The sequence below is a fragment of the Lagopus muta genome, chromosome 2 (genome assembly GCF_023343835.1).
Source record: "Lagopus muta isolate bLagMut1 chromosome 2, bLagMut1 primary, whole genome shotgun sequence".
Lineage (NCBI taxonomy): Eukaryota > Metazoa > Chordata > Aves > Galliformes > Phasianidae > Lagopus > Lagopus muta.
Window position 1 is genome coordinate 15,305,322 of NC_064434.1, and position 144,179 is coordinate 15,449,500.

Genomic DNA, 144,179 nt, shown 5'->3' on the forward strand with positions numbered 1-144,179 from the left:
CTGCAGGTGGGTATTAACCGAAGGTGCCCGGAGCAGACATTATATGATGTTATAATATTAAACAATTGATAGGCAATTCTCTCTGCTAGAGCAACCAGCTGAAGAGGTAACACAGCCTCTTATAATAAGGACAAATGATGACTGAGGTGTTTCTATCTGAATAAATTGTACAACACACACTCTGATATCCTTGGGTTTGATCCTGCACTTCTTGAACATTCTTATGGGCCAGTAATACTGAGAAGTGTTTTGGGCATGTGGGGAATGCATTTGAAGTTCAATGTGGAAAAGATATTAGCAAATTATTACATGAAGCACAAAGACCAACTGGACCTGTGTTCACAAAGGTAACCAAATTAGGTTTTGTTGGGTTGCTCTGAATAGGAAGGACAATTTTGCTTTGCTGAAAGAAACAGTAGAATTAATGAAGCTGAATGTTAATGAGACCATTCAAAACTAAAATAAGAGTAGACTGTCTCTGCCAGTTGGTTTGAATAATATCATAATTAAATATAAAATAAAAACAAATAAAAGGCCCAAACCAAAGAAAAGTGCATTACATTGATTTTCGGTTTGTTGATGTTGATAGAATGTCACATGCTTTCTGCATCTCTCTCAGCCACAAATAAATGGCTGAGATCCATCACTCAGTTACCTGTACTAGGTTCTCCTTTGTCATTTCAACATGACCATGCTTCAAATATATGCATTTAGACACTGATACTAAAATTTCTAATGAGAGCAATTTTCAGTATAGGGGATTATTTTATTTACATTATCCATTGCTGAGCTTAAAAATTCAGTTTCTTTTTACTAGTCTCTGGGTGGTTGCATGAAGCAGTTCTAGAGGAAAGGTGCACAAGAGGGGGGAGGATTCAAGAGCAAGGGGTTTTTTTTGCTGCCAGTGAGATTTAACTATTTGCTGTGAGCCCAGAGAATGACAGTTGACTATGACAAATGTATCAGCCAGAGTTAAACACAAGGCAGTTTATTAACGTGGGTGGCATGATTGGCATGAAATAGAAATTGTACTTTGCATTTATAAAGTGTCATTATTAGGATGAAATTAAACTATTCTAATATAATGGTTGAAACAGACAACATCCTTTTTAAAGAGAGGAAACTGAGGCTTATTAGAGCTTAATGACACACACGGGGTCACACAGTTAGTTTGAGGGATAAACAGCTGAATTAGAAGACCTGACTTCCATTACAATGCTCTACATTAGATGACAATCCACAGCAGAAAGAATGAATTGCAAAAAAAAAGGCAGGTGGATAATGAAAGGAAATGTACCTTAAGTGTTTGAAATATATATAGTGGACCAGAATGAAACCAATGATGGAAACTTTTGCTCGATTTTAAAGAGGACTAAATGTATTTGCTCACAGAGCATTTGAAATAACAGGTTACTGAAAGGGATGATGGGACCTGAGAGAAAAAGTGAAAGCATTTATTGAAGATAGTGCTAAAAGTTGTATTTTTGCCTCCGTTTTCAGGAAGGAATAGAGGACAGATGGTAGAAATTTCCCAAGGGAGAAAAGTGAATTACTAGAGAAGATCAGGATCAGACCTGAACAGGTGATCATGCAATCGAAATGCCTGAAAACTCAATTTCTCAAGGTCGATATAACTTATGACTAAATAACCAGCTTTTCTGAATTCTGAGCAAGGGGGACAAACTGGGAAAACGAGGAGATGCTGGAGGACGGGTAAGACTATAATGTCAGTGATGACCTAGTTTGGAATCAGACTACATCAGAGTATTATCAGCTAAGGGTTTCTATTTTATGCGTGTTTCCGTACCACATGCATTACTAAAGTATCCAAGGACCTTCACTAACATCTGCTGTGTGGTCCTAGTTCATTCAGCCTTAACTCTTGGGAGAACAAACCTGTATTGGTGGGCCTTGTAGCTTTTAAAATTATTGTTAACTTTTTAACTTATTATCTACAATAATAATAAAAATATAACATGTTATAGTTGTTGCATTTATGATAATATGTTAGTATTATTATATTGTTATTATTGTTATTGTAGAATGTTTGTTGCAAGAAGATAGGTTAAGAAATGTGTCCTTTTTCTGAAGTGGAAGGTTGTAGGTTAGGGAGAGAATAGTGCATTTCCCAGTATTGTTGTTCCTGGATGAGGTTTGGTCTGGGAATTTCTGGAGATTTGGCAAAGTAAGGATGAGAGATCCTTCTCCCTCACCATAGCTGAAATGTGCCTGCTTTCTCTCTGCTTACAGGATAAAGACCCTTCTCACTTCAGTTATAACCATCAGACTCCAGTTGTATTGAGGAATGCAGTTCTGTTCCAGTTTCAGTCTAGCAACCAGATTTTGTGACATGCCTTGTTCCTAATGCTAAGGAGTTAAATGCCTAAACATCTTTAAAATCTGTGTTGACTTTATTCCAATTTCATCCATCTCGGAATTGTGCAAGTGTGCGCAGTGTCCCTGTGCTTTCACATCATTTAGGTAAATACCATAGTATGAAAAGAGACAATAGCCATGGGGCGGATGCTGGAAAGCTGAAGTGGAATGTAGTGAGACATTAGTGAGCTTAAGTACTGTGATCTGATTATTTGTAGTCAGTGTGATTGCGTGAGAAATACCATGTCTAACAAAGAAATTCTATTCAGTTTTGTCTTTTCTGAGGAAATGTAAAGAATTGCAGTGGACTGACATTATGATTAGAATGTAGTTTATGGGCCTTATGGAGTAACTGGATATTCTAAAGGTGACACAGGATAATCGATCTTGTTTAGTGTTGAGAGTGAGTGTTGAGTGTTTTTCTCTTCTTAGTGGATGTCACAGGGAGGCATGAGCTCTAGTAGATGCCCAGAAAGGGCTTGACTTCCCATTTTGTCAGTTATGACTGTTTATCTTACATCAAATCCTTCTGTCTGGTCACAAGTGAACAGATGATGGCCTTGACAGAATCATCCTGCTGGATCCTGGTTGGGCTCCTCTGAAAGAATTAATGTTCAAAGTCAGAACAATTTTTTTTTTTGACAGCTAAGAAAAAGCCAGAGGATATTTTTTATCTAGAACTAACAAATTATTAGCATTGACCATGAAATATGACGCATTCCTAGATTTCGCGTAGCCATACTTTTATCTCTCTAAATTTGCAGTTTTTCAGAAGAAAGAGCATTTTTCTTCTGACATTAAGAAGCCAATTAGAATGTCTGTTGTCCAACACTCTTGAGTTATTACTAAGCCTAATTTATAACTGTAAAGGGCATTGTGTATAGCTTGTTACCTCATGTAAAATGTGCAGGCACTGAGGCAAGAAGTCACTTGCCCACCAAGTATGCCTGGTGTTACTCACAATGAATGTCACGTTGAGGGGAAGAATAGGTAGAAAAGAGGTCATGTGCGGCTGACGTTGACTGAAGGTATGTTTGTGCCCAATATTGTTCAATACTTATCTTCCTTGTGAAAATATTGCTACTGCAATAGTACCAACGTTTCTGTGTGTGTTGATACAAGCACCAACTGGGGAAGTTTGTTCAGCCTCTTCACATATGGAAGTGGTGTCGAAAATCATCCTCATGTATTTTGCATGAATGTCAGCTGTCCCTGTGAATTTCTGTATTTCCTTAGCATACTGCACCAGGCGGTGCTTCTGGATGAAGCTTTGCCCAAAGGCACTCCCCTGCTCATTGCTGGGCTGAGTCTCTGGGCTGTGTGTGACACAAGGAATTGCCCCTGCAAGTTTTACTCACGCTTACAGGGTTCAACTCCTTCCTGTCTCCCCCATGCTCACAGCACTTGTGGGTTAGAGTCGCCATCCGCAGAGGCCTTTCTTGTCCACTTCCCAGCAGCACAGGGGGAGGCTGTACTCACACAGAGTCTAAATCCAGATCAAGAGGTGCAGCGCGCTCTGGTAGGATGCAGGTGGCGGGAGTGGGAGTGTGCATGCTCACAGTGCTGCTGGCTGACAGCTAACCAAGGCGACTTCCTCCTCCTACGCACGGGGCCCAGCTGAGATGCACTGCGAACCTCACGCCGCTGGGATTGCTTCTCTGTTCTCACTTGGTGCTGAGATGTGCGGCGAGGTGTCAGTCGGAGTGGGTGGAGTGGGGTCACATCCTCTCTGCCGTGTCAGGATGGGGTGACAGGCATGATGACAACCACTGCTAGCTGGGTGAGGGATTGTTCTGCTCTGCTCCACAGTGATGCGGCCTCACCTTGAGCCCTGGGTACAGATTTGGGTTCTACTGCATGAGAAGGGCATAAAACCAGCTTGGAGAGAGCTGTGAAGATGGTGAAGGGTCTGAAGGCAAAATGTGTGAGAAGCAGCTGAGGTCCCGTTTGTTCAGCCCAGAGAAGAGCTCCTCACAGGAAGCAGAGAGGCATCACTTTTTAGTTTTTCAGTTATTTGAACCATACACCTATGAATGATCAGTGTGAAGTGGGCTGTAAAGAACAAAGTTAATTCTATCTCTGTTCTGTGTAAGGTATCCTGTGTACTTTAAACCAGCTGTATACAAAATGGCCAGGCTCTTTCTTATCCCATGGCAGAACTTTGAGGTAATTCAAACCAGTTGGTATCAGTCACTGCTCTGTCAAATACCCGGGTACACTGGGCTGAGGAACAAGATTCAGACTGACACTGCACTCTTCAGATTGCTCATGTATCTACAGTTTCTTCTTGATGAGAGATGTGTGCTGGGGTGGGTGAGCAGACCTGGTTAATGTATTTGCTATTGTAATTAGGATTGATACCCTTAAATCTCAGCAAGAGCTGAATGAAATTTAGTTCCACTGCACTGAAAAGTGCTGCTCTGTACAGTGCCCAGCGTTCTGTCACTGGGACTCCTTAGTGCACTGCTAATAAAAATAGTAATACAGCAACAAGGGATAGTAGTTTAGTGAGGATATGTTGCTTGAATTGGGTTTTACAGCTGGTACTCAACTCATCTCTCACTGATCTTTTCAAGGAAATCTTGAAGAACTATTTTTTTTTGATTCTGAGTTCTGTATTTGTCTGTGTACATTGTGTATTAGGAAGATCTAGTATGCACCCTCTTTCCTCACTGCAAACTTCTACTATGGAGAAAGCATTGGTAGGGATTTAATAAATAGGAACTAAATTTGCATTCTTTTTTTTTTCCTCCTTTTTTTTTTTTTTTTTTTTTTTTTTTGGAAGCAATTTACATGTTGTGCTTCTGGATCCTAAAGCAAAAGGAAATGTGCCTGATGCTAAAATTGGCTTAGTGGCTCCAGTTCTCTTAGCTTTGCACCACCTGCCTCTAATCAAACTGTCCAATTACAGGAAACAATTGTTTTCTTGCTTTCTGTTAAGTGCAGAAATTCATCCACTAAAGGACTTTTTACCAAATGTTGCTTTTAACAAAACCACTTTCACAATTTGGAAAAAAAAAAAAGAAAAAAAAAAAGTGATGTTTACGTCCATGTAAACAGGGTGCATGTTAGAATTCAAACATATGGTCACAAAGATTCACACACGGTCATTCACAAAGCAGTAATATTTATCTTAGCTGATTGTAGGGTTTGGAAATCTCTATTATATTGGGAACAACTTAGTGGACATTAATAGATTTTCTCTGTTGTGGTGTTAAGCTGAGAATCAGGCTGTGACCTATAATTAGCACGTACATGAAAAGCACTGATAATACAGAAGGGAAATTGGTCTCTCTAGATATGCTTCCTTAATGTGAGACAATGACTTCAGGCTGTTTCTGATCTGCGAATCTCCCATGTGAAGACTTGCTGAAGGAGAATAAAATAGAATAAAAGGCATACAAGAATAATGATCCAGCATTGGTTAACAATGCTTTCTTTGCAAAACTAGATCCCAAACCAAATTATAGCCCTTAACACAGTCAGCCCTACAGAAATACACAAGATCACTTAGATAAAGTGAATATACAACCTGTCCTGTGTCATCTTAATGAGGGTATTTACATCTGGACCTAACAACTGCTGTTTATCTGCAAAGGAACAGATTAATAAGGAAGGTGTTAACAACATCATCTGCTATGAAGGAGCTTATCAATTATACTGAAGGTATTTGATTCCTTGTCAAACTTTGCGTGAAATAAAATAGACCAAATAAGGGTGTAACAATCCCAGTTAAGAGGCCTGGATGAAAAGAGATTTAGAACACTAAAATTTCCTTGAGAAGCATAAGACAGTTATTGGAAACTACTGAGTGGAGGAAACATGAGGAACTACTATTTGCTGTCTCATAACATGGGAAGGTGGGGGGTATTCTATGAAATTGACAGTTGATAAATGTAAAACAGATAGATGAGTAACTTGTAAGCATTAACTAGTAAGCCCTCAGCACGTGGAATTAATTTCCAAAGGAAATCTATATTAAACTGCAGCACAATTGGCAGCATTACTACAGCCATGTTGAGAGGGATGATGAACTAGAAACAACTTTTGTTTCCAAAATGTGTTTAATGTGTGTCTATGTACTTGCATACAGCTTGCAACTACGCTAATTTTTCCTGTAATTTCCTCTGTCAGTTGAATCAATATGGAGATGTTTGGTATAAACTGGGAAAAGCTTTAAAAATTAGATAGAATGCTGTATATGAGAATTTCTCTTTGTCCTCATAACTGTACTTTTCTGTCTTTTTCTTTTTCACTCCCACGTTTTCCAATTTTTTTTTTTCTGCCTTTTAAATCAAGATCAAGAAGGAAACAATACTGGAGATTTCTATGTTGGCTGACACGTACTGTTTAGCAACTTTTTTGTTTGTGTGCTGAAGCGGGGGGTTGGGGAATATATCACTTTATCCCTGTTATTTCCTAGATTGCTTTAGTCACACTCGAATGGCTAATCTTGTTGCATTTATATGGATGGCGCAGTGGTATATATGATAAGAATAAAAATTCAGTAACTATAGAACAAATCTCCATTGCTTTTTAAAGAGAATAAAAGGGAAGAGTAACCTAACACAAAGCAAATGTTGCTTGCAGTGCAGTAAAACCCAGACAAAATCTGAAATGCTCCATAAAAAGGAAGCCAGCATATTTGCCAATTGTTATTCCTGTGGCATGGAAGATTATTTCATTTTATTGCATAACCTGTTAGTTATTACCTTGCCCATCAACATGGTAAGATCCATTCTTCATATGGTGAATGCAAATATATTCTATACATGAACCTTACTGTGTGAACAAAGGCAGCCTGACTTCCCCCTGCTCAGCTCCAGAGACCTGAGAAGGCAAGCTGATACCCTGCATGACAAGTGCTCAGGTCTAGCAAAAAGTAGATATGAAGAAATACAGTTCATGATGCTCATAATATTGCATTTTGTGCCTATTTCTAGAAGGAAATGTGAGGTTTGGTCCTTAATCTTGGGTGGTACAGAGAAGAAGATTTGGAGAGCAAAAAAGGCTCAGAGCAGTGAACAGTGATGCTGAAATTCTTCACCTGGGTCGAAATAACAACAGATATGTGTTCTGTGTGTTTCATATGTGTGTGTGTGTGTGTGTGTGTGTGTTTAGCTTTTAGAGTTATAGGAAGCTGGAATGGTGGATATAAAAGAACTGCATAACTGTAAGGTTAATGGGTTACAGAGCAGGGATAAGGTGCATGGGTGTAAAAAGTGTGCCAGTATAGACAAGAAATGTGGGGAATTGGCAGAAAAAAACCATCATACAGATATAAGTATTAAGATATTTTGTTTCTTGTTACAATTGACCTTTTATCCCAGCTCAAACAGGGAAAGGCTGTCCTCTGATTTCCAAGGTTACATTCACATATGCCACTTGAATGGTTATCTGCTGATGCTGTCCTACTTTCCAAGCTGAAACTAGGTTATTCTTCAAGGTGTGTGTGTAGAGATATGGGCATGCATAGGTTGATCACCAGCCTGGCAGTGCCTCTGGTGACCTGGCAGTCACTGTATTCGAGTGTATGGTCGGGATTAAGGAACAAAAAGTTTTAAGCTGAAAGAACAAAATCTGGCCATGGCTGCCACAGTGAAAAGCTCTGTGTCTTTGTCATGAAAAATACCCTGGTATTTTATACATGGCTTTAAAACTAATGAGAACTTTGGCTATAGAATATAGCATGGTACAGCAAAGACCATCAGATGATGTTGCCAGCTGCAAGGATGGATTTTAATGGCTGGTGAGGCTAAAAAGCAGAATTTCAAAGCATAGAGGACTCTTCATGTCCCATAGTGACACTTCCCCCTGGAAACACATGGTGGAAACCCTGTGTATGTGGTGGTGCAGCCTTCCCCACTGTGTGATGTGCAGCAGCAACAAGCAATATGAGAGCTTGGACAGGGAGCACTGAAAGCCTCAGCCTGCTGTGAAGCTTCCTCTAGGGGGAAGGAAGTCTCTGCAATTCAGAAAAAGCTTTTCTCTAGAATCTCTACTATTTCCAGTTGCTTCAGGTGCGGGTGCAAAAATCTTCCAGCGTGCTACACAAATGTATGTAAACGACTTAAGTCTATCTACCTGTGCAGGAAGATTATTATGGTTTCCCATCCTCCAACCCAACGTGGGATTATTTCTGGACAATTATTATTATTTTTTGCATAGAAGAAAGAGTTACACATAATGGCCTAGACACAACTTTTGTTTCCTGCTGTTCGTGCCTCATCTTACTGCATTATTCCCATGTTTGTTACCAATTAGGAGTGTGTTTTGGTGTGGAGCTTGCAACTGAGTTTAGCCTTAAAGGATTTAAAAGCCCTGAGTTTAAATGTGCATATGTAACTTTCCCTTTTGGGAAAAAAAGTGTAGGTGGAAGACATTTAACATGTATTTGTCACATCAGTTGCGTAGGAACAGCCAGCGTCCTACAAGAGAGCTCAGCAAGTTGAACAGCTGGCAGGTGCCTCCAGATGGCTTCAGAAGATGCAAGCAACGTGACCTGATGCAGTGCAGAAGAGCTGAAGTATCCCCACGTTAGCCAAGACCTGCTGTGTGATTTTCGTCGGGTGGTTGCTGCTCTACCACTGCCAATGACACAACCTTGTATGAAGCTGTCATAGAAACCAGTGACCCTCCTCTGAACTAAAAGCGAGAACTGCTGGTCAGCCATCCCTGTGGGAATTCCCTTGTGGGTTAGAATGGTATTTGCTTTTGTGCTTAACTGAATTAGTCAAAACTGTAATGAGCAAATACAGCCTTTGTATTCTGGTCACAGTGTAAGTAGTTTCTAGAAAGAGACGTAGTCTGCAAGATTATGATACTGGTCACGTGGCTTTCTGAGTGGGTAGCTGAAACATTTTAAGTCACCAAAAATAATAGTAGGGAACATACGATAGCTTTTTGTTATGATTTTTATTTCATAGGACAGCCTTTAGCTAGTTATTCATGCTGAAATTCATTACTTGCAGGACTCACAAATATATTTTATGACTATCTAACAGCTTGTCTGCATATTGGAACACAACCTCACAAATAGCAGCACAGAAGCATTCGCAAAATTAATTTAATTAGTATTTTACCAGCTCTGGAGCTTAACTACTGTGAATAGGTGTTGCTTAGACAGTGTAATGGTTCCTGGGATATTTTAACTCAGGACTCCACAATCTAGTTTTCCAGCCTCTGTGCTTATGGAAAGAGGTTCACAAAATCTCTCAGTCTTTCCAGCTGTAAAATGGTATGTGTGTTTTCAGGTAGCTTAACTAACATTGGTAATATGCATTGAAATACTTGGATGAAAGCTGCTTTACCGTGTAAGTGCAAAGTATTATTATTAGAAACATCGTTATACTATCAGCAGCACGGCTTACAATGAAAAACCATGAATTTCTGGCTTCAGGAGAAAATTTTTCTTTGTGTCAAGATAAGTATTCAAGAAATCAAAAATAGACAAAATAAGAACATAGATGTAAAACAAATAACGGTAATGTTAACTTTATTAAAAAGCTTCTTTGTGGTATCAGGCAGGAAGTGAAACTGCTTTCAAACTGCAAATATTTCTCAATCATTTCATGCACCAACAATCTTTGTAATAGGTTTTCTGTTGGTTTTTGCAAAATGTTCAGATGAGCAGATAAAAGTTCAGACACAAGGGGAAAGGCAGTCATTTTTCTTGGATTTCACTAACCACATATTTCATTCTACGATTCAAAGCGACTTTAGGGTCTGTTTCCACAAGCAGATGTGCATACTGAAAGTTTGAGCCCCAACTATTTTTATGGGGTCATTTTTAATTTTTTTTTTTTTTTTAATAAGCCAGCAGCACTGTGTGCGAGCAGCCAGCCAACTGGCTTTGTGTATTGACTCGTGATTGGTGACAGAGTTCAAACAGAGATCGCTGAAGTAAAAACAGCTCCAGCTACCTTCCCCAGCCCTCTGCCAGGGATGCTGCCTTGCCACAGGGCTGCCTGGATGTGATGTGTGCGTGCACCCGAGCCAGGGGAGCTTCCAGCCTGCTGTACTTGTATAAGCTGCTGCTGATTTCAGGCTGTAAACCCTGCTGACTTGAGAGGGGATGCTTGTTCTGCTGTACTGTCCCTGGGATGGTAGTGTCCAACAGAGGGACAGCGGCGACAGCTGGCAATGGTAAATGCTTCATCCCTCCAGTTAAAGCTGCCAGTGAATGTGAATCAACACTTTTAGGTTCTGTGCTGCTTGGAACTACTTTTCTGGCTCTAAGTATCATGTTATGTTGATCCCAGAGGGTCAAGTATAAAAGTACTGAGCACTTAAAGAGATACTAAATGCCTGTACACAGAGAATTAATAGGGCTTGAGAGCACTTGGCAATGGGGCTGAACAAAAAAAAAACCAACTTCAACTACAACTGTTGTTTGATAGAAAAGTAGTTTTTTCATTAAAAACTGAAAGCTAGAAAACTGAAACTTCAGCTTGCATATTCACTGCTGCACCTGGGTCAGATTCGAAAAACACAAGGAGTAAGTGTTAATTAGGTATCTCTTGACTCAGTAATTCTTGCTAAAAATGCTGCATGTGGGGCATCTAGAAGAGCAGCAGGTGTTGTGGTAGATTTTACTTGCCTAATCTTGTAGTTTCTAGATACCACCGCCTGAATGGCTGCATTTATTCAGCCACTAAAGGCTTCTTTTTTTCTTCACAGAAATGGAAAAAAAAAAAAAAAAAAAGGAAAAGGTAGAAAAAGTAGAAAAAAAAAGTAGAAAAATTCAAAAGTTCCAAAGTAATTCCGTTTCACAGTGTTCAAGAGAGATTTGTTCTGAACAGATATTTGCTTAGTATTTTCACTCAAATTCTAGTCTAAATTTTCACAAATTAATCTTTTGTTAAATAGAAAGTGAAGCTTTTGAAGACTTTTGCAAACCTTTCCTGAGGACGAAGGCCCTTTATTTTTGTGTGAAAAGGTGTATGAATGGTGCTTACTGGGTCTAGACACAGGCCTGGGACTTGGGAAACCTGAATTTGATTCTCTCTTCATGGTGTGATTTTCAACATAATCACTTAGTTTTCTGGTGCCTCTGTAAAACAGGGGTGTTGGGTTTACCTTCCAGAGGTGTTGCAGAAATCGATATGCTTAAAATTATCATGGCCTTAATTACCATGGTTGCATAGGACAGCAAGAAGTCTGAAAGCTGTACATTTCTTGTTCCCTGGGTTCCCATCCATGACATTCTGCACTGGCAAACAGGGAAAACCACAAAGTTCTCTAAAATCATAGCAATCTGTTGTTCCTGCTCTGTTTGCGTGCTCCAAAGCCTGTAAAGTTTTATTAGAATCTTTGCTGAGACTTTGTATACTTTGTGTTGTATTTTCATGGCTGTTCTGAGGTCTGTATGGACCAATATACTTCTTCCTGTATGCTGAGCATCATCACATTTCAGAAGTTGATCTGAAGGCTTCTAAGAGCTTTTCTAAGTCTACATTTCATTAGATATTATGCACTTGTTTGATTTCCACACATTTTTCAAGCATGACATGAACAGGAAGGAAATAATTTAGTGTCTAAAAAGGATTGTTTCGTTGGCTCTGCTTGTTCCTCAGAACTTTTATTTGGCTACAATAGCCAGGTAGACTGCAAGCAATAGTATGGTAAAGTCTACCACTGTTACAGAATCCTCAGTACCACGGGTGGTATTATTCATAGGACAAAGGAAATAAGAGGGTTGAAGCCTTTCCAAGCTTTCAGGGGAGTGAGTGCCTGCAGGCTATACTCTAGATGTCTGAGGAACCTTGATTCATTATCATTAGTGAACTGTTTGTGCAGCACAGAGATGAATGCTGCAGAAATGTATATAAACAAGTGGCAGATAATAGAGAAAGTACTCGATAACCTCTCTGGTCATGCAGATTAAGTGGTACTGATGAGGAGAAGCTGAATGACTTTTAAAACTATTTGCAGGAGATGGCAGGGGATGGTGTGTTTTGCATGCGAGTGAGTTCATCTGCTCTCAGTGGTTTAGTTCACAGAATCACAGAATCACAGAAGTTCTTAGTTCTTAGATCTGTGTTTGCTGGAGCTGGCTGAGACCATTCAGGTTAGAAGCGACCTCTAGTTGGTCTCTAGTTGGACCAGGTACTTCACAGCTTTATCCAGTCAGGTCATGAAAACCCCTAAAACAGATTACACAGCCTCTTTGAGCAGCCTGTTCCACTGTGTGATTTCTACCGTTTCACATTGAAAAAGCTTTTTCTTCAGAAATGGTCTGAACTCTTCTAGTTACAACTTAATGCTTCTTGTCTCACATCCTCCCAGTATGTACAGCTGTGAAGAACCTGCCTTCATCTCCTTGGTAACCCCCTCACAGGCACTACGGGGCTGCTGTTAGCTCCCCCAAAGCCATCTCCTCTCCAGGCCCAACTCCCTCAGCTTCTCTTCACAAGGCAAGTGCTCCAACCATCTTGGGGACATCTGCTGAGCTCACTCCAATTTGTAGACATACTTCTCTGTCATAGAGAGTATCAGGAAGAAATTAAAAAAAGAAATCCACAGGAAATTTCAGTTTTTCCCCATAGAAAACTGTTTTCAGTGCAGTATTGGTCCACACAGTTTGGCAATGGGATGCCAGGGTTCTGAGCATGCTGGCTCTGCAGTGTTGCAGCCACAGCTGGGGCACAATGTCAGCTGGCACTGCTGAGAATTGCACTCAGATCCAGGGCTGCTGAAACATTACTCTGGAGTTTCCAAAATGAGGTACTGTGCAATTTCACGGAAGAGAATTTCCAAAAATGCAACATTTTCTCCTCTGTGTGGACATCAGTTCCCATTTTTCCCTCTCCAGTGTAATTTTCTTCAGAAGAGACTTTGCATAAAGTGAAACCTGAACCTACATATCATGTTATTGTAATTTAGCTAGAGGATTGTGACAAACGGGCAGGAGACTGTTGTTACTAAGGTATTTGTTTAGCAGAACTAGACTGTTTTCCTCTTTACTGTAAACTTCAGAATGTGAACAATTATTAACGTGTAGCCTTTCCTCTTCCCTTCTTCCTTTTCTCTTTATAGTTGGACCTAAGGTTTTGCATTTCTATCTTATCTAGTGTTTTCAACATGTTAATAGTGAATTTTTGTGGGCTTGAAGAGGCAGAAAGCAGGGTATGTTTCAGAGTGGACATTAAAGTAACAATATTATAATTAAATATTTGTTTGTATTAATAAATATTCCATTATAGAAAACAATCCTCATTTTTCCCCTGCAGACAAGCTCATAGTGCCCTTTTAAAAACTTGGAGCCTCCTCTTTTTTTCTTTTTTCTTTTTTTAACCGCTGTCTTGCTGAAAGGGTGGAAATGATCTTCCATTTGTAGCAATATTAATCTCACTTCAACATTTTCATTTGCGAAGAAAGTTATTGTGTGTGTTAGGCACAGGCAAATGTAAGATGGAGGCTTCTTTGACAAAGAGGAATAGCCACCACACCTGGAGCCTTGTCTCTGTGAGGTATTAATAGGAATGAAGGTGCTATTTGGCTGCCATTTCATCACATTTCTTTTGGCATTGATTATTTACATACTGACTGACTCGTGCTACTATGACCATGCAATGTAGCCAGAAATTCAGCCCACAACATCATTTTTCCTTTAAGAAGACTTTCAGTATAAGCTTCGTTAACAGATGAGAGGATAAGAAAAATGTAAATAGGGGGAAAGACAGTACCAAGATAAAAGTTCATGTTGTTGGTTTTTGTGTCAACTTGTATCTGCACCAAGGTCCTGTCCCATTCTATCACCAGGCCAACAGTCACGTGGACCTGGAGGTGATTGTCTAAGGTATGTGATATCATCAGAAAAAACATACATTTCTGGCTGGTACGGCCTTGTATAAAGAAAATGAAACAAAAGGGCCTATAAATTTCATTCATCTGCAGAAGGTGCCTCACAGCATGAGGTTGAGCCAGTGGACTTCTGTGCCATGGGAGGTTGTAAATGTGAATGCCATGCTGAATTGAAAAGGGCCTAGAAAATGTTATGAGTAGTTGTAACATTTGAAGTAGTAAGACAGGCTTAATTAAATCTCATATTTCAGGACACTGGCTAGTCTCTGTAGGGATCAGGAAGGATTTTCCCTTATCCATATGCAGCATTTCATAATTGGCCAGGTGCATTATGGGGTTATTGTCTTTAAATTGGAGGCAGTGATTAAATGCCTCTGCTGGGAGTGAGATATTGACTTGAGTGGTTGGTCTGATCTGGCAAAGCAGATTCTGGGTTCCTGTAGGCTGTCGTTTACCTTCTCTTGTGCTTTTTATTGCAATTCTCACAATATTTGACATTTTTTCTAGCTCCTGAATGGAGGTGCTGGTATTGAAAATCTCAGCTCTCACTGGGTTACATTTTTTTAGCTGTCCTGTCTGTATAGTAAGGTTTGTTAACATGGCCAAACCCTCTGAAATAAAAGAAAATCCAGGCTATACTTTATTGTATTGTATATTGCGGTGGCCACTAATACCATCTTTGCAGACCTCAACTCAGAGCAACTACATAATCTCTAACTTGTCCTTTAATGACAATGAATTAAGAAGGTGTGATAAAGCTCCTGACCTTTGAAGTACTCTGAGAGGTGGATAAAGAAGTGATTTTTCATGCCTGCATATTCTTAGTAGCCGCACTAGTTGTGACTGCAAAACTCGTTGTACTGTAACATTCTGTGGATGGATACCTGGAAAACTTTACACTATGAGGATGCTGGAGGGGACAATCTAGACCCAAAGCTTAATGTTTATGTGTGCCTGCTTAACTCCTACTTGCTATATGACCCAGCTTCCTTGCTGCACAGAACTCTTAAACTCCTGTTGTAGTCATGCAAATGTCTGAAATGGTGGTTCACTCGATGCAGGGCAGACAGTGATGTTGAGTCTTGACTAGAAGGTGCCTTCAGTTGTGTTATGTTATGGTGGGAAATGCCAGAGGCACCAGTCAAATGTTTATCTACCACTGGGTATAAAATCTTCTAACAGGCATGCCATGCATCTCTGCTGTATACAGATACACAACATTTTTGAGTTTTGTACTGGGAGAATCTGCCAGTTATGTCCATCAGCCAGCTGCTTATGGTGCTGCAAAACGGGAAAGGTCATCTTACTGGGAGTTGGGAGAATATGGAAGAGGTCACAGAAAGCTTGACCACCCTTCTGTATCTTGCCTGCTTGAAAGAGGCACATTAAAAGCAATCCAATTCCTCTGTTGTGTTTCTACAGTAAGGCCAAGTTTGCTTTAATTAAAAGATCTTTTGCTAAAAAGACCTCCCTCTAAAATACTTCCTAAAAGAGCATATACAGATTGTTAGGATTACCACTGATGTTCACTGATCACTGTTCTTAGTGAACTATGAGAAAATATATACCATCCATTTCTTAAATAGTGAAGAGCCAGTCTCTATCCTGAAGGGCTGACAGTGGTTGCCCAGCATACATATCAGGGAATATTAAAATGGTACCCAATTAGTGTAGTGTGAAAGCTTCTGATAATATTTTAATAATATAGACTTTAAACAAAAATTTAGCCTTATTCTGGATAATTAATGCTTGTGAAAGGTTTAATGTGTATTCATTGAGTATGTTGTGATTCTGGCATGTGAGCAGAATATTAAGAGGATGTGTATGCATGAAAGGATTTTCACTTGCATGTTGACTTTTGATTTTTTTTTTTTTTAATGCAGAACAATAAGATTTATTTTAAATTAAAATATGAAGATGGTTTGTTTCTCCAGAGTGATGGTGGTAAAGAATTTAGTGTGTTCTATTAAATTTCCTCTGCACTATTTGTGAGACAGTGTTGTGATGAAACATCCAGGTTCTGTGGAGAAGTCAAACTGTACTACTCACAGATAGTGTAAGGTAAATTTGAAAAAAATATTTGCAGAATTTGCAGAGGCTTGTCTGATGTACGTATGCATCCCTGTATCAAACAAATTATTTGCTTTTAAGTGAAAGTAAGCAAATAATAATAAAAAAAACTAATGACATCCAGAGCCAGTGCAAGTGGTTTCATTTCTTGTAGAGGGCACTTAGAAGCAAGTCATCATATTTTCACCCTTAGTAAAACCTGAGTGCTTTCTGTCAGGGTAACAAAGGTGCATGTTACCTGTCTGAATGGGAAAACTCAGTGAAGGCAACTATGCTACTAACACCCTACCATGAGGTCAACTCCCGCAGGTCCAGCCAGGCAGGGGCAAAACACTCATCTTGTTAAGTCATCTCACGATAAAATTTGTAGTACCTCGTCTTTGCTGTTTTTTCACTTTAGGGCAGCTGATGTGCATGCTGGGTACCTTGAGGTAGAAATGCCACTTCTTTATCAGCAAGTACTTGCTTAACACCATGCTCCTTGACCATCCCCAGATGTGACATAAAGCCCATACCGTGGCCTACCTCATTCTTCATTCTTCTACCCATACCATGGCCTCTACAGCACTCTTTATTACACAGAGTAAATCCAGTGTCCCTAACAGATTCATTTCAATACAAGTTTTTCAACAAACCTGGCTCATAAAAAGTTCAAAGGTTGTCAGAGGGGCTGTTTCTGTTGCTTTCAGAAAGATGTAATATTGGAAATCATCACTGTTTGCCTTCTGTAACCATGAACATACAATAGACATCAAGAGTTCTTTTCATCAAGCTTTTCTCCCCCATGGGCTTTCTTCAGCCTACTTTCCCATCTACTGTTTCTTCAGGCACTCCTTCTCATTACAGTTTTGCCCCCTTATATTCAAGGTGCTCCCATTTCAATCTCTACCAGAAGGTTGCTTCCCTGCTGAAAAGGACTTGGGGGCTGTATGGGAACTGTTGAGTCATGGCCTGAACCCCCTGGTTAAGTACCTAGGGAAAAGACCTTGATCTGCCCCAGGGGCAGAGGTGAAGGCAATTCACCTGTGAGACCAGAAGGGATGGAGCCTGGCTGCACCTCTCTGAGATCTCATTTAAGGGCTGACCCCCACTGGGAAGGTTCTCTTTCTGGACATCACTCTTTGGTGAAGGTTTGCCCTGTAAATTTCGGATCTTCTGATACAGATGAGCAATCTTCTTTCCTTCCTTCCTTTATATCCCCTTTTTATTGTGCCAGTCCTTTCATCGTTGTGCTTCTGCTGTAACACCTTTCACTCTGTATTGATCTGCCCTGCTGCTGTAGGGGTACTGGTGGATGGCAAGGTGGTCGTGAGCCAATAGCGTGCCTTCACATGCCAGAAAGCCAGCTGTATCCTGGGCTGCATCAAAAGATGTGTGACCAGCAGGATGAGGGAGGTGATCCTGCCTCTCTGCTCTTCACTGGAGAGGCCTCACTTGGAGTACTGGTAAAGGACTTTTATAGAGAGGGTGGCACAGGTTGTCTAGAGATGTAGTGGAAACCTCATCCTTGGGGATATTTAAGGTCAAGCTAGATGGGGCTCTGGTATTGCTTAGCTGTCCCTGTTTGTTGTAGGGGAGCTGAACTAGATGACCTTTAAAGGTCCTTTCCAACTCTAAGAATGCTATGATTCTATGAAATAGGTGGCTCTTTCTCCCTCATCTCCTTCTCAATTGCTGAAGATTCCTTATTTGTTCCTGTGTTAGGATCTGGGAATATGTTTTTCCTTCCCAACAGTCTTATCTTTGTAGGCAGAGGGAAAGAAATAAATTATTCAGTTGCCCACATTTTAACTATAATGGGATGAGAAGCAGATGGTTAATAGCAACTGTTATTTTTCTTTTCAGAGTATAGGAAATGGTAGGGAGAAATAAAGTTATTGGTTTGGCTAGAAAGAGGTGAGGGATTGCAAGCATCCTGCACTTTTTTCTTTGGGTGAGTAACTTATCATCAAAATCATATGATCTGTGCTTTGATTTGTAGAACTTGTTCTGAACATTAGTCTTGCCTGGATGTGACGTTCGAAAGTTTCCATATTATAGGCAAACAGACAAATGCCCTTGAGCTGAAAGGAAGACCTTGCTTGACTCAGAAAACTAATGTCATTTTTCTGATGTTGTTATTGAAAGTAATGTTATGCTTCTGTGTGTCTGAACATGACAGCAGTTACAGCATGGGTAAGTGCTTATAATCAGCTGTGATAGTGTTTATTTTAGAAATTGAGTGAATCACTAGAAAGCTTCTTGTTGAATGATTTTATCAGGAAAAATTGTTGCCTTGCAGCTATGTAAACTTACAGAGTACCAGAAAATGATGTGGTACTATGGCATCACTACACCTTAACTATATTCTGTCTTCTAGGTATTGAGAAAGTCTCAAATTAACTGGTTTTATTTGATTGTTCCCTTTGCTTATCAACGTCTCTTTTTTCACTTATTTCCTAGTTTTCCTGCCCCTAGCAAGTAATTGTTTTCACATTTTCTCTTTACCTACAAATCAAAATGTCCAGTGTTCCTATGTACTTCTGCAACCAGGCTGTGCTCCCATTATTGTTTTTTAATTATTCTACAGTATTGATCATTGTCTTCTTCTACTGTAAAGCTTTGGCAGCAAAGTGCCAGTGTTGCAATTACTTCTGCTTGATTCACTGGACGTGACTCTGAGCTCTGCTAAACCTGTCCAAGATCAAACTCTTGATTTGTTTGTGAGTTCAGACTCCTTATCCCAGGTCCTGTGAGTGATCTCTTCATGTGGGTGGCCTGTGTGCTAAAAGGTTGGGCCTTGCATTTTTCTAGCCAAGTCATGTGTGCCTCTGGAATCTCAGAAATTTTCCACTTGATAGAAGAAGGGGACTTCAGAAGCACTGGTACAAGTACTTAGAAATAGAGGGTGAGAAAATGCTTCAGTGTGCCGATATCCTTCTTTCCTGCCCACTTTTAGTAAATGGTGGTGTATTTCTTTGAAATTGCAGTTAGACATACTGTCAGGTACAGCCTTATTCTAACCAGAGATTACTCTTCTGTCAGTAGAAATAGCACAAGGGTTTGGAAACCTGGATGATATAACTTCAGAGTTGCATCGGTTACACTTTAATGCTTTGTTCAATTTTGAACTGGCTCTTATAATAATGAGGAATGCTTCCAAAGTTCCATGCTTCTGTGAAGAGAGATCTGCCCCTAGAAACCTGCCTGCTGAGGGGTCAGTAGATGTATGGGAGTCCTGAGTTTAAGATCTAAGGCTCCGTCTTTTACGTAAGTACAGAGAATCACCTCAACAAAGGCAAAATACCATTACAGGTGAGAGAAATACCAGCTCATTTGCCTTTAAGAACATTTTCAGATTTTTCACAAGTTTCCCATGAGTTTACAGTTCTTCAACACAAATGACTTAAGTGAAGTCTTCTGCAAGTAATATGGTAGGTCAATAAAGGTCCATGTAGGAGGTTATAAGTGGTGAAAAGTATCTGCAGGTGAAAGCCAAGTAGATAAATATAAGATACTTTGGCACCTGTTTTCTTATCTAACCTTTTAAGGTTGTCATTAACAGTTTCCTGTTTGTCCTTCAGTTAAAATCTCTGCTCACCTTGAAGAAGCCGATTGTTCTGTGGAAAGACTTATTGAGAGTCGTGTCTCGCTTCATCTCAGCTGCTGGGCGCTCAGCCCTGGGGTTTTATTTCCAGTTCTGGGTTGAATGACTGCTTCATGCCACAAAATGTAGCCGAAGCCTGGTATCTGTGATCACTGGGACTTATTTACTTCCTTAAAGCTAAATGTTGTGTGGTTTTCTTTTTAATTTTTTGTTCTTCTTTAGCTCTATGTCATTTTTGGGGTCCATTTTAAGACTAAAATCAAGAGATATCTCAGAAGGGTTTACGGTTAGTTAGCATTATACAAAATTACACACAGTAAGAAATCTGGGAACTTCTCTCTCTTGCTTCAGTGACTCCAGCATCTTGACTAGCAAGCCTTCAATGACACGCTGATAAGGGTCATGGCTCTGGAGCAGATCCAGCATTGGTGTATGGAAGCAAAGTTCCTTATGACTCCTGTCTATTTTCTTGACTTTTGCCCAGTGCAGGTAGCAGAAGCAGCGTGTCTGAACCAGTTTCCTCATCTGTTCTCTTGGCTGCCCACTTTCTTCTCCAGCAGTTCAGGGAAAGTGAAGAAAGGTTTGCCTGTGCCCAGCAGCACTGCAGGTGTCTGTCCCTCAGAAAGAGTCCCACTGGTGTGGGCGTGCTGGAAACAAAAATCCCCAGTGACTTCACCCAGCTTGGCTTGTGGTGGTTACTCACAATGAGGTCATATTTTTTTCTTTTTTTTTTCTTTTTTTTTTTTTTTTTTTTTTTTTTTTAGCTCTGCATGCATAATGCTACATCTGGATTTTTGCATATGAGTGAAACTGCAGCTCTGGGACTGATTCAGGGAGTTTTCTCTGCAGAGTAGTTTTGGTGAGTAAACAGAGATAAGAGGAAGCTGGGTAAATCCAATAACTCCTCCCTTACGGGCAGGTGCAGCGATGTGGCTCAAGGTACAGAACAGAGGAAATGCCTTGTTGACACAGGTGATCAGAGCAAAGTGGCCAAAATTGATATAAAGATATTAGTATGCCATGTGAAGCCCTGCTTTCTCAAGGCTGCTATTTTTCAGCCCTCCATAAGATCTCTGTTCCTTAAACTCCATTTAACCTGGTGACTTGTGGGTAAGTTTTCAGCTCTTCACAATCTCTCAGTAGCTGCAATGCAGCTTGGACCATGCTGCGTTAACCTATATGGATTATTAAAACAAACTCTGAGTCATATTTGAACTGTATGTGGGATAAGATGGTTATCAAGGTTTATTTTTTCTTATAATTAGGTCTCTTAAACATTGTCTCATTAGATGTATTTTGTGACTGTTGGAAAAGTCCTTGGGGATCTCGTGGTTGTTTATTTTCAGGGGAAGTTCAGATGATATATAGCATACAGAAACTTGCCACTCTGTGAAGAGGTTTTTATAAATGATAGTTAACCAGGCATTTTTCTTAAATTCTTGGTTCTTGCTCTGAATTCTCTCCAGCCTCTGCACTGTTATTACAGCTCTGGTATTTTATAGCAAGTAGGAACATAACATTACAACTGCCTATTCACACATGGGAGACAGGAGAACTGCGTTAAGAGCCCATCAGATAGGAGGGTAAGAGGATGCTTAGGTTTGAATGAAGCCACTTCCAAATTTGGCAAGCTACAGTGCATTGGCCTGGCCTGCACTCCTTTTCCTACCAGCATTACTGGATTTTCAGTGGCTGCAAGCAACTCCTTTCCATCGTGCCCTTGAATGTTATGCAGCCAGCGTTTCAGGCATGGCTCATTCCTGTCCCCTTTCTTCAAGCTTAAGGGGGAGCATGGGAAATAGGCACTGTATATTTCCCACTGCTGTACAGCAGCTTGAGCTTTTGGTGTTGCCTATCCCGTTTCCTCCTTTGCTCACATGACAGGGCCCTGGCTCACTTCCATTTCTCAGCACCTCTATCTGATTAGATTAGTGGAGTTTAGATAATTTTGAAGGTGTAAATATCCTAGGAGACATGTTAGTTTTTTCAGTCATATTTTCTTTTAACCTCAATCAGATCTTGTTCTTCATATTCTGCTTCTCCATTGGTCACCATTGTCCTTGCATCCTCCTCTGCCCCCACTTCTGCTTCAAAACCAGGAATAACTGGCTTGCAGCTTTGTTCAGAGCTTGTGGGACACCACACGCAAAGCAGGAACTGCTCTGAAAGGAAAAAAGGGATGTTGCTGGTCCTCTGAGGCCCACCTCTGCCTTTCTGCTTGCCACGGTCAAATTATCTCTAACTAACAAAAGTTTCAGGTGAGGTGGTTAGATAGAGCTAGGTGCATGATGTGATCTCTCCAGTGACTGTTTTTACAATCAGATGTTGCAAAGTTCTTCTGTTTGTTTCTTCTAGTATTTTGCTGGATAATATCCTGGGAGATATTTTCAGACAGATTGGTGAAACCAGAATGCTTACAAACTTAATACTCACAAAAAAAATGCTCACAAATATTTGTTTTTCTGCAAAGCTGTGCCAAAGGTATACACGTTCTTGAATTGATATGAATAGTGACAAATATTAAATAGTTTCAGTCACTGAGACAGGGCAAGGAGGGAAGAACGTGATATTACGGATCACTGTTGTATCAGGAGCAACAAGTACTGAACAGAAACTATGAGACTTGTTTCTGTGCACGGTTTGATGGATTGAATCATGATTAATCTGCAAACAGGAGGAAAAAGGGGATAATTAACAACAAACATGAAATTTGGAATGAATAATTTTGCTAGCTGGAGCCACAGATTAGCTGTATTTTCAGATTTGGAGAATATTTGGAAAGGTTAAAGCTAGGAGGAGTTCTGGAATAGACTGCATCAGCAAACTGGTACATTATTTACTCTGGCAAGGTTTTCAGCGGTAGGGAAAGCTATTCCAGGAGGTGTTAGTCTGGGCATGGTCAGCACTGGCTCAGAGTTTGTGTAAAATGCAGATTCAGGAGATTATTGGGCATAGAAGCAGACTTGAAGAATTTTAAGACACCTCAGAATGTCAGTGCTTTTGATTATTCGATCTACTGAGACGTTCTGTTCTCCTCTCTGGAAAAGAGAAATTGGCCTGTACTGTGGAATGACTAACAAATTATCCCTGAGGAGTGGCCAGTTAGGTAGGAAAATATTATTTACCTTAAAACAAAAATACAACAAAAAACCCACTTTTTAACGCGTATTCAAGATACTAATAATAAACCGTCAGTGGAGCTCTGCTGTCTGCCCATAGTTGCGGTCATTTCTTCTCCGCAATATGACTTAGTGTTAACATTTGTCATTTCACCCAAGCTACTCATACACTAAAACTAACAATTTGGCCATCACATCTCTCTTGGGAGGTTTGGATGTGAATCATGGAAGAGGTTTTGGGCCCATGCCACAAGCCATGGGAATTGTGGAAGGAAATTATTATATGCTAGATTTGTTTTATAGTAAACCACATACTGTCCTAGAATTAGGCCCCTACTTTACATGCTCAGGAGCTAAATGAAGGAGTCCTAACTTGGATTAAATTCCTAACCTGCAGTTGGAAAGCTTGGCTGTCCCAAATGTAATCTTAGGCTTTCAAGTCTTGTTTCGTTTCTTTTCTTACATATTCTTTCTCTTCAGATTCAAGCTTGCTCTTTTACTTGAAAAAGCTGCCATGATTTCTTGAGTGGCTGGCCAGTATTTTCCTTTGAGAACTTCTCTCTTTCATATAGCTGAATATACTTTGTTGAGCATCCTTGTATCAGATTCTGGCCTGTACATTTTTCTCCTGCTGCTCCTGCCCTGTGATTAAAGCAGGAGGTTCCTGAAGCCTCAAGGAAGAGGGTTTTGAACGTGTTTCTGGAGATAGCAGATACTTGAGTTTGGCCCCAAACTATATTTGGTTGTTCTTGCTTTGCTGTAGGTTCTGTCTATCCATGCCCTTACCTACTGACACAGATTCCAAGAGTTAAGGATATTTCTGAAAGAAATGGAAACTGGAGTCTGTGATCACCAAGATGGTAGTGGCAAACAGTAAATCTTATTGATATACAGCCTGAAATGGGAAGATGATTTCAATTTTCTGATTAAAAAATAAATTAGAAATAAAAATTAGTGTTGCTTCCTTACTACACATGTGAACAAAGCAATGGGATGGTCCTTTATAATAATGCAACCAGCCTCATTTGTGTTTTGCAACAGCATATTTATTTTCTTGATCTTAGAACATGACAACATTCATTTAAGGCTAGGCTTTCATATGTGCTCCCCCAGGAGTTGAGGTCATTTATTCACAGAGATAAACCAGCTGAACAGCCAGTGAACTCAGCTGCAGCAGAACCCATTTGCAATATGATTGTCCACTCTGAGTAGCTCACTGGTGGGGAAAAAAAGTAGGTGGATAAACGCTCTGTATTTGTTTTTAAACTGCAGTAATTTCACTAGCATGCCTCAAAAATCAAACAGTCACCCCTAAACCCCCCGTAAAAAAAGAAAATAACAACAAACCAAACCCCAACCCTTTCCACACAGCCTCTGCAGAAAGGAGATCAAAAATTTTAGGGAGATAAAAAAAATAAAAGTATTATCTGTAATATCTCAGGTATAATCTTCAGTAGGAAATTAAAATAGTTTGTGGGAAGAACTCTTAAGCCAGCCTTGTAGAACCAACATGGCATTTTATTTCTTTGTAAAAATTGCTTTTATAGATGGAAAAAAAAAATAATTAAAAGGAAAATACAATTAAGCTGAAATTATCTAGGGCTGCGTATATTCACCATAGGAAGTGATATCTCAGGCTTAACAAAAGAAAGCCTGTTGTGCTCATCCAAAAGGTATTTTGAGATATGTACTGAGCTTAGAAGAGCTAATACTCTATTTGAAAGGAATAAAAGATTCTATTTTGGATTTTATTCTTTGCAGAGACACAGCTGAATGGTGAAACCAAGCTTTTCCACGCAGATATATTAGTTAGAATTCATTCTCCACCAAATGAGACCTTTATGCTTCCACCTGCATATTATGGCTCTAATAAACACGTTATCAGCTCATGAAAATGATGGCAAACAGGTGACTCGAGGATTTGATAAGTCAGCAGCAAAGATTAACAGATTTTTCTCAGGGAAAAGCTCCGAAAGATTCCCTTATTTAAAACAATTGCAGCATGTGAATTTACTGCACTTAAATCATTACTGGCAATTAGTATGTGTCAGAAAGGTTGCAGCTGGCTCCAATTACAGGTAGGGCTTTTAGAAACTGAACTTAATTGTATGTGTGATAGTGAGAGGCTGAGCAATGCACACCAACATAATGGTGCACTCGGTGCAGAAAGGAGGGCAAGATATTATGATCTGGGACATAATTATTTTAACTAGGCCTGGTTCCTGTCTCCTGGGAAATAGATGCTGTAGGGGAAAGCTGCTGGGAATGCAGCAATTCACCTTACTGAGCTCCTCTGGGTGAGGAAGAGCTTAGAATCTATGTAATGCTTACCCTTTGTCTCTCTGCAGTGAATTTGCCCAGCTTAAGGTCTTACAAGTTATATCTAGCCCTGGTTGAATAATTCATCTATCCCAAGGCTTGCTTCCTCAGTCCCTGGAGGTGTGGGTAGCAAAAGATTTGCAGGCTGCCAAGGTGTTTTGATGGGGTATTCCTTGTGCAAGTGTTGCATGTGGAAGGCTCTTGTATGCTGCAAGCATGTTAGGCTCACTGACGATGCTCTCCTTAGGATGCTTTTGCTCTGGTCGCCTCATGGGATTGCTCTCAGTTGCACCTCCAGCCTAATCATGGACTGAGGTGACTTCTTGTCATTCCAGTTCCCTCTCTGTTTGCATGAGTGTTTCTTGTCAAGTGGCAAAAAAGCAACGTTTTGAATAAAAGAGTAGGATGTATCTGATCATACAGTATGAATGGGGATCACAGTACGTGGGCTACCTTTCTGTGCTTCTGTAAAAAGTAATGTGCTCTGTCTTGGCAGACAAATTTATCTTTGGTGCTTTTGAAGTTCCAGTCGTATTAGACCTTAGTATTTCCTTGTGAGCCGTGTTGATCAGGCTAACTCCTGTGCCCTGCTAACAGTAATCTTGAAGTATGAAGGATAAGTATTAATGCTCCCTTTTAGGATTTCAGTGCTGCATGTGATCTTTGTTACGCGTCCTTGTGTCAAGATGATGCCCTCAGGTGGAGCCTAAGCTTACTGCTGGCCTTGTCTGCTTTCGATGGAAGAAAGGAGAGCAAAGTAAGCACCCAACTTCTTTTTCCTTCTTCTCCAGTATCTCCACTGGGGGAAAGAGACTAAATCTGCATCACTGTTTCTTAGTTTACTTTTTAACAGAAAATTTTATCCAACCTCTTGTTTTTTGAAGTATTTTATTAGGCAGTTTTGATTGTATATTACTACTTCAGCTGAGCTTATTCATGAGCTGTGGTATGACTGTATTTGTGTCGTCTTGTTCATTTGCCAGCAAATAACACTTGTGTGGGCAGGAGGCAGGCATTTTACAGTGTGCTTGTGCTTGGGCTGATGCATGGAGTGCAAGCATCCTATTGATTCTTTGTATTGCTCATAAACCCGTGTTCGATCAGCAGGACATCTACCATGAAACTCATTAGAGCTGCTATTTTTGGAAAGCAGGGTGAAGTTTCACATACCATGTGCTAATGTGAAAAGGATGCCATGCTTATAAAACCAAACCGAAAACTTAGTTGGAGAAGCAATAAGCATTCCAGAAGTGCACACAGACCAACTTTCCAGTAATTCCTCCCAAGTCTTCCCTCTTACAACTTTTCAACTTGTGTCCAAGTTCCACAAATGTTGGTATAATGTTGGTAATCTCTTTTAAATCCCTAGCTCTTTCTCTGGGATTTAATGATGATGGTGATAATAAAGTAACAATTGGGATGTAGAAAAAGAGAATCTGTGATTTGCAAAATATTTCTATGTTAAAGCACTGTTTTTCATATTGGTATCAACAGAGGTACTTGCTGCTGTGCGGTCACCTACGGTAGTTATTTGGAAATTGTGTTAGCTGTGTGAGGCTTTTGAAAGCAGAAACGCTGCTGTCTTCTGTGTGATTTGTTCAAACGTAGTAGAGCCATTTTTGACACGAATGTATGCAGCCTCTGCAAGAGATGATCTGTTGTAAGTTTGGCAGCTAAGGATCTGTTCTGCCCCATTTATTGCAGTTCACAGAGTGTCCTCAGTGCTTTGAGGTCTGCGATCAGAGTTCCTGTACAGCACCATGTTGCAAATTCATTATTTTCATACTGCAGTAGAATCATTTAGGCTGGAAAATACCTTTAAGATCAAGTCCATCCACTGTCCTGCTTACTGTCACCTGACCTGGAGTGTTCATATTTGTCTCTGTGAGCTCCTGAGCACAGAAGTGCTGGCACAGGAGATAGGGGTCCAAGAAAACCTTTGAATATGCTAAAGCAACACATACCACACCTAGATCTTTCACTGATATTTTATTTCTCTACAACTATCTGAAAGGAATCATAGAATGGTTTGGGTTGGAAGGGACCTTTAAGATCATCTAGATTGTAAGATCTTAAGCTTCAAGCTGAGGCTGGATCAGGCCCTGGGCGACCTGATCTATCTGTGGATGTCCCTGTTCATTGCAGGGGAGTTGGACTAGTTGGCTTTTAAAGGTCACTTCCAACTCCAAGGATTCTATGATCTAGTTCCAACTCCCCTGCTGTAGGTAGGGACACTTCCCACTGTACAATCAATAGGTGTACAAAGGTTAAGCTTAGTGAGATTATCACGATGGAAAAATAATCAAGATAAATGGAAATGATCACCAGTGTTGTAGGCTCATAGTAAACGCCACAAGGAGTGATCTCCAGATAGAGATCTTTCTTTGGTGGTAGTCAGCACTTAAACACTTAAATGGGATCTAGGAGAGATGGAGCCAGGTTCTACCCCTTCCTCCAGCACAGGTGAGTTGTCTTCACCTGTGCTCCCATGGCTGACTCATTGCTTGCTTCAGGTGGTTAATCAGAGGTTCAGGCTGTGATCAACAGCTCCCATGCACCCATCCAGCCTGGCCTTGTTGCAGTGAGGTGGGGGTTGGCCTCTTCTCTCAGGTAATAGCAATAGAATGAGAGGTAATGGCCTTAAAAATTACCCTGGGAAGGTTCCAGCTGGATATTAGGAAACATTTCTTCTTAGAAGGAGTGGTGAGGTACAGGCTGCCCAGGGAGGTGGTGGAGTCAACCGTTGGTAGAAGTGTCTGAGAAGAGGGCAGATATGATACTGAGGGAGGTGGTTAGTGGGCATGGTGAAGATAAGTTGGTGGTTGGACTAGATGATCTTAATGGTCTTTCCAACCGTAATGATTCTATGATTCTATCTTTGTGCCTCAAGATAGAATTTCGTTGTATGTGCTTGGGGCATGTCACGTTTGGGGTGTTTAGACCTGTGCAGAAAATGACAAGGCATGGGAGCACTTGAAGATAAGTTGCATTAGCAATTATTGAAGTTAAGCCCAAATTTTTTATCAGTATGCACAGAGAGGTGAACTTAAGCATTACTGGGCCCAGACAAGACTGGCATAAAGTGAGAAAGATAATTTGCAGTGCTCATCAGGCCTGGAGGCTACCAGAAGCTCAGGGAAGGGCTGGCTGGCATCCTGCAAGACCATACGGGTGTCCTGTTGACATCTTCCTGCAAGTGCCCTGTGTTAGCATTGAAGCTGGAGGGCTGTGATCTTCATCAGAACTCCCAGAGATGGGTTCAGCATGGCCAACTCTGTGTAGTTTCTGAAGGTCTCTGCGAGCACCAGATCTAGACAGTTCCTTTTATTATTTTTTTTTAAATGAAAATAGAGATGCTTGTCTTGTAATGTAATTGCTGAGATGGTTTTGCCTTCTAAGAAACAAAGCATTGCTGTTCTTAATGCAAATTTAAACAAATGCAACACTGCTCTTAATGGAAACTGCCCTGGGGTATGCATGAAAGTTCATGTCATGAGAAAATCAAGCTGCTAATGGGCTCTCCCAGGTCTTGCTAGCCACATCTTCCCTTTAAGGGCTTCAAGAACTGTACAGATGTATTTTAATTATATTTCCACAGCTGAATACCCTGCTTACTTTGTAGAAACTACCTTTATCATAGGCAATTTACTGTGAAGGATGGATGCTGCGAATAGATTCCTCCTCCCTGAGTGGATTTATTTCATGGAAAAATTTTCTGGGGAAATAAAGTTCTGGGGAAGTAAATCTAACCTCACACATGGGAAATACTCTTTCATGTGGAGGACTCCAGCAATTTGTTCTGCTCTCCTGCAGCTCGTGTATTAGCAAAAGTAGGAGCAGTATACAAGCGACTTAGAGAATTAGTGCCAAATAAGGAAACTTCTTGACTTCCTTTAATGTTAAATCTCTGTAAAATGTTTTCTTCTTTGTTGTTGAACTAGTGTCATTTAACAGCATTAAATATTCAGATCAGTTTGATGAGAGGTCTGGAAAGAGAGTTCTATTATCTCTTCTGAGTGTGTGTGCTGGGGCATAGCATTTTAGCTTTCAGGGCACCAATACAGTATGCCATGAAACAGCTATAGGAGCAACAATATGGTTTGAGGTGTAATGGCATAGAAGAATTGAAGGTATGTAAAACTACCTGTAAGTTTCTCAAAGAAAAGCACTCTCTATGTGTAAATTATTGTGATTACTGCCTCCAATGTAAATCCTTTTATGACTCTGGATAATGTGTAACAACGATAGGGCTTTTCTTCTCTGCAGCATTTCTTGATTCTCAGCCTTAGAATCAAGGCTGCTCACGTGACCCCTCTTCCTTTCCCTCTCTCACTCCCAGCTGAGACTAAAATTTATTTCTAACAGTTTACAGCACATTTGTGGTTGTAGTTTGTGTGTGAAAAGAAGAGGCTTTAAAACATTACTTGGTTGGACTTCAATCCTTTTTGGAAAGCATGAAGTTTGGTAACAAGGCCCTGGGATCCTGAGACTCTGGGAACAGCCCTGGCTATTCCAAAACTTGTGATGAAAATGGGACGTTAGCAATACTTGAGGTTGCTTAACTTCTTTTTTTTTTTTGTCTCCATCAAAAACTGCAGCAATTGAAATTATTCTTTCTTGCAAAGAAGCCTCCTGTTTTATTTTTAATAGCCCACGTCCTCCTCCATGCTTCAAGCGGTGGTAGCGTGGTGTCCCTAATTACCCAGGTGGTGCTTTCAACACCATGGGATGTCTTTCTTCCTGAAAATTCTGCCTAGTGAAAAGTAGTTTCTTATTTTCATAGGTTTGTTGTCCCCATGTGTGGGAGGCAGCCCCTATTTTGTTTCTTCCACTACCATTTTCATCCCCCATGTTTCCTTTACAATGTCTTCTCTGTGTTTGGGCATCAATAGCTGGGCTTCACCCTCCTCGGGGCTCCGACTCGTGGGGATTTGCTTTAACAGCCAGTCCTTTCGTAGCAGGGCTTTTTCTAAGACCTCTCACTCCCTTGGGATCAGCTGTCAGCCCACACAGCTTGTCCTGAACAAGGGAATATTTGAAGGTTTTACTTAACTCACTTTCACATTTTTTCACAGATTAGTATTTTTTTTAAAACTCTGTTATGTTGTTTTAATTGAGTCTTGCCACCAAAACAAATGAACATTGTGTCACCACATCTCAACTCCTTTCATACAACCACAGCTAAGAGAGTTTGGAGACCGTGCTACCTGTAGAAATGTTGAAACCAATGCTGTGTATAATCTTGATGGATTACATTCAAGTCACTCTGTACATAAATCTGGTCACACCAGAACAAGAACTGTGGAAAGTATATAACATTAATGTATACTCATTACATTCCTCCTTTCATAGACTCCAAGCCTGACAGGCTAGTGGGAGGGGATGGGATAGGATGGAGTGGGGAACTTCATGTAATGAGTTAGATTTAAACCTTTTACTTGAAATCATTGTAGTTCTTCATCAAATGAGGAGTGCTCTTTAAATAACAGTGCTTCAGTCATGTAAAATTGTTGCTAAGAGGTAATGAGTTCTACATTTTTTGTCTATTTATCAGCTGTGAAGAAGCTGCTCTTGTTTTGAAAGTTTCTTGAAAAAGGCAGGTTTAGACAAAAAATACCTTGCAAACTTCATTTAACATTTACAGTACAACTTCTACTCCCTTGAAACCAAAGACAAATTTCCTGCAGATTTTATCAGGAGCAATATAAAATCCTAGAATGTTAAGTGTTATTCTTACTACCTCAGGTAGAAGTGTGTCACCGAGCTCCTTCCAGGACAGGATTGGCTGTATCTCCACAAGTGTGCAGCAAGACTAAATTTTGTTCATTCCTTTTCCAAGACCTCTACTCAAAAGGCCTAAATGGCCCAGAAAACAGTGAGGAAGAACACAGTGTGGGCAGCTACGCAAATTAAGGTATCTTAAGTTATCTCTATGTCTAAACGGTGGCCTAACCAGGAGGTCAGAATATGCAGTGATTCTTTCAAATGGCAGAAGGTTGTGTTGCTACTTCCTCATAGTTCTCCCCTTTCGAAGCCCCTCAGCAGCCTTTTTCATGGGGGCAAATGTGGATTTAGTCATCTAAATCTGAAACTTTTGCTGAGGAATCTGGCTGATTTGGGAGGACAATGCCATCTTTTTCAGAGAAGAGTGGCATGTTAACAGCCAGCTCAAAAGGAGGGCTTCCAGGCAGACTGAGTGGGCAGGTCTGTTGCTGATCACCAAGACTGTGGTTTCTTTAACTATTTTTTTTTTTTTTCCTGCATCTTCTGGCCCTTGCTGGTGATGGAGTTACCAGGCTTCATTGCCATCAGTGTACCAATGGCATGAGAGTTTATATCTTATTTCCTACAGCTGCAAACACTGCCAGCACTAAGATTTCACAATGGTTGGGACAAAAGCACTGGGATGAAGGAGAGTGGCTTCCAAGTGAACATGGGTGGTATGAGAGGCTGCAAGGCAGGTGGATTTCTGAAGAAGGGGAAGCCACTCATCAGATATCTTCCCCCCTGCTTTTCCTTTCCACTGATCTTGCTGGGTTTATTGTTGTCTTCATATTGCCTGAAATGCTTCATTTCCAACTCTAGATTTTACTTGGTGTCTTTCACTTGGGTGTGATTTGCATGGAGATTTGTGCACCTGTTACCTAAAGGCTGAACTTCTACAATGGAGGATGAAGGTGAAAGCAAATTGGAGATTCAGCTTGTGCAAATGTAATGCTTTTGTATCCCTGTAAAGGTGAGCCATTATCACCCCCAGCCTTGACCTTCATCTTGGTTACAGGCCTGTTGTTTGTGGCTTGACTCTTTAGAGCCGTGTGTTGGCCACTACCTTTGTTGGTTTGCCATGGCCAAGCTTCAAGGCCAGATTGTGCTCATGAAAGCTCTGCTTAGTCACAATTGTCCTGTGATTTACATGCCTGTATTGGCATGCAGTTATGGTCTTGCTTCTGAGCTTGGCCACGGTTTGCCATTTGGCATGCTGTTACGCTAATAGTAGACACGCAGTCCCTTTGTGCTCTTCATTCCACTGCTGAGGTTGGGTTTGAAGGAACGCTGACCACCTGTCGCTTTAGTTAAGAGAAGGGGCACTGTTGTATGGAAAGTAAGAGAATTTCAGAGTCCCTAGCAGGCCTTCACATATACAAATAAAGAATACTTGCAGTTATAAACAGTCATGGAAAATTGTAGCATATTTACAAGCTTCAACTTCAAAAAGTTATATTCCTTGACATTTAAGTTTTGACTTTGATCAAAAAGAGATGTTTTCTGTGCTGAGATATCCAGAGTCTGTGCTTCCTGGTGTGAGCTCTCTCTGATTCAATTCTGTGGATTCCTAAGAAGTCTTTTTGTTCAAGATATTGTTGCTGTTGTTATCTTTGAGAGTAGTGCACAGGTCATGGCTGATACAGATAACAAAACAGACACAACAGAAAAACATACAACCTCTGTTCTGAGAGCTGATGTTTATTAACATCCTTGATCTTCACTGAATGCTTGTGAACTTGACAACGTGCTTCAAGGGTAGACGATTTGTAACTGAAGTTTTAGCTAACAGGCGTCCATGCTGTAGGATGTGTGTTGGGATAGCATTAGGATCAGAATTACTGAACTGTTATACAGTGTGAACTAGTTTCATATCTGAGATTTCCCAGGCTCCCTCAGATCAAGTAGTTGTTGAAACTCAAGTTGACAGACATAGAAAACAGGAAGTGTTTGAAATTGGGATCAGAGTTGGTGACATGACTCTGTCTGGAATGATCATAGATATCAGTGATTTGCTGCCTTTTTATATTTTTAAAAAATGGGCCTGTAAGTAAACACTATTTCTGAGTTTTTCTGATTACTGATTTGATTCTGCAAGGCTAAATGGGGGTGGGTTAGGCCAGAAATAACAGAAACATAATTAGGACCAAGCGAACATGTCCTGTTATGAGACCACGTGGACAGATCAAGCCCATCCTAAATGTGGGGGTTGCACTCCTGTAGAGCCTCTGCCACATCCCATCAAGTGAACACTGCTGTGTCCAATGATGGGGAGAAAAATGTCCTCTTGATGTGCACCCTGGTGAAACTACATCAATAGAATGGAAGAATGATGTAAAGAAAGGGGGAGAGGTTCTAAACCTAGAGAAATGTGTACGTTTGTTTTCAACACAGCATGCTACATATAACACTGTCAGGCTAATTGGTACTGGACTGCATGACTCCATACTCAACTTAAATCCTGAAATTCCAAGACAGAAAAGTTTCTTTTGAACTTGCTGAGTGAGAGAGACTGAATTTTGGATGCATTTGGAATGGTAGCTGGTCTCAGACCTGACCCTTGCAATTAAAGCATGTATGGTATGATGAACATCTGATTTGTGATACGCCTCTGTGTACCTCATTTTGTGACATAGACTGATATTAGGCCCACCAGGCATACATAATGCTTCTTGTGCAAAAATCAGAACAGATATACAACGATGGGAATGGTTCTGAACTGTGGAATAATTGAACACAGCCTCAGGCTTTTGTCCGCAGACAGAAACAAACTCCTTGAAGCCCCTCTCCTAATTTTAGTCTTAAAGACAGTGCTTCTGGAGCAATTTATAATTGCTATTGATTTCTTTACTTATAGCATGCATGATTTGTTTTGGGGTTGACCTGTTGGAGAGAAGCTCTGCGGAGAAGGACCTGGGTGTCCTGGTAGACAGCAGGTTGACCATGAGCCAGCAGTGTGTCCTTGTGGCCAAGAAGGCCAATGATATCCTGGGGTGTGTTAAAAAGAGCGTGGCCAGCAGGGTGAGGGGGGTGATCCTCCCACTCTGCTCTGCCCTGGTGGGGCCACATTTAGAATACTGTGTCCAATTCTGGACTTCCAAGTTCAAAAAAAGACAGGAGTCCAACGGAGGGCCACAAAGATGAAGGGTCTGGAGCATCTCCTGTATAAGGAAAGGCTGAGTAATAACCTGGATCTGTTCAGCCTGGGAAAAGAAGACTGACAGGGTATCTGTTTAGTGTTTATAAATATCTAAAGGGAGGTGGGAATCAAATGGATGATAGCGGAAAGAATTTTACTTCTTCTGGAAGTGGAACATCTATATGCTTCCCTTGCCACGTAATAGGTTAAAGATAATATGATGTTAATTGCCTGTTGCTGTAATATGCTCTGTAATATCCTTGTGGTAAAGCCCATGTTTTTCTGGAATAGGAGCAAATAGCAGAAACTCAGAGCAAACATAATTCCCTGGACTGCCATAGACTCTGTGTGCCCTTGAGCAAGTTGTTTGGTCTCTGTGTGTCTCAATTTCTTATGAGTACAATTGAAATAAGGGCACCTCCCTATTGTTTTGGTATGCTGGGGTGAGAAGTGCATGAAGGGCTGTAGACTTGCAGTCTACAATGGTCAAGCCGTATTAAGGTAGGTTTTCATCTTGAAAAACTGAATAAATAAACTGGTCAGAGGAGACCGGGATCTCCATAAGGTATTTCAGCTGTCACGGAGCCTGCCTGTGCCAGCATGCTGCACTGCCTCTGTGTCAGTGCTAATCAGCATTTCTCTCCAGGAAGGGATTTGTTGAAGGAGCCCCATTCACTCCACCTCAGACAATGCAGGTTGGCTAACATCGCTGGTAATGCTCAGCGCTGTGAGCTTTGAGGTGATGCTAATTCCTCATCAGGGCTGGCAGCTAGAGGATTCTGCTGGTGCCGTGACATTAATGAAGGATGGTCAGGGCTTCTCTTCTGTCCTAGATCAGCCCACATCCGTGTAGTTCTCTGTGTACAGCATCTTGCATCAGATCTGTCCCATTAAATCAGTGGAATTATTTAAATAAATTACTTTTATTAATTTATTATATGAAAAATTTTAGAGCAAATTCCTTTGATGTGTGATATCCTAATCACACCCGCAGGGCATTAGCAGGCACAAGGCACATCTGAGTGTCTCTAATTCCCTAGTGGTGTGATTATATCTCATAATATTCACAACCCCCTGGAGCTTCTTTACTGGTATAAATAAATCAATTATTTAAGTCAAATACTTTGATCATTAGAAGCTGCCAGTGAGCGCTCAAATGCCTGAGCTGCGCGAGTCACCAGGAACGATCTTGCCTCTCAAAATGCTGAGCAGCCGCGCCGAGTGCTACCAGCACTTCATTTCAATCTGCTTTATAAATTAGATTAGAAGTCAGTTTCCAATACTTCATCCTGGATAGCAAGGAAGGGAGAACTTTGCAGAGGTGGAATTATGAGATACCGCTGCCAGCGGATCCTTTTATCATTTAACACTGCTGTCATAGGTTAAATATGAGCTACTGTTCATATTAACTAATAGCTATTATACAGAAAACTGACACAGGGATTCCAGCTAATGCACCATGAACCTGATTCACACGCACTGCGTCGTATTATTTGCACATATGGATGGAAAGGAGTTTTGAGTCACTTGGGATATGTGGCAAATTAGCATTTTATATCATATTAATGAAGTGCTAATTGCTCCTTGCAACCTTTTTTTGTGCAAATTGAATGGGTCCTATTTGCATTGTCATGTAACTGCCGTATTACCTTTCAGCACTTTCATAATGAAGAGGCAGCACAGAGTTCATCAAGGAAAAATATTAGTAATTGTGAGATAATTAGTTATGAAACTAATAATGTTTAGAGTTGAGCAGAAATATTGCAGTTGATTTTGGTTTAGCTTGGGAATAATTTTTTATTAACAGGTTTCATAGAGTATCTTTCATGTTGCATACATTAAACTGAGAAGAGCTTTACAAACACAGCTCCCTGCTCAAGTATTTTTTTCTTTTTCTCCTGAAAAAAAAAAAAAAAAGTGGTTAATTGCTGGCAACTTATTTATTTCTAAAATGAATCACTTCTAAGAGACTGCAAAAGTGCGGAACAGGAAAATACACTGAATGTACAGGTGTCCGTGAGTCAAACCAAACAGCAGCAAAGTCTGTAAAACAATGCAATAAATGTCAAAGATGTTACAGGCTTAAAAATTATTCGTGGAATCTTGTTAACTGTCACAGATAAAACTCTCCATCAGATTAAAATATAGCACGTGATATCATTTCAGTCAGGACAGGTATTTCTGGGGAGAGGGAAGAGGTAGAAAAAGTGAGGCAAGAAATTGAAAAATGATTTCATCCTAACTCAGGGATGTTTCCATGATTGCAGAGGAAGAATGATTAATTTCTGAAACCTCTGCGGGGAAGGCACTCAGACAACATGGCATAAATCTACATTAGAGGATTTAAGTGCCTTTGTCAAGCATGTAGCAAGCTGAAGTTTGGGTGGCACAGCCCCTTGCCAGTCAGTACAGCCACTGCATGTTCCAGCTGAAGGTGGTCTGACAGCTTTATTGCTGGTGGATGAGAGCGCTGCCATCGACTGGGAAATGGGCTGTAGGCTCACAGAAAGGTCTGTAAAATAAACGCCTTCTGATGTTTGTTTTTATTGAAAAAAACAGCTCTTAATACAGATGACTTGTATTTTCGTTCTCTCTTTTCGCTATTTATGCCTACACATTTATGTAATCATAGACCTATGCATTTATCAAACACATAGCCTCAGCTTCAGAGACAACTGAATCAAGAAACTGCATATAATACAGTCTGTCAGAGAATATATTCTCAAGTGACCGCAGAGGACGGGAATTATGGCTTGCATCTCAAACAGACATCCTGAATGCTCCCTCCAGCTGTACAAACAATTGCACAGGACCTTGTCCCAGGTAGGGATGAAGCAATGCAGCAAGTAGAGGCCTTCTTGCTGGCTTAAGAGTGTTTCCAAACAAGCACGAGCAGCTCAGCATATTTTTTCAGACCCACAGTCTAGATAGGAGCATTTGTAAATAGCTTTGTTTTGCACTGTGTGTGATCCTGGTTACCTGATGTAAAAAATGTGGATCATCTGGATTTCAGCTATATTCTGTCCACACAGGGACCAAACCAGAAAAACTTGATTATGATGTGACTTGCATCTGATCCATTCTGAACCAAAGGGATCTTACAGGTGAGTTGGACACAACCGACTTTGTGACAGTGTCTGCTTTTTTCCTTTGCAAAATGTTTTTCACTCCATCTATATCAAATTTGCTGAAGTCTCTGTGGGGAAAATAATATATTTTTTTCTCCTTAAAAATGTTCATAGCTCTTGCTGTGGCATTCTGGGAGATTTCAGTAGATAGCTGTGAGAACACAAATATTATTTTACTGGTAAGTCCTGAATGCGTTCAAGTCTTACCTGGCAGCAGAGCACTGAAGACTGCTGTACAAAGTGTGTATCAGACTGAAACTTTAGTGGGCTTGTTAGTTATCACAGTAAATGTGGCCCCTGCAGGGAACTGTTTGCTGGATGTAAGATGATGAGGAGTTCCTGGGTGTGGACAGGAGAAAAGGCTGATGTGGCAACCTCAGGAATTTTATGGGTTTATGTTAAGCACACAGCTGTGGTAACATCAGGAGGTTATCAGGAGCCTGAGGAGATTCAAAAGCCAAGTAGAGAGACAGGGCGATCAGCCGTACAAACATGCTTCCCTGCTGGCAGGTAGGCTGCACTGTTTTGTCCCTCAGCTCACATGAACCCGCCCGGGAGAGGAGCTGAGCAGAAAAGGGAACTGTTGGGAAATGAGGAAGGCTGCTGCTTGCTTCACAACCACTTCCTGTGTTACAGGCTCAGCTCTTCTCCAGGCATTGCTGACAGGAATCCTTGCTGGGCTTTTGAGCTCTTTAGTTAAGAGTGTAGCTCAAGCTAGACAAAAGTCTTTAATGTGCAACACGGCGTTTGGTGGCCTATGAGAAATCAACTTGGCTTCACAGTGATTCCTTGCATGAAAAGCTGCCCCAGATTTCCTTGTCTGGCACAGCTGTTTGCTATTTCTACAGGAAAATGGGTCTCTGAGTATATTCTTGGAGGGGGGGGGGAACAGCAAGTGGGGCCTGGAGATACCTTGGGATGGCATGAAGGAGGCTTAATTGCTGCTGCTGAGATACAACTCTCTTTGTCTTAAAAAAGAGCCAAAATAGGAACACTTCCTTCTTCAGGCTGATGAGCAAGAGGCTTTTCAGACACCTAAAATTAGTAATGAGAAAAATTAATAGTTTGGAGTCCAAAGCAAAGTTTGTGTGACCTCGGAAAGGGAGGGAGAATGTGAGAGAGAGTCTTTAAGGGAATGAGAAGAATCCAAAAATATTGATTTCAATTTGTCATGGGAGAGAGCAGGAGAAACAAGCCATTGGAACAAGTTCTTGAAACTTCCCACTAGCTGGAATGTCTCACAGCAGAATGAAAACAAACAATCCTATAAGGTTTGCCTTCCCAGAAAAGATTAAGTCCAGTCCCTCTAGCCTTGCTCGCTGTCTCCGGGAGCATCTGGTCCTGTTTGAAACAGCAAAGAATGTGGAATTTGGGGTATATTAGTCTGCTAGTGGTGGTTTGTGGGGGAAAAAGAAAAGGGAAAAACTGTAGAGGACATCTTGCTGCTCCAGTAGAAGTGAGTAGAAGGAAAAAAAGGGAGAGAAGTGAGGAGTGCCACACTTTGCTCAGAAGGCAGCAGCAGCACTCTGCCTTTGCTGGGGTGCTGTGAGGGTCCCTGCCTTGGGCAGCCCTCTGCCTCTCCCTCAACGTGGATTCCTCACTGCAGGTTTCCCACCGTGTCCTGAACCTGGGAGCATGCTGGAGGTGAAGAAGCTGCATTTTGAGCTGTTGTGAGCTTTGGGTAATTTGTGTGTCAGATCAATGGGCAAGAAGCCCATGCAATTGGGCTCCTGGATTAGGGGCTCAAATAAATCCTGCCTCATATGACTGAGCTCTCTGCTGACAAGGAAGGGTGCAGCCTCTGTCTTAGTTTTCTGCCCTCAATAGGCCAGGCAAGAAAGAACTTCAGTGTTTAACTTGACTTTTTCATATTTAATACGAAGTCCAAGCAACATCACTGTTTTGACAACTTGACGTCTTCAAGAATAACGGAGGGCTGAAATAAGATGAGAAATTGATATTTGAAAATGAAGATGAGTTAAAATCAATGCATCTTAAGGTGACCAGACCATTAACGTGAGATGAACTTTCTTGTGACCTATAGGCATGCAAAGATTGACACCTATGCAGGATCAAAGGAGCTTATGAAAGGCTAAGGAGTACATGAGAGGAAATTGCAAATGTGTAGGTTGTCTATCTTGAGAGTGGCTTTTATTAGTTATTGTACATAATAACTATTGTGTCAGAAATGAAAGGGATTAACTCTCACCCAAGGTACTGCACCTGAGCAAATATTGTCTTGCCTGGGTGAAATGTGTGCCAACACAAAGAGGACCTGGTACGAAGCTACGTACTGCTTAAGTCTCACTTAAGTCTTCAAAATGAGGATTAAGCAGGATTTTAATGGTGAATATACGGGCTAATTTAAACTCATATTTACTGTAGTGTGTGTCTCCAGGGCTTTTGGAGAAATGTAGAGTCTCACCAGAACACATCAAAGCAACTGGAAAGTACTTTCTCTGCAGGCTGACCACTTCCCAGATTTGGGAGTTTCTCATGTCACTGAACTGAAGCTCCAAAGGGCTTAGAGAGAAACACAGAGAATCTAGCTGGATAAGTGGGCTTTAACAGCTAAATGTTTTGTCCTTTGCTGTGTTTCCTAATGGCTCAAATGCTTTGGTCTATGTGAGCAAGCAGGGGAATATTTTTGCTGGGGTCAGAAGGTTTTTCAGAAAAGTACTGTAAATATAGTACTGCAGTTTACAGTTTGTTATTGGAAGTGTGAATAGAAAACATTTGAAATTTCAGGATTGGAGTAGCAAGCACTTTCTCGCCGGAGGAAGAAAATCCTCAGGACAGAGGAAATATTTTTCATGCTGAAACCTTAAGTCTAGATCTGCTTCCAGCAGATGACAGCCACCTTTCAATCATACTCTTGCATCTGTACCCAGTTTGCACACCTCTTGCTAAATATTTTCCTGTTTGTGGAAGAATGGTGAAATGGTTTCACAAGAACACAGACCATTTGCTTGACAACCGTTCCCTTCTTTAATTGTCTGTCTTCAGCGATAAGGTGTGCCTCTGTAATGTGGACTCTAACCACCAGAGGGGAAAGAAATGGAATATAATCTTATGCATGGCCTGTCTTAGTTTTCTGGGGAATCCTGTATTTGTTATGTCTGCCCTTCCTCTTCCGTGACATAGCAGGGAGGAAGAAATGAGGAACGTCATGGGGGTATATCTGTAAAGCCCCTCCTGTCTGCTAGCCCTTTCCCAGTTGCTGTGAGGATACCTTATAGAGATGCCCTTGTTTTTTCCATGCATGTTCTGAAACATTAAGATCACCAGAAGGATGTGAGAAGCTTGGGGACACTCTATAAAACTTTTCTTTCTGAGAGGATGTTTGAAACTGCTTTAAAAATGTTTCTGAAGAGTTTGTAGCACCTGCTACCCTTCCTCTAGTTTCCACATGATAAACATGCTTCCCTTGGGTACAAAGCCAGCACTGAGTACTAAGCCCTTGTCTATGGCTGGTTTACTACAGTTATTGGTTAGTTTGAGGGATCGTTTTACTTTTTTTTTTTTTCCCCTAGATTATTTCTGAAATGCTTTGTAACCCAAATGTGTTCTGATGTGATTTTATTTCATTTGTCCTGCATTCCCTTCCTCCCTGTCTCATACTTAATTTGGTCTTGCACATATAACTGTAAGCACTATATTTTTATGCTTTGCATTGATACTCTGGCTGTGTTCTGATCTGAAGCATTAGTGATCGGAAGCTGATTAGAGATTGGAAATAGCTATATCAGTGCTGTCTTGGATTAAAGGAAAAAGTAAGATAAAATCACAGATCTTTCCCCACTAGCTTGTATGGTTCCCTACCTTCCTGGCAATCTGAGTGGAGCACAACAAAAATTGTTCCTCCTGGTGAAGGGACATATAATTTACTCGGTATAAATAGTATTACAATCAGCTTGTTTATGAAGTTGCTGGCTTCATATAATTGCTACTAGGCAGTGAAATGGAATGGATCCCATCCTAGTCCTGTGTATCTTTGAACTCTGTATTTCATGAGTTACCTGTCCAATATCTAGCGATCACAGTATCGATCGCTTTTTCTCCATGGCCTTTGCTGGCAAAGCCTTGGTCTTGTGTTCTGGAATAGTTGATGAACAGTCATAACAGTAGTTAGGAATGAGAATGATTTGCATGCCAGGACCCATATATACTTCTCTGACACTGACATATGAGGAGGCCATCAGGTGGTAATGGGCTGCCCTGTCCTTCATTTAATATTTGCCCCGTGTAGGAACACTGTGAATCAGTTCACTGTCCCCACAGGATTCCTTTGAGGATGTCAGTGCTACTGTTGCCATTTTATAGACGAGGACATTTTTTGGCAGAACAGAGCCAAATAACACAACCAGCGTTCCTCTAATATCTATCAGATGGCAATACATAGAATATAGGAATTCTGCGTTGCAGAACCTTGTAGCTACATGCTTCCCAAATTTTGCTATGGACCGCATTCTTCTTGATTTACACACTAATTGGAAGGACCCCTGTCGCTCCAGCTTAATTTCTGATTCCCTAATTTTCCAAATAAAAACAGTGCAACAACTTTTGTATAATATTTAAGAAGTTGAGGTGAGGGGAAGTCTCAGAGGAATCAGATCACAGGTGTTAAAACTTGCACCTGTGTGGCTGCGACTAAGCTGTGTGTATATACAGGGCAAGGCAAGAACCTTCCCTTGCTGGAGTACTGCATCCAGATGTGGAGTCAGCAGTACAGGCCAGACATGTCCTGTTGGAGTGTGTCCAGAGGATGGCCACAAAAATGATCCAGGGGATGGAACATCTCTCCTATGAAGACAGGCTGAGAGAGCTGGGGCTGTTCAGCCTGGAGAAGAGAAGGCTCTGAGGTGACTTGAGAGTGGCCTTTCATATGTAAACAGGAGCTGCAGGAAAGAAGAGGACAGACTTTTTTTAGCAGTCTGTGGTAACAGAACAAGGGGAAATAGCTTCAAGCTTAAAGAGGATAGATTTAGGTTGGTTGTACAGAAAAAGTCTTTTGCAGTGAGGGTGGTAAGGCGCTGGCACAGGTTGCCCAGAGGTGTGGTGGATTCCCCATCCCTGGAGACACTCAAAGTCAGGCTGGATGGGGCTTTGTGCAACCTGATGTAGCTGTAGATAACCCTGTTGATTACAAGGGAGTTAGTCTAGATGGCCTTTGAAGGTCCCTTCCATGTGTAAGGATTCCCTGATTCTATGCTGGGTAAGTTTATAGGGAGTCTTTCAGCAGTCAACAACAAGTTGTGTGTTCTTTAAACATAAAGGTAGAAGTAAAGGAATGTCTGTTTCTTTATTATCGGTATGAAAAAGTGTATTTAATTTTTTGTTCTGACCAACTTGCTCACATTTTGACAAAGAGCAGGAGAAAAGGGGGAGGAGAAAGGAGAGATGGAAAGAGAGAGGGTCAAAAGTCCTCTGTTGTATTATTTCTAGAAAAGCCATCGCTGGTGAGCTTATTAGTAAGGCATTTTCAGTGGAAATACAGTATTTCTGCTGGACAAAATGCAAGAATGTTTTATCTCATGGAATTTCCCACTCAGAAATGGAACAGTTCTTACTGCTGCAGCTGCCTTGGGTCCTAATATGGATTTAGAAAGTAGCTCAAAATACCAATCAGGACCCAAAGACACAGCTGTTATGGTGGCTTTTCAAAACCTTAAAGGGACAAACAAATAAATGTCAGGAGAAAACTATGCCATAAAAATTATCAGTTAAAAAATAGAAAGGATCCTACATTTTGCTGCTGCATTATTAGCCATTCATTTGGATTTCTCTAACAGCTGGGTCTGCCTAGAATATGCTATGAAATTTGTTCTGTTTCTTGTTTTGTGTGCACTGAGTCCAAGCAAAGACCTTCTGTGAAGATGTCAGTGCCATTTTGCTCCCAGAGACTGTAGCTTTCACCTTGATGCAGCATTGTGAAGACAGTACTTTTGTTTGTCCTAGTTTTGATGTTTTTTTGATGTAAAATGCATTTTCTGAATGAACAGCTTTGCCCTTTGTTTGTAACTCAAACTGCTGAAGCCTATTTTCACTGACTTTTCACTTATGCAGCATTTAAATGTGAAGTTTTTCTTTCAGAAGCATCTTCAGGGGGCTGTTGGATACCAGAATCTCACTTCTGGTTCAAGAAGTCTCTGATTCATGGACTGCTGCAGGAGAGGATTCTGAGGAAGTATCACAACATGCTTACCCTGATCCAGCCCATCGTTCAGTGCTGGAGGATAGTGGGATGGATCTGTGGTCTCACCTGGTACAGTTCTGTACACATAATGTATGTACGTCTTCATTCCTCATGCCCTTTTTTGGACCTCACTTACTGAATTTCTCATTATGGAACTCAGAGTCATTTATGGGAATGTAAACTTGTGCTAGCAGAAATCCCAGCCTATATCTGTGTTAGTGAACTGGACAGTGCCAGGAGCAGTTGACGTTAGTGGCCTGTGGTGCTTCACTGTTAGCATTCTCCATAGCATGATGTTGCCTATGCCAGACAGCAGTCTGACTGATATGGCATGGGCAACAGCAGGAGCCAGGGACTATTCCAAGCAGGCAGATATGGATGAGGACTCCTCTTTGGGGAGTGAGCAGAAGGAGAAAATTTAGCCATATGGACACGAGCTGTGCCATCCAACTCATGCTCAGGGGCAGGGAATTGGCGCTGGACTGTTTTGTTTTCTTTTCCAAGGCAGGCCTGTTGATTTCTGCACCATGCTGCCAGGTCCTAAGACAGAACGCGTGTATAGCTCTCTGCATACAGGAGGCAATGCTAATGACTGGCTCCCACTGCAAAATATGTCACAGAGAACTTCAAGAGGATTGTTTATGTCCCCAGAACCTTGAGCTGGAATAATGGTTCTAATTTATTTATGCACATTTTGACATCTTGTTATGTTTTATTCTGTAAAGCTAAATACGGTCTCAGAACCTTGGAGTTACTGCTACTAGGTAATACCAGAGAGGGCTTTTATCTCCAGGCAGATCTTTTCCCCTTTGTACAGACTTCAAACTGCTGTTCTTGCATCTGCGTATCTGTTTTGAGAAAGGACAAGATTCAAAACCACTGTCCTTGTGTATCAGTTTGAGAAAGGACAGTGAAACTGAGGAAGGATGTGGCCTATCTGCATAACTGGGTAGGAACAGATTGACTTTGCATCAACAGTGAATGCTTGAATAACCCATTAGCCAGTGACCTTGGCGTGGGACCTGTCACACTCAAACAAGAGCTGTGTCCCTTTCTCCTATGAATACTCTCCTGCTCTCTAATGCAACTCAGTTTTCAATTTAGATCTGGTAAATGCTATAGTTTAGGGTACCCCCTAGAGAGGCTCAGTCTCTCTTTGTCCATGAGGGTCTGAAAAGCAGTTGGACTTGTTCTGGTTTGAATGCATTTTATGGTTTATGAAAGCAATTGTATAGTTTACATAAATATAGTATCTCCAGTGTCCATTATTATAATAGAGTGTCTATTATTATAGTAGAGTTTACAGCTAATCAGGTTGTTCACAGAAGCATTGAATAATTTGGTAAATCAGTAGGATACAATTTTGGTAGATGGAGTGGTGGTTTTGACCAAAGAACTGGCTGGTAGGAGCACTGGTGATGAGAGATCTGTTTCTTTACTAATAAGCACGGGTCTGTTTGACTTCAGTGTGCTAGATATGTGAACATGATTCTAGGAGAGCATGTCAAGAAAGAAGAGAACAGGTATGATTGCAAAGAAACAATCATTTTGGGATTTGACAGGTTCTGTTCTATATGCTTGCATGTATCCTGTACTGTGTATGCTTCCTAGACCACCAGAGAAAAAAAGGGACTTTAAATGAAAACAAAAGAAAGAGCAACTGTAAAACCAAAGCACCTGATGTTGGATTTTTTATGACTTTGAGTTTTCTTTTTTGTTCTCTACAGCAGTGTTATTAAAAAAAGTAATGTTGGGAAATATTCCCAAGCACTGCATTGTCTACATTTAAAGTGTTAGATGAGTCCATGGCTGGATTTTGGCCAAGCCAAAGTAGAATTCTCCCAAATGATTTATGGGCATTATTCAAGGATTAGCTCCAACCAGGACCCCATTTTGAATAAGTACATGACCACCTTGTTTTGGAGGCTAAGAGGTTTAAATAGTGTGGACAGGGATTGTCTGTAATGGGCAGCTGTAAACCCCTAGTACAGTCCCGATTTTCTAGTACAGATGTAGGTAGTGCAAAGGTCTGTACCATATATGTTTGGAAATAGCTGAAGCAGGGAAGAATAAAAAAAAGTATATTTAACTTAATCCAGGATATAGAGGGATGACAGAAATCACATTAACACAGGCTCTTAATTCCTTGCTGAATATCTTCTATTGGCTCTAAGCAGTAGTAGCACAAGAAAAATAACATTCATGACGGGCCAGCGTGGATCCCTGGAGTCTCAGTAGGGACTGCTGAGAGACGAAGCTGTAAATATGTCATGATAGACTGAAAATAAATAGGTACCACTCTAGGGGGGCGCTTAGTACATAAGCGTTGTCTAATGTTCCCTAACCTGAGTGACAGTCTGTGGGACGGACTGATTGTTGCCTTTGGGCTTCAGTTCTACTTTTATGGATTATTTTTATTATTATTTAAAAAAAAGAAACCAAAACTTTCTCATACCCATTTCTCCAACAACAGAATTTCCAGAACAAAGCTTGGTCACATGGAGAACACTAGTTACTGCTTTAGATACAGTGGGAGGCTGTTACTCTGCTGCTGATTCAGAAGCATTGATAAGAATGATTAGGCTACCATTCATTTATTAACTCCTCAGACAAAGGTTTGGCTAGGCTTATAGTCCAAGAATGAGAGCTACTGCTACACTAGCATTTGTGTTCAGTCATTCACCACCAAAGTCAATGATTTGATTTTTTCATTCTTGTCCTTAGAGACTGCTGTTGATGACCCAAGTTGAAGGCATAACTGATGGCTGTGGTAGTGCAAACAGAAAGATTTGCATGAATGTGGAGAGTTAAACTGAATTCTGTCCTCTTTTTGATATCAGGATTTGTTCTCAGATTGTGTTTATCTCATAGGAATGTTGTTCTCCAGGCTGATCAGAATGGCACTCTCATTTAGTTCTGTAATCGATTTGATAGTTACCTGCTCACAACAGCAACTTCCTGATAAACAGTGTGAAAATCATGAGTGTTAGTCAGTGACTTACAGCTTTTTATGTAGTCAAATGCAGCTGAAAATGTTGATATAAGAATTTGGGTCAAGTCTTGACTATAATCTTATCTCAGAACTGCCTAAGAGTACTGCATGCTCCTCTGTCCTCTTTGTAAGAAGGCAGAAATTTGTCGTGTTTCCCACAACGATTGCTCTTTCTGTTAGCACAGACAGAACTTGAAGGTCATCGAAGGCATTAACCACTGGAAATCAGATGTAAGATCAGTACACCATCAGTACAGGCTTTTCCTAGCTTGAAGTATCTAGATTGTTTTCAGAAATGACTAGTTGTGATACTCAGGCTGTGAAGGTGCACTACCTGGTCTTAGGGCTTTGCCTTGAATTCTGTTTCTTCTTACAAAACACACGTAGCTGTGTCCTCTTCTCAGGCAGTGAACACTGGCAGCAAGTAGCTGGTGCAGATCCTGCCAGCAGGTGTTTCATCTTAGTTGGCTGTTATAGGGCTTTTTGATACACTACCATGAATTTTTTTTTGAGTCTGTGAATTCATGTGAAAATGAATTATGGAGCTGAGGCCTGGCCTGCCTTACAAAGTTGTTGTGCTCTAAATCATTTTTTTTCCCCCTGTAATCAGTTGGGGCCTGTGGGTGTTAGAAAGGCCAACTACTGAACGATTTCCCATTTTCATATACTGTGGGAAGGAGTTCTCATCGTTATACCCCTGCTTCAGAGAGATTCACTCTGCAGGACAATGGGGTGATTGCCTTTCTGGCAGATAAGAAAGCATATCATGGCAAATACAAAACTTACTTTCTTTTCTGTTGTTTCAGTTCATTTTGCTTTCCTGTCAAAACCCAGTTTCTGTGCCCTGAGGTACCAGTGTATATCTCCAGCATGCCATCTATTCTTTATTAGCCCTTTGAAACCAAGCACACACTGTACGTAAGATATCATGCTTCAGCTAACAAGAATATCTGGCTAGGTAAAAATAAGCTGCTGGCTGAAGACTCAACACTCCATACTGCAAGGGTACGTGGATATACAGAGCTACAGCCTGGAGTAACTTTTTGAATTTTGTATGTATGAGCATTTGTGAGAAAGGAGATTGTGAATTTGTATGACCTTTATAACGAGTTGGCACAAGGCTGTATAGTTTACTTTGGGCTGTATTTTGCTAGCTTTTGCACATATGGAATAGCATCTTCCTCTGCAATAATCTCACCTATATAATGGTGTCAGAATCTGGCCTACCAGCTGGAGTGAGCTATTTCACACTGTATCTGCTATTGCTTCCTTTTCATCTGTTGAGATAGAGCGCTTTGCTGTGTATCCTGTTATCCCATGGCTCTCTTTTTGGAGTTACATTCACACATCTTGATTCCATCTGTACTCTGGAAGAGGCCCGTTAGGTGGAAGATGTATCTGTCAAACACATGTAGATTCTGGACAGCAACCCTTTACGGGTCACGCCTTGAAACATTACTAATTTGATTTCAAAGGGAGCTATTACAAAATGTCTTTTGTGTTGTTAGGCCTCAGGAGAAGGACCTCAGTTGGACACAGTGAAATGCTGCATTTGCTATAGCCATGGAGCCCCTTGTTGGAACAGATATAAGAATCAGTCGTGTCTTTGTCTTGGAGCTCGGCACCTCTTCAGGAGAAGTCCCCTGATGAGAAAGGGAGACGGCTGAATGTGTGTTAAAAGGGCCAGGAGACAGAAACTTAGTGATCCACAGCATTCATCTGATGCTGTCCAAAGCTGTCGAGCAACCTCAGGAAATGAGTGGAAATTTGACTCTTGTTTGGCTATCTTGGGTCCTGAAATTGGGGCAGAGGGGGCAAGAGAGTTGACGTATACATCTGTGCGCTCTGTGGCAGTGCTTTGAACCTCTGTGTTGTAGCCTGTGGCTTCTTACTATGCAGTCATGTGCATTTTTAAGACCAAGAATTAGACACCTTTGTGCTTAAAGTTAAGCATGACCGTGACTCACTCAGCTGTCACTCTTACAGATGTGAGAACCATATGGATGGGGAGAGGTAACCTAGACCGAAAATGCAAGTTGAGGGATTGCAGGGCAGGAGACCAAACACTGAAAGTGCATCTGACAAAAGTGAATAATTGGCCAATGTTTCCACTTCTGTTTGGTCAGATTTTCAACACAAATTAATCCATTGTCTCAAAGTAGTGGTTTCCTTCTTGGTAAACTGTAGATTTACCTCCCCATCCTCCCACCCCACATCCAGTTACTTCACTGTTTGCAATTAGCTGCATTCGCTTGTAGGCTGCACGATCTGTGAGCACATTAGAGCCATGCTAGTAGCCTGACTGGCATTCATAAACAGGCAGCGCTTGGGACTTACTAATACCCTAACTCAGTGCAGAAGTGTGCCAAAATAAAGGTCATTTTAATTTCATGTTATGTCACGCAGTTTTGAAGTGACATGTGTTTAACGAGTTTTCTCCAGTTAATGAATGATAGCAAGTATTACACTAATAGGCTTTGATGATATGCCCACAAAAAAAAAAGAAGGCAAAATCTTTCCAAAAACATTAAACTGACATTTTACCAGAGGAAAAAAAAAAACAAAACAAAACAGCGACACAACAGAACAAAGATTCAAACTCCTGCCCCCAAGCTTCCATAATGACAAAAATTAGGCTTTTTGGCCCTCTCCTGATGACAGTTTGCAGAAGTTCCACAGTAATTTATTTATAGTGTGCCCATCACTTGAAACATTGAGACTGATCTCGTGATGGGGATAGGAGAGCATGAAGGGAGCAATTTGAGCTTGTCACAAACACTATCTGTATCACAAACCTCATGACAGGAGCATTAAAAGAGTGAAAAAATGTTTCCTAAGCGTATGTTGTACCCCATGATTATGAACAAAAAGGTGTGGAATAGTTTCTGTCTTCTCATATAGCAGTGTCTGCTTGTCTTATCCCTAAGCCCAGTACCCAAACTGGTTGTTCCCTGTCATCTTTCTGTCAGGCTGCAGACTCAAATGTGCACAGACACAGGAGGCACTGTCTGAGCAGCAGGAGCACTTCTGTGCTGCGTGGGTGATGGAGCACTGGTACAGGCTGCCCAAAGAGAATCAAAGAATTGTTTGAGTTGGCAGGGACCTCTAAAGGCCATCTAGGCCAGCTTCCTTGCAATGAACAGGGACACCTGCAGCAAGATCAGGTTGCCCAGAGCCCTGTCCAGCCTGACTCTGAGTGTCTCTTCCTTGGAGATCTCCAAAAGCTGCCTGGACGTGCTGCTGGGCACCCTGGGCCAGTCATTCTAATTAATTTCTTTTGGAGGTGCTTTTTTTTTTTTCCCCCTAGTATTTTTACTGCTGGTTTTGTCTTAAGCCCACAAACTGTGGAAAGACTGCAGTACTGTGTATGGACACTGAATCTGCTTGTGTTGTTTAGCTGATCAATCGCTTTTTGGGTCAGTGAGTGTATTATTTGACAGTTATTTGACACAGCACAGATAAATCTATATAGGTAATAACAATAATTTAGTAAGTAGAAAGACATGCTGTACTTTGTCTTAAACAAGATGAAATTTAATAATACAGCCATTCAGTACAACTGCAAATTGTTCTTAGAACTAGCTTTGCAATGTTTTACTACCAGTCAATATTCATGCCAAATACAATGTGACATGCATGTTTTTCTAGTATATGGGCGTGAGCAGTTGCAGGAGCTTCCATGGTTATAAATTTGCCTTATAAACTATTTTAACAGATCTTGAAATGTTACTGGTCATATCAAATTCAATGCTAGAAGATAAACAAAATGGTTTCGGGAATATTGATGATGCTGCGCTAGTTATTAAACATAGCTTAGTGCTTTCATAGTAATAGGAACCTGAAGTTGTTATCTTTTGAATGCATATGTCATGCAACTGCAAAATCTCATAACATTACAAAATACTGTGTCTTTGCTACTCTTTGACTGATACAATGCTCCACAGAGTAGAAATTCTCTTCTGAGCTGAGATAGCAGGATAACACTACTCTTCTATTCCTTTCTCATAGATTTCAGTAGAGCTGCACATGCATCATGTCACTGGTTTTAATTGGCTCTGTTATCTGTCAGAGCGAGTTATTCTTCAGCCCCTTTTACATTCTAGGTACACACTGCTGTCATGGTGTCCCTGCACTGGCAGCTGTGGGCCATCAGCCCTCAGCACTGCGAGACATGTGGGAGCTGCAGCAGGGCTGATGGCAGGGTGTTAGAGCTGGGAGCCAGCCTGCTGCTACGGGCCTGGGGGAAGCAGCCCTGGGGCTGCACTTGTGCCACAGGGCTGAAGGCAAGCTGGGCTGTACGTGTACAGCAGTGCTGCACTGACAGACCACTGTGCCTGTGAAACAAGAGAATTGCGTGCAGTCTGCAGGCCTTTCCTGTCTTGCATTTTATCCCAAGACCCACCTCCCTTTAAAAAGACATTATAAGGGGCTCTAGCATTTCTCTAGGTAGGGTTTATTTCCTAGTAGGAGAGACATTTCCAGACTGCATGCAAATTGGTGGAAAGAAGAGACACACTTCTATAAACTTGGAGCATGTGGAATGCGAGGGGAATGTGTTCTGTAAGTGATGCGCTTGTTTGAATGAGTGATCATGCTCAAACAATGCATCTTAATTGTTTTCTTCAGGATAATCTTGCAGTCCAAAAAAAATATATATATATATAAACTTCATAAAAACAGTCTCCAAAAGTTATTGTTGTAGTGTAAAATTTTAGATGAAAATATATGCAGGCAATTGTTCAAAAATCAAACTTAGTGCTTCCATAATAACCATGGCTTTGCCAAGATTCAATTTGCATTCTCAGAGATCCTATGGTATACGAATGAGTTACCAGACCAGTTGTAGGGAATTCTTATACATACTTGCATGTAATTACTGATGGAGGAAAAAAAAAAAGTGTAAATTTTCTCTGAAGATACTTTTGACCTATGCAATTAGATAGATCTTCTATAACGTTGACACTTCATTTTACAAGTTAATAATTATTTTTTTAGGACGCCAGCAATTTCTGGCTGGCGCAAAATCCCTACTGTCCTCTGGGTAGATACTTTCTCTATTAGTATTTCTTTTAAATTTTAGGATGCTGCAAGCTGCCCCTGGCACAGATGTATGTCTGCTGGTGCAACTTCTGTGCTGGTCAGATAAAAGGCAGTGCACAGTCATTTTGGGTTAATCTGCATCTAACAATGAGAATAATTGTGGCAATAGTACACATAGAAAGTAATTCAGGCATTTTGGAGTGTTGGAGGTGTTTTTGTTATGCAGACTCAGTTTTGATTCATTGTAAGAGGAAAAGACGCTACTTAGCATTCAAGGAGGGATGAACAAGATGAAAGTTGTGTTTGGGATGGGCACTTGTCACTACCGAAAATATCTGTGGAGTCTCCAGGGAGTCTCTTCAACTCTGCCACATCTATGTTAAAAGGAAACAACATCAATTGAACTGAAGAGCTTGGATGAGTTTCAGAAAGCCACTTCAGTGTGACTTACTGTTTTATCAGTTTTAAGGACTGTGGTTCCCTTTTCAGACTGGATAGGATATGAAAAGTAAATAAACCATTCCTGTATCCAGGATGAAGAAAAACAGTGATTGAGGAGGAGCCTAGAAGAGCATAGCTGAAACATTGTAGGTTTGACTGCATGTAATGGCACAAAGCTGCTGTGTTGGCATTGTGGACCAACTCCCTACTGCCTTGCCTTGTGGAACTGTCTTTACACAGGTTTAAATAGCTTCTATGTGAAACAGCAAGGAGCCAGACCCAGGTATGGGATCTCTGCACATACTCAGCAGGCTGTGTTTGAAATGCAGGAGGTTTCCTTGCCCACTCTAAACCAGATCTGCAGCCCACTCAGCAGCTGTTCCACTTAATTGTTCTGTAGTTTTCTTGGCCAAAATCTTCTGTGTGTCTGAAAGAGCACCTTTAAGATAAACTATGAAACTTCTTTTTAAGATGTCTTATTTGCCCTTGATGGAAAAATTCTTGCCTGGGAGACTGTCACAAAATGAAAGCTGTGGATCAGGCTTGGTCATGCTGCTTCTACCTTTACCCCCAATGACTACGCTGTAGCTTGAATTGATCACAACGAGTGAATTGAAGCTGTTAGTTCATTTAATTGTCAGTTCTGTGTCTGTCCACTAAGTCAGTCAATGATTTTTCTGAAGTGACTGCTACTACCTCACAGAGCTGCTCTTATGGCCATTGGACGTGTATTGATGGTGCTAATGGAGTCACTGAGCCAAGCTCACATCTAGCAGTGTCATAGTTCTCCAGATATTGATTGTGATGGCATTTTGTTCTGCAGCAGAGTCCTGAAAGCCCAAGCTGCAGCAGAATCCAATGCACTAGCTAGTTGACAGGATGACGTAGCTTTAGGGCTGAAGAGGCTTCATGTAATTTGAAAGAAAACAATAAAATGCAAAAACAATGGTTCTGATGGTGATACAGGATACACAGGCTAGATTTATAATCATTGAGATTCAGAGTCTCTTGGAGTAACTTCAAAATAGTGACTGTGGTATTGATTTTTTGAATTTAATAATCATATTTCAATTAAAAAGAATTTAATGAACCTTGCTGGCTGCTCTGAACCTAGCCACTATAGATGATTAATTTTTAATGGTTTGGGTGATAGAGGAGTTTTGATGAATGTTTGAAAGGACAGCAACAATCTCACATGTTTGTCTAAGGAAAATTTCCGTTTGTCCTGAATGCTCAACTGGTCTTTATTGTGCCTGAAAGCATCTTGTAGAAAAAAAACTGTTAGGTCACTAATCCACCTCACTCTGAAGACTGGATTTCTCTTAGCTGTATTCTACCTAGAAATGTGTCTTCATGTTATGTTAAAAGCTAACATTAATTTCCCTCTATTTTGTCTCCTTTCAGTGTGCTATGCTGCTGTAAATAATCACTGCCTCTTGGATGTTTGCAGTGTACTGGTGTTTGGAGACTCACCACTTCTTATCATTGACAACTTCAGCTCAATCTGAGATAGCAACCTAGAGGGGAAAAGCTGTGTATTCTATTACTGACCCTTTGAGAAATACTTTACCCTTCTCTATCAACTTTGCATCTATGGAAAATTATTTTTTGCTATAGGCTCTTTCATTCAAGATTGATCTTTTTTCTGTCAGGTGGCTGCTTTAAAACTGTCTTTAAGACCTCTTGTGAGAGCAGGCTGATTGTTCCTATCAAGAAAACACACGCAATTAGGTAAGATGAGATTGTTGTAACATCTGAGAATAACTAATTTCTTGTTCAGTTGAGACATTTGGTTATTATTTGCATTGGCAATCTTTTTCACTGTTCTAAGAATTTTTCTAGAAAACAGGGTTCTGTGTATAAACTAAAACCTTCAGATTTCTGGAGGGATGCCAGTGATGGTACCTGCTGTTGCAGAAGCAATTTGAGATAATGACAAGTGGTTTGTAACAACTCAACCCAACCAGAGAAATGTGGCTGGGGTGTGCTGAGGAGAATGAGCAAAGTTTTGTAAGTATTTTTACAAACTACTGAGATCAACTGCAGGATCACGAACAAGAATCAGTTCTTTCTCTGAATGAAAAAGCATAATAACAATAACAACAAAAAAGGATGCAACTGAGCACCAGTGGAAGAACACTTCACTAATGATGGAGATAAGCCTATTGAAATGTTAAGAGCAAGTCCTGTTTGCCCCCTGCTTACTGTGCTGGAGCAAGACTTTTACTGGGAACACACAGTGCAGCCTTAAAATTTGAAGCTCTTAAGAAAGCAACAGCTTTTTCCTTTTTTTTTTTTTCCCTTCCCTTTAAAAATAGTTTTGCCAGTAGTATTTGCAGAACTCTGTAACAAATTATCTAAAAAATGGTACTTTATTATTGTACCTAGGAAATATGTATGTATGTTACAGTACTTGCACAGAATGTTGATGAGAACATCTGACTCCCACAAATCAGGATTGTATTGTAAGAGTAAGGACTGATAATGTGAATAAGTGTTTTCAAGATCAGATCGCACTCTATGTTTTAAAATGTCTTGAAGTTAATTGTTCTTCCAGCTAACAGTTTACTGCCAGGAAAGTCCTCCATATTGATCATTATTGCATATTAATGGCTCTATCAAGTATTTATTTTGCAAGTTTCTAGGCTGAATTTTTTTGTTGATGTCTCCCAGGAGAGTGAACAAACTTCAGGAGAAGTGGAAATAGCCACTCCTTCTTTGCAAGTCTGAATATTTCAATGTATTTTCAATAGATCTGTTACAGGAGCATTTGGGGCCAGTATTTGGATTCCAGTAACGTGATGGATTGAAAGACTTTTTGTGATACAAATGTGAACTTAGAAGCCAGCTGGTTGGATCATGTCCAAAATGCTAACATGAGGAATCGCAGAGGGACAGCTTTCCAGTAGTGCAGTTAGTGGGCTTCAGTGCTCTCCGTGAAGAAGTCAAAACAGCGCATGCAAACCAAACTGCACATTTCCACTACTTCAGTTGTCTGTGCAAATGGACATAAGTTTAGCAGTCCTCTTTAGATTGGTTGTGCTAATATCCAAGAAGTGCTCAGATGAGTTGATCACTGTTCCAGATATAGCTTATAGTTTCTGTATCGTGTTATAAACAAAACCATTGACTGAAACACATCAGTTCACTTAAAGGCAAAGAGAAATCTTGCACATTTGCTAACATTTAAATTAAGCTTCAAGGTTAACCAAAATAACAATTTTGAAGGAAAAGCAGACTTTACATGTTCATCTAAAAATCTCTTTTTTTTTTATTACATAGCATAAAATATTTATTTGTTGCAGGTTTATTTTTGGTTGGACCTTGTATAAAGACATTACCTTCAAGAAGAAACATTGAAATTTTAGGTTTTTCTTGAAACCAGCATATAAGGATATGTTGTATGTTGTGACTACGCTGCCTCCTACACAGATGAGATAAAAAGGAGTTGGACCAAACCCCCAACAGAAGTCTTTGATATTTGTCTTTGGATGTTGTGGATGTGAAGATGCTTCAGAATGGAGTTCATAATCCTGGACCTCTTTTCATGGGAGTTTGAATACATGAAGGTACTAAATAAAACTAATCAGAATGGAGTGCTTGGAATAGTCCATGGAGTCACATCCTTTGCAAAATTAGCTTGTGGTAGCACAAGAGTAGGCAGAGAGACTTAATTTAACCTTAAGTGTGTGTGCCAGCATTTGGACATTTGCACTCTGCTGCAGTTAAATACACTGGTAAAACTAACTTGTTGATCAAAGATAGCTCCGAAGTGGGAGGAGGTTCATGTAGAGATTTTGCTGGCTTGTCTTGCCATAAGATAAATTATGAGATGGACAATACTTTCAGAATTACTCTCTCCTCATAGCTCTAATTTGGGTTACAAATCTATGAAATCTAAACCTCAGGTGAAAAATATTGACATTAAAAATAGTTATTTGTTTCTCGGTAATTGTAAGTCATTTGTGTATTTTATGCTTAGAAGAAAATCTGGTTTTGAACTGCTGAAAAATTAGTTGTTATTTAGAACATGTGAATCCATTGTGGTTTTTTTTTTAAGCCTATTGAAATCACTAATTTTTACACATCAGACACTGTAAGTCCCAAATAGGTCCTAAAAATTAGGCTACTCATTACCTAGCAAGAGCTGTTAGAATTGATTATGTTTATGCCCGCACTACGAACTTGAGAAGACTACTACTCATAAAAATACTTTTGCGTGAGTTTTCAGACAGTGGGAGCAGTAATTTAAGGCTTTCTTCTTTCATTTGAAAGTTAATTTGGATGAAAGTAAGGCTTGCATTTAAAGTGCAAAAAGCGCTTCTTGCGCTTCTTGTCCACGTGTGAACAGTTCTAATTTGGGAATCAAAGTGTCTTCTTGTTTCACTTAATCTTCTTTGAAAATAGAAGCGTTTAGCTTAATCCTTCATTGAACTGGAACAGGTCCACTTATTTCAGTCCACCTGTGAGTTATGCTGGAACAGGAGAAGCTCTTCTGAATAACGACTGTTCGTTTTGGAACTATTTTTCCAGCTACTTTAGGTCTGAGTCTGATCTCAGTTGACACGCATTACAGCCTTCCAAATCTCAATTTTTTAGCCATTTCATCAAATAATGGTGTCCATTCTAAAAGCTTTTAAGAGTAGACTCAAAGCTGAATCTAAGCTGTTCTGAGTGTTTGTGACAGAAATAAAAGTTAGGACTTGTGGCTTTTATCAATTTCAGACTAAAATTAATTCTTTGCCGGCTGTAGGTATGGATGGCAGCAACACTGTTATATAACAGTAAAAATGATTATGGTCAGTAATTGAACAAAATAAATCATTTGGTATTTTGGTGCATGGGAAATCAAGGCACATGTACAACATCTTGCCAGCCTTGCATCCCAGAGCCTGAACTGTGCTTAACCATTTACAACTGTAATATGATTGCAAACTTGAGACATGATTACTAAATAAGCATCTTTTGGGACATTCTGTACATTCTGAGAATTAAATAGAAAATCCTTGAACATTAGTCGCTGGAGAGGTCAAGTCATTAGTTTTGATTTGCCTTGCCTTCCCTTGCCCTCCCTTGCTTTCCCACTTCTTATGCAGTCTGTGCCATTGCTGATGATGTCTGTACCTGGGTAACACAGAAGGTCAAACAGTCTGTGTGTTGGACATTTCAAGCCGCTCTCCTGCTTAAGTTCCAAATCATTAGCATGGCTAATGTGAACTTAAATCTAAGCATCATCAATGGGAAGGAAAAAAAGTCCACTGTATAGTATATCTAGCAGTAGAAAACACTACAGAATGGCAACATAAGTGTTTAATTCAGTGCTCCTCAATTTGGAAAAAAAAAAAAAAGAAATCAACAACTCACCACCAAGACTCCCCTCCCCCTGACAAGCTTGCTAAAACTAGGTCTGAATTCCCAGTGGGAATAATGAGCAACAGCAAGAGTGAATGCTGGGAGAAAAGAATGCAATTGTATTAGACTCCATCACAATGGGAGGTAAACCCAAATCATTTATAAAAGGTAAATGCTGGCAGAACACAGGGAGCTCAGAGCACCACACTGCAGGTGTGATTTATGAGGCTGGGGACTGGCTATAAATCAAACCCTTTTGTTTTAAATAGTACTGCTTCAACGCAAGATATCAGTTTACATGTAGAGGAAATGATGAAAAAAATGCAGTGCATTGCATCCCAGGAATACTAGAGAATCAGATTTACAATGAGGCTATCAGTACCACATCCAGACAATAGGTATCTGATGCGCAATTTAACGAATGCTCTCGCTGCTTGAGCAGAGTGCCCTAATCTACCAACTCAAGTTTGTCTTTAATGTATTAATTTGGGCATCTATTTTATGAGACCAGCTGTTAGAATCATTTCACTTATTATCAGGAATGCCTTGGCCATTCTTGTTAACTAGCTAGAGGTGTCCTTTTATGCCACCAAAAGGCTCTGCCTGCTTCTCTGCTAGCTGTATTTTTCCTTAATTATGAAGGTTTATGAGTCTCGTTATTTAGTGGCCTCGTGCAGTATAAATGGGTGGGTAAAACAATTAATTCCTAAGGATTCAAACAAGGACAAGGCATCCTGGAAACTTCTATATGAAAGCAAGAAAATATCTCTAGTGGAAAAAAAAAAAAAAAAAAAAAAAAAAAAAAAGGAGGTGTTTTCTCCCTGTCTTGGTTGTATAATTAGCAAATAGAAGAGATTTTAACGGTAACAATCTATTGGCAAAATGATCTCTTCTGCTCTGCTTTTCAGGTCTGCCAGAGCTTGTCTTGGCTGCGTATTTTGCGTTCATTTTGCATATGTACCAGCAGAGCAAATGATATTCCTGAAACCACTCAGTGTCCTGCAATGTGGGCCAGGGAAACACTTAGAAAAGCTGGGAGAGGACAAAAGGCCTGAATAAAGGGAGGGACAGCATCAGCGTTCGAAGACATTTATAGTGAAACAGTTGCTGAGTGCATTGCACGTATCCGAGCCATTTTGTGTAATAGTATTATATCAGCAATGATTTAGCCATCTGAACGTAAAAAGTTGCCTTTAATTCACTGATAAGCATAGTGCCTTCATGTCAGCAAGGAGCCAAGAGACATCTTGTACTGCAGTGCTTTATCACAATTCAATTACTTTCCAGGAGTCCAAAATGCAAACGCTATAGAAACACATGAGCACAATTTTGAGGGCCTTTCTGGAGCTCGGATATTGATATAGCAGCATCAGCTATTGCTGGAGGCATTAATTTCAATTGCTAGTGTGAGGAAAGTATCATTTCACTGAATCATTGATTTTTTTCTTTTTTACTTATTATTACAAAACACGTCTAGTGCCATTATTTTATTGGGCACTCTATAAATGTGAAAACATATTCCTGCTCAGTAGAGCTTGCAGTCTAAATTAGAGCAATATACGAAAAAGATATATTGACGATGAACAGAGGAAAAGAAGACAGTGCCTGAAATTGCTTTTACTTCTTCCTCAAATCTAACCACGTTGCCAGCTGATCAGGGGCCTAACTTTTAAAAGTACTTGATCTTCTTTTTTCCAAAGATTAAGATGTTTGAATATATTTAAAAATACTGCCATTTTACAAATGGAATTTAATGGTTTCATAAATGGTGCCACAAAAACAAAAACACTTCTAATGGGAGAGAGGCAGAGAAGGGTTTTCCTCTTCTGAATCTTATACTGTCCTGACATGAGAATCAATTCAGATAGCTATGGATCTGTCTATGCTAGGAGTCATCCTGTTTGCAGTGCCATCTTCATGACGCTTTGTGATTTGACTGGGTTCCTGGATTCTTCTTTCCTTTTTAGGCTTTTTTTTTTTCTTTTTTTTTTTTTTTTCTTTTCTTTCTTTTCCTGGGCAAACAATGTCTTGTTTCTTTGTCTATTTTGTCCTGTGAGAGAAATACTTTTGTGGGCCATGGTAGCGTTTTAAAGTGATTTTTTGAAAACTCTTTTGCCTTCTCCACAAATAAAGATGTCACTCGAGAGGCCTTATTACAACAGTCAGGAAGAAATATAATTAAAGCAGATTTAAAGATTGAGTTTCTTTGCCATTATAAAGGTTAAATACACGGAAAAGCAAAAGAACATTTGTATAGCAGAAGCAATAATGAAGGGTTTACATCTGCAGCCTCTATGAACAGAAGAGCTTGTGGGTTTCCTTATGTACAGTCATCAGGAGTAGCTGGTAATTACCAAGTTCAAAGCCCATTATCTCCTCTAAAAAGCCAACTTGTTTTGGGGGGTTGTTTCTGCATGACGTGATGTCTGATGGTTCTCTTCCTTTTATAGGCCTTCTTGGTGCGCATCAAATCCTGACCTGGGATGGAAAGCAATCTTTGTGAACGTTTGTACAGAGGGCTGTGTGATAGATCCAGCAAAGGCTGAAGACTGGCAACAGTGGCTGATGTAGTACCATGGAGAAAAGAAATCTGAACACTGCTCTCCAAGGAGACTGAGTGAGAAGTGAGGTAATATAGGGTTTCATTGCCTAGTTGGAGTTGACAGAAGGCAAGGTGATTTTGCTCTTCAAATTGTGCTCAGAGGACAGGAGGCAGTGTGTTTATTGCAGTATATGTGGTAGGTGGTAGGAAGGCACTGTATTATGTACAAAGGTCTCTTGCAAAGCTGATGCCTATTTTTCCCACTGCAGAGTCGGTACACTGACTGCCTCCTTGCACATCCAAAGCCTTGCCATGATTTGCTCTTTGTATAATTTCATTAAACCAATGGGAATTGCACTGAGGTAAAATTGGAGGAGAAATTTTGTATTCTGTAGCTGACAGGGGACGTCCTGAATTTATTCTAAATTTATTCTATTGGTGTGGCTTTACTTTCAGGTAGGCACTGTCATGCATAAGCCCTTTCAAGACATCTGCTGCAATAGCTGCAAGTGTAAAGTGTTCACTAGGAGCTTCTATACTGCACTGCTGTGTGTGTGCAGGCTGTGCAAAGTGGGGAATTCACCTTGCTTGTTAAACCATAACCTTCCACATAGGAAGCTCAAGTAGGTCACTTAGGGGAGCCAGGAAATGCACTGCGTGTCTGATACGAATCTGATAGCCCATCTAGTAAACGGGAGTGGCCAACGACACACATCCCAGTTTGTCAGATGTGCTCATGTGTTTTCTGAGATGTTACAGATAGAGTATATATCAGAGCTTAGAATCTGACCTTAAAAAGTAGATGTCTTCTAAGATTGCATTTGACTTCCTTGTGATAAGAATTAGCTTTCCATCTTAATCAGCATTTGTGACTTGATTCAGCAAAGCATTGAAGGTGTGCTTGAGGCAATCTCTCTTCAGCAAAACTTTTAACTTTGAATACATGTTCCAGGAACAGAAATTGAAATTAGAGTTGGGTACATAGGCTTCACAAAATTGGGTTTCAACTTTGGGGAAATCAGTCATGATCACTTAGTTTCTAGTGCAAACATTTCTCCACTTTTGCTGAGGAGGGGACTGGCACAGGAGTCACTGGAAACCAAGATTAATTGTGTGCAGGAGATTTTAGGCCGTTGGTTAAATAACAGCTAAGCAAGTGAGCAGGCATAAGTTAAGTGAAAAAACTATCTATTTAAGCATTTGGATCTATACGAAGAAAAATTTTGAAAGATTGACACTTCAGTGTCAAAATTCAAGTGAAAATTTGTGATTCAGAAAATGTTTGCAGTAGTCTGCAACCCTCAGTGTTCATTTTATGCCTATATACCTGCAGACAGACATTCTCTTCCTTATTCATGTTTCCAATTTTCTGTTTTTGTAAAACTATAAAATAAACAAACGCACACAGATTTTGTGATGTGCTCCACCATTCCTCTAGTATTGCACTGTAGGATACAACAAAGGCATAATGAGTGAGAATAAAGGAATCAGGGATATCAAAGAAAAGACATTCCTTTATTCCTCATCAGGCAAAGAGAAAAGATAGCAGAATCAAAGCTGTGAAGGCTTCCCTGTTAGTAGACCCTAACACAGGTAAGAAATACCATCTTCAGCTGAGCTGTTACTGGAGTTCTGCAAAGTCTGCTCCATGAACAGGCTTGCAATCTGAACATGAGACTTCTTTTACTTTTATGTGCCACTGACAGCAGCAGTATCTCTCTTCCTCCCCTACCATCTGCAAGCCAGAAATATCACCATCTCCCAGCCACTGCAAACTGAAGAACCCAATTGCCCTTATCTACTCTCCAAAATGTGCACTGTGAGGAATGTCCTGCAAATGGTAACTTTCTGATATTACTCAAATGCTCCACAGTAACGTCATTCAGAATGGCTTCTGAAATTTAAATGTTTGTATGCTTTCTTTTTTAGCATTGAAATGAAACCCAATCTCTTACAAAATAAGTTCATTAGTTGAACAGAGCTCTTACGCAGCATTGTAGGAATTAATATTTCAGATAAGAGCAGTTTCTGGTCTGGTGCCTATCTTTTTGCCAGGGGGCAATGATGTCACAGTTTGGCAATGGGAAGCGTTCTTTAAAAGCTTTGATCATGCCTTAATACAGGTGCTGATTGCTGCCCTTGAATACATCTGATAGAATGTTATCATAGTCCAGTGATCTGTTAGGTTTGAGGTCGGCTGTCCAGTTGCGATGTGGGGGATGAAGGATTCTTGCTGCTAAGAGACATGGTTTAATGATGGGACTCAGTAGGTCAGATTGGTGGCTGGACTTAGAGATCTTGAAGGTCTTTTCCAACACAGGTGATTCTGTGATCCCATTGGACAGCTCAACTCAATCCTTATAAACTGGAAGTGGGACTTTGGAACAGGAATCTGGACACGTTCATAATTATATGCACTTTTCTGTTGTTGTTTAAAGGTACAAAGGTACCAGCATTGACAAAATACCACTTCAAAATGAAATATTAAAAAAAACTGAGAACACTGAGAACACACGTCCTAATTGTTGCATGTTACATTAATTTTAATTTCCTGTTAAACTGGACAAGAGCAAGTTTTGCTATTTTTATATTATTTAGTTAGTGTCCTTGTAAAGCCTTATTTATCTCTCTGTCATTCTAACCCTGGTAGGATTTTCTGTTTTTAAACCTCATAAATTAGAGGAATTTTCTATTTATTCATATGACATATTAATTGTTAGCAATGTTAGACTTTTTTTTTCCCTATGTGTTGTGTAATCAGTGATTGGCCCCGTTTAGTTCTAAGTGTTGGGAGAAACAGAACCCCTTGTTTTCCAGAACCTGCTCCATAAATCTGTAGACTCTGTATATTCCAGTCACAATCTCTGTCTGTGCAAAATTTGGAATAAATGTATTAAGTCAAGAAAGCTGTTTTAGTTTAACATAATATAATAATAGACTCTGTCTTCAAACTCCATCTATCATTCCAGCACTCGTTAGGCATTCTGGTTTTGTTCATAGTAGAAGCCATCATAAAGAAATTCATTTTCCTCTGTTCACTCATCCAGTTTATTGTAAGAGAGCTCCGCGTTCATTTGCCTGTTACGCAGCATTTTGTGGGATGAGAAAGAAACAAGCCAAAAGAAATCAGCAGAAGAAACAGTTATCATGTTGGGTAAGACTGCTCTTATTTATAGTGGTATGAATGCAGAACAGCTCTACTTCTCCCAGAGTTTATTTGTGCTAATTGAATGCAACTGAACACCAATACCCACCCTCTTTTACCCATATTTTCTTCATTTTCCAGAGTTATAAAGGCTCCATAGTCTCTATGTTATTATGGCTTCCATCACTTCTGTCGTTACTTCCCTTCTTGCTGTGTTTCCTAAGTTGGGCAGTTAGGTCATGTGCCTTCCAGCCTGTTCATACTGCACTACAAATAAGCTGGGAAGCAATATTGTTGATGCCATTGACATCGTTCTCTTTCCTACCCCAGTGACAAAGCTGTTTGTAGCCATGTTGCACCTGGTTTCTTTTATCCGGAGGGCAGGACCCTGGAGTTGTTTCTACATCTGGGTCCCTCACAGAGCTGCAGGATGCATGGTGTGTTTCAGTAAGGATACCACCCTCAGTGTGCTGGATGCCATGCAGTGGCAGTGACAGAAAACGAGAGCTTTATCCTCCTCTATTGCTCTGCTCTGTGAACAGAATGGTGCTCTTGGTGGAGCCAAACTGAAAGCTTTCTGCACAATTGGCACAGCTAGAAATTTGCAGTCAGGAACGTGTGAGCTGGTAAATCTGTAAGTGGAGAGTTACATAGAGGCTTGACACAACGGTAGGTGAAGTGATCCAGTAGTAGTTTTGCTTTCCCTTTATGCCACTCTCTGGCTTCCTGTTCAGCTACAACAAACAAAATCTTCCCAAACTCAGCTACAGGGCCTTACAGATGTCGTCCCTGCCATGGCACATTTCTCTACCTATTTACTAATTTGATGTTTGTCCTATGCCTACACAGCTTTGTGCTTTCTGTCCTGTACCTTCAGTCTCTGGCAGTTTTCCCCTGGAAAACTGATCTGCTATCCTATATGAGTATTTTTTTTTCCCACCTACCATCTTTTTCTTGCCTTCTGAATCTGTCATTAGATCTTTAAGTCATAAAATATCTTGTTTGGGTTTGTTATGTGTACTGTCTATTTGTTCTTGTTGAGTGGGTTATGATCAGTGCTCTTTCTGTGGGTCTGTGTAGACCATAATGTCTGAATATCTTAATTTCTATGATCTGAGAACAGTGGCTGAATCCAGCACTTCATGGCATTATCCACTGCTAAAATAATTACAGCAGTTTCTTGCAGCTAAGCGTGTAGATATTGTGCATTGAGTGTTTGTGCACTTGTGCAATTCTGGGAGGAAAAAAATCTGTTTGGAAATCCTGAATAATAGCTTTGATTATTACACTAAGTTAATATTGCAGAGCCCTTCCCTTTGGAACAATGATTTGTCTGCTGGTTAAAACAAATCAAATAAGTATTTTATACAAGTAGCAAGCCATTATTGAAGATGTGTCACAGCACTGGTAGGACACTGGGACACTAGGATTGAGCTAAGCTGTGCTTTCATGCTTGTGGTGCACTCCCAAGCCTCATTTTTACTGGGTGGCTTGAAGCACGGCCTTTTTCTTTGGCTTCTCTGGTGGTTTTCTAATAAACAGCCTGTCTGCCTGTTATGCTTTCACAGCTGTATTAGCCCCTTTGGCCTCCCCACAAGCTCCTGACTAACGTCATCTCATCTTTTCTGAGAACCTCGGTGCTGCTGGAAAAGTGAATTTACAATTTATTCATCAGGGATGTGGCAGCTGATAGCAAACAGGCAAACACCCTTTGCACTCTATGCACACCAGTCAATTTTCTAGTGAAATAACACAAGAAATAACACATCTGTGCATGTACGTGTATGTATATATAGATATATATATGTGCACATGCAAATTTACTAATTGTGCACTTCTGTGCAAAGATGTGCATGCGTGCATGTCTATCTTTCTCTCTCTGAGAAGAAGAAATCATGCCTTACGCCTTATGTTTGCCCCATGTCCTGCCACTCCCTGGAGTTCCTAATGTTTGTGTCAGAAACTCCTCAGCAGCCTGTGATCCTCACATGGTACACAGCTTCTCTGAAACACAAGCTTGGTTTCATTTGGTTCCTGCTTCCTTCCCTGGCACGCTGCCTTCTTCATCTCTTTGTCTGATTTCTTTGTTGCTTAACTTGCCCTCCCCAGCTTCTTAATCTGTGTGATTTTATCAAGGCAAAGTATGTGTTTCTGTAGGATCGTATCAGTGCTTCATTTCATTCTTCTGCTTCTAGTAAAAATTCCCAGGCTCTGGCTCTAGACTACAGTCAATCTGATTTTTTTTCTAGAATTTAGCCTTCTCATTGCCTTGCCCTGGTGCCCAGCTACCGATCCTTACAAAGAGTCTCTTTCAAAGATAGATTTTTGGCATTGTTTCCTTGCTTATCAGCACAAACAGCATTGAACCAAAGTGCAGTGAAGACAGTCTAACATAAAGTACAAGAGATTCCCACATTGCAATGAGGATTTGGTAAGGTGTATAGATGCTGACGGGGTCTTGAGAAAGGCTGACCAAGGGGGAAGGCAAGGCCTCAACCTCAATTAGTAACTCAAAAAAGTGTTCAGCTCTCCAATTACAAGTGTTCAAATCTCCAATTACAGGAAAAAAAAGGAAAAAAAAAAAAAAGGAAAAAAAAAAGAAGTGAACAACCTGTTAAACAATGCAGCATAGGAGCAGTTTTCACTTTCATGAAGCAAACAGGAGTTTCAGGAGTCACTCGGTTTCAAATGAGCCGTGTTTGACAGGCAAACCCAGACTGAAACCTGAGTGCAGTGCTTGTGAATGAGCTTGGGTTGACACTGAAGAAAAGCTTTCCATGAATCGCCACAAGTGGAAATGCCGCGATAACCCAGATGGGTGCCCCACTTCCCTGCAGACCCGTGCAAAGCCCAAGGAAGTGACCTGGAGCACAGCCTGCTGCCCCAAATAGGACACTGGGAAAGAATGGTTGTTAAGTGCCAGGCATGCTTCGCTCCTCTCCTGTGGGGTTTAGGGTGGGAGGTGCAAATCCCGCTGAGGTGGGGCCCTCTCCCTGCCAGCTGCTCTTGGCACCATTGTGTCCCTGTTCTGCCGATGTTGGCGGGGCGTCCAGCCTCTGCGGGCAGCACGTTTCCCTGCAAACCTGGGATTGCTGCCCTTGCTTACATGTTCTGTTCCTGCATTTCCAGAGGCTGAATTTCAGCTTCATTTAATTTTTTCATGTCTTCATTTTTTAATGTAGAAAAATAGGAAAGTTGTAGAGTGCTTCCTCCCTAAACCTCCACGTTTCTTGTAGTCTATAACCATTCCGTGAAGTATAGCCCCAGTTGGGTTGAAAAGTGAGGGTTGTTTAACAGTACACAAAAACCTGACACTATACTGCCACTGTGCTAAGGAAAATGGGAAAATGTTACTTTTAGTGCTGCAGTTTTATGACAGAAAGGGATCTTTTTTTCTGAACTTGTGGCAAGCTTTTATTTTCAGATCACTTTCTAGAGCCGTAGCAATATTAGATGACTAAGTATATTTTTAATGTTTTCTATTGTTGAATTGTATTTCTTTCTGATAGAGAACATTTTTCTTCATGAAACTCAGGGAACCTTTAGACTTTCTGAGTGATTTCTCTATTAGCTTAAGTCTGAACAGTGTCAAAAATAGGTCAGTAGTTCTGATTTGTGCTGATTGTTTCACACCAGCATCAGTACTGACTGAGCAAAACAGAAAAGCCTTGAAGAACTGACTTAAGTCAGTTCTAAGATGTGTGGTTGCTTCACTGCTACCCCTTTTACCTCCATCAAATCCTGTCTATCTGTATAGGAGACATGCTGTTGTCCAGCGTGCTGTTGGTCAAGCTTCATCTATGTGGTGGTAGAGAAATTTATATTGGTACCATGGATGTCTCCATGCAGCTGACGTGCTGAAAATGCTCTCTGTCTCAGCATCCAGGTTCTTAATGATGAAGTCAAACAGCACTGGTCCCTGTACTGAGCTCTGTGGGGTTGTGCTACTGCCAGGTCCCCTGGGTTTGATGCTGCTGGTCACAGCCCTTTGATCCCAACAGCTCAGCCAGTTTTCAGCCCCCCTCACTGTCCGCTCATCCTATTCTGCACTTCATCAGTTTGTAAGGTTTCTCTGGGAGATGGTGTTGAAAGCCTTGCTAAAATTAAAGCCTTCCTAAGATCAAGACTTTCAGATCTGATCGTAAAGAGGACTTTTCCTTTTCTGAATTATAGCACTATAGAGGCCTTTTGTCCTGGACAAATCCTTGAGATTCTGCTTGTGCCATGTTAGACAGGGCTGGACCGGAGGTTTCTGTATTTACAGAAAGAAGGGAGGAATGATTTTTCATAGAAAGTATTTCAATTCTGTCAAACACGAGCAGTTTACATAGTGATTTTCAGAAGTGCAAGGTAGGCACAGACTGCTGATACTAAATACTTGAAATATAGAAGTAATATAAAAGTATTTATGAAAACAGAGCAGTTTGTCAAAGCTTTTGAAATGTATCAAACTTAGAATCCACGAATGTTAACACATACCATTTACCTTTAAGAGGAAAGGCTCTGCAGTGGGCATTTAGCTAGATTTGTACACCTACACACTGCAGATGGTTTAGTTTTATAAGAGATGAAACTGCATTTGGTGGAACTGATTAAATATAAAAACACCACCATCTGCCATTTATTCTAATATAAAATGGTTTGGGCAGATGCTGACATCTTTGAGATGATTGATTCATCTCTGACAAGTGAAGATTCTCGGAGGGTTCCAGCTGCCCACTGCTCGCACAATACCCGCTTACAGGAGCAAACGCCAATCACCACAGTGTGCTTTGGATGGAGCAGGTGAGCGAAGGGCACTTTAATAACCAGCAGCTTGGAATTCCTAACTGCATTGCTGGTGGTTCTTTTTTTTTTTTTTCCCCTCGTTTTTTCCTCTCTCCTACACTTCTGGCCCACATTTAACTGTGAGAATATTTTATGCACACTGTATACTGTATTGGAGCACAGCTACCCAAGCACGGCAGTGACTGGAAGAGTGTCAATTTCTGGCACAAATAGCTCTCTTCAGTTTTTCAGAGTGGAAAACCATCAGATACTCTCCACATATGCTATTCATTTTAAAATTATTTTTTGCTAAGTGTCCGTCAGGGTTACATTTAAACTTCCTGGAGCATTATTTATTGAGTATGACACCAAATACTTTGCAATAATACAAATTACAGATGTATATCTTAGTTTATTTGATAACACTGACACGTTCTCTACTGTGGTCTTCTTTTTGGTGGCTTGCTGCATCATCTTTTTTAAAGGTTTTGCTTAAGCTTTTTGGAACACGCATGATAAGTTATGGAAGAATGCATTTAAAAATACTCGAGACCAGATTGTGACATCCATACCCACACTGAATAGCAGTTTGCACCAGCAGTAAATCCTGCTGCAGACAGACCGTTTCTTACGAAACAAGGTCCTGACCCAGAGCTGGAGCTGCAGTAAATTCAGTGGACTTTTGGTCCATCTCCAACTGGGAGAAAGTGCAGAACAATTAAACCAGGGTACAGCAAGGAGGCAGACGGAGCCAGTCAGTAGTTGTGAGTACATAAACCACAGGGCTTCTTCAAAACATCCTAAAATAGGATGCTGTCTTTGTATATGTAAAATGTTATCTCTGACTGTGTCCCCCACTCAGAAGTATTGCTTTGAGCAGCTTCTTCACTGGAAAAATTCAGTTAAAAATGGAAAAGGGTCTGTTTATATGACGTGTTATGCTGGCAGAGGAGTGTATGGTATGTATATAGAAGTTTGGTCAGAGGGATACTGAATGATTGTACTGTCATTTGCTGCTGAATGTATCTGGAGTAATTCCAGCCAAGTCTAGAATATCCCTGCTGTGGATGGAAGGAGTTCATCCTGTTCATAAACTGAAGGCTATTCAGAAAATGATGGGTTCTTGTCATTGTCACAGAATGTTTTCTGCTCACCTGTTGCTGAAGGCAAGGCTATATGTTGGTGTCATTTCATTGTTTTAAAGAGTGAAGGGGGCAAAAAGTCAGTCAGCCAAATCCTAATCTGGCGTAACTGTGGTTTGAAGTCAGTGAAGCTAATCTTATTTATATCCGCTGTACATCTGGGCCAGAGGATTCAGCAATGATTTTCCTTATGCTGCTCTTCGTATTAACCCTTTCTTTCTATTACATTTATCTTTTTGGAGAAAATGTTGTATTTCTTTCATTCAAAACCTAAGGCTCTTCAGTCTCCTTTTTCTCCAGGCTCCTTTGTCCCCAGGAAAAGGCAACCCAGTATCTTGCGTGAGAGCAACCTGACTGGTCCTTCTTGGACACTGGTTTTCATAAGGTACTGATGAATGCTGTTCCCTGCAACTGGGGGATTTCAACCAGAAGGTACGGTTGTGTTTCTTCATGTAGTGGTCTGGGAAGCTGCATTCTTGAAGTTGCCTCTGAGGTTGTTGCTGTTGTGGGAGAGCAACGTTGACACTAAAGTCAAAATACAACACCTTAATTTCAGTGTTCGGAAGGTTTGATTTTAAACAGTGGAACAAAATGTGGAAAATAGGTGGGTTTTGGAAGTGGAAAGGAACGATACTTAACATATAGCATGCATATCTGACTTTTGGGAAAAGTCTTTTTTCTCCATTTTGGCTCCTATTTCTTCTGATGTGGAAACGTAATACAAATCTGAAGTGTCTAATTCAAGAAACAGCCACCAGAACCTTTGTAATGCAAATGATCTTGCTGTTCTATAGCATCTTTCTTCCAGAAGGGTCCCAAAGTGCTATACAAATTACGTGTGACTACACGAATCAGTTCCCACACCACTGAATTACTGGCAGCTCTGGATAGCAGAGCGTCTTCCTCACAGCACACAGCAACGTTGCCCAAAGTTTTGGGACAGGAAGCAGAAAATACAAAGCAAACAAGAAAAGATGAAACGGATCAAAATTCAGATTCAAAGGGGACTGAAAAGGATAAAATGAGTTCTGTGCTTTTCTTTGGTAGTGTCATCACAGCTGGTGGTGTATAGTATTATTGATCTAGCTGACCGTCATAATATTTGTCAAGAGAGTTCCCAGGATTGGACAAGGTTATCTGGGCAGAAAACATTATTGCTCTGGGTTTCTGGATCCGAGACCAGCTCGCCCCACAGCCCTTCCTGCTGCATGCCCAGATTAGGAAGGTGTTGGGTACAAGGCTACACCCTGGCCAGATGTGAAGCTTTTAGGGGATGCTCCCAACAGGCCTGAGATGGGGGCATTTAGCTCCGATGCCTCCTGCCCCTGTGGGCACTCCTAGTGGGTGCTGCTTCAGAGCTAACTGGAGCCAGGAGAGGTGGAAAGCAGCAGGAAGAGGAGAAATTCCTACCAAAACAGCACAATGAAAACTAACAGCCTTCTACTCTTATTTTTTTTTTCTTTAATAGAGTGTTTTTGGTTTCTCATGAAAGGTTAGAAATCATAGAATCATAGACTGGCTTAGGTTGGAGGGGACCTTAAAGATCACCTCATTCCAACCTACTTATGTGCCCTGGCTGCCCCCACCCAGCCTGGCCTTGAGCACCTCCAGGGATGGGGCATCCATAGCTCTCTGGGCAGCTGTGCCAGGGCCACCTTCTGACTAAAAAATTTCTTTCTAACATCTAAACTAAATCTCCCCTCTTTTAGTTTAAAGCCATTCTTCCTTGTCCTTTCACTATCATATTATGTAAAAAGTCAGTGCTCTCCTGCTTGGAAGCTCCCTTTAAGAAGAAATGGGTGGGTTTGGGGCTAATAGAATGGAAAGCTGAAATGTGAAAACATCCCTGCCTCACTTTGTCTAACATTATGGCTGACAAAGCTAAAATGTGCTGTAAAACTGAGTTTTGAGGCTGGCATTTACTGTGATAAGCGCCAGAGTATTGCCATTACAACTGTAGTTTCCCATCTAAAATCAGTTAAATTCCCATTTTTATGTAGAAAAGAGGTGATTTTCTTCAACATTTAGCCTGAAATTCAATCTTGTTGGAAATCGCATTGGGCTAATTGCTTCCACTCTGTGTCTGGTGGATGCAGGGGTGCAGCTGCTTTGTGCACAACAGTCCACACACTTCTGGAATCCCCACTTGGTAACCAAGAACCTGTACAAAAAACTGGGTGCAGCTTCTCACACTGTGTGCAGAGTGATGTTGTGGTAGATGCTGCATCTGTGTGGAAGCAAAGTCAATGAAAGCAGCAGTCATCGGATGTCTCCTGGCATAGTTTTGCCCATGTGCAGGCAAAGTGTTTCACAGGAGGCTGAGAAGCTGTAGTTAACGTCACAGCTCTCTACCTGCTGTACAGACAGCATTCACAAAAGTGTCTGATAAATGTGAGTGTGCTCCCACTGATAAAGGCTGCACATGAGAAAATGCAAACGTGCAAAATATCTCCAAGTTTTCTCCTGTCAAGCTCTCATTGGAACTTACACGGTTTCTTCTCCTCTTGCTGCCCACTCCTTCTTCCTCCTCTGTGCTGCTTATCTGGGGGAAGATTCTCAGGTGAAATTTGTAAATGCTTCTCTGTTGTGCAGAGGAGCTTTGATAGCATGAAATGAATAGCAGGTAACATAATAAGAAAAAGTATCTGGCTCAAGCTTTGGAAATGTAAATTCTTTTATCAGTCCCTCTGCTAATTAGAATTGCTGTTTGTCATTTCACATTTAGTTGATTTCATTACATTTTCTTTGGTGATTAGATATTTTAGCTATAAATTAAGAATGCCAGACTAAAAAAAAAACAAAAACAAAAACACAGCGACAAAAAAGAAGCCCTTCATTAAGATGCAGTCAAAGTTGTTTGTATATAGATACGACTCTGATTAAAATAATCTTGTTAGAACATGCTGTTAAGGAAAATAAAGCAAACAAATGGACCACAAAAGTTTGAAAGTTGGGATGAAGGACGAGGTGCAGTCCTTCCAAGTCCCAGCATGAATACCCTCAGTCTGCACTGTGCTTTGCTCTCCAGGGTCGGAGCTCTAACTCAGGGATGATATCAGAAGGACACTTTTGCCCCTCTCCCTTGGGACCCTCTCTTGGACTCTCCTTTTCCTATCCCATACTCGACTCCACTGGCTTGTGTCCTGGCAAGGGCTGCCAGATACTCCCTGTGGAGGCCACAGCCCTCCTGCTTGTACTTTTATTGATACAGCACAGATAAGAGCTATCCTAGAATGCATTCTGGAAGACAAACAAGCCTCTCTGCATTTGGAACTGTGCTTTTAGAGAGCAGACATTGCAGAAGAAAAAACTATTGCACAAATTTTTCCTTCTTTCTAAGATTGATTTGTATCTTATTAGCCCAAGGAAAGGACTACCCAGGAAGTGTCTTAGATTTGGGTTCAGACTTGTTAGCAAAATTAACTTCTGCTCTACAAGGGAGGCCTCGCACATGGAGACAGTGGTATGTGGGAGATTAAGAGAGCTGGAGGCCAGTGGATGAGGACAGCTTCTCATTGAACAGGAGGAAAAAATCTTGTTCCTTTACTAACTTATTTACTTCTTTGTCCTGTGTGAACTCCCACATTTATTAAGCTTTCAATCCAAGCTTGTTTTTGAGATGAGCTGCCTTGTACCTAAAACACTAGATAAATGTGAAAAGTACCCAAATCCAAACAAATGGAAAGGAATGACATTTTTCTTCATCTGAAGGTCAGCATGAATGCTGAACATGCTATTACAATTGGCTTCTTAATTTCAAGTGTCTCCCTGCAACTCAATATCCTCCCTTTTGTATCCCCCTTCTATTAGTTTAGTAATATGCTGTCATTCTGATTTTTCTTAATTTTGCTTGTGATATTACTTCTCCTTTTCCTCCTCCTATGGGAACAGATTTCTTCTGCCATATGCCCATTTAAACCTAATTGTAGTATCTGAACATCTTGTGTGCTTAGCCACAGCATCCCTTGGGGTTCGACTGAGGCAGAGTACGTATGTGACCTTTAAAGCCATGTCAATGTGAGACTCTCACAGCACATGGCTCTTTAAAGCCTGGATGTCTATGCTTCATACTAACAAATTTGACCAGCCTGCTTTTTTATGAGGATATCATCATTTTGGGCAAATTCCAGGTTCCATATTCTAAATCAGCATGCCGAGTGCTTTCAAAATCTCCATTTCCCAAGGATCAAGTTGCAGAAGATTAAAAAATGAGAAAATCAAAGCTGTTGTTATTTTATTCATTTATTTCAGCAAATTTGTAGTAGTAACTACATGAACATGACTAATTGGCAATTTGTAAAATGGTCTGCTCACAGGAGCGAAGTTTTAAGCACATCGATGCTGCAACTGTTTCCTTATTATGACAGATCTTAAAAAGTGTGATCAGGTTGTTATAGGAAACAGTGAAAGCTCCCTGGATTGCTGAGCATTCTAGGCTTTGTAGTTGTAACTTAAGTGGTCTTTATTGTCACGCTTTGCATGCCTATACTGGGAATATGATTGCGCTGTGGAAACTGAGCTGGCCTAACAGTTCTGCCATAGTCATGCTATACTGGACTGGCGTCTCACAAAATGTCTTTGGCTCGGCGAAAACTTTTTCACAACAAATGTGCTCAGTTTGAATCTTTCTGTCAAGCCATAGCATCGTTGTTGAGGTTTTGTGCTTCCCAAGGCCTCTCTGGCAGTTCAGCATATAAACTGTTGAGATTTCAGAGCTGCAGTAATGTAGAAGTCCTTAACTGTAAAAAATAAGGTGTGTCTAAATACATGTAAAACAAAGCACTGCATGGTAGTTCTTATGAATATTGACACCAATATTTGGGTTCTTAAGAGTAATTAGTGGTGGAGCAGAGTAGAGAGGCTAAGAGGAAGTGGTCATTGATTTGTACCCTGAAATAGGAAAAAAAAAGTTAAAATGTAGTTAAAATTGATGGCATGTTCTGGTAACACAAGCATACTATACGTTACACATGTATTGAAATTAACTCTAAAACAAGTATGACAGGAAATATAATGTTAAAATGACATGTCAATGAAATAAAAGCATTTTAGATTCTGAAAATACACAATTATGGCACCCATTCAGTGTTAGCTTTGCTCAGTAGTGCTGTATATCACACAATGGGCTTTTGACTGTTAGGCATTTTAGTTCACCAATACAAATTAGACATTTTAATATTTATCATTCCAGCTCAGCTTGATTAGTTGGTGTATAAAAAGCAGGTACATGAACATATGTTTACGTTCTAAATCTTCTGATATCATTACATGAAAATTCCTTATCCAAAAGCCCTGAGCTCTGAAAGATTTCTAAACATAGAATGGGCCCCAAATCTAGGTTTTAGTACCCTCCATTGCTTTCTGCTGAGAATGTAGCAAAGGAGAAATTCAGAGCATGTAAACAGTGGGAAAAAAAACAGCCACTGAGATTGGCAGATGTGGTAAGCTGATTTTATTCGTCTTCTTGTTTAAACTCAGTACTGAGGGACTGGAAAGAGTGGTAGCCTTTGCAGCGCAGATTATGAAGAAAATCAAGTACTGGTCACTTGTCACAGGTTAATTCTAAGTCAACCATCTTTTCCATGATAATCACATCCTAAACCTTAGTAGTGCATCTTTCTGTTCAGTGAAGAACTCTGCTGATTTTCCTCTTTGGAAGCAATTATAGTGTGGGATTCCTAGTGGCAAGATTTGAGTAATGAAGGCATCTTTTTGGAGAGGTAGCTTTTGTAGACTCGCAATGTGTGAAAACCAAGCTTACGTGGTGACCATTTGCACTTCTGAGCTACTGTTAAAGTTCGGATTTCTGGAAGCTCCATCAAGCCTAAACAAAAGTGGCAGCAGATCCATGATTTCTGCCCCCCTCCACAGCCATTATTATTTATTTTGGCTTTCTCCCACAAAACCTCACCTATTGCTTAGGTGGCTTGGAAAAAATAAACATTGAATTTTGTTTTCGCAGAGAACCGCAGATGGGGAAGACAAATGCATCTTTCTTTATGAAAATACCCAGATGCAAACTTGCTAGAGTACAACTACAGAAGCTGTATGTATGTGTGTAGAGGTGAGTATTTTGCATTATTTGTTACACCACCAAGTCCAGGGCGCCCACAGCAAAGCTCCCCAGGCTCTTCACCTTCTGAGCAGTTGGCAGGACCTAATGGGGATGTGAGGGTAAGTGAAGCTGCTCATGTTGGGCAAGTATCTGACCTCTGCATTCAGACAGTGACACAGCTGGATGATGGCATCTGCATCAGAGGAGGGAGCGTGTGTGTTGTTGGTAATGGCTCACAGCTACATTCTGATTTTGCCTGCTATCTATATGGTGAACCATATTCAGGATTTATTTCTTCACTGACACCATCCTATTTTTATTTGATACTTACATCAAATGTTTGCTGCCTTTTAATTAATATTGTGTTCTGCTACATATTTATTTGCTGGAAAATAGGAGGGTTATCTATATGGTCAAAGGCCAGAGAGAAAGATGGTTATTTTGTAGCTAGAATTAATATAAAAATAGGGATGTGGGTTTTTAGAGAACAGAACAGTATGGGCTTGGCCTGAATTGGATCGGGCCCAATATCCCTGTAAGGAAGAAATAAAGGGCTTGAAACTTCTCCCACTGAGAGCAATTACAAACCTGCAGTTGACTCTAATATCTGTGCATGATAGGGGCATAATAAAATTAAGGTCTGGGATAATCAAGGAGGACTGTGTAACCTTCTGCTAATGCTTCTGAAAGATGCTCTAGAAAAATAGTAGGCATGCGGAGCACTGCGCTACCAGGTTAATAAAAGAAATGTCTAAGGTACTCACTTGATGTAGTCAGATATGGCTGGTCTTGGGAGCCTGATTATAATTTCACAGGGATTTAAGATGAAAAAAATTGGTAAGAAAATCTATGGAACTGGGAGCGTGGTCACTTCATGGGAGCATGGAGGAGTAGAGGTGAGGGAGGAAATTTTGCAAAGGTACATGTTTGAGTTCCTGTATCTTGCAAAAAAAAAAAAAAAAAAAGCAGTAAAAGGGCCATTTTAGCCAAAGCTCTCTCCAGCTTGATGTCCTGTTTCTGACAGGCAGAGAGATGGTACAGGGCCAGGGCTCCCGTGCAGTGCCAGGCTTCAGCAGCTCAGGGATTTCACATGAATGAAGTAATCTGCAAGGAAAAGTTACTGCTATCCATTCAGATATCTTCCTGAAACTCACCTTCTGTGTAGTGTAACCTATTCAAAGATGTCCATCGGGGATTTGCAAAATGCAACATTCACTGTTTTTAACAAAATTTACATGTGAACTAAAATGGTTTGTGATCTCAGCTTAAATTAGATGAAAATACTAGTTCTCATCCAGAAAGCCACTCTAGTCATTAAGAATCTTTGCACTGACTTACCTAGATAGGATTTGGTTCAGAAGCTCTATGCCCTCTATTATTTACTGATCTCAAGTAAGTGTGACAATGCCCTTTTTTTCCCCCTAACTGTCTGACTTATAAAGGTGTTGCTGTAAGCTTGCATTTTTTCTTGCCTTTTCAGTTTATCACCTGGTTATACCTCAGCCAGAATTTAGACTTTAGATTTCAGAAAGGAGGTACCATTTTTTTCCTGTCTTTTATTTTGAATCATACAAAATAATAGTTGTAATGGATCCTGGAGTCAGTATTTTGTATGAAGATGTAGATCTACATAGCTTTGGTTTTTTGCTATAAAAGCATACAGAGTGCTGCATGTATGGCAGAGTGACCTACGGTGATGGAAGAATCCTTTGAAAAGAAAACCAGAAGTTATTTTAGCAGATAAACAAACAGTGTTTTCTGTTCACTGAAATTTGTTCAGAGTCAAGAATATATCAAGTTTCACTCATGTCTTAAATTCAAGGTCAGGGTGTTAGTTTTGCCATCTTTATTTTCATCTCTTTTATTCTGGTAGCTTGTATGTTTCAATTGACATAATTTGTGAACAGAAAAATACATGCTGAGCCTCCAGTGAGCAGCTGATGGACAATAGAAAATCGAACAAAAATGCCTTAGCTTTTTCTGGATGAAGACATGGATGTCCTAAGTTAACTTTGAAACTAATGTGCTTTCAGTGTCAAAGCTGAAATACATGTGAGGTTGTATGTGCAAGTGCTGTGGATGCAATTAGGATAAATGGGATTTAACCTATCGTGTTTCATAAGGCTAGTTCTGTAACCACCTGGCTACCGTATAGATGCTAATCCTTCTCTCCTAATAAGAAGTAGATTTTGTACTGAAATTGAAATGAAACCTATAAAATCATGCATTAGATATATACATGTGTGTATATCAGTTTGCATGTATAAAATCAGGCTTTGGAGTTTTGGAAATCAGTTTTTGAAAGGTCATTTTCTCATTAAATTTTCTGAAAATACTTGGTGGATTCATATACCTCTTCAGTGGATGCATTTTTATGAATCAGGATTTTATTTGCAGACTGAGAGGCTCCAGTGCTTAAGGGAGCTACTGACAGCTGAATGTCAAAACCAGTTTCTGGTTAAATGTTATCCTTGGTTGTCTTTAGGAACACAGGCTTCCCAGCCAATATTTTTTCCTGGTTTGTGCATCATGTTTTCATACCCGTCCCTAGACACAGCACAAATGGGCTCCATTTCATAAGCACAGTAGTTAGCAATTCCTAGAAACGTGAATATTTGTTTTAAAAAGGAAAATATTACAAGTGAATGATTAAAAATTCCTCTTTCAGAGGATAATAAAATTTCTATTAGTAACTGGAACCTTGAGTTTTCTTATTGCCCATGGTGTTATAACTAAGCTGAAACTCAGAAACACAGCTAGAGTGTTATTTCTTTGGCGTATTACTTTGGACCTTTGGGGTATGATATAAGGCATAGAGCATTCAGTGCACTCCAGCAGATTGGTGCTTGCTAAATAACAGGGAGAAATAGCTGTACAACAGAGTCAAGAGGAATGATGGTCAGAAAAAGAATCTGACTAAACAGTTTTTCATTGGCAAATGTCAGTTTGTTGTAAGCCAGAGTTTTCCGTGGGATGCATTGACTGTAACAACACTGAGTTTCTGGTTAAGGTGCTCCTCCTATCCTGGAGTGTACTCAGCTTCATCAGCATCCCTGTGGGATGGCTGAGAAAGGTAGTTCACTGAAGAGACCCTTCAATCTCATGGGCCTTTCTCTTCTCCACATAGAAGCTGTTCTTGTTCATAAAAATGAATATATTTTAAATCATGGAGAAAAAGACTGACTTCATACTTTTATGGGAGCTAGAAGATTATGAGTGAGATTCCCTCTCCAATTAATATCTGATTGTTTACACAAAATGAAGCCATTCCAAGAAGGGAGATGTATGAAGCTTAGCCCAGAATACCCCTGAATTGGTGACTTGGGAATTCAAATGGGAGGTAGAAAATTGGGATCTAAGACCCAGTGTGTCCTAGATATCCTCTGACTGGTAGGCTATCATAGAATTATAGACTCATAGAATGGCCTGGGTTGAAAAGGACCACAGTGATCACCTAGTTTCAACCCCCCTGCTATGTGCAGGGTCACCAACCAGCAGACCAGGCTGCCCAGAGCCACATCCAGCCTGGCCTTGAATGCCTCCAGGGATGGGGCATCCACAACCTCCTTGGGCGATCTACTCCAGTGCGTCACCACCTCCTAATATCTAACCTGAACCTCCCCTGTCTTAGCTTAAAACCATTCCCTCTTGTCCTATCACTATCCACTCTTGTAAACTATCATTCCTCTTCCTGTTTATATGCTCCCTTCAAGTACTGGAAGGCCAGCATGAGGAGCCTTCTCTTCTCCAAACTAAACAATCCCAGTTCCCTCAACCTTTCCTCATAGGAGAGGTGCTCCAGCCCTCTGATCATCTTAGTGGCCCTCCTCTGGACCCGCTCCAAGAGTTCCACATCCTTCCTGTACTGGGGGCCCCAAGCCAGACACAGTGCTGCAGATGGGGCCTCACAAGAGCTGAGTAGAGGGGTACAATCACCTCCCTCTCCCTGCTGGCCACCCCTTTAATGCAGCCCAGAACACAGTTGGCCTTCTGGGCTGCAAGCACACACTGCTGGCTCATGTCCAGCTTCTTGTCCACCAGGAGCCCCAAGTCCTTCTCCGCAGGGCTGCTCTCAAGGAGATCTTCCCCAAGTTATGGTTGTTTCTGTGCTCTGCCTTTTTCTTTTTCTCTGTAAGAAAAAAATCTCAAAGGATATGACTGATGTACAGAAATTGTCCATGGCCTGTATTGCCCAGTGTCTGGTTTCTGCTCTGTGTTGTGTGGCACATGCATCAATGAAACGTAGCTGCTCATAAATGCGTGTTGAGTCACCATCCCTGGATGTGTTTAAAAACTGTTTGGATGTGGTGCTTAGGGACATGATTTAGCAGTGGGTTGTTAGGGTAGTATGGTTAGGTTGTGGTTGGACTTGATCTCTAAGACCTTTTCCAACCTGAGCAATTCTATGATCTCTATGTCTTGTTTTTGTCCCAGAAATAACAGTAGTAAGAAAACTACTTTACACAGAATGCAGCATTATATGAAGCAATCAGTCCCCTCCCTCTTGTTAATTATCTCCTCTTAACTAGCTCCTCAGTTACTGAGCAATGTCCAGTTTGCCTGTGCCACCTGGTGTATGGACCAGTGGTTGCTGCTTTGGCCTGCCCTGCTCCACAGACTGCTCACCCCCAGTACAAATCCCACGTTCCCCTTAAGGGCCTGTATCCTGGTGGGCAAGCAGTGAGACGCCCCTCACCTCTGCAGCGCTGGGTTGTTGTTTTGAGGCCCATGCTGCTTCACAGAGGGCTTGTAAATCCTTCTGTGTGCCTAGGCCCAGTACTGAGGGTTCACATGCTTCTTGGTGCAAAGCTGCTCTCTGCTTGCATTTTGCCATGGCAGGGAAGCTTACTTAAAAAGTACCTCTTGCATTCTGTCAGAGGTTTGGGGTTATTTTCCTTCAGTGCATTTGCCATCCTGAGTAGTATGGGAGCTCTACGGAGGGATGTGTGCTTCTAAATGACAGGGAGGCTGAGCCAGACTGGTCCATGCTAGGGCTGCTGTTGGTTTGTACCTGGATGCAGTAGGGGAACAGCTGTGAATTCCTCATAGTGATCTCACAGGAACACTGGCTCCTGACAGTGGGGGGCTGCTCCAGCACCCAGAGCTTCTCCATCTGTGGGTAGTGTGGGTAAAGTAATGCCACAAGAATCACAACCGCATCCTTTTTTTATATTCAAGGATTTAGGGGAGGGCGTTTGCATTTCATTAGTGTTAAGTTTGCCATTTCCAGGGATTGGGAAGAAAAATCTCTTTCCTTCTTCTCTAGAATATAGAGTGGTGTTTACTTTTTCGTTTTGAAATTTTCCCATCTTGTGTAACAGCTGTGCTAGGGCAGGACTCGCTCTATACTCAACTGCTGCTTTTTTCTTTGGCCTTTGTTAAAATTTCTGATAAATAACAGACTGTCTACAGCTGTTCAAATGATGTTGCTTTTTCTAAGTGTCACCTCGGTGTTCATTCCCACCAATGTGGGCTTTGCTTTAGAAGGTAAATAAGGGACAAATAGGGCTTGCAGTTGGGTAAAATTGAACATGTGGGCAGTGGGAAAAGAATTCAAGCCTGCAGAAGCCATTCACCTCTGACTGTGACGGAGACACTGTGGCATCTTGGCAGCATTGCTGTGTGCAATTTTCTTTAAATAACTGTTGGGGTTTTTGTTTGCTGCAGTTGGTGCTATTTCTTCACATTTTCTCATTTGAAGGTAATCTGCTTCTGAGAAGTTGTTAGCATCATTTGTACGTGGAAATCTTCACCAGGCTTTGAATTTTTGCAGTGGCACTTCCTATGTGTGTTCTACGCCATTGTAATATGTGACTTTCAGGTGTACTGATCTATTGTTATAAAGAAAACTTAGTATCATTTATAATAACCCATGATTTAATTTATCTTGAGACTTTCTCTCAAGACTTTTTAAAACCAGAGTTCTGGAACAAAGGGATCTTATGACCAAAGATGGAAGGGCAGAATTTGAATTTGCATTTGAAAAACGGATCAATTCTTGAAATAAAGTGTTAGTGCAAAATTTTGTCTGTGCATGAGATTAGAAATTGAATTTCTATAGCAATATATACTTTACATTGCTTATAAAGAAAAAAAAAAAAAAAAAAGTAATTTATAAATCCAGAGAGAGAAAGAAATGGGAATGAACTGAAGTAACAACTCTGTCCTTTCCACAGCTGAGGACACAAAGTAATAATTGTTGCTTAGCAAAATTATCACACAAAAGAACAGCAAGTAATTCATTTCCACATGAAAAAGCACGAAAATAGGGTTTCTGTAAGGCTGATTGGAAGGTTTAAGATATGAATGCCAATGTTAAAGTTTCTCTTTAAAGGTGTTAGATCTGCTTGTGCTGAAACCAGTCAGACTTTTGCATAAACGTAGCTAGTATAAACCCATCGCAATTGTGTAAATGAGCCAGATCCTCAGCTGTTCTAATTTTTATAGAACTTTCTCAAGGCTGGAGTTGATACATTTTATATCACACGTAAGCCAAAAGCTTTGGTGCCAGTACTCATTGAAAGATTACAGGTCCAATGGCCCCATAATTCCCTTGCTGACTCTGATTACCCGGACAGCATCTTAAAGGTTTGCTGCGAGGCAGCTAGATGTTATTCTGTTGGAAGATATCAAATTCTGTGCTTTTGGAAAGAAGCAGGATTTCTCGGTTGCAAGGAAATCTCAAAAAGGATCTTGAGAATTTTGCGAGCATTTGCTTCAGGTTTGCTCAACATTTTGAGGCAAGTGTAAATCACTTCTAAGTAAGCTGTGACGGAGAAAATGTTCATAATTATAAGTTGCTAGCCAATCTTAACACTATTTTTGCCTCAGTGCTGCTTAAATTACTGCAGCACATTTTATAGACAAAAAACTGTGACTAATTAATACCTGCAATACCAGTAGACTCTTGTAGGAGCACTACTGAGAGGAAGCTGAACTAACTCCTTTGGTTGAATACGATCGTTATTTCTTGGATTATAGGTTATAAACTGAGGACCTCAGCCACTCCAGGCACTTCTCACTGGTTTGGCAGAAAGGGCATGGAATGTATAGAGGCAGAGTCTGAGTTATGCTCTGGTTTCCTGAGATGATAGAATCATTTGAGTTGAAAGGGATCTTTAAAGGCTATATAGTCCAACTCCCCTGCAATGAACAGGGACACCTACAGCTAAATCAGGTTGCTCAGAGCCCTGTTCAGCCTGATCTCAAATGTCTCCAAGCATGGGGCATCCACCAGTTTCATCGCTTCACTACTCTTATTTTAAAAAACCTTCTCCTTATAGTCAAAATCTCTCCTCTTTTAGTTTGAAGCCATTTCCCCTTGCCTTATTACAACAGGCCCTGTTAAAGAATCTGTCCCTTCTCTCTTACAGCTCCCCTTTAGATACTGGAAGACCACTCTGAGGTCCCCCTGGAGCCTTCTCTTCCCCATGATGAACAACCGCAGCACTCTAAGCCTGTCCTTGCAAGGGAAGTGTTCCATCCCTTGGAGACAGCGAGGGCTGTAGACACAATTAGGGCTCATGAGAAACACATGTCCTGCTGGAGTACAGCTGCCTGTGCTCAGTGGATGTATGAAGACCTGAGGGTCTTGTCAGGCCACTTTTCAGTTGCAAGTGTTTTCATGGTGATAAACACTGGATTTTATCAGACTGTCAAGTGGCATAAAAAAAAAAACAAAAAAAAAAACATGCAAATTTTTGATCTCAGTTGATCTTGGGACCTATTTTTCCTGTGACAGCTGGGACCATCTTAGAAGAAAGCAATGATAACAGTGATAAAAGCGTTTCTTTAGAGCTTTGTAGTTGGTGAGAGAGGATGTTCAGTTTACCCTAGATAGTGGTCATAACCTGTAAACAGTGAGGCTGTGCGTACTGCTTTCTGAAGCGTGGTTCGGGGAAGCTGACCACTAGCTACTGTTGCTATGAGCAGAACAGCCGCGTTCCAAGCGTTGGCCAGATATACATCTAGGTCACCGCCAGTGGCGGCCAAAATTGCACATCTGCAACAGCTTCTTGAATGTGACTTTATCACTGCTGTTGTGCATTTCTAACTGTTCTGCTGAGGCACTTTGTCTGCTGGGAGCAAGACTTGTGATTCAATGTTTAAATGCCTTTGAAAGAGAGAGGAGCGAGGATTCCTAACCTTGTTTGAGCAGAAGGGTACTCAGAGAATGGGAGGAGTTTCCAGGTGCATAATGTCACCGGCACAGAAACCCTGTGCAGCATTGTTAGTCTGTATGCTGGTTGGAAAGCAGAAGTGAATCCAGGAGTCCCAGCACTGGTGGGCAGTGCTTTGCTGTGTCTCAGCTTGTGTTGTGTGACATCTCCCCTCGGGCCAGCTGGGGAGAGTTTTAAATGCAGAAATATCAGTCAGCATCCTGATTATGCTATGTTTTACTTCCATTGCCTTGTTTTTTTAATAGGATATGACTTTTATATATCTACAATTGTAAGGCATTTTAACATTCCTTCCTGATGTGCACCATCTGGATTGAAATGTTGGATATGGAGACTATGTTTTTAACAAATAATTGCTTCTTTATAATAGATATAATTGATAGAGGAGCTCTACTTGGGCAGGTAGTCCTGTGCTTTTCCACAAAGGAATTCTACTTTTTGCAAGTGAATTGTAATGTTTGCTTGCGTGTTCAGTTTAAATGCCCAAAGCAGGATTTCTATAGCTAAAATTAGAAGTCAAGTTTCTAATTACCCCTTCTTCTCCATATTTTTTTCCAGTCTTTTTTTTTTTTTTTTTTTTTTTTTTAAACCATCGTATAAGAAAACTGCTTAAAAACAAAAAGGAAGCAAAACCAACCCTCCCTCCTCCAACGTTTTACTGCTCTGATATTTGTGGAAGAAATGCTGCAGAAACACTTTATGCAGAACATATGAAATGTGAATGATTTTAATTTTTAATCAGAATAGATTACTTTCCTGAAATTTATCTTTTATCTTGGAGGTTATGCACATGAGAAGCGAATCTGTAATCTTTCTGTCAGCTTTATTACAAAGCTCTTCTAAATGTCTTTAATTACAAAAGTCTCAGATACACCATGTGAACGATCTGTTGGAATGACAAAGTCAATTAAAATAGAGAAATATATTGTTTTGTGCTGCATCCCAATACTTCCTTACCTATTTTTCCCATGAAAACAACATATTAAAATCCTGAGTCATTACATCTCTGCTTTATTTCATTAGCAAGTAGGACGTGCTAAACACGTACGTGTGTTTGTGAGTGTGCACGTGTGCCTGTGTGGCATCCGGTGTTTACACTTTTAGTGGACATTTCACTCTCAGCCTTTTCCATCTCTGGTGCTTTATGTGGTCAGCTGTGGCTCTGCAAACCTGGCCAGCGCCCTGTGGGAAGGCATGAATAGCCCTTGTTGTGTGAGCACACCTGTGTTCTGCGCACAGCTGTTTGGTTCACAACAGGGTTGCTGTTAGCAGTTATGAAACGTTTTCACACCACCCACCCGCTATCCACTGGTTTATAACGTTTACTGGCATCTCAGTCCAGCTCAAACTCTTTCTTTTTTTTTTTACAATTTTTAATTTAAAGGACACCAGGATAATTTATTGATAAGAATAACAAGCCAATTTGGCACAACACCTTGTTAAAAATATTCCATCTCTCCCATGTCAAAGATTACTTTATTCCTGTCTGTGGTAAATCTGCAACCATAAGAAAAAATGTTTCTGTTTGACTTTTTTTTTTTTTTTTTTTTTTTTTTTTTTTTTTTTTTTTTTTTCCTATCAGTTTGTGCTGAGTAAAATTTGTACAGGCTGCAACATTATTTCTTTTTTTAATGCCTGTTGTTGGAGATGCAGAATCACCCATTTGTTCTGTGTTTCATCTTTATGGTATGACAATAAACAAAGATGAAGAGCAACAAAAAGTGAACTTCTTAGACCAGCCCAACTGTTTGGATGGAGAGCTCCACTCTCCTGAAAGGAAGATGCCTAACAGCTCATGTTTCTACTAGATGGCATCAAATCTCCAAAATGGAAAATGGAGTTAAAAGAAACACCTACATATGAAATGATGTGGCAAAGTGAAGCTGGTGCTCTGTATGGAGGGGAAAAAAGACAAATTAACTTAATGTAAAAACTGCTTTTTCACGCTCTTCTGTAGGAAAATGCTGTTTAAATTCGTAGACTAGAAAGGCAGCTGAACTCTGCTGTGTAGTTTTATCAGCTGTGTTTTGTATCTCTCCATGACACAGTTTGTGGCTCTCTTCTGAAAGCAGGACAATGTGTTTTGACAGCCCTTGGCAGTGAGAGCAACAGGGAGAAAAGCAAACCAAAGTGATTCAAATTAACACGAGCTGGCTGTTGCGAAGCTGGACCATCCAAAGCATTTCCCATGAATAGAGAACCTCAGATATTGTAAGATGCAAAGTAGCCAACTGGGTTAGAAACAATGGGCAAGGGAGGCTGCTAACACTGCTTGCCCTGTCACCACCTACAAAGCCCATTGTTTTTATTCAGTAAGTTACAGGGAAATTTAGCTCCATTCCTTTTTGACAAGGTGAACAGGTCCTACACTGAGCTCCATTTGGGAGCTGTGGGGAAAGCTGCATGAACCAGAAGGGCAAAGCTCAATTAAAATTGCTTTAGGTAACCTTGACCATTTCTTTAGGGGATGCTTTGTGTGGGAATTTGTTGCTCTTATAGATCACACATGGGTGTTGGTTTGCTTAGTTTGTTGTAATGGGACTGCTGATGGTTTTTATGTTTTGAACATTTTATTGCTGATCAGAAGGAAAAAGACTGAGAATGTAATATATGTATGTTGCTCTGAAAGTAATGCCTCCTATTTATTTCCATGGAAAATACAACAGATACTAAGAGTGATATGGCACTTTTGATAGAGGAAAGTCCCAGCTACAAAACACTATTTTTCAACAGTCATCACCATTAGCTATACATTTTCACCAGTGATGAACAAGAGCCTGGATGCTGTGCTTGTAACAATCTGTACCAGCAGAGGTGACCCACTGTCACAGTCATCACTGCTGAAAAGCACCACCCACCACCTCACTGTGCTCACATCCACTCTTTGGTCTCCATAAACATTCAGCAAGCATCAGTGAATGTCAATGGGTGCCACTTTTTCCACATGGAGGAATTTAGTGGTGCACCTTTGCTACATACTCACTTCCGTGTCAGACGCCATTGTGTCAGAGTGCCCCTCTGCTGCCATCTGTCACACGGCAACAACATGTAATGGAATAATGGTGGGAAGGTTCAGCTTCTACTGCTATACCACCAACATCTATCCCCTGATGCCATGGGCCAACATCACAAAATAGAAGACATTAGTTTTGGAGCAGCCCTTCAAAGACACTTGTTTTTAAAGTCATCTTAATTTACAAAAGAGACAAAAGCTCTTTGGTGACGTTGGAATTAATGATTCTCCACTAATGCCAGAGTAGTCACCATGAGGTCCAGCCTTGCTCACTTGATTCAGAGATAAGGAGTTTGTGGAAGGATTCAAAGTGATCCAGAGAAGAAAACCCTCAGAAGTACCTCAAAAATTTTTGATTTATGTCATTCACTGACATTCCTTTCTCTTCTCATCTTGCAGGACAAAGTTTTCCTCTCGTATTCTTCTGCTGCTGGTAAGAAACTATTATTTTCTGATGTGTATCCAGTGCTATGACCCATCCCTCATTTTGTGTGTCACAAAATTACTTTTTCCCACATTCTCACTTCCCAGAATCTTCCTTTTACTTAAGATCCTTTCAATTTTCTTGTCTTTTAGTATCTTCCCCCATCACATCACCAAATAAATCTTCCTTTAGATAACTCTAAGTATCAGTTGTTTTCTTCTCCTTCCCACACCTGCCCACATTCAGCTTTTCTTCTCACGCCCAGTGCCTTCCCACTCAGTCCCAGCTGGAAGACCTCCTCTTCACATGTAATAAAACCTACTTTTTTCTGTGAGTTATGAAGAGGACAGTAACCCTTCTATGGGTATTTCAGTCCTTCATGATCCATAATAGATTTTATCTGTGCTGTGCCCTGTGGAGCAGGGAATTGTGGTAGATGCAAGAAATAATATATTTGCCCAAGGTCATAAAGAAAGTTAATGGGTAAATTAAGCCCAACCTCATGGATCCTAATCCTAGCTATGGATGCTGTAACAGAAATGGTGAGGAGGATGGAAAGTCCAGGCAGATGATTTGTATTCCTTATGGCCAAATATGACACAAATAGAGGCACCCTGTTCCTGACGAGGAGAGGCGGGAGAGGGGGACATAATTCATGCTATTCAGATTCTGCTATTTAGCATTTGCCGATCCCTAATGGGATATTTGCAAAGTATAATATTTTCTAACAGCTGTAAGGACAAGAGAGCCTAAAATTTCTCCCTATACATAATATCCGTGAAATTGCATTGAATATTGTAATGATGTGTTATGCTGCCATTAGCTTCCTGTGAATACCTAATTTGGAAGGTTAATGAAATTGACAAATGTGTGTACTGTACGCATATTGTCAGTGCTAGTTAATGGCAACCCTCACATTTTTATTTGTAAAATTATAAAACTGAAAGTGACAATTATTGTAACTTTATCTTTTTTTGGAATATAGCACAGCATGCAGTTTATTTAAATAGAGTTGTATGTTTTAAATTTGTATACTGTTGTATGAATTCCTTTGCTCATCATGCGATTATGTTCTTAATTTTTGTATGAATGAGAGCATGTATTGTAGGTATTTTGTAGGATATTGGGCCAATTCTTTGGGTTTTGTATGTACTCTGTGCTAAAATACCCTAAGTCCTTGTGTTTCTGTTGGCTCAACAGTGCTTGATTACAGAAATGGTGCTAGTTAATTCAAAGAAACATCCAAAATGAATTTCCCCAGGCCAGGAAAGTATGCTGCGTACACTAGAAGAGCATGCTTTGTAGTGTCCGTAAATGATTGAGTGCCATAAGAATTCACTTGCAGCTGCTACAGCTTTCATATATTGATTTTACAAAAGCCTCGAAGTCTGGACTAGATATTTCTTTGACTCTAGAAAATGCTTCTTTAGGTCAAGGTCACAATTTCAGATGTAAAGATTTTGACTTGAGATCATCTTTGCTCTAAAGCTGTTTGGTTAAACAGATCTTTACATAGCAAATGATCCAAGATAGTCCCAGGGATCTCAGATTTATCTACTATGAAAAGAGAAGACACATCACGGTAATCCTCTGTGATATACTGCAGCATGGATGACAATGCCTAATCCAAGCCTGACAAGCTAGAAAAGGGTGGATGGATGGAATGAGAGCTACACAGCCCCCTTCCTCAGTTACTTCATTTTTGGGCAGCTCTTCAACTCTTTATGGAGTTTGTTTGGAAGGAGCAGGTGCCACAGAGGTGGGCTGCTGCCCCAAAGAGACCTTTTGTGTCACTTCCAAGAACAAAGCTGTCTTTTAAACCCAGTGCTATATCGAGTCTGTGAGTCATGAATCTTTAGATCAATAACCAAAATGTTTTTATACGTGGGGGCAGCCCCAAACAGAGTGAATCAGCGCCGTCAGTTCCGCATTCAGCCCTGCTCTGTGAAGTATCTGGTTTCAGATGACAGATCACAGGAGTGGGACAGTGTGATCTGTGCAGGCTGAGGAACAATTTGTGGGCACAACGGAGCGGAATTTTCTTTTTGATATTCAGCACACCATCCCCTCAGCATCGTGCAGAAGCTGTGTTCTCAGGATGTCCCAGATGCTGCAGGCAAGTTAACAGCACATCTGGACATCTCTGGAGTTTTTTTGTGGGGTGACTTGGAGGAGGTGAGATTTATGACAGATTTAGAATCTCATGTGGCTTAATTGTTCTGTTTTTGCTATGTGAAATTAAGAAACACATGGCAGAAGTTGGTGAAAGAATGCATCTATTCAGTCCCTTTGTTGTGACCACCATGGATGCCGATGGTCTCAAACACAGGATAGTGATCAAATGCTTGCCCCCCTCACATTTGTTAATAGACATGTTTTCTGTTCTTCATGCTCTCCTGGTGGCCATGTCATATCAGGCTCACAGTAACCCCCTGGGAGGAGCTGAGGTCCACCAGTTGTGCCACGGCCCTTGTTACCCCTGTAGGGGCCTTTAGCCCAAAAACACCGAATGTTTACTGTGACTGTCAGTGTCTACATTTATTTGAAATATGAAATTTGGAGCCAGAAGAAGCTTCACGCTGAGATTTATCGTGTGAAGTGGGAGTCTTTTACTTCTCTGTGGATTAATGATTTACTGATAGCTCAGTAAGGCTAAGAGATGTCTGCACCTGGCCTATTGAAGGAACATTTGCATTTGAAGAAGTTAGGTCAGTTAACAGTCCAGCAAAAGGACAAGGAAACTCCCTCTTGAATAGAGGAAGGGAAATGAATTTGAATGAACCTTCAATCAGACCTCCAAAAAGGAGTGCAGGGCTGTAAGTCAGTGTTCCTCCTCAGATGCAGGCTCCCTCCCATAAATACATATTTGGGATGGATATTGTACCCTGGCTCCGAGACGCTGACCATATGGATTAGATGTGGTTTAGAGCCTGTTTGGTAACGAGGTACAGAGTGAAACAGAAGGGGAAAGAGAGAGTCATAGGCCCTTTGGACCGAATTTTGGAGTAAATTTTCTTTCCTTTTTGCCAGCCTTATGTTATAAACCTCTGCAACTGTATTGCTTATTTTAGATTGGATAAAAAAGTATTTTTCCTTGCTTGAGCTAAGGATGATTTCAGAATGCTGGCTAACATAGAAAACCTGTCTTGAAATTGTTGTTTGGAGGCACAGTTTACTAACATGTAAATCCCCAGCACATTGTGGTACACCTCAGCAGGAATTTCCATCTCTGCATGGGACAGTGTTGGAGCTGCTACAGCGGAGAGATGAATTGAAAGTAGAATTTCTGGATGAACAGCACATGGCAGAAAAAGGCTTTGCACAGAAGGGGCTGAAGAGTGTATTGATCCTCCAGGCTCAGGTTCCTCTCAAGGCCTCTTGGGGTGCATGTGAAAAATAGGTAACACTGAGAGCTCAGCATACTGAAAGCAGTAGTTCCTGCAGGACTAAGCATTTTTGATGCACATACAAGTTCTTCTATTCTTGTCATACCAATTCGTTTCTGATCATTTTGTGTTTACAGGAGTGGGGCTAATAGGACTGCTGCTTATGAATGAGATTTTCTTCAAGGTTAGAAACTAAAGTTATGAACTGTTAACTTGTGAATTAGAATGACTTAAAGAAAGAAAGTAATCATGAGGAAGTATTTCAGATTAAATGATCTTCCCTTAAGAAATATAATGGAACATCTAATTTTTGGTGCTTTTTAGCCTTTCAATCAGCACAAGAAGATTACTGGTGATTTACTTAGAGAAGATGCTGCCAGAAAACATGGGGTCTGCAGACTGGGAGCAGCAGGTGCACCCTGGCCTACAGGGAAGGGACTTCTCTATCCAGGGCCCACTCCACTGCTCTCAGTCCTGATTTCTTCTGAGAAGTTTATTGTCACCCTGAAGGCAGTGGGTATGGAGTCCTAACTCCTCAAAGAACATTGTCAGCAGCTGGGATGCCGCTGGGAGAAAGGAGACCTCTGTAGAGGAAAGTTTCCTTACCTTAAAAAGAAGCTCAGTGCTATAAATGTGGGGACAAGCACACAGTAGATGCTGGGCTGTAGAAAGTATGAAATGCAACAGAAAACTCTCTTGATATCTAGGGAACATGACAGAAGTCCCAGCTACAAAGCAAGTATAATTAGTTCTTCTTTATTATTTATTTCAACCTCCAGTGAAAAATACTCTCTCTGAAACTGAATATATCTCAGGGGTGAATAAAATAAAATACTTGTATTCAGGCAGTAAAATCTGCAGAATGAAGGTTTCATTGATTTTCTTATTAAGACCACTATCCAACATGGAAAAACATGCTGTATTCACACATTCACCAGCTTGAGACTCACAAATAGGGAATGTGTGATACCTGAGACATAAGATATTGTGCTATACTAAAGGCAGAAGAGACAAAAGACTTCTCAGTCCTGGGAAGGATGGTTATTCTGTTGCTTCCTGAATGCATTTATTTTATAAAATATTCAGCATTTCTTTCTAAAATGTCTGTATTATGTTGTCGTTCATCTGTCTGTCCATCCATCCCCCCAGAAAAAAAAAGAAAGGAAGGGAGGAAGGGAGGAAGGGAGGAAGGGAGGAAGGGAGGAAGGGAGGAAGGGAGGGAGGGAGGGAGGGAGGGAGGGAGGGAGGGAGGAAGGAAGGAAGGAAGGAAGGAAGGAAGGAAGGAAGGAAGGAAGGAAGGAAGGAAGGAAGGAAGGAAGGAAGGAAGGAAGGAAGGAAGGAAGGAAGGAAGGAAGGAAGGAAGGGAGGAAGGAAGGAAGGAAGGAAGGAAGGAAGGAAGGAAGGAAGGAAGGAAGGAAGGAAGGAAGGAAGGAAGGAAGGAAGGAAGGAAAGGAAGGAAGGAAGGAAGGAAGGAAGGAAGGAAGGAAGGAAGGAAGGAAGGAAGGAAGGAAGGAAGGAAGGAAGGAAGGAAGGAAGGAAGGAAGGAAGGAAGGAAGGAAGGAAGGAAGGAAGGAAGGAAGGAAGGAAGGAAGGAAGGAAGGAAGGAAGGAAGGAAGGAGAAGAGGTGTAATTTATTTGAATGCATTTAATACAAGTCATAGGTCTGCATATGCAGCTTTTTCTCAGACTGGAAGAAAAATCATAGAATCATAGAATCATAGAATCACTAAGGTTGGAAAAGACCTAAAAGATCACCCAGTCCAACCGTCCACCTACCCCCAATAGCTCCTACTAAACCATGTCCCTCAACACAACATCCAGTCTTTCCTTGAACACCCCCAGGGTCGGTGACTCCATCACCTCTCTGGGCAGTCCATTCCAGTGCCTGACCACCCTTTCTGAAAAGTAAAACTTCCTCATTTCCAGCCTGAATCTCCCCTGGCGTAGCTTGAAACCATTCCCTCTGGTCCTATCACTAAATGAACACTTTGGAGTTTAAGAGTGAAGGGTCTTGATAAAAAAAGCATGGTGTAGCTTTTGACTTGATAACATTTGATGTTAAATGTTAATAAGAGGATGTACATATAACTAAACTATATTGAATCAAGGAAATCTGAAACAATTGATAATACTTCTGATGAAGTACCTTTTAATTGCCTTCAATTAAAACATTAAACATACCTCTATCCAATGTTGGGGGAAAAAATCCCATTGAGTCCAACCTGCCTGGATTTCTCTATTCTTCAGTTGTCACTGCTGATAAACTAGCACTCGGGATATTTTGCTTTGTTTGGACACTGCTGATTTGGAATCACAGAATTGCAGGGGTTGGAAGGAACCTCAAGAGATCATTGGGTCCAACCCCCTCTGCTAAGGCAGGTTCTGTACAATAGGTCACAAAGTAGGCATCTAGATAGGTCTTGAATATCTCCATAGCAGGAGACTCCACAACCTCTCTGGGCAGCCTGTTCCAGTGCTCTGTCACCCTTACCGTAAAGCAGTCCTGCATATTTGCATGGAACTTCCTTTTAGGGCCTTTACTCCTTGTCCTATTGCTGTTCACCACTGAGAAGAACCTGGCCTCACCCAATTGCCTCCCACCTTCCTTTAGATATTTATAAACATTAATCAGATGTTCTCTCAGTTTTCTTTTGCCCAGGCTGATCAGATGCAGTCTTTTCCCACATGGGAGATGCTCCCAGCCCTTTCTTACCTTTGAGGCCCTCTGCAGGGCTCCGTCTAGGAGATCCCTGTCTTTTTTGAACTGGGGTGCCCAGAACTAGACACAGTATTCTAAATATGGCCCTACCAGGGCAGAGCATAGCAGAGTGGGAGGATCACCTCCCTCAACTTGCTGGCCACGCTCTTTTTAATGCACCCCAGTATGCCACAAGGGCACACTGCTGGCTAACCTGTTGTCAGGACCCCCAGATACTTCTCTGCAGAGCTCTTCTCCGGCAGATCATCCCTTAACCCATACTGATGCATGTGGTTATTCCTTCCCAGGCACAAGATTCTACACTTGCTCGTGTTAAACCTCTTCAGATTCCTTCCTGCCCAGCTCTCCAGTCTATTCAGGTGTTGTTGAATGGCAGTGCTGCCTTCTGGTGTGTCATCCCAGCTTTGTATCATCAGCAAACTTGCTGAGGGTGGACTCTCATCCTTTTGTGCAGGTTTTTGTTGATGCTAAACAAGATTAAACTGAACACTACCCTTGGAGAAGACTGCTAGTTACAGGCCTCCAACCAGACTCTGCACTGCTGATGACAACCCTCTGAGCTCTGCCAGTCAGCCATGTGTAAATCCACCTCGCTGTCCACTCATCTATCCCACACTTTATAAGTTTTCTAATGAGGATGTTGTGGGGGACAGTGTCAAACACCTTGCTGAAGTCAAGGTACGCACCATCCACTGCTCTTCCCGCATCTACCCAGGCAGTGTTTTCATGGATTTCCTGATTCTACTCTGAAATTATTCAGACTACACAGAAATAGCTTGCCATAGCCACAGTCAAGTGTTAGCTGTCTTTAGAATCTGCTCGCCATAGAATCATTAAGGTTGAAAAGACCAATAAGATCATCTAGTCCAACCATCAGCCCATGATGGGTACATTTTTTGGCACTGGTAGAAAATCTTTCTGGTTCATGTTCAAATTATTCAGGCACCACAGAAATCAGGAGGAGAGGTAAAAGAGGATGCCAGCTTCACACCAGCATTCCCTCATGAGGTGCAAGTCCTTGTCATCCTACAGTTTGTTACATCCTGGCTGGGCCTGGCACATAAAGGCAGGAAATGAAGAACTGTTTCTGCCCTAATCTTTTTCTTTCCTCTGTGTGTTTTACGGCTTTTACTTGCTACACCAGCTTTTGCTGATTGTTTCCAAGAGAAATCTTGCTGTCTGAGCAGGTTAGCCCTCAAGAGCAAGTTTTGGCTGGCAGCTGTGGGGTGCAGCCAGCACGTAGGAAGCAGAGACACAGGCCTGAGAGATGCTCAGTACCCAGCATGATAGAGTTCTTTCTTTTTCTTGACTTTGGTGAGTCTGCCTGTGTGAATGAGGCTTACCTGTGGGAGTTGCAAAGTATGTTGCTAAGCTTATTTTGGTATTTCTTTTTAAAATCTTCTGTGCCTGTTGCCAAACATGCGGGTTTGTTTTCAGACTCTTGGCTTCTCAGGTAAAGCTGTCATGTTTATTCTGACTCACTACATCAACACATAAATTTGAGACTTTTGTTTACATTTATTGCTTTTTGTGTATCTTTAAATAGCCTGGAAATATTTTTTTCGAGGCTTTATTCATTTCCCAGGTATGAAAAAATGAGGAAGAAAGAAATCACTGCGTAATTTCATCTCAGAAGAGGTGCTTAAGCTCATCTGGTGGCTGTGACACAGTGTTTTAGGGTTAAACCTTAGAGATCTGATTTTATGTCTCCCTGGTAACTAACCCTAGTTTTGATATCTATAGTCTTTCAATGACCATCTCTTGACATTAAAAAAAAAGAAAAATTCCACTTTTCGGTGTGAAAGCCATTAGTCATCCCCAGAGTGAGTGTCACCCACGTTGTGCATTTGAGGAACGGTTTGGGTTCGGCTGACCTTCATTCACAGGTTCCATAATCTGTCATCCACTTTGCAGCACTTTATGCCACAAACATGTTCGCAGGGTGCAGACAGTGGCTCTCTGCTCGGATCAACCACAGGATCATTCTGCTTCAGCACAACCTGACCTCCCTGAAGAGCCATGAATTAATGTATTTAAGACTGCGTATGTGTATGTGGCTATGGACTTGTCAAGGCATGCACACCACATAAATATATATATATATATATATTTTTTTTTTTTTTTCTAATGGGTTTTGTTTTGGCTGTGATCTAGCTGAGCACCTACTCTTCGTAAATTATTTTCCTGACGTTGTTTGGTATTAAAAAGTGATGTTAAATATTGGCCTGTCATCATCATCAAAACAACAGTGATGATAATTCATGGAGGGTGTTACACAGTCAGGTTGGAAAGGACCTTGAGAGGCCCAGTCTTACTGTGTTGGCCAAAGGTAGGCAGGTGAAACTGCTTCACTGACCAGCTCCTGACTCTGCTGTCCAGCTCACTCTTGGAGGCTTGTCCTGCTCCCTGACATAGTGTAGGGATGCTCAGCAGTCTCTGAGTCACTGCATTTTATTGGAATGGACACCGTTTTTATTCTCTTAAGGCAATGGAAGCAAGGAGAGCCCTCCTGTCTCATCTTGTTGACCAGAGCACTAGGAGAAGGGCAGAGCAGACAGCTGAAGGCCAAGTCTGAGCTAGGACAGCTGAAGGTGTTTGCCATGGCATATGCATTGACATCCTCAGCTTGAGCTTGTAAACGTTAGAGCACCTGCTGCTCAGCTGCACTGGTTCTTTCACTGTGACTTCAGCAGAGACTGTTCTGAAGCAAGGAGCAAGCTGATCCTGCAGTCCATTAAATTAGCTCCTGCAAGTGGCCCTATGGCTGGATGTAAGATCAAATACCTTGTGGATGAATTGTGCTATGTTGTCTCCTGAGGCATCAGAAGCCACTCAGGCATGCTTGCAGTGCGCTGCAGGGCTGACTTCTCCAGAAGACCTGCGTTCCTCACCACTGCTAAGTGTTTTTCCACATACACTTGTGGTCCTCTCCATCCTCCATAACCACGCCATATTGGAATATGCTTTTCTAAAATGCTAGCCTGTCAGCACCTTCCTCATTGAAAGGTAAACAGGAGAAAAGCATGGATCCCGCTCTGCCAGCCCACCATGGAGGGCCAATGTTTGGTTGTAGTGCTGTGCCAGACCCAGCCCCACACAGCATCACATGAATGGATGTGGGGCACACGGGATGAGAGATGTAACATGTCCAAGGTGAAGCATCAGAGGTTGCCCCTTGGTCACGTCCTTCTAATCCAAGCTGTTTTAATTTTCCATTGTCATAATTTCAAACGGGGAAATTGTCCAAGTGGTCCAACAGGAGCAGTCCTAGGAACTTACTCAGGGGTTTCAGCTGGTTTATTTTTGAACTGCATTTTCTCACTTGCTCTGACATGAGACATGCAGTGGTAATGTGTCTCTCTCCTTTTCTCTATTTTTTTTTCTTGCAGCATGTAGAAACTTGTTATCGGTTTCATTGAACAGATGAAAAACTAAGTCTTGAGTAACATCTATAAATGTCACAGTACTGGGTTTTTTGAGTGTTTACTGAGAACATATTATGTTTTAGTGTCTCTATCATAAATACCTTTTTGTTAATCTTTCACCCTCACTAAATCTATTACAAGCTTTAATCAACCTTTCTAAGCAGTAATAAAATGTTATCGGCATTTGGCAGAGATTCGAAGTGACAGACCCTAATGTTTTCTAATGATTGTCATTATTTAGAATGCTGTTTGTAGTTTTACAGAAAAAAATAATTAGATCTATCACATAGATTTGTAGAGGTGGAGTATACCTCCTCTGAACGTTTACTCTTAAGAAATCTAATTTGTAAATAATTACTTTAAAGAAAAAGAACAAAAAGCCAGAGCTGAATGGAAATCTAGGATAGGCTCAGGTAGAGGCATGCTGAAGAGAACATGCTTATGCTAAAAAGACAGGGCAGCCTTCAGATACAGGTCAACTTTTTACCTATCATCAACAAAACCTGATCTGAAGTTCCAGGAATACATTTCCATCTTTATCAACTTACCACCTTCTTACAGACATAGAAATAGTTTTTGTGAAAGTATATTATGCAAATATTTTCTCCCTTTAAGAGCAAGTCAATACTTCTTCACTTGTATTTCTTATTTCTGTGACTAGTGAAGTGAAAAGGTTTCGTATGGAACATAAGTAAAGGTGAGATTTTCTTGGTTTTCTGAAAGTTGAAAGGTTTTTTTTTTCCCTACAAAAAAATGAAGTACCTATAAATTCGTCATTCTGGCTGAATTTTGGGTTTGATATATTCAGGCTAGATACATTTCCGTGCATTTTTAATGCATGGAATATTTCTTGCTGAGCCAATTCATGGCATCATTGAACCTAGAGAAGGTGCAGCCCTAAGTATTGCACAAGCTAAATGTTGATCTTGTGTTCCAAGCATGACTCAGCCATCTGTCTCCCACCTTCTGCCTCCCATTTACCATCAATTCATGGTAAAGCAGCAGGTCCCTAATTCTAGGCTCTGGCTGAATCCCTGAAGAGACGGAAGAGTTTTAAGCCCTTGTGCTTAAGGTGTGTCTACGTGCTCTTGGCCAGCAGCCTCATGGTATCTTTTCTTTCCCCTCTTGATTTTTTTTTTTCTTTTTCTTTTTTTGCTGTTATATGACCCCATATGTGCATGTTGAGAAAGAACACCTATGAAGCAGTGCATCAAACATTGTGGTGACTTTATCTGCAGGAAGGACTCTCTAGATATTTGCTTGTAACCCCAAAGTGAAATCCTCACCAGCACCAGGCAGGAAGCATTTTGTACTTTGATGTTGTTTCATGCCCAGTGAATGCTTGCTGCTGACCTGCTTATGAAAGGTATAAAAAAAAATCTGTGCAGGTGTTTGGGTCTCATGGATGTGCACGCACAGGTGAGCACACACACATATCACAGTGGTTTAGGCTAAGCGAGCAGTGTGAGCAGGAGTGTGGCCCAAACTGAATCAGTCTAACTGAACAGGATCTGAGCTTTTTAATCATTGAGTCTGTTTTTATGCCTCAAACTTGAAACTAATTCCCCAAAGACACGCGTTTCCCTAATTTCAGCTTGACTCTTGCAGGGCAATGAGCCCTGTGCAACAGCCATGTGCTATTTTTTTTTTTTTTTTGCAAATGATTATTCATTTCTGTGTATCTTTGTGCAAAGTTTGGTTTATTTCTTCTGGTGAATTTCTGTTGGTCTTTGCAGATGTTGACTCTTTATTCCTGTCATCACCTCTGAAGCATTTCTAGTGTTTTGCTGACTGCCTTTTTTTTTTTCCTTCCAGTGATCTCCTTTCTGCACATCCCAGAAACTTGCTTGTTTAATCCTGCTTACAAAAAAGGATGATATGTTTAAAGAAAAATAACTTAAAATGATTTTTAGCTACTTAGTAAAAACTAAATAGTGTAATTTTTCTAAGCAAACCAGGCATTTTTAGCAATTAATTTCTTTTCTTATACTCTCCATTACCCTGGAGAAGGATGTGCATCCTAAAGATATTATAAAATAAGCAAAAAAACCAACTTGAAAGGACTGGCAGTGTTTAAAGTTAGCATTTGGAGTATATCTGCAAGAAGCAGCAGCAATGTTTAAATGGGAAATTCCAGACTATAAATTCTTTTTCAGCTAGATTATATTCAGTACAAGTGTTGACTTTCAATTTATACCTTTGATATGACTCATTGAATGTTCTGATTCTTAGTTTATTTGTCCTGTCTTCAGCAAAATGGATTGAATAAAGGGTTATCCAACCATGATGCGTTGTCTCTGTGCCTCAGATGTTATATTGATGAAATCTTAGTGTCTGGCACTATCTAAGAAGAATATAAAAATTTGATTTGGTCTGCAGCCAGCTTTCCTCCCACTCTGGAACAATGATGGGACATCTGGGAGAACGCTGTATTCATTAACCCAAATCCTGAACACTTTGCATAATACCTGATCCTGTAAGAACCTGCTCAGTTTTCCAGTCTGCAATTTGTGCTGGATGCAGCCAGAGCATATCCAGTCAGAGGCCCTTATCTCTTATATGTTTTTGGGCCTTTATGGGACATTATGCCTTGTCATAATTAGTGGTAACAAGATTCCCAATTGTTATCTGATTTTAAATGTTGGTTACATGCGTGGTGATTCACTCCATCCTCTCCCCTTCAGAAATTTCTTCTTGTTTGTCATGTATGTTTTCATCTGGAGACCTTTGGGTTTTATCTTACCCACTGTCTCAGCTGAAGCCATATGCCAGGAGGCCTATTAACTTTCCTGAGGACAGATTTCAGAACATCAGATGGTATCAGTGTGCCATCCTTGTTGTTTTTCCTGGTCTCATGATCTCCTCACAGTGGCAAATGCCAACCACCACTGTGACAGACAGAATAGCCATTTTCCTGCTGTGGTTTGATGCTGCACTCTGGCCAGCTGCTGTGGAGTGCACAAGAGCGATGTAATTAGTAGCTCCCAAAGTTTGAACATCCTCTGTGCTTTTATACTTTTTACTTGCCTAGGAGATTGTTACATCTCCTCATCACCCTAAATCCTCTATATGGATTGTGAGGGACTGTGAGCCTAAAAAGAGCTAACCTCTGCAACTTTTGTTTAAAGGTGGCAGTCCTAGTGCAGAACATGAGAGCTCTGTGTCTATTTTAGGAAAAGAAGAATAAGGTGGTGATTGGAGCAGTGATTTGGAACTTTTTTCTCCTCTGTGCTTGACCCTGGGCAAGTCAGACATGCTGACATCTAGAAAATACTTCTGCACCTAAATCTCACTGTGGGATTTAGCCACCTGGACAGGGGAAAGGTCCAAATTTTCCAAGATCCTAAATCTTTTGGAGCACTTCATCTACAATTTGAGCATGGAAGCTTATGGTTTTCTTAAGCAGAATGTCATAGAATTGTAGAATCATAGAATTGCCCAAATTGGATAAGACCTTAAAGATGGTCAAGTCCAACCTAACTCTCACAACCCTCTGCTAAATCACGTCCTTGAGCACCACATCCAAACTGTTTTTGAACACATCCAGGTATGGTTACTCAACCACCTCCTCGGGAAGCCTATTCCAGTGCTTAACAACCCTTTCAGTAAAGAAGTTTTTCCTGATATCCAACCTGAACTTTTCCTGTCATGAGAACAAATGTGCCATGTTTGTGACGTGTCAAATGCTCATCTTTGCCGAGTCCAAACACTGACTCAAAAGGAGGTAAAAGTGCAACCTATGCAACTATCTGCCCCTTCTACTGGTGTTTTACAAGTGTACCATTTTCTAGCTGTATTTGCTGGTGCTGGAATAGTGCTTGAGACTAAATGCACAAATTCCTTCTTTGCATGTTTTCAGTGCAGTCACTTAGAGTGATCACTCTTCAAGTCCTTGACATTAGTATGGCTGAGAGTGTTAAGGCTATTAGCTGGGTGCTATAAAAATACTTAGTTATCTTGTAGCTTCAAAGCAACCTACAAATATTAACTAATTAATCTTCAGAATAGCCTTACCTCCACACCCCACAGTCAACCCTGATTAAAAAGTAAATATTCCTCTTGCTCATGTAATCAACGCTCAGGGCTTTATGCACTAAAAAGGTAATTGACTTGTGCCTCATTTATGATTTTGATAAACAATTCAGAGTGGTTCAAAGGATGCAGAGCCAGAGGGAAGGTCAGCACCACTACTGTGGTATGGAGAGAGGAGTTCTCCCTTCCCAGAGTCATTTACTATAGATGTATTTCTGGATATAGCTCTCCTTCCGCATTAATGGGAGGGAGCTGGTATTTATGGTAAGAAACATTGTGTCTGGCAAGCCAGAACTATGGTAAGGTGAGTGCCTGACTATTGCAGTATGTGAGTTAACATAAATATACCTTAAAATTTTGCTTGTCATTGCTCACTGCTTTTTATTGTTGTGCAGAAACGCACCATGAGCCTGTTTATCTACTTCTGATCTTTCCTGAGAGTTGGCAAAGTGTGACACCAAAACCAACTGATACTTAGTGCAGATCTAATGGAAATCGCTGTACTTGAAAAAGGTGTATATGAATTCATATCAATTTATATGAATTTGGTGAGGCCATGTCTCTGAAAATAACCCTAAGTAAAGATAGATGGGAGATGCTTCATTGCAATTGATTTACTTCATGCAATCAAGATGTCGCTATTTATGAGGGCTGCTCCAAAACTAATGTCTTCTATTTTGTGATGTTGGCCCATGGCATCAGGGGATAGATGTTGGTGGTATAGCAGTAGAAGCTGAACCTTCCCACCATTATTCCATTACATGTTGTTGCCGTGTGACAGATGGCAGCAGAGGGGCACTCTGACACAATGGCGTCTGACACGGAAGTGAGTATGTAGCAAAGGTGCGCCACTAAATTCCTCCATGTGGAAAAAGTGGCACCCATTGACATTCACTGATGCTTGCTGAATGTTTATGGAGACCAAAGAGTGGATGTGAGCACAGTGAGGTGGTGGGTGGTGCTTTTCAGCAGTGATGACTGTGACAGTGGGTCACCTCTGCTGGTACAGATTGTTACAAGCACAGCATCCAGGCTCTTGTTCATCGCTGGTGAAAATGCATAGCTAATGGTGGTGACTATGCTGAAAAATAGGGTTTTGTCTGAGAATTTTCTCCATCAAAAGTATTATATGGCTCTTTGAAGCTATTGTCATTTCCATGGAAATAAATAGGAGGTGTTGCTTTTGGAGTGATCTATATAAAATAAAACCGTGTGACTGGCGACTGTGTATTGGAAACAGTTTCTGCTGAACCAAAATATTAATGGTGCTGAATCAAGTGAAACTGCTTAGCATGCTGAAACTGCTTGCTGTTGCACAAGTGAAACTCTCACAAGATCGTTTGCTATTTTTAAATGGTTTGGTAGAATAGGTATGTAGAAAACCCCACTACAGCAACCAGATATTTACATGTGGAACCAACTTACCAAAGAAATGCTAATAAACATCAAAGATTAGGGAAAATGTATGCTAGCACCAGGCTCTGTGTGAGGCGGAAAGGAGGTCTACAGCCCTGTAGTTGATGTGTGGAAGCACCATTTACTGATCAGATCACCAGTCCGTGGGCTCAGCTGTGCGGTCATGGTATTGCAGTATGTTACTAGGGTCCTACTCACTTGTGATTTTAGCAGCATGTAGGCATGTGAGTCCCCTGAGTTTCAGCCCTTGTATGTGTTGCTGCAGACCAGCTGATTCATGGCCATGCATTGTCCATCTGAGAGGCACTTCTCTTTTTTGGTTAAGAGCAGAGTCCTGAATGACTGCAGTAGGTCACTCTGTCCACTCAGCTGTAACATATGGGTCAGAGATCACCACTTGAAGCTTTAAGGATAAATGTTTCAGGTGCTAAGATATATTGCTGGAGATCGGGAGTTAGTGATGTGTGCAAAGTAGAAAAGAAAAATAAATGTTTGAAGGCTGGGAGATAAAATTTGTATAGATGAATTTGCAGGGATGGATATCTGCATCAAGAAATGAAACATACTTTTATTTGCAGCAGGCTTAGGCAACAGCAATACTTGCCTTGTGAGCATGGTTTTTGGTTCTGAGTGTTAAACTTGGATGCATGAATTACCACTGGAGTACCTGTATCAATAAGATTTGTGTCTATCAGCCTAATAGTGTGCTGATGCTGTGGACTCATAATGCATCATATAAATTGTATTGGCAGAACTTGGAAGATCACAAAGTAGTTGTACAAGTGACTGTATTTATTGAAAAGTCAGCAATTTTGGAACATTTGGTAAGGTATTAAAATATGCTGTCTGAAATTTGGATGTAGTCAGCTTACAGTGTGAAAAAGAATCGGTTCTCACCGTGCAAATTGAGCTCAGTTTGCAAGATATTCCTGGTCCTGCTTTTGAATATTAAAAACCCAATGTTAGTCACAAAAGCTCTTCAGCTCAGTTTGACACACCTGGGTGCATGCCATAGTGGGATTATCTCTGATCTAATCACTAGGGAAAGTGGTCTCTTCGGGTCAGGACTGAGGTCATGGTTAGACCTTAGATAGAAAATTATGCCTTTTCTCTCTAAAGCATGCTTATTTACAGTACCAGGTGGTGTTCACTCTTGTCTCCTCATTTCATCATTGAAGTGCTAATAGTCATTCATCAGTGTCATTGATACTCCATGTGTATAAGGAGGCATGTTTTATATTCTCGAATAGGTGATCTTGCACTGAAGTATTGTTTTCAAAAGTAGACCTTCCTTAACACATCTAGGTAGCTCAGTGTATGCATTAAGGTCAAGGGCCTCAGTGGATAACAGATTTTCATCCATTATAATATTGCGCCTTTCTATTTAGCTTCTTATTAGTAAAGTTACAAAGCACAAGTGTAAGATTTGAAGAATTTGTAAAATATAAACCCTAATCTTTGCGTTGAAATATTAAACATTCTAAAGCCATGAAGTTCCATGTACAAAGCACGCTCCAACAGTATGAATTCATTACCTCTCTACTGTGCTTTCTGGCCTTTATCATGCCATAGCTTTACCAGCAAATAATTGATTAAAATGCATGCGTTTAACAAGCACAGCATTCTTATTAGAAATTAGATAAATATTTTGAGATGAAATATTGGGAACAAGGTGAAATGCAGCTGAAGGCAATAGCTGTAAAATCTTTTTTCTGTCTCCTTGATATCATTTTGCTGAATCTGTTTTGGCATAGAAATATCCAGAGGTTCTGCCTCCCCCAGCTCTTCCTACTCTTCCAGACTGTTATATCAAAAGTAGGTGTAGTTACACTCAGCTCTTGGAAGCGTCATAGCATCAGCTTGGTGATTCTCTGTCACCTCAGGATTTAAAATTGTCTGCAAATTTTAGAGCCAAACAGGCTGGGATTTGGAGACAGGAGGAGATCAAAACAAGTTTTAGTGTTTTTCTTCCATTGACCTACTAATCTGTATGAAAATTAGCTGTTTTTTGTTGGTATTTTTCAGTGTTGAGAGATTGGGCATGGGTTAAATTACGTTAGATTCCAAGCTGCCATGTAAGATTTAACATTTGCAACTGTGTTTGTAGAGAGGGACGCGTCTCAAAAAAAGAGATAGTTACAGGGAAAATGGAAGCTGGATGTACAGATTATGTCAAAAGTTAGTGAAACTGTGGCTAAAAACAGTGACTTTACAGGAAGAGCTGAACCCCCTGCAGCCATATCTATGGAAATGGGAGAATAAACCAGTAGACGGAGGACATGATAAAAATTAGATGAGTGAGCTATAGCTGCTGTAAGCCTGAACTTATTTTCCAGACTCAGTTAACAGTCATCAATGATTTTAAACTAAAAGAGGGGAAACTTAGGTATTAAGAGGTAATCTTTTACTCAGAGGATAGTGAGGCCATGGCACAGGCTGCCCGGAGTTGTGGGTGTCCCATCCCTGGAAGCATTCAAGGCTGGGTTGGATGGGGCTCTGGGCAGCCCACAGCGGGTGATTGGAGCTAAGTGGCCTTTAGGGTCCCTTCCTATCCAAGCCATTCTATGATTTATGTCCTGATCACTCTGGAGACATCTTGTATGGTTTCCGTCCATGACACAACACCTGACAGTGAATAAAAGATTGGAAAGAGCTGTTCTATGTTGGTAAGTTTAAAAAATAACAATTAAAAATAATTAAAAAAAAAGAGGCAAAGCCTCCACAGAAGGCCAGCGAGGTGGTTTTACATGGTATCTGGAATACAGCAAGACGAATTTCCCAACAAACAATGCAATTTGCCCTGTTTCTATTTACACCAAAGCTATTTTGCTGCTGCATCTGCTAAGGAAGGGGGCAGAGCTGGGCCTAGTATGTCTATTTTGGAGTCCTTATTGACTTCATTTTGGAGCAGGTGAACAGCAGAATGCAGATACTGCGGGAGAAATAAAGCCTAGATTAAATTATGCAAATGCATCTTTGCATTCGTCCTGTTCACGTGTGCTTGAGGGGTAATGCAAACACTGAACTTGTGCTTTTCTTGGGCACAGACCAGCGCTGTGACTCACATCCTCCTCACTGGGCAACATGCACACTTATGATCCGGTTCTGTCATCCAAATCAAAAGCAGAATTTTTCAAATCTGGGAAAAAAACCACCATGTTCTTGGTTTGTGAGTGCACAATAGTTTGAAAGATCTTTTGATAACTGGAGACTTGTTTTTCTCCCTTCCCCATTTTTTAGTTTCTGTAATTGATTTTCTGCTCACATATAGCTTGGGCTCATCTGCACCAATGTCAGCAGTAAGCACTTAGAGCAGCACGGCTGCAGTGCCACTGAAAGCCTTCCTGGGGCTCATTCCTGTCATCACAACAATGCAATGCACTGAGGCAGGAACTGCTGGCATTTCAAAGGTGCTCAATTGCCTTAATTTTCATCGTCTGTGATCGTTTGCTAAAAACAGAAAAGCAAAATCCAAACCGTTCTATTTTGCTGTAGAAAATCTTTGCCAAGCCAAACCATACGTTCCTGGGGTACTTGGATTAGCAGCTAGCCCTGCCTTTGTTTATAGACGCATGTACAGTTAGTATGAATCTTTCTACATTTAATGCTATTGCTGTTTAAGTAGTGTTCCAAAGGAAGGCTCTGTAAGCCAGCAGCACAGTTTGCTTTCTGCTTGAGAATGAAGAATAGTACCTATGTTCTGCTATAATACCTCCTAAATATTGTCATGGGGCTGTTCTTTAAAGATATCTTTATTTTACAAGGCATAAATCCATCAAGCTTTATAGTCAGAATTTTGAATCTGACTACCACACAGTTCCAAGCCCTGGTGAAGGGAATACTTCTTTACAGAACAGGCAGGTAGGATGGGGAGTCATTTGCTACAAGGTATTTTTCAGGCTGAGTTTTGCGGGCTGAACCATCCTGCGCTCTGACCAAGATGTGCTGCAGCACACTATGAGATGGAGCGCTCCTTTCTCTCCTTTACAACCACTGCACCGTGAATGCTTACATGCTGCAGAAATGAGGACCACTTACGTAATTAGCTGAATTAAGCTTGTTTTGATAATTCTTTGCCTGGGAAGATGTAAGCTTCCAGAAGCATGTCTTCTGCTTTGCCACAAAACACCTCGTGCCAACAGTTACTGAGCTGGAGAAATAACTGTAGGTGCCACTGCTTGATGTCAGGCTTTCAATTAACTATGTTGAACAAGAACCAGTAAAATAAAATGTGGGTTTCGGGCCCACTGAATGTTCAATTTCTTTCAGGCTTATTTGGACAAGGGGGGTGCTGGAGAGGATAACCACAGGAGTATAATTTAGATGTCTGAGAAGGGCAAGTGGACTCGTTTCCCAGGCCTCTCTGGCATTGGATGCATCAATCCTGTTTGCAAATACTGTATCATTCCCTCTGCAGACCACTGGGACTGTGCACTTCCCAGGGGATTGGCAGGCCAAGGAGCTTCTCCGGAGGTGGCCCAGGGTCTTGCCCCAAGCTGGGCATGGTGTGACATAGCAGAAGTGTGTGGGTCAGAGGAGCCATTCCCTGCCACATCACCCTACAGCCACAGCTGTAGTCCCTGCTCTAGAAGCCACCTGAGATCTCTATGGTTTGTTTTTTCTTTTAAGCCTAGGACTTCTCGTAGCTGTTAGAAGAGTGAAGGCAGAGACAGCGATACGTGTTCAAGAAACAGGAAAAGTGCTGCTATGCAAAACTTTTAACCCAACATGCTTATTTCGTGTAGAGGCACCAAAGACTGCGGGGGTGGGTTAAAACATCAAAAACTGTTATTTCCCACTGGAAAAGAAAAAAATCGTTGAGTGAAACATGTTTCTCAGTGTGAAGCTTTTCATTAAGAGATTGGCATGGTGTGATATGAAAGAAGAAATCAGAGGTTACGTGGTTTTCCTAACAAATGAGGAGATTTTTTTAAATGCTGGCTGAGGCACTTGCAACTCGATTTTCCTCTGTAAAAGTCAAGGTTTGATTATGCTTTCTGCATTATTATTTATAGTATAGCAGTTATACATGCCATGTCCTTGGCTGTGGCATTGCAGTTTGCTCCATCTATGTCTGCTTCCTAAATTTATTGATCTCATTAGAAGATAAAAATGACAAAGATAGCTCATAATACTTCTGAGAAATGTAAAACCATTAGCGGGTCATTGTCAAAGTTATAACATGTCCTTTTAAGCTGCTTAGCAAACTGGTGGCAGCCTATGATACAGGGATTAACCTGTGCCAGGAGTAACTGAGTGGATCGTGGTGGAATGGTTAATATTCAGCCTGCCTACAAAGCTTTGAAGCTGCCTCACAAAATGATACAATGAAGTGATAAACAGAAATACATTAAAAACAAAGGGAATGGAAGTTTTTATTTCCTGTCCTTTATCTTGGTCTCTGGCACATAAGAAGCAGAAAGGCTGATAGAGTTTCAGTCTGGAATTAGAGTTGCACTTATAAGTTGTGCTTTGCTCCCCAGGAGCCTCATGGGCTTTGCTCTCTGAGCACAGGTTGACCTTGGTTGGTACCCTATAGCAGCTTTCCCTGCAGGAGGACCTTGATGGTACTACCCTAGGCATGTAGGATGCCAATAAAACTACATGGCTAGGCATGCAGTTTTAAGAATGAGTATTTCAGCAATATGCATATGGCTGTTTTTTAAAGCCAGCATTTGTTACCCCAGATGTAGCCCTTTCTGCTCAGGTCAGTCACTGGTGCAATGGACATATCACCACTTACTGTTTCTTTAGAGAACAACTGTGCAGCTGCATGTCACCATTATCTGAAAAAAATTCCCTTAGAGAAGTGTCTGATGGTATTGATTAATTACGTTATTACTTACTGAACTGTTTGGGTTTACACAGAGCACTGAGAGAAAGTGGACACATCATGCACTACTACATATAATTTGGGTTGAGAATTCCTGCCTTGGTTCTCAGTGATGAGAGCAGGATATGTCATTAAGGAAAGGAGAATGTGGGCAGGAAGATTGGTACCTGATGACTGTCTTTATAAGTTGTCTGACTCTTTACTCCCAATGGAGGACATAGGGTTAGTGTTCACTAACCCTAGGGACACTGATGTCACACCTCTTTGCTGGTGAGTTGGGTGTAAACAGGTGGGCTCTGGTGAGAGGAGTGAGAAGAGGAAAGAAGAGAAACTCAGTCCCATTTAGAGAGCATCACGTGACCTGATTTGCACCAATGCATTGTTCTCTTTTAGAAGCATTTTATATGCACATTCCAGTAACAAGTATATAAGCTTTAGGGCAAGGATAAACTAGCCTAGAAAACAGTTTACAGATTAGAGCAGCAGAGAATGAGAATAATAACATTAATCCTTCCAGTTATTCACTCAACTTTTTTTCACCTATTAATGACCATGTGCTTATTTTATCTGTTGGGAAGTAAGAATTATTGGGAAGGGGCAAGAGTTGATGTAACTCTGCAATTTTGACTACACCACACTTCTGTAAATAAAATATAACACTATTATATTTTCAACCAAGGTGTTTTTGGGTTAAGTGGTGCATTTCAAATATTCAGAATGTTTAATAACCATGCTATGTAATTATCAATGAATGTAAACATTCCCAACCATTAATTGCTCTATCATTTTAGTCCATCTGATAGCATTTGATTGTAATAGAAACATTGTTTTCTACTTGATCTAGCAAAACAATCATTAAAATTTAAAGACAGTTTCCAAATCACAGATCTTGTAAATGCTTTTATGGGACGCAGTGAATAAGGAATGAAAAACTGGTAAAATTATTAATAAAATTGTGTGAAGAAAGCTGCTTAAATTTCTTAGAGGATTCTGAGCTTTAAAAACATTTTTTGATTCTAACTCAGATTGGAAGAAAGCTCAACATGCTAAAATACAGTTTCTCCCATCAAGTCTTAAGTCCTAGAGGCTCTGATCTTTGCCTTGTTGTTACCTTCAGTCACTGGATACTGTAAATTCTTTGATTCCTGTTCTAAGAGCAACTTGCCAACCTGGCTTATCTAAAGTCATGTGAAAAACCAGTAGCCACTGATACTAGAGATTTTTTCCCAGGGATTTCTATCCCAGAATCCCATAAGCCTTTTGCTGAATCTCCTTACTCCTGGAGAATTAAGGCAAACTTGAAAGGTTACAGAAAAGAACAGCGAGAACAATTGAAAGTCTGAAAATCCTGCCTGACATTGAAAGATTAAAGAAGCTCAATGTACTTAGATTATCTGAGAGAAGGTTAAAAGGTGACTTGATCATGGATTCTAAGACCCAAGTTGAGAAACAGTTTTCCAGTCCATGGGGAATGTCTAATTTAGCAGACAAAGCCATAGCAAGATCCAGTGATTGAAAGCTTAATCTGAAGATGTTCACACAAGGTGCAAGATGTATGAGACTGTAGCAGCTAAGACAGGTTTTTTAGGGTACTGTGGAGTTTCAGTCCTTTGAGAATTTTAAAACATATCTTTGTAAAAAAACTGCTCTAGCTTGACCGGAAATTAAAGTGTTGATGTAGAAGTCCTTGGGTGAAATTCTATGGTATATATTGTGTCTGAAGGCAATCTATATGATTGTAAAGGTCTTAAATTCAAAAGATATTGATTCCTTAGTAATGCATGGTTCCTACCACTATGTAAAATGGGTTCATATAATATACTAGTATTTGTACTTTTGTAGCTCTAGTTCAGTATTCACGAGCTCAACAAAACCATTCCACACCTCAGTGCGCTTAGCTCGAAGAAAGGGAAAGCTAGTTAATATAAAACAGTATTTTTAGCCTTTCTGAAAGCTTCTTAAGCCAATCTATAAAAAGAAACAAGACCATTCTCCAAAAATGCAAATGCTCTGTCTTGAAGCACGAATATCGTTTTCAGTTTTAACTGCTTCATCATTGTATGTCACTCCCTATGTATAGTAAGTGCTGTGTGACAGTTGTCTCTACGAGACAATCAGGGACTTTTCCAATAAGTACATAATTATACTTCATAATACATGTTTCTGTGAGCTATGGGGCTTTATGTGTTCATAGTGATGCTCATAGCATCTCTATGGGACAGGTACAATTGTCTTATAAAGGCAGATGGTCCTCAAGACCACAAAATGCATTACTAGCAGAGAAAGGAAGAAAGCTTGGTACCTTATGACTTCCAATTCACATAGTCAAGTTTTCAAATCAAAATATTATATTAGCTATACAATCACAGGAACACAGTTTTCAGTGTTATGTCCTAAAACCACATCTCGTGCATTTATCAGCCTGCCACACTAATTCAAGGGTAATGCTGTGGAACTCTAATTTGTGTAGAACAACAACATTGGTCTCTGTAGTTCTTACAAGGTCTTGACCTTACTTATTAAACTAGTCCAACTGAAATTAAATCACCACATGAAAAGTATTCTTCATTAAGCATAACTGTGAAGAAGAAGCATTGCTATTTATTTTCAAGGTTTATCTTTATTTTACAGATAAACGATATTATCATATGGCAGTTATGCCCATGAAGCAGCTAGGCCTAAGTGTTTGCTATGCCAAGCACTGCTATTGCTGTTGAAAGAGTGCTTTATAACAGGGACTATTTAATTAAGCAATACCAGGCCAGTATAAATGAGATTTATGAAAGACTCTTCAAACTATTTAGAGACTATTCTTTCCATTTTGCGTGTGGAAAGGAAGTGGCATTCCTCTAAAACAGAGGATTTCACAAGAGTCTCCTTTGACCATGGGACCCACACCGACCCACAGCCTTTCTCTACATTCGCTGACCATCCGTATCTGGCAGAATTGTCTTAAAGTTATATATGGGTGCTGCGATGGCAGTGCAGTGTACAGACATAAAGCTTTATTCATGAATAAATCTCATGCATGCCAGACTTGAAGGAGGATCACCTATCTCATTCAGACATTTGCCAGTGCCATGTTATGCTTTCTGATTAGGTTTTCTCATGAATTTGCTCATGTGGTTAGCAAGACAAATGTGAATGAGCTAGCAATGATAGAGATGTGATGGAAAGTGACGTCCAGACTGGACTTACTTTGCCATGCATTTTGGGTAATGTTAGGTATAGCTTCTGGACTTCCTTGCTCCTAGGGATTACTACTAGTCCTTGACAATGGGGTAAAAAACTATTGAGTAATAGTAGGGAAACTGCCATAATGTCTCTTCACAGATTATTACAAACATATACTTTGGAAGTGGATGACTAAAGAAATAAGCTTATACCAGGCCTGAATATCCATTTTAACTATGAAGATAAATCAAAAAAAGCCTAAGAAAATATAAATTCTGCTGGGCTGCTATTATGTATGCTTCTAATCAGAAAAGGAAAAATCTTAAATACACACGCAAACGTACAAAACAGGACAAAAGACCAGGTTTCCTTTCCTCTTTTTGGTTTCAGGCATAAGACATGCAAATGTGGAAGGAAAGAAATATCCCTCTAAAAAGAAGAGTCTTGGAAAGTTGGCAATATAAAAAAAAAAGTCTTAAAAAATAAAAGGAAAAAAAGCAACACCAGTGCTACCTCAATGTTTCACTACAAAATGAAAAGTAAGGTATAGAGAAGGCAGCAGTCACAAATTTTTTCTCTCTCATATTTTTATCTCACCTCATTCCAGATAACTTCTGGTCAGCAGCTTCATTGCCAACTAGGCCTCTCTTAAGGACTAAGAAAGACATGAAAAGAGGTAGCATGACTGGTTCCACTGAAGCAGCACCACCGGTTCCACTGGTCCTGTCACGGGGAGGGACCAGGAGCCTATGTAGGGAATGACCTACAGGATTAGAAAAGATCATTATCTTCATGAATGTGGTAGGTTATTTTTGTGAGAAGAGGAATAGAATCATCTACCACCTCACAGCACTCACATCCACTGTTTGGTCTCTGTAAATGTTCAACAAACATCAACGAATGTCAATGGGTTCCATTTCTTCCACATGAAAGAGTTCAGTTCCACACCTTTGCTTCATATGCCTTTCCATGTCGCTCCGTTTTGTCAGACAGCCCCTCTGCTCCATCTGTCAAACAGCAACAAAACAGAACGGATTATTGGTGGAAAGGTTCAATCTCTACTGCCATACCATCAACATCTGCTTCTGACTTTGTGGGCCAATATTATAAAATAGGAGGCATTAATTTCAGAGCAGTCCTCATACTTCATGGTATCATGTTATGGCTTTTCAATGCAGCTTACTGATCATGTAATGCCCCTAAAGGGTTCTGTCCATTTACAAAATCAATTAATAATGATCAGTAGCCAAAAATGGGAATGGACTGGGAAGTGCCCGTGCCCTTCAGATGGGTACACTGGCATTTTCTATAGAGGGGAAATTGGAAAGAAGTAAGCATTTCTAAAAATGTAGATTTAAATTATGAGTTAAACTGCTTTCAGTAGCATATGGACCCCAGATATTATCTTTCTTCTGAACTCAAACATTATGCGTCTCCAAAAAAAGGAGATTACAAGAATGGAGAATAGATGTTTTCTGCATATGTTCTGCAGGTATTTTTGAAGACGAAAGCCGGAGCTGAAGTTAGAAACTCCATCGTGGAGTGAGACCATGGTGCATACTGATATCTAGCCAGTGAGGCATGCTCATGAGGAAGGAAATAAGGCAATCAAAAGAGTGGTTTTCCCTCTTCCTTTTTCCCTCTTACCTTTTCCTTTTCATACTCTTGTTTGCTGGATCAGAGTTCCTTAGTTTTGAAATGCTGGGTGTTTGAGGAAGAAACTACTTTGTGAACCTTACAATCTCAGGCACCATAAGAAGTGCAAATAAGGGAAAGTGCAGATTTGCCAGTTTGTTTCATGTATTTTATGTATTGAGACAAAGAGCGCTTCATCAGCACAGACTGATCTCCAATATTTCATGTATCCTATTCTCTTCTTTTGCTGCTCCTCCATAAGAGCTAATTAAAAGAATAGGAATAAAAGGTCAGCTTTTCCAGTCATAGCTTATTAGTGAAGTCTCCAAAAGATGTATGCAAGGACCTGTAAGAAAAATATCTGGCAGAGGAAATATTGAAGTAACAAATAATACAAAGCTATTAGGAAAAGTACACGCTGTAAAGAGTTGTAAAGGGATACGATGATACTGATTGTGTTATAATATGGCAAGTATGTTTCAGTAATAATAAGCATAAAGTGATGCTAACTTTAGATATTTAGTAATGCCTGTTGGATTGGCTCTTACCTCCCAGAGTAAAAGATTTTTGGGCTCTCTAAAAACTTCAGCCCAGAGTTCTGTACAGGTGAGGGCAAGAAAGATAGTCAAATGTATGGAACAGGCAGAAAGGATAAATTGATGGAAGTCCCTGAGATAATGAAAGGCACTGGGAAGGGGAGTAGAGAAAGGTAATTCAACCCTTCTTGCAGCAGTGGAACTAGTAGACATCAATTGTAACTAATTCTAGATGTCCCTTGTTCCTTGCAGGGGAGCTGATGCATGACATTAAAAGGTTCCTTCCAACTCAAAAGGTTATATGTCGGGTTTGAAACCAAGTGTGTAGCTGGGCTGAGCAACTCGTAAACACATGAATGCAAAAAAAAAAAAAAAAAAAAAAAAAAAAAAAGGTTTAAAGATGCACAGAAATTAACTATACAGGTTGGTGGAATAAATATATCAGAAAACAAATCATGACAACATAAGTGATGCAATTGGACACAATGAGTATTTTTTCTTTTACAATTCTCTAAATCCATTGCAGGGAAAGAGAGAAAAAACTGTAAGAACGCTCAGTCTGACCCAGCAAAACTGCTCCTGTGTTATTTCAGGAACTGGAAGATACATTCAGTTATTCTTGTTTGTAATCAATACAATATGTGGAGTGTACACATAAATGTGTGTGGCAGCTGGCAGCAGTTTCTGTGTCTGTGGTGGGAGATGTTCAGAGCAGTGCCACTGCTTCCTTGTCACACCTCGCACACTGTGCCCTTTGGTGCTACTGAGCCTAAGAAGAAGGAAGAGAATTCAGAGCTTCTGGGTCTCTCTCTCAGTTCTGGTAAATTTGTGCCAGAAGATGGTAAAATGTATTTCCATGAAATGATGAGACCCGTATTTTGTGGTTTGGTTACATTCTTCTGTGCTGCACTGATTTAATTTAACCAGGCTTTCACATTTCATTAATCCTCATCACTTCTTCACTCACTGTTTTCTATTAATGTTCGTTCATGTTCTCCTTGTTGTACAACTCATCAGTTCCTTCTTATTGTGCTGGTACATAATTCTTCACCAGCTTTCAGGGATGGTATCAAAACTGGAGAGAAACATTTTTTCCCTCTTTTCCTGTTTGTTTGTTTCAGAAGTGCTCGCACCGACATGAATAGACTGACTTTCCTTGCGCATGAAAAGAGAGAGAGTTGGGGTTTTCTGTTTTATTCGTTCTGCACCACACATATTTTCCCCACCCACACCCTCACTCACTTTACACATGCTCACACACAGAGGTGCCTGTATACTAGTGACTTTCAGAGAATTTCACTCAACTTAGGAGAATGTGACCAATGGCTGGGATGAAATGTTTATATTTTCATCATCACGAGTCATTTCCACCAATCTTACCATCACAAGTGGGTGTTTCTGGGAAGGGTGCTAAAGCATCCATCACTCAGCATTTAGGACATTGAAATAGCGGTACTGAAAGTAGAGCTATGAAGAATTGAGGTACACCAAGTTGTCACAATCTGTTCGCTGCCTGCCCGATTTAGTCCCATATTTTAGAAGCAGAGCAGCAATTTAGCTGATAGATGTTGCAGTCTGCATTTTTTCTGCCTGTTCCTTCATTGGTAATGTCCATGTGGCTCATAGCTCTACCTCACTTGCTGTATCTTTAGACTACTACTACTCATACGGGAACCCACACATAGATAGCTCATGTGATTTTGTGAATAGTGGGATTTTTCTGAACCTGCAGCATTTCTCTTAATTGTTCTCCCTAAGCTGGATGTCTCTGCAGATAGAAGAGTGCATCTGCAAGTTTCAGGATGTGCAGTTTCTGTTTTACCCGTTTGTGGGTGAGGTGGGATGAGTGTGGTGGGGTAAAGAGAAGGAGAAGCAGTCTCCAGCATCAGTAAAGGTTCTGGTACTTCACATCAGTATCTGCTTTATTACAGGTTCTTCTATTTCAACACTGACCTGAGGAGAAGCTCCAAGGTATGAAAGGGTTATTATACGACCGGACACCTTGGGTCACCTGGGGTAAATTACCATTGCCTCTTAGTTAAGTCCTCGTGTTCTGGTGAAATCAGTGGAGCTTGTTTTCACTGGTGCAGTATCTGAGACATCAAGTTTAATGAATCGTTACAAATGATTTAATCTGCACTTGCAGGTGCTATTAAAACTTTTTTTTTCTTTTCTGCCAAGACCTTTTTTTTCTTTTTTACCTAGGAAAAGCAATCTTTCTCAGTCGCAATGGTTTAAATAGGGAGTAACAGGATAGGTTTTGCTCATTAGAAAGCCTGATGCTGGCTTCAGTATTCCCTTCTGCTAAAATTACCTCCTCCAGCATTTAAGACTTTAAGTTGCAGGGGATAAAACATAAGGCCCTGGTTAATTGCAAATAAATAGTGCCAGAAATATGTACAGATGGTACCTGAAGTTCACTGCTGAAGACTATCCAGTAGACTATATATAATTTGCACGACATGTATATGCAGGAAGCAGGAGGACAACTTTTTGTGGTTTCTCACATTTGTAAAAAAAAACAAAACAACAAGAAAAAATCAAAATCATAAATGAACACTCTCAGCCTGTGAAACTTCTTATTTGGGAAAACAGCAACCTGGATTTCTATTTATTTACCTTAATTAAATTAATTAATTTAACAAGTCTGAAGATTTCAGTGTTTTATAGGATACAGGTGTAAATATCTGGCGAGTAGAGTGTATATATTAAACTACATCTACTTAGCTAGTAAATATTTTGCTGCATTAGTTTGCTCATTCCCAAGCAATCAGTTGTGAACTCCAGTGTTGTAACGGGTCCACAGGGAACATTTGTGCTTTGGTTGGCACTTAGATTAAATTCATCAAATGATTTTTTTTTTCCCCCTTCAAGGCTGACATTTCAGAATGTTTTTTTTTTTTTTTAAAGGTTGTGTGCCAACTGCCAAAGTCAATTAATTAAATGGTAAATCTGAAATTTGTAGGGGAAGACTATTATTCCATTTTGCTCTGCGACCTTGGAAGAGTGAAGATTTAATCCGCAAAACACATGGTTTACCAGAGGGTTCTGATCTGCTTGTACTGAAAGTAAAAGCAAAAGATTTTTTTTTTTTTTTTTTTGGTCAAATTAGGGATTACCTCAAGGGTGGGATTTTCCTGCATTTTCTTTCTGCTTTTAATATTCTGTAGTAGTAAGCATATCCTTTGAGTTCTTCCCATACTTGATGGCTTGAAGAAGTCAGCGGTTAGTAGAAAGAAAATGTGCAAAATTTTGGGGCTCTTTTTCCATTAATTTCGAGACTATTTATTCCTTGAGTGCATTACAGACAGCCCCAGAATTTGAGATTCCTACATCACTCAAAGAGCTTCAGATCAGTGAAGGAGATAGTAAGAGTGAAATTCAATAGTCATGAGTAAAATGTTGATTGTATTCTAGGGAAGTGCAGGTATCACAAATTACCACCAAAATCACTTCCCCTGAGGAGTGTATCTGCCTTCAGTGGCTACAAAGGCAGTTTGGTTGCAAAGCTTTGACTGGACCTTACTTCTTCCTTCTCTATACACTTTCAGTATATCTTACTAAACTTCCCAGGCTGTTTGAAATTTTTCTGTCATAAGAAACAAGTGGAAATGAGTGCAGCGCATTGACTGTTCTTTAGTTCTTAGTGTTCTATCATTGGTTTTATACTTCTTTTGTGTGTTTATTTAAGTTTTTCCTGCCTGAAGATTGGATGCATCTTTATTTTTGGCCTCTGTGTGTGCATGGAGTGGGAACACAGTGCAAGGATGGAATGAAAAACTGTAGAAATGGTGAAGAGCACAGATGAGTCGATGTAGATGATACAGGATGCAGTACTTTTCTCCCTTTGCCATTTGAAATTCTCTCATTTGTTTTACCACAGTTTCACATTCAGGACTTGTACCAAATTTCTGGCCTGCACAAAACTCACAGTGTGATTAAAAATAAGTACTTGCTTGTTTGGAAGGATAATTTGATGGTTCTTTGTGAAGGGGCAGAGTACATAGAACAGCCATTTGTGGTAGGGAGAAGCAGTGAAAACCACTTATTGCCAAGGACGTTTCTTAAATACACAATTTGTAGGAATTGCATATTTTATATATGAAGATACGGGAAATGTATGAATCCTATGACAATTCATAATCTTGCATTTATTTTTATTTTTTATTTTTGTCCTCGCTTTTATTTTTGTTTCTTTGTTCCTCTGCCATCTCTTTAGAACTGTTCTCCTTCTCCAGATACAGGCTATTTTGAAGTAAGGACATTTCACATGTTCCTGTTGAAATTGTTCCTCTCTGTGAAAGAAACTCACAGGTATGTTTGCCCACAGAGCCTGAGTAACTCAAATGTGAGAAGTGGGAGATCTTCAGCTCTGTTCTTCTACTGTAGAACTGTACATTCCTGCTGTACTTGATCTGAAAGGTATTTGAAGTAAAATATTAGCAAGAATGCTGCCACGAATTTGGGGGATGAGCTGCTGGAGAGGAGCTCTGCGGAAAGGGACCTGGGTGTCCTGGTGGATGACAGGCTGGCCATGAGCCAGCAGTGTGCCCTTGTGGCCAAAAAGGCCAATGGCTTACTGGGGTGCATTAAAAAGAGCGTGGCCAGCAGGTCAAAGGAGGTGATCCTCCCCCTCTACTCTGCCCTGGTAAGACCTCATCTGGAGTACTACGTCCAGTTCTGGGCTCCCCAGTACAAAAAAGACAGGGATCTCTTGGAAAGAGTCCAGCGGAGGGCCACAAAGATGGTGAAGGGCCTGGAGCATCTCCCCTATGAAGAAAGGCTGAGTGAACTGGGTCTGTTCAGCCTTGAGAAAAGGAGACTGAGAGGGGACCTGATCCAGGTCTATAAATATCTAAGGTGTGGGGGGCAGAATGGCGAGGCCGGACTCTTTTCAGTGGTGAGTGCAGACAGGACAAGGGGAAACGGCTGGAAACTGCAGCATAGGAAGTTCCGCACAAACTTGCGCAAGAACTTCTTTACAGTGAGGTGACGGAGCACTGGAACAGGCTGCCCAGGGAGGTGGTGGAGTCTCCTTCTCTGGAGATGTTCGAGACCTGCCTGGATGCCTACCTGTGCGACCTGCTGTAGGGAACCTGCTTTGGCAGGGAGTTGGACTCGATGATCTCTGGAGGTCCCTTCCAACCCCTACAATTCTGTGATTCTGTGATTCTGTGATTCTGTGAATGAGATAAATGAAGGATGCTTAGTGGTGGATAATGCTGAAGGTTGAACTTCTTTGACTGAAGAGCTACAGCTTCTTCAAATTGTAAAGACTGCACTGTTTCTATGTATGCCTAAAAGGAGAATATCTGAGGAAATTTGGGTACCTTTAAACACTTGAAAGAATTTAGATAGTGACAAAGCTAAGCAGTAGATGAGTGGAAAATTAGAACATTGAATTTTGTTTTAAATCTCATCTAAATCACCTGAAGTCTTGAGTGGGTCTAAAACTCAGCTGATGTGTGTTTAAAATTGCTACCAGTGGGATGGATTTGTTGATATTTGTCTCAGGGCAATGTTGTGCTGATAAATGTGTCAAGTTCTCACCTATTACAGTAATAACTGTACCATGTATGGATGTAGACAAATAAAAAGGTGTATTCAATGGCTTGTAAAACTTGGCAGAGAACAAATCTCATGAATGCTTCTAGTTGATCACTAGGCTATCAAAACTCCCTTTGCCAATGTTCGGTGGTTATCTACATTGCTTCTCTGCAAAATACCTGTGCCTCCCATGAGCTGTGAATCCAGTTTTTCAAGAGATCATTAAACATGAAAGCACTAAACATCCTAATTCTTTTCCCCTAAAGTTATATCTCAGCATTGTCTTCTTCAGTAGCCTTGTCTGCAGGAAGTGTAAAGTTTCCTGCTATGATTGTTTGAATGCTGCCAATTATCAGATCTGTTTTTGGCAGCTTTCCCCTCAACCTGCTGATTAGCTAATGTGCGGTTACTAATACAATATGGGAAACGGGTGTGAATGAAGAAGCAAAAGATTTATTAATTTCATGTGCTAAATACTGTTTGTAATATAATTATCAATACTGTGAAAAGAAATCCTGGCTTCTTGTGAAATGAGGCACAAGAATTTTGTACGGTAGATAGGCGTACGCACACACAATTTTCATTAGATTCATAGAATTTAAAGGCAGAAGAGGGACTATTAGAGCATCAAGTCTAACTACCTATAAAACACAGGCCACAGAATTTCATTCAGTTACCCTGTATCATAATTAATGGAAAGCAGGAGCCAGATCCAGACCTGGATGCACAGCGTTACCAAGCTGGAATAATGGTGGTTTATCCCAGCTGAGAAATTGGCAGTGGAAAGAAATGACAGCATGTTATGGATTCTTTTTCTTGCATAAACCAAAATGAAAATGGTGACATATATTTTAATAGCAGTGATGAAAGAGACTTGATGGAAGTGAGTTTTGCAAAATATTTTAAACTTTAGAAGAAATGTTTTTTTCCAAAACCTTTCTGGGATGACTGTGTTCCCTGTCATTATCAAAACTTGTCCCTCCGCTGAAGGAAAGGAACAAAGTTAACAGAAGAAAAATGTTTCTCTTTAAACTGAAACCCGTGCCAAGATTTGTATGTGTAATTAATTTGAGCCCTAGGATTTTAGTGGAGGAAGGAAGGGCTAAACCTGAGTTTTTCTAGAGCCAGCACTTGAACTCAGAAGTTCAAAGATTAAAAGTCTCAGGCGCTAAAATGTAGAACCCGTGATTTCTTTCATTAGGTTCTATATTTGGCAAAACAAATGTCTCATCACTCTTCTGTAGCCATCTGTACGTGTGTGTGGATGATGTTATTATACTTACTGCAGATAGAGCCTTATCATTTAGCTACAGACAGACTTCTACCTGCTCAGAGCTACAGGGTTTAAGAATGCACTCAGACAATATTGACATAGCCAACGCCATAACATCCTGTAATCTGCACACAAATGAAGGCATTCTGAAGACCAAAGCTCAACAACAACAAAAAAAACTTCCTTCCTGCTGCCTTAACCCAGGAGAGAGTGTTTAAAGGAAAATACTGGTGTGGGGAGAACACCCATCAGATTCCCTCAGATTCTCCATTGTGTCCTGTCAGTTCTGTCTCAGGAGAGGGCAAAATCTTTTCTGTTGTGTGATGCAAAAAACTGTGTCTATGATGTTAGCATGCACAATATATGCATAGGTTGCTCCAAAAGTAATGCCTTCTATCTATTTCCACGAAAACTATAATATGTACAAGGTCACAATAACACTATTTGATAAAGAAAACTTTCAGCTACAAAACACTACTTTTTTCAACATAGTCACCACCATTAGCTATGCATTTTTGTCAGCAATGAACAGGAGCCCACATGTCACACTTTCAAAGATCTACACCAGTGGAGATGACCCACTGTCACTGTTGCTACTGCTGAAACACATCACTCACTGCCTCACTGTGCTCACACTCACTGCTTGGTCTCCATCAGCATTCAGCAAGCATTGATTAATGTCACTGGGTGCCACTTTTTTCACATGGATGAATTCAATGATAGGCCTTTGCTTCACATGCACTTCTGTGTCAGATGCCATTTTGTCAGACTGCCCCTCTGCTGCAGTCACACAGCAATAAAATGTAATGGAATACTGGCAGGAAGGTTCAATATCTACTGCCATACTGCCACCATCCACCTCTGATGTCATGGGCCAACATTATAATATAGGATGCTTTACTTTCAGAGCAACCCTCATAGAAAGGAAGACAGCTCCATATTGGAGTAACTGATTATGTGGATAGATAGCAGAGAAGTTTTCCTCTCATAATATTCATGTTTTCAGTGATTGTAAGTCAAGGGCTGATTAGAACTATTTTACACTTGCTTAAAAAAAGTAGACAGTAGTCATATATTTTAATGTTTCCCATACTTTCCCCAAAAGCTTTTCCTCTTAAAGGTTAGAAGTCTGCCTCAACATATAGCAGCACATTTTTGTGCCACTGTCACATGGAGGAAAAATTACAATAAAATGTTCTAGTGCTTACCAATAAACCTTATATTTGTCTCCCTTTTACTTTAAGCAGGACTAGAGAGTCCAACCCTTCCTTGAGAAATGATATTACTCCTTGTCTTTACCCACAAAGATCTGTGTTCCCCATCCTTTGAGAAATATTTACCTTCTCATTTACCAGTGTTGCACCACTATTTGCTAACAGCACACTTGCCTTCAGACTATACAACAGCATCATATGCTTCAGCCTATTGCAAACAACATCTGCCTCATGAGTACACCAAGCTCCTGAGCTGTTCTTATCAAAATGCCTACACTTAAAGTTCATGCAGCTCTCCATACAAAAACTGAGAAAAAAAAACACCTGTCTATGCATCTGGACAATACCTGCTCTATGCATCTGGGTGAGACCAACTGAGAATGCCTTCTTAAATATTGTCCCAGAAAGTCAGCCTGCTAGCCTATGTCAGATGCTGGCAACGTGTTGTGTTGTGTAAAGGCTACTCTTCAATCTCTCCTTTCCTCAATAAAGAACACATTTCCTCAATCATTTGCCCAAACAAAGATGTGTGCAGAGTGTGCCAGCATATTTTCACTGTAATGCAACATAAGATGAGGCAAAACATGAGTGCCATGGAGAGGCTGGACTGGGGAGACTGAGGTCTGAATTGTATGTTGTGGGAAACTCAGTATAGCCCTGTGTTTATTTCTTGGTTCAGTCCTTTATTTCTCAGGCCCCTAGGCTGACCTCCAAGAAACTTTAAAAATATTATTTTCCAAAGGCTGAAATTAGGCTATTGCTACAGAAAAAACTGGTTATGGTTTACAACCTTGCCAAATTAAATTTAGCTTCAGTAAACGCGACATGAAATCTGTGTAGTCTCACCAGTTAATAAAATTCCTTCTTCAGCCTCATCACGTATAAATATCAGTAATAAAAAATTCTGACAATCATAAGAGCACTGTATTGAAAGAAGCTTTGCATTTTTAGTTTGGTGATAAAACATCCGTCTGCATATAGTTCCATTTTGTCATCTGCTTGTGGAGCACTTCTTTCCTACACTGAAATTAAAATTGAAAAGACTTTTTCACTTTTGGGGGGAAAAAATCACAATTGAAGAGAGATTCTCACTGGCAAATTAATAGATAAGGTCTGCCATGCTAACTCAAAAGCAAGCAAAAGGTAAAAATTGAATCTCTTTATCACAGTTAAGTCATTTTTCTAAACTGGAAAGTAATATAGGATGGAATATATGGGATAGATTCTCTTACAGAAAGTGCTTTCAAACTTTAAAAGATCCATAACTAATATTGGGAATGGTTATAAATGACAGTCTTCTCTTTTAGATTATGTTACATTTATTACATTCTACCAGGACTTTATGGAGATTCTCAAGGAATTAAAGTTATATTTATGATAAAAACACGGAGCTGCTTCTAAATAGCTTTTTTCATCATATTAACTGTTGCCTAGATAACAGGCATATCTCCTCAAGCACCTCCATTCTGGTTTAGCACTACAGCTTGCAAATTAATACAGTCATTATAAGACAGCAAAGCTATATCACTTACCATTTCATTATTGTTCAAATCAAAATCCACATTTTTTCAGTTTTCCCTAGGGTTACAAACCGGATAGGGAAATGTTATCATCTTGCAAAATAATCTCTCAAGACTCACTCTTCGGTGTTAAAAGGAGCAGTTAATCATATTACACTAATTTTCATATTAATAGGGCTTGTGCAAAGAGAGAGTTAATGCTTTCCTTCATTCAGTCCTCCAACACTGTTTTTTATGTACAGATATATTTTTATATGTGTATGAGTATATATTTATACAAGTATATATATATATTAATCTGCTTAGAGCTAGATTAGCACAAAAGATATCACGTCCTACTCAGTAGATGAATCAGGGTCAAACCAACAGCATGCCCTTAAATTTTTAATCAAAATGGCAATCTGTCATCACTGAGAGAGTTAGGTAATGTTTATGTGAATAACATGAACGTATAGCACGTTTTAGTGGAAAATACAGGGGATAATTTACTGTGCCACTCCATAGAATAGCCTGCAGATACTTGACTACTTACACAAGAAGCTATGATCCTACAACATGCATATCCACTCTAAGATGAAAATTATCTTTAAACTCAAATTATACTTTATGAGGGATTAATGTGCCCCTTACTTTTGAGATCTTTTCACATAGTGCAATTTTCAGAAATCTTCTCCCATAATACTGCTCAGTCAGTCTCATTTGGACTCAGAGCTTTAACTCTATGTTGGCATATTTTCCTTTTCCTTTTCCTTTTCCTTTTCCTTTTCCTTTTCCTTTTCCTTTTCCTTTTCCTTTTCCTTTTCCTTTTCCCTTTTCCCTTTTCCCTTTTCCCTTTTCCCAGCTACTAACCTGAACAATGTGGTCTTTTCAGAAGAACTTGAGTATGAATATAGGGAGCTGACCAAGGAATCAGGTGTTCTTGTTGTAGGCAGTCTGAACATACATGCATGGGGCAGCATGGGGGCAGCTCCGCAGAGAGCTGGGGCAGACCTGATCCTGCCATGCTCCTGCTGTGGCCTGGTTCAGCACAAAGCTAATAAGCCCTATGGATGGATATGTGGAGCCCAGTGCCAATTTCATGCGACTGTCTGTCTTCTGAGCCAGTCCTCCTACCCGTTAAGGAGCCTGCCTCTTCTTTGGCAGTGCTGGAAGATGTTCCCTTGGTAAACCATTGCTTCCTGCAGCCATACACCCCCACTTTGCTAAGGTATGTTGTGACATTGATGCCATCTCTCTCAGTGTCATTACTCTCCACACCTTTGTTCCCCAGAGGTCTGATTGAAATCAGTGGAAAGCTCCCTCAGATCGCACTGGTTTTGGTACTCAGTTTCTACTGCTTAATTTGTTTTCTTCATCTGTTTTTAACTCAATTTTCAATTTAGTCTCATACTGCTGCCACATTCTTCACGTCTTTTCCCACTTTTTTGTGCTTTTATTCCTGACCCTCTCGACAACTGTTAAACTATTTAGGCAGTGAGTAAAATGCAGATAAAATAAGTGCTTTCAGTGTTGAGTTGAAATGTGTTGACAGCATCGGAAGGGGCCTAGAGGAGCCATGGAGAAGTGGAACCATTTTGGGAGAAAAAAAGCTAGAAGAAGAATTCTCATCAGATTGGAGGGCTCACCATGGTTTTCTAGCAGCACTCCTGTCTGCTTTAATGAATTCATTAGTCCACTGCTATCATGCAGAAATAATTGTAATTAGTGATGTTTTCATGATCTGTTTAATGAAACTTAAGGACAGCTGGAATTGGGTTCTACCCTCACTATATCAGGGTAAACTGAAAGTATTGTTATTCAGACATGTGTACTTGTGCTCTTCTTGATTAACAGCACTTTAAAAGAAATCAGAGTCTACCATACTCCTTAATTTCAGATTGTATACTGTATTTCCATTTATAACCTGACATAATTCCCACACAGCACATGGTATTAATCTGGTGTAAACACCATGTTATAATGATACTCGAACACACTCAGCTGATGTGAAAATGTCTTCAAGTACAATATTTTCAGAAGCAATTATGTCTATATGGTTGGTAGTTAGCTTGCTATGTGAATTTTTATTTCTTATACATGTGCATGAAGATACCCAAGGTTGAGTATTATATAAGAAAAACAAAGTATTTTTTAGTATTTGTAAAATAAATCAATAAATAAATGAATTCAGGAGCAGCCACTTTTTTATTGGCCTGTCAGGCCAAAATCTCACCTTTATATGAACAAACTGTTTTTATAGTGTTGGAATTTCCTGTGCTTGCTTTTGAGGGTGGATGTGTCTTTAGTGCAAGGAATACAATGACACAAAGTGATACTGAGAACATTTTGGTATGAGAAAATTCTCTCCAAAATAAGCATTTAAGGAAATATTTAAATTTTCAGTAAGTGTAACACTCCTGATGTCCCCAGACATTGACCTCTATTGGTAATCAGGCATTTTTCAGTGTTCACTGAGAAGGGAGAGACACCAGCTTCTTGTCCAGGTAGATACCATGGGTGAATTTCTTAAGAAACTGCCTAACGCTGGAGCAAAGCCAATAATTTTGTTAAAAAGAGATAAATAAAAGCATGTCTTTTGGAAAGTAAATGCTAGCGGATGGTAATATTTTTGCTTGAACACTTGCCAGTAGGGCCAGATTCACAGCTGGTGTAAACTTTTCTGGTGCCATTGAGTTAACTCCAGTTTGAGATGGAAAATTCATTTATTAGGATGAAGTGCAGCTTTTTCACACATTGCTTGTAGCTCCACCTGCTACCCACACTCTTCCTTTTTTTAGCCCTTCCTAGTCCTTTTTTTCCTCTTGAGGATCCTTTCTTAAATACATTCCAAAGATAAGAAAGAGAAGGCAACTTCAGTATTCATAATGAAAAGGAAATTCTCAACAGTGCAGTTCTGCCATTGTTAGTATCAGTACGAATCCACAATGACTTCTTTTCAATAATTTCCTACTTCCATCGCAGTGATTAACAGTAGGTTAAACTGTTAACCGTTTAGCAAAGAGAGCGTTCCTAGCTTGTTCCCATTATCCAGTGCAGTATCTTAGTTTTAGAAGAGACGTGGATAAACAAACTGTAGTTAAGTGAGTGGTAAATCTGGAATAAGTGAAAATTTACTGTAAGGTGGCTAAGAATTTCATTTTACCCATTTGGTGGATTCCTTTTAATGGAATGAGATGGAAACCAGCAAACTTGCTGTTATCTGTGCTGCAAGCTGGACACCAGAGGTGAGAGGGTATTGCATTATCACAGTACGCCACCTGGGCCATCCAGCGCAATTCAAGCAATCATAATTGTATTGATTACTTTTTGTGCTCATGACTAATGACCTCTAGCTGCAACCTTGCATTTTCTAAATCTTTCATATATTCTGATTTAATAATAAGATTTGATTAAAAATTGCCATTAGCGATTGCCAACGATTAGTCAGCAGGACTGAGTGCCGCCAAATTCCAATGAGTTTCATTATTCTGGAATTAAAAAGGACAGAGAACTTCTCTGGGTTAATAATACAATGATTCTGTCTCAATCAGGAATGAAAGAAAGCAACCCTAATGTACAAATGTAGCAAAATATATGGCTATTCCTAATAGCTGCATTTTACAGAGAAGTGTTTGGAGAATTAAAGGGACTTTGTCACAGATGGTAGGGACAGTTTGCTTTGAATTGGAAAGCAATTCCAGGTAGTGTTTGAGGGGGCATTTTCCTAACGGAGGACATCTCCTTTGATGAAACAAAACCCGGTTTCTCCACCAGCATCTCTTTCACAACAAAACAATGCAAAATGTGTATAGGCGAAAATAAACTGGTGGCTTCAGAAAATGATTGTCATTTTCTGAATGATTGTCATAGTCCAGGTTATGTGCCTGCTAAGAATAGATTAATGTAAGGTTTTCCTTAAATCATTATTATTATTATTTTTGAAATGACGGCTTAATATTTAAACAAAAAGACACGTTGTCACACTTTCCATAGAAAATAAAAAAGTATGGTGATTCAGGAAGGTGGAATACTTAAATACACACTAATTTTCAGATATCTAGTTAAATGCTGTTGAGGTGCTGTCTGGTATGAATACAGCTCAGCACGCTCCTAAGAGCTCTTCTGAATCCAAGCAAAGGCCCTGGTGTTCCTAGAGATGGGATTCACTGGAGGAGATGCTCCTTGGGGAAAACATCTGCTGTGGGATGTGGTGCTCCCCCAGATCCCATTGAAATGGTTGAAGGGCTGGGTGACATTGAAGTCAATGAGAGATGAGAGCACTCAGCACCTTTCAGGTTCAGACCTCTAAATAATAAAGGACCCCTGAGGCACAGTAAAAGCATCTCCCCATGTCACACAGGAGCAAGTGAAAACATGTTCTAAACCCAAGTCCTCTAAGATTTTTAGGATGTTTGAATAAATAAATATATATTCTTTGAGTTTTTGTGTAGGTAAGATCTTTTTTTCACCTTCAGGAAAGTAATTTTTGAGCATACTTTGTTAATAAAGATTTCTTTTGTCAACTTTTGTTTTCCATTCTTATTATAAGTACCTTTAAAATGTTTCCATTAATTAAAGCTGCTTTTATGGGCTACATCCATTTAGTAAAATTACAGAAAGAAGTGCTGCCGACACATCTGCCATTGACTTCTGTTTGCCTGAGCATTTTATACCCCTGTGAATAGCACAGTGAGGAGAGACAGAGCCTGCAAGAGTGAATTCTGTCCAACAAACACTGAGGCCAGGAGAGACTCGGCCGATCATATACTGATGTTTTCCAGGATTGCATGAGGAGAGTGGAAAGTTGCTTGAACTCTAGAATAGCCCTCATAACAATATTGTGATTACCATACTCAGAACAGAAATATACTTAAAACGTCAATTTGAATGTATGAGGGATTGTGTTTTGGGGGAGAAGGCAAGAAGGAGGCTGATCAGAACATCTCAGTATTAATTTACAGAGGTTTTTATATACCCTCAGCTGAAAGCAATACTAGCCAGATTATAATTATAATTACCTTGGCTTCATCTCAGTGTTTATCTGCCATGACACCCACCCAGCCACCTGCCTGCTATTAATTCATTCAACACTAACTTCATCTTTTTTTCCTTTTATCTTGTTTTTTTTCCTGTTATCCTAACTTTTAAAAATGTGTCCATTATTAGAAACAAACTAACACAATATTTGTTTGTCCATGATGTCATGTGTTCCTTTGTTTAAAAAAAAAAAGAAAAAAACAATCCAGAATTCTTCATATTATAAAAATAACCTGTTTGTATTATATCATGAAAGCTGGAAAGATCTGGCATTTGACTTTAAAACTCGGAACAGCTGATAACCTTCTTTAAATTAAATCTTTTTTTTTTTTCCCATCCAAAATATTGCCAGTTATTCAAATAAGAGGAAATTTATGACAAGGGGCAATAAGCACAATATACGCTTGGCATGTAGGACTGCATGCGGGGTGCAGTTCTGTACACATCCTGGATATTTGTTGCTATTGTTGCTACTCAAGTACTGAATTTTTTTGTGTGCTCCAACAGAAGACTGAAATGCTCAATTTTCCTGTAAAATGGTGTCTTAAAAATCTGCAGAACAAGAGTAACTTGAAATAACAGCCATTCGAGTCGTTCTTAAAGGCTTAGACTTACCACTGCATTCTGCTATGCTACTGTAGGATGAAAGCACTTCTCCCAGTCTATCTGGGCCTGTGAGCTCATACCATTTTGTGGATGTCCTTTCAGATGTTCATTGAGCGTTGGACTGAAGAACAGATTATAATGTGTGAGAGTGAGCTAATTATAATAATGGCTCAGGGTCAGGTAAATGCTTCACTATTTATGTGACCCAACCACTGTTTATTATATTCCTTGTGTCAACACATTTTTACAGAGTGAAAATTAGCAACTAATTAATTTAATTTCAGGACTTAATGCCACTGTAAAGGGAAATAAGCAAGGTTTATATTGAATTGTGATTTATCTTGAAGTCAGCATTATAAACATAGAGGTGAAGGGTCTTTCAAGGCAGCTTTGAGTTGATTGTTATAAAGCTCTGATCCTGCAACCATTCATCAAGCTTCAGTTCAAGAAACTGCACTTAACTTGAAGTATCTGGTCAAGTCTTGCTCAAATCAAAAGCATGTGTATAAATGCTTTCTGCACTGGGATCCTAGACCCTGCTCAAGCAGTGTTTCTGACTGTGTGGAGCTTGCTTGCCTGGAGAAATATGTCAGGGTGAAGCCCTAATTGCCCATATTCCTCTCCGCTCTGTTGATGCTCCTTTATTCAGTGACATTTCTGAACCCCGTCAGTTAAAGTTTGGAAGTGTCAGAATGTAAGATATGTTCCTCAGACCTCTGTACAGATTTTGCAGGCACAGTTAAAGCAAGCCAATGAATGAAGGAGAATTTCTAAGGGAGAATTCTAACCGCTTATTACAGTTTTCAGCTTCCCAAAGCATGAAAGCTGCTGTTTGTCATTGGTTCCTGACCTATTGCAGCTCATGCAGCCTTCCTTTGGCATAACTCACAAAGGCACAACAGCACCGTGTATATATGAAAACAATAATTCTTTGCATTTTTATAGTCTTTTTATCCTAAAGACCTTGGATAATTTATGACTCACTGGAACCAGAGATTTTTCCATTTCACTTCTCTGTCTTTTACAGGAGATCAGTACTGGGGAAATGAAGACACGCTTTTCCCAGGTCCTGGCTGATTTGCTTGCTTTCATTCAGTGCTCCAAGGTCTCTATGACTCTTTCCCTGAAGGCCAGAAGAGCCCCAGTGTGTCCCAGCTTGATAGTCACTGAAGGACCAAGGCTCTAAAGCATTCTGCTGTAACACCTTCATACAGTTTAAGTGAATATCCGTAGGAGAGACAAGAAATCTGAGGGAGAGCTTAGGAAACAACCTAGATGTCTTAGATGTTCTTCTCAGCCTTAGACATTAAACAGCTTTCATTTCTAATGCATAGGCTTTGTTTGCTATGATTTTTATGTTATGTTACCCTTTAAAAGTATGGACCACTGCACATAGGAATCTATTTTTAGACTTAATGTTTCTAATGATAAATTCAGAAAATATTTTGTTAGTGTGCTGTTGTCACTTGGTCTAAAGCTTGTGCTGATTTGGCGCTGTGTGGCTAGCCTGGTCTGGTCTTCAAAACCATCTTTTGTGTCAGAGAGCAATTGCTGTATATACGTACAGCTAGAGCTTTCAACAAGACATCGACAGCTCTGAGTCTGGAGACTGAGGGGGCAATGCGTGGGTCTTAAGATCTTCCTCATCTCATTGGAAAAGGTCACAGAAGTCATCAGATTGACTGCAGAACATTCCCTTAGAGCAATGCACCTTTTGTACTGCAAAGCTGCTACTATTTTTGAAGCCGTGGTCTGTGTGGAACACAAATCTTTCTTTAGCATGTATATCAATGCATTAGCAATACCCTCAGGGGGCAGAGTGAGGCTTCCTGTTCAGTTCAGTATTTCAACAGAATATTCCAACTCAGAGTAATGTAAAACAGGCAAGGAAAGCCATTGCTAGGTTTTGTTCCATCTTTCTGAGACCAAGTCAAAGACAAAGAAAGGCATGGAAATTCTTGACTGCAGTCAGTGAACATAGTTTTTTTCTTGTAAGTATGTAAGAGCCAGAAGGAAAAAAAAAAATCAATAGAGTGGGGTGAAATCTCTGGATTCTCTCTATGTTACAAAACACACTAGGCTGAAATGAACTGAGAAGGATGGTGCTGTGGGGGTGGCACAGAAGACCATGGGCTGTTGTGTTTAAAGGAGAGCTCTAGATGTGCCCCATGTCCTCTGCTTCTACCACACAGGTCTTGCATGAAGTCTGTGCCCATAAAATTATTTGCCTATGTATTACTCTTATTCAACAAGTATCTGCAAAACAGCTGTCTGCTAACAAGCAAATGTACTAATATATACTGGATAGGGTTAGAAAATGGCCCCCTATTTCGTTTATGTGAGTTACAAAATGGAAAATCTGCTAAACATACAGTTAGAGATGTCCTCAAAATAGTGTCTTGCACATTTTCAGGAAACAATTTGCAGTCACTAATACTTTTCTGTTCATCTGTGCCCTCTATGAAGAGGTAGACTAACCCTCATTCTGCATGAGACTGCTGTGTTTCAGAATAGGTTTGACAACAACCTGCCTGCTATAAACATGCACCTTGCCTTCAGCTTACACCATTGGTACTGGGGTAATTGAACAAATCACAGTACTGTCAGCAGAACACCTAGCATTGTACATGAAAGAACAGTAAACTTCATAAAGGCATGGACTTGTAATGACATTACATAAAAATCATGAATGACTGTCAAGAATGACTATTTTGTTCAACTAGCTTTCTCTTGGTTACTGGAAAACTGCCATGAAGGTATCTCCCAAGGCTCAGTAAAGCTGTTTTGTTACAATGGTTGTTTCATGAATACTTTGAGGAGTAAATATACCCAATAATGCTTCAAACCTGCTCAGTAGTTTCCAGTTGTAAAACTATGACTTTCTTTACAGTATTTAATTTAATTGCATTTGATATCTATGTACTCAAAAACTAGTGAAAAAAAGACAGAATTATTACTTCCTCTGAGGCATTTGCATGGACTCCAAATGTGAGTAGGTCACCTAATCAATCAGTTTCATTAATTATACAGATTTTACTTCCAATTTTATTTGTTTCTTGTTTGTATCATGAGCTTCTGGGAAGCATGGACTTTGTCTTTTAGTGGTTTTGGAAGAAGCACCAGATGCACAATCAGACATATGTCTACATATGTCTATGTGAACAATAGCAAATAATATTTATTGATTACTAGTCATTGGTTTTCTTCATTGTTCTAAGCTATTTGAAAATGCATAGAAAAAATCATGCTAAACTGAAATTCTGAAGCACTGGAAATGGACACAGAGCAAGTTCTCACGAAATCAGGATAAGCCAAGGCTGTTGCTGAGTACTTCTTAATTAACTAAATGAAGCATACACAGCCAATAAAGATCTAACTTTTGCAAAGCAAATAAGCTAGGACTTTTATGGATGCCAATAAAATGAATGTTGTCTGGGAGATACTCATTAGCAGAGTGGAAGAAGTCTGTAGAGGCTATGGTCTACAAAGTTGGAGGATTTAATGGCAGGAACACAGAGGAGTGCATATTAAAGTGTGTGAAGCTGGTAAAATAAAAAGTAGCACTTCTGTGTGAATATGTTTTATTAAACCAGTAAATTGCATGGATTTTTACTATCTCTTGGTCTACACCAGCTGATGTCTGACTTATGCTAGTGGGCCTCCCCATTTATTTGCAGAATACTAAGACTGTGGTGCTGTTCCTCACAGCCTAATGGGTAGATAAGCAAATCTCAGTTGAATGCTGATTGTGTATATATACAACTGAAGAAAAGTATTTGTGACATAGCAAATTCTTAGGTATGTCTAACACCCTTTCTTTGCTCTTTGTGATTGTACAGATAAACAATAAAAATGGAAGCTTTTACCTCTTCAGCTGCTGTTTATTCCTGCTATGGCCCCAGTTCTCTTGGTGCTTCTGAAACGTCTTCATAATGGAAGAGGAACTAGGAGGAAAGAACCAAAGCTTCTGCAGAATGAAAAAAAAAATCAGCATAAAAATGGTAGCCCGGTAAAGAGCTGTGTTACCTACATATGCCTTGATGTCACTTCAGAGTCATGTGTGACCCCGCTCTTTGGTCAGACCATGAGGGGGCTGGTTACCTACCCTGTACTGTCTGTCACTTCGAAAAAACCCATGGTGTCAAGGAATTATGTGTGACTAAAGCAGCTCCTCTAAAGAACTGCTGCTTTCTGAACTGGATTGATGTTCAAGTGATACATGAAAGAGTGGGTGACTCAATATGCTCTGATGGCTACACAGCTATTGTGCTGAAATAAATATGTCCAGCTGTTGTTACTCGTTTATGTCTCATAGACCTGCTTGCATTTTGAGAGCATGGAAAATTTTAGCTTTTTTTTCTCAGTTTTATTGAAGATAAGGTTAAGCCAGAGCCTGGAACAGAACCAACATTCCACAGATTAGTCCACCACCACTTCTTACCACTGCCCAGCTGTTGGTCAAGGTACTGGTACATGCTCCTTTGGTCATAGTCTATATAAACAAACATCTGCTTCCCTGGAGCCTTCAGTGCTTCCAGTTATCGGCTACCTCACATCTTATAAGAGGAAGGTACCTTGTCATGCATTGTGTAACTACCTATCTTGTTTCCAGATACAGCAGGAAAAGGCAAAAGAAAGCTCAAGATGATAAAGTAAATTCATTTTATAGGTGACCGATCACTGACAGGTGTAGTGTACTTAATGTAATGGATCCTACTCAGATCCTACAACTAATATGCATGTAAAACACATTTAGATGCTGGAATAGACCAGAAAATTCTAAGAATTAACCACCTAATTTAATTTAACTAATTAATTTACCTTCGGTATTTTCTACTGTAAGTGGAACACCTGACAGAATTTGGAAGCTATTAAGAAACTAAGAAAGCATTTTAGTCTGGGTGACAAATATTTTTTATGATTTCTCAACAGAAATGGATATGAAATACTGCTCTCTGAGGAATTTTATGCCTAGGATGTCAAGCAATCGTTTACAATCATGTGTTGTTCTTCTTATGCCAAAATGATGTCTTGCTCATCTTAAACTTCTCTTCACACAACCAATAGTATTATATACCCCCAAAAAAGAGAAAAAACAAAGAGTAAAATCCACATTAGCACTGCAAAACCATGCTGGCTATTTGCATTTTGCAGCTCTGTAGTTGTTTTATTACCTGTAATTAGAGTGCTAAGACAAATATTTCTTTGTATCTGGGTGGTTAAACTGTGATGAAAGTTGTATAAAGTCTGAAAAATTAGAATATTCTAGTCATTATAGCTGCTGCAGGACAGACTTAGGATCTGCTACTGAAACTATGCACGAGTAACTGCTTTTTTGTGTGACTCAGTTCCTAACTGTTTAGCTATGATAACCCTAATATTTAGTGTTTCAGAGCCTTTTTGGGATCTGTTATTTTTACACTGGCACATACAAAACTTCTTGAATAAATCTTGACTGCAGACATAAGAGATGCTCTTCAGCCTGTCTACGGTCAGTGTCCAGTGTGATGGCTGTGGCTGCTGTTTCACCTTGCATGAACTGACTCAGAATGTGACAGCAGTGAGTAATGCAGCCTCCCAGCTCTTTCAAACTTAGATGCTCTAGAACCAGCTGAATTTAAGCTATTTCAATATCAGATGCCTGAATATGGTCATATTGCCTGCTGTTGTCACTGAAAATGAACCCACTGATGTAGGATCTGGGCTACGGCTGCCATATTTGAAAGAGTTTTTGGACACTACCTTGAAAATATAGCTCCTTATATTCTTTTTCATGAAGAATTATAATTATAGAAACTTCTTATTCCATTTCCTGTAACACAGTCATTTCTCTAGATCACTGATTTAAGGAGAAAAGCTTATCCTTCTTTCCTCTTCTTGGCCTCTGAGGAATTCATGCTTTTTTTATGTTAACAGTTGAAGCACTAATGCAAATACAAGGTATGTACCTGTATCTATTAGGATATAAATGTATGTTTTGTGCTCCAGCCAGAAAGCCACTATTTTATAACAGGCGATGTTAAACTTAAATCCAAGGTGTTGTGATTGGAAGAATAAACACAGGTGTACAGTAGCATTTCAGTTGTGATTTTCACAAAAGGTGATTCTCTGACAGTTTACTGATGAAAAGGAGAATGAAAGAAGAATTGCAACTCAGCAATTGGAGCTAAACCTCACTGAGATTGTGACACAGCCCACTGATGTGTGCTGATCACACAACCGGCAATATTCCTTCTTGCATCAGCCTCTTCATCTTGGCTGGAGCCAAAAAAAAAATAAATAAAGTAATTGTAAAAGACTTGAAGAAAATGAAAAGATCCTCCAAATCCATGTGCATACTGTGGCCAGATAAATGGAGTATTATTATTCTAGTCCAAATTTTGTGTGTGAGAGGTCAAAGATGGGTGAGATTTTGGTGGGATTTCTTCAGTGCCTGGAACCTATTTTACTTTCTTGGAAAGGTAAGACGTTTTGGTGACATTATTTCTTTCTTTAAGCAAAAAGCAAGCAAGCAAACAAACAAACAAAAAACCCCAAAGAACAAAAAACAAAACAAAAAAACCCACCTCCAAATCATAAAACTCCTAATCTGTATTTTTAAAAACTTTTCTTCTTAATTAAGATCTTGTACACGTACTGATTGTCTCACTTCTCTCAGTGACTGAGATTTTCTCTGAATATGAATCAACACTTCTAGTTATTCAACCCATGACAATCTGGAGGATATATAACCTGACGTAAGTGTATACAGAAAGGTATATATCTCCTATTATGCAACCTGACTTAGAAAAAGACCAGTGAACTGTCAGAAACAAATCAGATCATGTCTTAGGCTGGAGCTGGAGCTTTTGGCTGCTGTAACTTTGCACCACTGCAGTAGGCCAGGATGTCTCCAGCATGTTTGGGTACTGCGCTGATTTTAGTGTGGTATGGAGAGAGCCTCCCCTAAGAGGCTGAAGAGCTCTTTATATTAACCACTTTATTCTGAGTACAAGGGCTCTACAATCTCCTCATTGCTGTCCTGCCAACAGGATTTTTTTTTTTTCTGCATCTCTACAAATCAGAGGATATCTCTTCTGATCCTGGTATTGATGGTGGTATCTATAGGCACTTCATTGTTTTTTATTACAGAACACAATCTTTCTAAAGTGTTTTGAAGGTTACTAAGAACACTGTAAATTCAGCAGTATTTTTGGCCCAGCACCGACTACAGTTATATCTACAATTTTATACAAGAAGCTCAGATTGCTGTTATGTTTCTGTTGCTTTCAAATGGTTTGCAATTAGTTTGACTGAGATATAAAACAGTAACTAATAAATTTAATGAACTTGTCAGTCAGTAGGAGTTTTTTCTCCTTAACTGATAAATGATCTTTTTGGTAAGAACATGCAAGTTCTTTAAAAGTTTTATAAGCTGTAAATAAAATACAGAACGTTTTTGCCTCTTTGGATCACACAGCCATCAACCATTATCAAATGCTTTATTCATCAAAAGTAGAATTATGTTTTAGTTATCAACACACATTTAAACATAACTGGTTCTAAAATGTCCTCTTTAGTACCTCTGGGGATACATCTGCTGCTTGACCTCACCATGTCTTTTTCTATATTGAGATAGGTTCTGATGTTTTAACAGGCACAATATTACAGCTTCACACTGTGACACAATATTTTGCCTTCAAATACATACGCATAGGCAACACAAGGGAATGTTTGTTATCTTCTACATGTAAGAACAAGTGCAGTGTAAGATAAAAATGGAAGCAAAAAGCTTAGGGAGTAAAATATGTTTTTTTCCTCCTGGCTTTTCCTGAGGAGGCCACAGGAAAAACACACAGGTTGTTTGTTTGCTAGGTATCCAGCCTGCCAATATGTACAATGGAGAGAAAAGAATAAAACTTCAGGCAAGCGCAGAGAGAGTTCTGAGGCAAAGTCTGATTCCCCAGGGTATTTAAAAAAGTTTCCTCACCAGACACAGAATAAATTTCAATCTCTACGTCCAAAATAATAAACAGTTCTGTTGACATCACAGATCTCAGGTTTTGTCTCAGAGTTCTTATGAGATACATGTAGCTGAAAATGAGAGTTTTCTTTTTTTACAAGAGATATATCAAATTGAAACAATACAGCAGTAGGAGAAATGCAAATTGCATTTTGGAAAGCAGAAGTTTCTCTCTTATGGCAGAGGTTTGACATGAACTGTTCCATTGATGGCTGAGTGAGCAAGCTTGAACAAGCTTGTCTCACTTATTTTGTCCTGTGTACTCTTGGTTGATACTGTTTCTTATTTTCTAGTCCCTTCTCAACAATCTGAATGTGTTTAAAAACTGGATGGGACATGCCAGGGACATGGTTTAGCAGGGTGTTGTTAGGGTAGTATGGTTATGATGAGGTTGGACTTGATGATCTTAAAGGTCTTTTCCAACCTGAGCAATTCTATTCCAGTGGGGCAAATCATCTTGGGTGAGATTGCATGGCACATGCATGGTGTCCAGCATGTGATCAGGCCCAGCCAGCACGGGTTCATGAAAGGCAGGTCGTGCTTGACCAACCTCATCTCCTTCTATGACTGGGTGACCAGACTGGTAGATGAGGGAAGGGCTGTTGATGTAGCCTATGTAGATTTCAGCAAAGTCTTCGACACGGTCTCGCACAGGCTTCTTCTGGGGAAACTGGCTGCCCGTGGCCTGGACAGGTAAACACATCTTTGGGTAAGGAACTGGCCAGAGGGCTGTGCCAGCTGGATCGCTGGGCTGAGGTGAATGGGTTCAACAAGGCCAAGTGCCGGGTCCTGCACTTTGGGCACAACAACCCCATGCAGCGTTATAGGCTTGGGGATGAGTGGTTGGGTGACTGTGAAGAGGAAAGGGACCTGGGGGTGTTGGTTGATGCTCAGCTGAACATGAGCCAACAGTGTGCCCAGGTGGCCAAGAGGGCCAATGGCATCCTGGCCTGCATTAGAAATAGTGTGGCCAGCAGGAGCAGGGAGGTGATCATCCCCCTGTACTCAGCACTGGTGAGGCTGCACCTCGAGTACTGTGTTCAGTTTTGGGCCCCTCACTGCAAGAAAGGCATTGAGGCCCTGGAACATGTTCAAAGGAGGGCGACGAAACTGATGAGGGGTCTGGAGCACAGGGCTTATGAGGAGCAGCTGAGGGAGCTGGGATTGTTCAGTCTGGAGAAGAGGAGGCTCAGGGGAGACCGCATTGCACTCTACAACTTCCTGGAGGGAGGCTGTGGTGAGGAGGGGTTTGGCCTCTTCTCCCAGGCAACGAACAGAACCCGGGGAAATGGCTGCAAGTTGTACCAGAGGAGGTTTGAGATGGACATAAGGAAGAACTTTTTCTCTCAGAGAGTGGTCAGGACTGGAATGGCTGCCCAGGGAGGTGGTGGAGTCGCCATCCCTGGCAGTGTTCAAGAGGCGTCTGGATGAGGAGCTACGAGAGATGGTTTAGTGCTTGTGGTAGCAGTGGTAATGAGAAGACGGTTGGACTAGATGATCTTGCAGGTTGTTTCCAACCTTGTGATTCTATGATTCTATGATTGATTCTATGATTCTATGATTCTATGACTCTTTCCTTTGAAATAACTACCACTAAAAATTTCAGTCCAGAAGAGCTCTCTAAATATGTACAAACTCTTACAACGTTTGAGTTCTATTAACGTATGGCAGAGGTGAAGGAGTGATGGAGGTGAGGTGAATCTGATATTAACCTGTGTCAGAAATAATCAAGGAACTATTATGTCTTGGTCATCTATTGTCCAGCTGCACTCACATGAAGAATGCCAGCTTTGGCACTGACAAGTTGCATAGTCACTATTAACATGTCCTTTGGTGGTGGCTTGTCCTGTGAAGAGATGCACTGCTTGACTTGGAGTGGTAATAGGATCTCTGCTTCAGTTTGATGGAGAACATTCAGCTCCACTTGTCTGACCCTGCACATGCAGCATGGCTCAAGGACCTTCCAGATGGTCACCCCCATCCGATTTGCCTCAGCTGACATCCTAGCAAGACCATAACTGTGCCCACTCTGTTTGAAAGCTCAGTTTTGAGAAGGTAATCCTGGTTCTATCACGAAGTCTCATAAATTAAATTGAAATCAGTCACATTTATGACTGGCTGTTAAAAAGCTGTAAGTGTTATGAATTTATGACTCTGTGCTCATATTCAGCTGTTCACTGCTTCTGCTTCTAGGTCTTTTTCTCCTATGTGGGATAAAATTTATATTTGTGGGTGAGATCATTATAAATCTTTTATGTACCACAAGTGCAATTTTAAATGTTTGCAGGCATGGAGAACTGTGCCCATGAGATATCAACTATATTTCATGGGTTATTGCTTCATAGAACTGACAAAAAAAGAGCTTTGCAACTAGTATACACTCACACACACATCTTAAGTTTACATGTTTGACCTTTAAAAGCTGGTAGGCAGCATGAAATGTGTGATTTAGGAAATAAAATGCTACACAGTTCATATTTTACTTGGATGCCAGTTTGCCATGTTAATGTTTTTCTTTAGCAAAAACACCTTCTCAGAAGACTTGCCCATACTCAATCCTTCAAGGCATCTTGCTGATTGTAGTTACAATTGGACAAGTTCCTTGGGAGTAACTGTAGTTTATGTACATCTCTGCATAAATCAGTGATGAAACATGGGCCAGCAATGAATATGTGGCTTGTATTTCACATAAGCCTATTGCTAAATTCTGCAGCCTTCACACTGAACTTCCTATCACACTTGTTAGAGATGATGTATTCAAAGGTATGAGGTACAGAAGAATACAATTTGCAAAGAAAAAGATTATTTTTTTCTGGATGGAAAGATGGACGGGACAAAATTATGGTGCTGGAACTGTGTGACCCATCAGTAGATGACAAGCTATTAGCTAGACCGTGAGGTCTTAACCTAAAGGAGTGTTTGGCAGAACTATTTTTCAATGGAAAACATACTGGGCTTGGAGCTGGGAAGCCTGGAGTTTCTGATTTTTGTAATTTGACTACTGGGACAAATCATTTCACTTCTCTGTGACTTACATAGGCATAGGTTTAGAAGAGGGAGGGAAGATGGAGGAGCTTCTATCACCTCCCTATTTAGTTACTCAGTGCACACTCTGCTGGGCTCTCTCCTGCTGCCTGGCTCACACTCCCATCTGAGAGTGCTTACCATGCTGTGTGGAGCAGGGCAGAGCCATCCTTGGAAGTATATCTAAGCTGTGCTGAGTACAGGTAACATGAGTTAGACTCCTAGAATCCTGGAATCACAGAATGGTTTGGGTTGGAAAGGATCTTTGAGATAACCTAGTTCCAACCCCCTGCTATAAGCAGGGACACCTCCAAAGTCCCATCCAGCCTGGCCTTGAACACCTCCAGGGAGGGGGCATCCACAACCTCTATGGGCAACCCATTCCAGCGTCTCACTACCCTTGCAGTATAGAATTTCTTCCTAATATCTAGTCTAAATCTGTCCTCTTCCAGTTTAAAATGACTTCCCCTTGTCTTGTCGCTACATGTTCTTAAACAAAATTCTTCCCCTTCAGCTACTGGAAGGCCACTATAAGGTCTCTCTGCAGCCTTCCCTTCTCCAGGCTAAAGAGCCCCAGCTCTCTCAGTCTGTCCTCATAGGCAGGTGCACCAGCCAGCCCTCTGATAATCTTTGTGGCCCTCCTCTGGATCTGCTCCCACAACTCCATATCCTTCTTGTGTTGGGAGCTACAGAACTGGATGAAGTTCTCCAGGTGGGGCCTCACGAGCGCAGAGTAGAGGAGCAGAATCACCTCCCTCGACCTGCTGGTCACATAAGCATCTACATCAGCTCCATCCTATCATTCATTTCCATTACCCGTTTTGGAAAAACACACTTTTGAGTTTGAGACTTTCTCTCACTTTATGTTACTGCTTTGATATACAGCGTGAAAACCAAAAATAAAGGTAATTTGCTTAGATCCTTGTGTCCTCTGTATCACTATGATGAGTTGGGGAAGCATCAATCAGGTCTACAAAATATTTTTTCATGTTTCATATGTGAATTTCTCATGCATTATATTATATGTTTGGCAGTTTTCTTGTTAGTTTCCTCTCTGAACTCTTCAGATTTTCTTATCTTTTTTACCTCTGGGTTTATGCACTGGATGCTCTGGTATAAGAATGAGTAAATAGGGCACATACTATTGGTTCCATCCCCTGAGTTGAGTGACTGGAATTTTGATGAAGACAAGAGGTGTCAAGATGGTAGTGAGCATGTTGCCTCAAGATTGGCACAAATGTGAATGTAAATGTTTTAATGTAGATGTGCAGCATAATATAACTATTCAATATTCACAAAGCACAAAGTAATTTCATTCATAGTTTATTTTAACAAACGGGCACAACCTTCTTTAAAACAACATTCATCCAGCTTCATAGTGTGCATCAAAATTTATCTGAATTGTTTATGATTGATGTGGTCATCCTCTTATGATTCCTTTGGGCTAGATAGAAATAGAAATGTAGGGCAGGAGTCTCCATTACTGTGCAGCTGCTTTTCTATGCAATGTCAGCATAAACTAACATGAAAGCTGGAGGATCTGGCTCAGCATAAATGTAATTTTGAGATGACAAGCTGCTGTGGAGCACCTATGTTTCTCCTTAGTGTTGCAGGATAACATCCCATGGCTTAAGGGAAGACAATGTAGCGTCCAAATCATATCCTTATTGACTGTTGGTTGCAATTTTAGTTCAGTGTCTTACAGCTAAACATTAGTTGGAACAGCTTTTGAGCATTTCTGATGTATTGGAAGGCAAACGGCCCTTTCATAAAGCATTAACAAGTTCAGCAGACGTAGCCAGTCAGTCAGCAAGACTTAGACATTTCAGGGCAGTAGGTCTGAATTGTAAAAAAGCATGTGGCTCATGTAAGAACCCAATGTTATGTAAGAACCCAATGTGATTTTCCAATAGGGTGTGTGACTATTGACACAGATTTTTGTGAAATGGCAAAGCTCAAGCAGTGTAGTCTACTCCACCTGATTTCTGGAAGTGACACAGGAGCTTATTTCTCCCTTTTTGGTGATGCTTGAATCCTTATTTGTTTGTTTTTCAAAGTGGAGTGCATCTATGGAACTTTGACTGCTAAGGATCTTAGAAGCTTCTGAAAACTGTTCTCCAGACTGAAGTTTGTTTTATATCTTTCTGCAACTGTGATCTACACTGGCTGTCTGCAAATGTCCAGATCCCAGGATCTATTCACTTTCTATTTTGTGGGTAGTTACATGCAGAATGGATTTAAATACTGGATCTATTTCTGGAGGGAAGGAAGAACGGTTAAAAGAAGCAATGTTTCAGTACTTCAGCAGAACAAATCTGTCCTTGTTTTTATTGGATGTATAGTCCACTGACTTAAATATCTCTAAGGTAAATAGATATTGCAATAATTATTTTGACTGAATATTTTATATCAACAAGTTTTGCTTCTTTATTGTTTTTTTCATTAGTAGAATCTGAATATTTAAATGAAGTTATTCAGCCCTTAATGCGATTGTAAAGACTTAAACAAACCATTGCTTTTCTTAATCAAAGTACATTCTCTAAGCCAAGTTCACCAGTTCCTGTGCATTTAGGAAATTGTACAATGCAGACAAAGTTTGCTGCAGCTTTTTTTTCACCTCTAAAAAATCACAATCCACTTAATCTGACAAATGAAACCTTTGATTATGCTACTTACAGAATACTGCTTTTTGTCTCATTAAGGCAGAGAAGGAAATAAAAGCAGAAACGTGTCTGCTGTATTTCCACATTAGCAATCTGGTGAAGGAAACCATGATCCTAGCAGGTGCAAACACTGGACTCATGGGCTTATGTAGCCTCATGAGCCTTTCAAAGATTTCTCACCTCACTGATCCAAAATAAACCTCAGTGCTTTGGAAAAATCAAAATAAGCAAAATGCTTTATGTAGCATAGTCTGGTACAGAAGCAAACAACAGGAAGAGAAAGGGGGGGTGTAGGGGAGAGGGGGTAAAAAAGGTTATTTCTGTATTTTGCCCATTAATTTCAGTTCCTTTATGATTCTTCTTTTGGAATTGACCTTTCCTTTGTTGTCCACAGTGCTGGATATGGTAACAGAAAAGCTACTGTTTAACTACTAGCTGCGGCCATGGTAGTTAAAATATGATTTGCCTCTCTACTACATAATTTGACAATTTTCCTAATGAGCATTGTGGACACTAACTCTTTACCACTGCCTCCTTTTAACTCAAGAACAGTTGCAGGTTTCGGTTCTTGGCCACTATTTGAGGTTTATACAATTCCACATATGTATAGTTCAAAAAAAGTGTCAGGAGGAAATATACTGTGAAATAGAGAGATACACCATGCACACAACAATGTCAGTTAAGGTGCATACTATCTGTCCTGGAGGCAAGCCATCCCTTGCCTATCTCTCATTATCAGTGCTACCAAAAGTGCTGTTTTTTTGAGTGATTTAGCTAACGGTGGACTAATAAGGAGGGAAAAAAAACCACCACTGTTTTACTGTTTGACATGCAATCAGTGAATACCATCTTTTGCATTAAATAAGTGCCTTCAGCACAGTCGTCAGCCATTAAGTTCCAGCAATGCAGCAGAATGTGAACTTAAGGAGTCATTGTGTTTGCCGAGGTTTCTTTTCTTTCTCCAAAGGCAGTGTGAAATATAAGAATATAATTAGCCTGCTCTTCTGGAAGGATTTCTGAGATGTCAGTTCAGCTCCGGGTACATCCACAACTATTTGTGAGAGAGAGATCTCTGTGCCACATATATACGTGTATGTGTGTATATACATTAAAAAATCTAACTTATCAAATATATCTATCTCTATATGCACACAGATACATATGTGATTTTGTTTCAGGAAGACAAAAAAAAGCAATGAGACCAATATGCAAGAATGAAATCCAGCATCTTCCCATTTTGAGTAGAATAAATTATTGCCGAATGCTGAGGTTAATGTTCCCTCTGAATTGGTGCCTGCACAGCTGGGATTCTCAGTGCTGTTTGATCTGCCCTTTCAAGCTCTGATGATCCCACTAAATTGCATTTAATGGACACAGGGTTGAAGTACAAAAAAATGAGGGCTTGTTATAAAACAATAGAGACAACTTAGCCCTCATACACACCTGTTCTTTGTACTTCACGAAAGACTTTGTCCTGACGTAGCAGGTGGGAAACATGTTATGAAGTATTCAACTGCCATAGTTTGCTTCAGTTTCAGAAGCATAACTGCCATTTTCAAGTAGTTACATTTACAATAACTACAGTTGAGGGTGAATTTTACCAGAGGCATTTATCCTTGACCAGTCACACTAGAACAGGATGTTGCACACCTGCACACTCCATTCATAGGAAGAAAATTGTTCTGAATAATTATTATCTAAATATATTTATGATTTCGCCCATGTAGGCTACTGAAAGCACACAAAATTGCAGTAACTTTGCAGAACCACTCTCCACTTTTCTTGACCTCAAAGATGGCACTCAAATCTATTAATCTGATTCTTGCTAAACCTATCTGAGCGCCCAGGATTGCTCATGAATTCTGATTGCTGGGCCTGGCCCTCTTTAAATTCTACCAGTAAAGAGGTCCTTGTTGAATCACAATCATTCTAAAATCAATACAGCACTATATAAATGTGGAAGGAAAAAGGGGTCTTAAGTGCAATTAAAATCAGTCAGTATCTGACTCAGTTTAGAAAGAAAATGGATTGTCTCCTCATTTGATACATAATTTAGACAACAACAAATTGAATACAAATGTATGAAAACGTTACAGATAAATTATATGTATACTTTTCTGTATTCAAAGGCAGGGAAGATATGCAGTGGCAGAATAGATAGCTTTATACTGCTGTGCTCACCTCTTTTAATCCCAATCTCAAATATTTACCAGAAAGGGAAACAGTAGGGCTAATATTCTGTGAGGTCTGCACTTATTCACAGTATGTATATTGACTTCACTAAGACTGCATGTGGAATTGTGGATATTTCCTATTGCAACATGCTTGATACTGCAGGTAGCTGAGGAAAGTTCTGGAGACTGGCTGATGAACAGGGTTCTTCTCTGCTATTTTCCATGTAGAAACAATAGCTTTGGGCACTCAAAGAATATTAAGAGTTTCTAGGGCTCACAAATGTAGTTGCATTTTATAAAGTCTATTGCAGGAGAACAAGTCAATTTTTCTAAGTTTCAAGCTTTCAATTGGCATCAAGATAATCTAATTTGACCTTTGTTATACTTGCC

At 40.3% G+C, this 144,179-nt stretch overlaps 2 long non-coding RNA genes across 2 annotated transcripts; both read left to right on the top strand.

Annotated features, from left to right (window-relative positions):
• Window positions 1-37,214: 37,214 nt before the first annotated feature.
• LOC125689174 (uncharacterized) lies at window positions 37,215-69,348 on the top strand. The gene is made up of 7 exons (XR_007375102.1): window positions 37,215-37,281; window positions 43,399-43,591; window positions 53,627-53,705; window positions 55,280-55,543; window positions 59,777-59,955; window positions 62,916-63,022; window positions 69,223-69,348. It is a non-coding gene; the product is annotated as an uncharacterized LOC125689174 (long non-coding RNA).
• A 5,491-nt stretch (window positions 69,349-74,839) lies between these two features.
• LOC125689337 (uncharacterized) lies at window positions 74,840-114,971 on the top strand. Its single transcript, XR_007375209.1, has 3 exons — window positions 74,840-74,986; window positions 86,570-86,603; window positions 114,682-114,971. It is a non-coding gene; the product is annotated as an uncharacterized LOC125689337 (long non-coding RNA).
• The last annotated feature ends 29,208 nt before the right edge of the window (window positions 114,972-144,179 follow it).